The sequence below is a fragment of the Protomyctophum bolini genome, assembly GCF_963924005.1.
Source record: "Protomyctophum bolini genome assembly, chromosome: 14".
Taxonomy (NCBI): domain Eukaryota; kingdom Metazoa; phylum Chordata; class Actinopteri; order Myctophiformes; family Myctophidae; genus Protomyctophum; species Protomyctophum bolini.
The window spans coordinates 25,387,556-25,528,382 of NC_137875.1; the positions used below are offsets into that span (position 1 = coordinate 25,387,556).

The 140,827-nt window shown below is 42.4% G+C and overlaps 4 protein-coding genes across 4 annotated transcripts in view; 1 reads left to right on the forward strand and 3 right to left on the reverse strand.

Annotated features, from left to right (window-relative positions):
- Nucleotides 1-34,859, reverse strand: part of slc24a3 (solute carrier family 24 member 3) — a gene marked incomplete at its 3' end in the record, with an annotated part of 71,922 nt that extends 37,063 nt beyond the window's left edge. Inside the window, exons 1-2 of the mRNA XM_080782313.1 lie at nucleotides 34,389-34,859; nucleotides 7,621-7,749 (exon numbers count right to left, since the gene is read on the reverse strand). Coding sequence (XP_080638439.1) covers nucleotides 7,621-7,749; nucleotides 34,389-34,602 — 343 coding nt within the window. The 5' untranslated portion in view covers nucleotides 34,603-34,859. The remainder of the gene's footprint in view (nucleotides 1-7,620; nucleotides 7,750-34,388) is intronic.
- A 14,825-nt stretch (nucleotides 34,860-49,684) lies between these two features.
- Nucleotides 49,685-52,413, reverse strand: LOC308328135 (uncharacterized protein). Its single transcript, XM_080781854.1, has 4 exons — nucleotides 51,829-52,413; nucleotides 51,424-51,535; nucleotides 50,579-50,726; nucleotides 49,685-50,068 (listed from the first exon to the last, which is right to left on the reverse strand). Exons 1-4 carry the CDS (start codon nucleotides 51,943-51,945, stop codon nucleotides 49,864-49,866), a joined length of 582 nt encoding a protein of 193 aa, XP_080637980.1. The 5' UTR covers nucleotides 51,946-52,413; the 3' UTR covers nucleotides 49,685-49,863.
- A 938-nt stretch (nucleotides 52,414-53,351) lies between these two features.
- LOC308328134 (heme-binding protein 2-like) lies at nucleotides 53,352-59,181 on the reverse strand. The gene is made up of 5 exons (XM_080781853.1): nucleotides 59,161-59,181; nucleotides 58,043-58,192; nucleotides 57,389-57,515; nucleotides 54,353-54,527; nucleotides 53,352-54,058 (listed from the first exon to the last, which is right to left on the reverse strand). The coding sequence occupies exons 1-5, from the start codon at nucleotides 59,164-59,166 to the stop codon at nucleotides 53,887-53,889; spliced, it is 630 nt and encodes a 209-aa protein (XP_080637979.1). The 5' UTR covers nucleotides 59,167-59,181; the 3' UTR covers nucleotides 53,352-53,886.
- A 1,435-nt stretch (nucleotides 59,182-60,616) lies between these two features.
- On the forward strand, nucleotides 60,617-100,197 carry ccdc85a (coiled-coil domain containing 85A). Its single transcript, XM_080782854.1, has 4 exons — nucleotides 60,617-61,137; nucleotides 64,346-65,426; nucleotides 98,589-98,646; nucleotides 100,049-100,197. The coding sequence occupies exons 1-4, from the start codon at nucleotides 60,901-60,903 to the stop codon at nucleotides 100,062-100,064; spliced, it is 1,392 nt and encodes a 463-aa protein (XP_080638980.1). The 5' UTR covers nucleotides 60,617-60,900; the 3' UTR covers nucleotides 100,065-100,197.
- The last annotated feature ends 40,630 nt before the right edge of the window (nucleotides 100,198-140,827 follow it).

A 140,827-nucleotide genomic window follows, 5' to 3' on the forward strand; every position in this document is an offset into this window, starting at 1 on the left:
TGTCTTATTCAAGGGAAAAAACAAACAAACAAAACAGGCCCCCCAAAAATCAGCATGCCCCCTGTGATGTGGGCGCTCCTCTAAAAGTACTTCTCACTTGAGTAACAATTTGACTGAGCTACTTTTTATTTGCAGTGGAGTAAATTTGACAAGGTCATATTTGTACTGCGGCCGTCACCTGAGGGACCAGGAATGATAAGTAGTTTGTTAGCTGTTCTGACAAGACGTAAAACCAAGAACATCAGCAGAGGAACATCACATTATCTATTCAATGGAGAGTGGACAGTCCATTATAAATGTGAAATGTAGGATGTCTGACAGTGAGACAGTGTAGGGGAGGTAGATCACACAGCTGAGAAGGAGAAAGTGTAGGAGAGACATAGTTAGGATAGCTGAGAAGGAGAAAGGAAAAGCTGAGTATGAGATAACAGGACCTGAATGTCGGTGCAGGGCTGTGGGGGAATTGCGTAAATTAATTTGATTGCCGCAAATGTAGCACATATGACGCGATAGCAGTTTCTCACACGCATTTACAGCAATGTTAATAATAACAATAATCCTACAGCGTATGTGAATGTGGGAGAAGTGGTTGGAAACAGACCATCCATCTTCGGTGTGCTCTCTCTCCCTCTCTCCAGTGAGCCATTCTGGTCTGTAGCTCTCTCTACAAGGCTATGAGCATGAGGACCCCCTATTCCCAAACATTTTGAGCTCCCCTCCCATATCAAACTGGGTTGAGACGTTATTTTTGAGTGATGCAACCACTCCCTTACGGAGCTATGTGGGCGGGTGGCTGGCTGGGTGGGTGCGTCGGAGCACGAAAACAGCATGGTTGTTTTTCACCACCTGTGCGCAACCTAACACAAAGTAGAAAGCCTCCTACCCAACACCCTCCCACCAAGCACACATTAAAAGATAGGTAAAGAAAAAGTACAATGGAGGAGGGAAACTATTACTGAAAATTAAACAGGACAGTACAGGTTTATAGTATATATAATACACAGGAAACAACATATTATGTTCTCAGGTACTGTACATGGGGAGCACGAACCTTATGATAAGAGACTGACCACTTATCCAACAGGGGCTTACATGTATTTTCAAGATTTGTTGATACATTTGTTACAAATGTCTCTCCATATGATGTACACTCACCAAATCTCTAAGCCACTATTAAGTAAGAGAGCCACTACTAGAACAGAGGCCTATAGATCGTTGCAGTCCCGCCCCCTTTCATGACGACGCCAGGCCCAGGAAATAATTCCCAATGCATTTTTCCCATAGATATTTCAAAACGTATTTATTTAAAGACTGCATAAGCGTCGTACAAAGCCAACTCCCCTGGTAGGGGGTGGGACTGCGACGCTCTACAGCCTCTGACTTCCGCTACTGTTGTAAGCTAACTCATTCAAGAGTAATATGACTCCCTTGATTATGTTACAAAAAAGAGCGTTAAGAATCATGTATAAAGAAGATTTCAGAGCACACACCAATAGGCTTTTTATGTTATCAGGTGTTTTAAAAATCATAGATTTGGTTGAATTACGTACATTATTGGTGGTGTTCAGAGCGAAAAACAGATCATTACCAATACAGTTACAGAAGTCATTTGTGTTTAGCTCAGAGGATGAGGACCATAGAAGAAGACATGATTTTAAACATCTGTTCGCCCGGACTACACTAAAACAAATGTGCACTTCTGTTACAGGTATAAAGTTATGGAATTCACAAAACCAGGAGTTGAAGAGTTGTACAACAGTGTTTCAGTTTAAGAAAGTGTTTAAAAAGGAAAAAATTATAAAATATGAACTAGAAGGTTAGATAAGTGTTATTTTGTTCCCTCAGCGTTGTTTTTGTTTGTTCTCTTGTTGAGCTCTATGTTATTTCGTCTTGTTGTTCTCTTTTTTTAAGGTTAGGGTGAGGGTTAGGGTTAGGATTAGATGTTTTATTTTTTTTATTTTGATAGGGGCAGGTATAAATAAGATTTATCTTCTTCCTGCTCCTTTTCTTTTCTGATATGGAATATGTAAATATGTAAAATGAATATAATCATGTAAAACCATAACTGAAATGAAATAAATAAATATGAAATAAAAGCACTTGGCCAGCAGTGTTGTTTCTACCGTACCACTGATCCAAGTATAGCAAGTATTGGGTCAGGTGCAATATTTGTATTAAAGGCTTTGGATGTATGGTAAAATGAAATGTAGTCTTATAGGCAAGTGATGGCCAAGTTTGCCGGTCTCCTGCTTACACATAAAGGAGAAGTGTTGGGATAATATGGAATAAAGCATGCATGGACTTGGAATATACTTAAACTGAACGAAAGCATATCTGGCATTTATACTACGGTGAAAATGTTAGAAGAATTAAATCCCACACTTCCACAAAGATTTTAATATCCAAATCTGTGTGTGTGTGTGTGTGTGTGTGTGTGTGTGTGTGTGTGTGTGTGTGTGTGTGTGTGTGTGTGTGTGTGTGCGCGTGTGTGTGTGTGTGTGTGTTTGTGAATGCACCCAATGTACCCAAGACCTTGTCTTGTTCATATTTTATAAACAGAAATAAATGATGAGTAAGCGTGTGTGCGTGTGTTCATGCGCTCACATGCACATCAACTCACTAGTGTGTGGTTATGTTTGTTTTTTAAAATGGGATGCTCAAATCACAAATTGATATACCGTAGCTGAGGTATAATGACCATATATTATCACAGCTTTGTACAGTTCTATCGCTCTGCACAGCTATGAACAAAACCATACATACTTTCAATTATACAGTACGTCAACATGAAATGATTTAACAAACTTGTTCAACAGAGTCATTCTGTCATTATATCTATTATGATTTATATGATTTATGACATTCAAGTGATTTCTTGATGACATAAATCATATAATTATTGGTCAATATAGTGTTCTAATATTCAGCTTAGATATTATTTATGAAGCACAATGTTGTTAACAGTTATTCAATCTAACTATTTGTAGCTTATACATACAGTACACTACATATTCACTAGGTCAATTCAAAGTTATTATGTGAAAATACAATTTGTTGATTTAAAACATGCAGTATGCAATGAAGATATCAATGCTGTCTGGTGGAAATCTCATACCGGTAATGTGCAAGACTGTTACTTTTCAGGATTAAAAAAAAGCTTGTAGATCTGCTATTTTGTCTACTTGTGTGTGACACTGCAGTATGACGAAGTAGGGAATTAATATGCTGAAAACAACATAGTGAAGCAGCCTAAATATATCAAGGCTAAATGAAGGAGTCCCTGTCTCTGCGGTTAGCTAGTTGATCAGCTGATGACGTGGGAGAGGCGGGATTTGAGGAGATTCGACTCAGCTGCCCACAAGTGATTAGGTAAACATGACCACAAGAAAATGTGGAGATCGCTACTGTGTCAGAACCTTTATACACTATAACCATTTCTCCCTGAACCCCTTTTGTGTATCTTTAAGTTCATCTCTTTTGCTTTTAGCTTTTTCTTCTTTTTTTAAACTCTTTTCCCCCCCAATTTAGTCATGATTCCAATTGATTCTTCCCCACACACATTTGTGTGTTGTCACTGCTGTATGACCTGCCTGACCTGCCAGCTAGGAGCCCCCACCGAGAGGACATAGAGTGTTGGTCCTACTCTGATCTGATGACAGGTGCTGCCCCAGCCGTAGGCCTACAGTAGATGCAGTGATATCACCCACCCCGCCCCGGTTCCCTCCCCCAAACACAGGCCAATCGTGTTCGTATATAGACGCTCGACAAAGCTGGATGAACCACGGTGGATTCAAAACCACAACCTCTGCGAAGGTTCATCTTATGTCATCTTATTTCCAAATTAAACATTTCCAAGGAGCAACGATTGCTACTGTACATATAATATAATACAAGACAGCGATAACGCTGCAGAGAACCAGGAACGTACCCAGTCAGTCCCACACTTGATTTCTTTGCCTGCATCTGATGTGCTAACTGCTTAAGCCCTGACTATCACTGACCAGTTGTAATGAGATCTGATTATTCAGCTAATTGATAGCTATACAATATTAATTGTTTCAATAACCTGAACTAGATATCCAACAAATTGTCTATGACTGTACTGTACTTCATCTGTTTAAAAGTTTATATATATATTTTTTGTTAATTGATCCTCAACAAACCGCTTACAGATATTAGACTGATTGTATGCTACTATCTAATGAAAATGTATTGTCTGAAATGAAGTGAAACACAGGAAGTTAAAGTTGGACTGTAAATTCTATTTGACCCTGCAGAAGGTTGTGCTCCAGTATAACCAAGGCAGCGGGATATGTCGTGTCAGTCAACTAACGCAGCTATTAGGAAAGCAACTACAGTAACTTAAAACTTTGTCTACTTCACCTGAAACTATCGCTATGATAAGTCTCCCTCTACTGCACCTACTGTACGTATAGGTTCTGATACAATATGGCCATGCTATTGAGGAAATACTAAGACGATAACCAGCAGGAATCTTTAACATAATCAGCAGTAGATTCAAATCTTTATTCTAAATATTTGTGCAAGCAGCTTCTGGCAACTATTAAGGATTCCCTTAGTAGTTGCCAGAAGCTGATTGCACAAGTAAGCAGCCAGAATCAACTTCAACTCGATGGTACGAGCACGGTGACAAGCGATTGGACTATTTTAAGGCGGATTTTCGTGAAACGGTCCTATACATTGGCGACCGGGTGATTCTTCAAAGGTTAGTGAAAAACTCAGCAGTGAAGGTAATTTCACGATCTAAAAAATAGCAGATCATACAAGCTCATAGCGCATATAGATCTGCTATGTTTTGAAAAATATTCAACAATTTAGCAAATCTTTTTATATTTATATTTTAAACAAACATTTTTAACTCAAATCTTTATATGGGGTCGGCGACCAAATATATATAATTTGACATTGACATGAAAACGTCTGAGAATCACTGAATAGTGAGTTTTGTATCATTCCACCAGCTTCAGAAGTATTATGGCCGGCCAGGGAAACATTTATTCTCATCTTCCCAACCATTTCTTTCACATTGTGTACCTTCACGTCAGACAGTAAGGGTACTCCCAACTATGAGAATGAAGAAATCCCGATAAGCTGGATAGCAAACCATATAATATCCCAACAGTATAAGGGAGTGTCATCTTGATTAACCCATTTTGGGCGGGAAGTGGGGAACCCCTTTTGGTGTTTTAAACAGTATGTTATAATTTAGCTATTGCAAAATAGCAGATCTACAAGCTCATAGCGCGCCACCGAGTGGCACGCTACGAGCTTGTAGGTCTGCTATTTTTGAAAAATAGCATAATGTTAAACTACCACAAAAATGTTAAACAGAGTGGGGAAAGTTGCTATAGGTATACTCTGATTCTTCAGACAAGAGCTTAGAATACATACATTCTCTATAAATGCCTGACATTGATAGACTTATTATTTTGCTGATCAACTCATATGGGCGTTGGGCGCAACATCTCAACAAGATAAATTAAAGAGTGCGTTCCATAAACAGTATTGTGAAGTCTGTGCTAACCCCCCCCCCCCCCTTTCTGCTGAGGAAATATGCAATTACGACTAACCAACCTGATGACAGTAATTGTTTTGGGATTGCTTGTGATTATGAAAAGGCACGGGGCTATAGGGGGTGTTTATAATCAATTCTGATTACTGTACATACATTTTTGATTTATTTTGAACAAATTATCTTGCATGCTTGGAGACAAATTAGCATATTTTCTGAGAGGTTTTATGTGATGTGATTTATAAATGTATTACTGTAAAGCAGACATAATATACATCTTTGTTGATAAAAAACAAATGTCAACCAATTCCTATGATTATTAGTCGACTAAGAATTGATTTAGACGAGGACAGCCTATAGTTCCTCCCTCATTAGTGGCCAGCAACTCCACGTCTGACCTCAAACCTCACACCCTTAGATCTCCATATATGGAGCTGACCTGTTCTGACATTCTTACATCACCGATGCATTTATCTGACTTATGGCCCAATTGGCAGTCAATGGTCAAGAAGCTGAATTATTGATTAACACTTCGTCACACATACATTGATTTGAGGCTGGTCTCAAGCCAGGAATCGAAACATGCATGTAGATAAAGGTTTTAGTCATTTAAATGAGAGTGAGAGACAGACAGATACCGAGAGAAAGGGAAAGAGAACTGATGAAATAAATGGAGGAAAGGCAGGAACAAGCCTATTAAAGTAATTAGTGAGATAATGGCTGATTAAACATAAACAGTCAACACTATGCAGTCTAAATATAACCACAAACGCGCACACGCACACACACACACACACACACACACACACACACACACACACACACACGCACACACACACACACACACACACACACACACACACACACACACACACACACACACACACACACACACACTTGCGTACCAAGTGATTCGAGGTTGTATACGTAGACTATTTTCACTGCGAGACACGAGATGTGCAACATCATATAAGTTGGGCTTCACAGGCAGTCATTCCTGCTTTCATCTGACCAGCTTGAAGTTGCAGAGAAGTGGGAGCCCCTTGCGTCTGTAATCATGCTATCCTACCAAGTCATGAATACACTGTACAATGTACAGTACATGCATGTTTGTACAGTATGTGTGTCCATCTGCAAGAATGTTTTCCACATCACTGTGTCTATTATATGTGTATGTTTGTACATGTACATTACAAGCACTGAAGCATGTATACTATTGGATTTGTGCGGTGTGTGATTGGTGGGTGGTGCGTTTACAGTGAGATCAAGAGGAAGCTTGGCAGGACGTCAGCCTTGTAAATCCCCGGGATCTCTTATGGAAAATAGTAAGTACACACACACACACACACACACACACACACACACACACACACACACACACACACACACACACACACACACACACACACACACACACACACACACACACAACACACAACACACAAACGCCCGCCCGAAGAGAAAGCAAACACAAGTTGTTCCAATACAGACGAGTTCTGGGCCAGCCAGCAGCACAACAACATCTCCTAACTGGGAGACGTCTCTGTTCTCTGCTTGTGATTCATCCCAGGGTTTGCCTCCCTCCTGTTCTCTCTCTCTCTCTTTGCTTTCTCATTTTCCACCCCATTTGTATGCTGCGACCCCCAAACATAATCATATTTGAACTGACCACCACCACCCTGATAAGCACTTGAAATGTAGGAGTTACAAGCTCACATCGGCTCGCTTTGCGAGGTGTTGTGAGCTTGTAGATCAGCTATTTTCTTTTTTTTGCCTCTTTCTTATTATTATGTAACAATTTGGCCAATGTTTGACCAGTTCTTACAGTCTATTTTCTTGATTACTTTTGATGCATTGTTGATTCATTTAATTTCTTCTTTATTTTAGGTATTAAAATGTCATGTCACGTGTGTGCGTGTGTGTGTGTGTGTGCGCGCGCGCACGCTTCCAAATCTGTCATTTCAGTAGCCTTCTACAGTATTATGCCTTCAGCTGCCCTTACCAGAAGTATAGTGTGTGATTTCATCAAGCGACACAGTCGTTTCACGTGACAAAGTAGGAATTAAGCATCACGCAAATGCACTCACCTGGTTCGGTGCAGTTTTTAGACATGACGACCTCTGATTCATTATCGTAGCTCACTTGCAGGAGATGACGTCCTTCCCATCGCGCCTCCTCCCCCACCTCCTTATGCAAGGGGCTGAACACGTCATAGCCTGAAACACACAGAGAGAGACTGATTAGTTTCGAGTAACATTTTGCTACAGACATTGCAATGCATTCGGTGCTTGTACAGAATTGAATGTTGCTCCAATGTTGTTACTGTGCTGTCCATGTCAAATACAATAAATTAAACCAAAGTAAATTATTGTAATCACTGCAATAATAACAATTTTACACCCTTACTGTATCTGGGCTTTGGCATTAAGTACTGCATTATAACTGTAAACCATCACAGGTAAATTAATATGCATTGTGCATAATTATTCCATGCATGGTACTTATGCAGAGGTAGTGCAGTTGTTCTTAGGTATGATCCTGTGTAGACCTACTGTGGAGTACTGCAAATGTATGACTGGTTCTCAAATCCTGGAAACTCTGAGATAAGGTTCCTATACATAAGTAAATGTGTGCATGATATGATATACAGTATGTAGAATAAGTTGTTCACAGTCTAGTCAGTGAAGGTGTCAGCCTGATAATGTACTGAACTTGCAGAACTCAGCACATACACAGCACACAACTAGGCCATTTATGTATGCCCATGTGTGTGTGTGTGTGTGTGTGTGTGTGTGTGTGTGTGTGTGTGTGTGTGTGTGTGTGTGTGTGTGTGTGTGTGTGTGTGCGCGCGTGTGTGTGTGTGTGTGTGTGTGTGTGTGTGTGTGTGTGTGTGTGTGAGAGAGAGAAAGATGTGTGTATGTACAGCCTCCAATTAAATAAAGTAAGTCCATGGAGCTCTAAAAACAAGTGTGTGGATGTTCCTTCCTTTTCCTGCATGATTGTGGACATGTCTGGGTGAGCCTCCACCAACTAAAGTGACACAAATACCAATGGATAAGTGTGTGTCTCCCTATATGCCCATCGACCCGGTACAAGCAGGCAGGTGGCAGACAGCACAAACTATGATCCTAGTTGACACTCCTCGTTTCCTTGTAAATGTGAGTCCTGAATTTACTCTGACAAACAAAAGGCAGGAGGAAGATGAGACATAGCACTTTTTACATAATTGTTTGTGATGTTTGTGTGTGACTGTGTGTGTGTGTGTGTGTGTGTGTGTGTGTGTGTGTGTGTGTGTGTGTGTGTGTGTGTGTGTGTGTGTGTGTGTGTGTGTGTGTGTGTGTGTGTGTGTGTGTGTGTGACTGTGTTTGAGAGAGAGAGAGAGAGCTAGCAAGGTCTTTCTCTCTGCCTTTGTAGTCTAAAGGAGAAAATGATCACTGTATCCTTTTCTTATACTGCACTAATGTGATGTGTGGATTGTAACCCAGTATAACATATATAGGCTGGGTGGTCTGTGGGGCAGAGTGCTTGCTCATTGTCATCTGGGTCACCGTATCCCCCCCTCCCCCAGCTCCAACCCTCCCCTCATTTCTTCCACCACCGCGCGATGGGGATGTGGGTTCTTGACTGACGGCCGTGCTGAGGCCCGACTAAAAATAGCCTCAGCAGAGGACTGGATATATTTATCCACACAGAGAAATATGAAACGCTTCAGACTCCTGCAACGTGATGGAGGAGATGAGGGGAGAGGGGAAGAGAGGAGAGGAGGGGAGAGGAGAGGAGGGGGGAAACAGCGGAGGCAGAGACAGAAGGTGCTGAGAGACAATTTTAGCAGAGGAGAGAACAATGGAGAGAAGGAAGGAGACACAGCGACAAATGACGAAGAGGAGGAGAGGCAATTATGGAGAGGAAGAGGGAAACAAAGAAGAGAAGCAGGGAAGAAGAGGGAAGGATGGAGGGATGGACTGAGGAGATATCACTACATGTTGCAATCATGAGGCTGGGACAGAAACCAGCAGGATGAAGCCAGATTTATAATATAATCGCACACTGTGCTATTTGACAAATATAACTGCATGGTTACCGCATTGTGCCGAATATAAGACGACTCCCATTTTTCAAGACTCATTTGTGGAAAAGGAGCATTGAATGTCAGTCTAGTCCCCGATTATACTACGACCCCGTTTTTTAGGATATTTCCATTGGAAATAAATGTCTTATATTCAGAACATATTTTATTTTCATCACAATTTCAGTTGAATATATATATTGTTTTCGTCGAGCAAATTGGCCATCCAACAAAACACAAATATTAGCCACAACTCTGATAAGATTTTATGCGTCTACAGAATAGATGATGTAGTTTATCATGTTTCACTCAGCATGTATTGTAGTAGAAAATACTTCTAAATACTCCTAGATGTATTGCAGGGTTAATGTTCCACTACTGCGGTCTCCATGGATAATGTTCCACTAGAAGCCATACATTACAACTCTGCATTCTGCTATGTGACAAAATACTGCTGAAGTTGTGTGAGCTGAAAATCTGTGAATAAGAAATTCTACAAGCCTTAAACCTGTTTTTTAGCCGCTACCCTCAGTGGCTGTGGTGTTTTGTCTATGGAACATATGGGACATGGAATATGGAATATGGATTGTAGCATTGATGTTGTTGCTATTAACTATGATAATAACCATCAAACACTTAAATGAGATGCACATGAACAATTTGTTGTGATTCACTGCAGACTGGAGAACATACTAGGCTGAACACTGCCAAACCATGTCACTATCATCTTGCAAACAAACCTTCAGTTGTTGTGACACTCTTGACCTCTGCACACTCTTCCCCTAAGCAAATGCTTGTGTGTGTGCGTGCGCGCGCGTGTGTGTGTGTGTGTGTGTGTGTGTGTGTGTGTGTGTTGTAAGTGCAGGAATCATCCACTCCGCTCTAATTTTAGAGCATGGTACCGTAGGGACTGAGCAGCCTAGAAGAGGTTCTGTCTGTCTGTCTGTCTGTCTGTCTGTCTGTCTGTCTGTCTGTCTGTCTGTGTGTCCAGGGCTAATGTTGCAAATCATTTGACCATTCGTTCCAGACCCCATTCATTTTTCCCATACAGATTTAGAAAAGTATTTATATTTATATCAATTCATAAGCCCAGAATCAAGCAATCCAGGATTAATGACCATAAAACATTGTGTTGGGAAAGAAAATATGATATGATATACTATATTTAATCAATACAGTGAATACACTTAGTTTTTTTTATGGAAAGATTTATGAGGTAAGGAAAAGGAAAGGTACTATGTTTACCCAGGGTAACTGTGGACTAAGCTCAAGTACTTCTTTACAGCCAGGCCCTGCTCATAGAACATTTCATGGTAGGGGTTCAATGCCTTGTCCAAGGGCACTTCAGCGGTGGTAATTTTAACGTGCCGGTCCGGGGATACGAACTGGCGACCTTTCCGATATCAAGACCGCTCCGCAAACCGTTCGGCCACCGCTGCCCCAAAAGGTCTGAAACGATGAAACCATAAAATAGCCACCACTGCTAACTGTATGCTAGTCTATAGCTGGGCATGTGTGCAGTCGAAAGTATTTTCAGACTTTGATTTATACACTGTAGCCCTATATGATTACTTAGGGAAACCAAGTTTGTTGTGGTCTTAAGCCCTAACCACACCAAAGGGTCACCATGCAACTCCAAACGGTTGCAAGGAGTTAATGCTAAAACCGTCTTGACCCTTTGGTTTGGTTTGGGCCATTGAATTTCATATGTTGAATCACTAGGGTCAACGTGGGTCAACGTGGGTCAACATGCAACAAGACATATCACACCGCAGGGACAACGCTAAAACCGTCTTGACCCTTTGGTGTGGTTAGGGCTTAAGAGAAAGACAGAGAGAGAGAGACAGAGAGAGAGAGAGAGAGAGAGAGAGAGAGAGAGAGAGAGACAGAGACAGAGACAGAGACAGAGAAAGAGAAAGAGACAGAGACAGAGACAGAGACAGAGACAGAGACAGAGACAGAGACAGAAACAGAAACAGAGAGAGAGAGACAGAGAGAGAGAGAGAGACAGAGACAGAGACAGAGACAGAGACAGAGACAGAGAGAGACAGAGAGAGGTTTGTGTCCGCTCGCTCTGGCTGCTCGCCTTGTTCTCAACATGAAAGTCGTTGAAAGAATGTAGTTTGTAACTAAACCCACAGTCAGATCATACATTAGGTAGTGAACATTGTACACACTAACACTATTAGCATCAATAGCTAATACAATGTAGATTGATATGGAAAATTATATTTTTCCATAGCCCTCCACTCATAAAAGGCTGTGTGGACCCTGCTTCTAAATGAAAGTCTGCAACAACTTTGTAGCTAAGCTGTGAGCTATGTCTGCGCTCAGCCTGATGTCACAGGCGTTCTCTGTGTGTGCTGGACAGAAACAACTGTAACATGCGCAGTTTGATATCTAATAGACCGCGGCCATCTTGCCATTAAGTTAACTAGAGCGGTGCAGGTTGGGCACTGGCCTACTTGGAACGATGCAAGTTGAAAATGAATGCCCCACCCATGCAGTTATTGCCTGTGTCCCTTTTATGCACATATATGGAGTTCTTTGTCAGGCATGCCCAAATATCGAGTCTATGCAGATGTCAGAACATCATTGTGATGTCAGAACTGGCCAGCTCCATATATGGAGATCTAGGGGTGATCAGGTGTGATCAATTGGCTAATTTGGGTCCTGTCCAGAGCCCGGGCAGGGGCCCTGTCCAGAGCCCGGGCAGAGACTTTTGTGCTGGTTCTGGACAACGGTGTATCCAACAGACTCGACACCGGGCACTGCACTCCCTGTGGTGGAGTGGAACGCCAACGGAATTTGAAGTCGGTGGGGTGAACGGTTCCCGAGTTAAGTGGATTACAGACGTACACACGTACGTACGTACGTACACACAGAGACTTGGTGCATTTATAGATAGACTAGACCTGTACGTGCCCGTACCTGACTGACTGTGAAAAGTGAACTGGTTAAGTAGGCTGATCAATTGTCAGGTGTGGGGCTGCCATGGCAATCAATTGGCTGAGGCAGAGGCTGTAAATTGCACAGGTGAGGGGATTTAAGCTGATTAGGCCCACTGGCAGAGCCTGACCAAAGCCTTTTGTGGTGGTTCTGGAGAACCGTGGGTCTGACCGACTCGATTCCGGGCACTGCACTCAAGTCGGTGGGGAAAACGGTTCTCAAGTTACGTGCATTACAACCGTACACACACCCGCACGCATGCACGCACACGCAATCAATCAGATTTATTGTCACTTCCACAATATACACTGGGCATACAGGGGAGCAAAATACCGTTCTCCATGGCTCATGATGCTTCACATTTAAAGACGTGGCTCATTTATAGTAGGATAGCAGGGCCGCAATTTGCCATTGACAACCCATACATCCAAACAGAAAAGTCCTATCTGATTGTATTAAACAACGTCAAACTCACCAACATTGCAGCTGTAAGAAAAGCTTGAATTATCCTCTTTCTATCTGCAATTTTTTTGTCATAAAAATCCAACAAAGACATTTTGTCAAGAAAGTCCTTGCAGGCGGTGATTATTTTTCCCAGTGTTTAGTTTGTAAGAGCTCGCTTTCAGTAAAGCAACGTCCTGCTGCCTCCTGCATTATGTACAAATTCAAAACAGGTAGTATGCAGAGCCATGATGATGACAGATTTGGGTTACGGATTTGGGTGACAGAGGTTTGTATAATTATATGTAGGACATGTAAGATCATGATGTCCTACTAGTTAGTATCTATACTCTTAGCTTTCCTTTACTGTCTGTCTCTCAGCTTACCTACTGTCTGTCTCTCCTACACTGTCTGTCTCTCAGCTTACCATACTGTCTGTCTCTCCTACACTGTCTCCTTCTCAGCTTACCTACTGTCTGTCTCTCCTACACTGTCTCCCTCCAGCAATTTCCTTTACCGTCTGTCATTTCTGTCCAAAGACAATATGAAAATTTGAAAATTAATCTATATGTCATCCCCTTCGTCTGTTGCACCGTCAATCAATACCTGTCTCTTTCTCTCTTTTCATCCATACATCTCTCTTTTATCTCTCTCTACACATCCACGTATGCGAACGGTGCACACACACACACACACACACACACACACACACACACACACACACACACACACACACACACACACACACACACACACACACACACACACACACACACACACACACACACCCAAATATCACACATTCCCTATGTGCCTTATGTCCTATATTGGCTGATGTCACATCCTCCCACGTGTGCGTATGCGTGTGTGAGTCCTATACTGGCTGGCCAGTATCCTATATATCCCAGGCGACCTCATAACGTCAGTTAAAATGGCCGCCCATTCCTCCTCCCTGTCAACACTAATCTGTTAATTCATCTTCATTAGTTGACTGTGCCAGGCTGCTGTGTGTGTGTGCGTGCGTCCGTGTCTGTGTAAATGTGTGCACGTGAATGTGTTTCTGTTCTTCGTGTGAGCATGTCAGTGTGTGTGTGTGTGCGTGTGTGTGTGTGTGTGTGTGTGTGTGTGTGTGTGTGACGTGTATTTATATGCATACTGTATGAGCAGTATAAGTGTATTTTGCTGTTATGTTTATGCATGTGCCTGCTGCTCTCACATGTAGCATGTGTGTATATGTGTTAACAAGTGCATGTGTGCACCACTGCACGCAGGATCATCCCTACTGACATGAAACCTGTATTGTGTGTGTGAGTGCATGTGTGCGTGCGCGGCTGCGTGCACATGAGTTTGTGTGTGTGTCTAGCTGTGTGTGCGTGCGGCGTGCGTGCATATATTCATGTGTGTGAGTGTGTGTGTGTGTGTGTGTGTGTGTGTGTGTGTGTGTGCTTCAATGTTGTCCCTGGAGAGATGAGAATCAGGCCATGAGCACGTGTCTATGCTTCTGCAACATGCCACATGTGATACAAACACCCTTGGCCATTGTACCTTGGATACAGCTATAGTACGGCGTACGCCATAACTGCGTGCTACTGTAGAAGAAAAGATACATGATACCGATTCCGAAACAATATGTACGTATACGTACGTATGTGACATTAGCTTTGTACTAGAGTCATCAGTGCTCAATGTAATTGGTGTATACGGAAATGTTACTATGACACAGGTTTGCACGCATGCGTGCGCGCACACACAAACACACACACACACACACACACACACACACACACACACACACACACACACACACACACACACACACACACACACACACACACACGTGACAATATGTTAAACCTTTATGACTGCTGTTGGGCCAACAATACATCTTGAGAGCATGTTGCATTCTGGACTAATGAGGCTATACTGTGGGTGTAGAAATTGGAATTTCTGCCTTCTACACAGGATTTGTCAATGTGAGCTCAAAAGGGTAAGCCTAGAAAGAAACCCTTGCACGTTTTTCTTTAGAAACTGACATCTGTTGGTTATCATGAATGTTTTAGATTGTCAAACAATTTTGTGCCATTGTAGCATTGCTGGAATATCCTGACATGATAGGTAGGTGTCATGTCAATGTTCCGACAGCACAATATTCCAACGTCGCCATGGCACGTTATTGTACCAACAGATAAGGGACTCGGTCCACTCGGACGACACAAATCCTACCCTGGAGGGTTGGAAGAGTGTGGATATTGTACTTGGGAAGGCACCAAGGCCTACAATGCCGCAGCTGTGGAAACACAGGGTTTCTGATTGATTGCAAAGCGACCCCTTAGGCTTGCGTAGCCCCCGGGTGGATCCAGGGCCACATCAAATAAAACGGCAACAGTTTACACAATTAAACAGCAAAGCACAAATATGCATCTTTAATCTCTGTTAAAGTGTTCTATAGTATGTTGCCGTGTGCATTATGCATGAAGTTTCTGTACACGCCTGACTGCGCATCCATACTGACTGAGTCTGAGTGCTCCAGAGACAACACATGTCTTGCAATGCCATTGAGATTGTTACATGACGTTAGTCCTCTGGGATCTCTACAGCAAACACTGCTGTGCTTGATTTAATGTGGGAATCTCCAGAACAGAGGTCATGTATTAAACTGAAATTCTATTAATAAATATCACATTAATAAAACCTTATAATTAAAATTCACAGTTAATCATAATTTGAATATTACAATAATGTCCATTAGATAAATCATGTACAGTAGTACATCTTTAGTGTGTCTATATACATGCTATCCCTACACACTTTCCACAGATCAGCTTGTTATCCTGCTCTCACCACACAGTACCACATTCCACAGATCAGCTTTCTTACACAGCAAAAAAATGTATTAACAGTACACTGTGGATGACACTCTGGATTTTGTCCATCTATCAGAAACAAATCATTAAATAAATTATACAAATACTCTCCATTAAAAGCATTAAAAGCATCAAATCTATTTAGTCGTATAGCCAAGCAGTCAGTGCAGATGTTCACAACAACTAACTTATGTAGAACTACAAGATCCGTTAGCAGGTTAGCTATCGCATGGGCCTGGCCTGTATTAATAACATGACACAATATTCCACCTCTAGTGCTGTTCTTGGTCAATGATCTTGCGGGAACATCTCACAGCCTGTGTCTAAGTCTCACAATTTATTAGACCCAATATTCTGGCACTGCACTAAACTAACATGTGGGACTCTACTGGCTCGCAGACTGATACTGTTGAATTGGAAGCAAGCACCGGTCCGACTCACACTACACTTATGAAAGATGTTATGCACTAATTGCAATTGGAAAAGGGAATGAAGACAGATTTTACAAGACTTGGCAACCCTTCATTGACTATTTCAATAAGTACACGCTAACCCCTCCTACACAATAGATACCAATCAAAAATTGGAAAAGAAAAAAATAAAAATAAAAAGGAACTTAGTGTTTTTCTTTACTTTTTTTCATAGAAATGTCTGTAATTCAGTTGATATACCCCTCTAAGAGGGCACAACAACTTGTTGGGAAGGTTTGAGAACAAGATCTGTCTGTCCTGTTGTCTTTGTTTTGTTTGTCTGTTACCATCTGTCACTGTTTGTGTAACTGTTGTGTGTGGCAACCAGACTATTGTAAATGTAACACTTTTATTATTTTACTTTCTAGAGTAACCCTAAACTTTGGCACACTACTCTTCCCACAGTTTTTACTGTACGCACTTGAGGCATATGTCAATTTTTTTATGAGTTAATAGCACAGGCAGACTCTTCACTTACTAGAGCATGTCTGAAATAAGTGTCAGAGCTGAAATCGACATGTAAATATGAAATAAATGCTTAAACATGTAACTAGGTGTAATGTTAGAGACCACAGAAGTGAACCTTTCAAGCCTGTTTTCTCAACTCGCTGTTTTCTGCAAGACATTACTCTATAAGCCATGTCTCCAAAACTGGTGGGTCAAGCTATGATTCCCTGCTTTCATATGACATGAAAAAATAAAAAATAAAAAAATCCAATGGCAGTCTCTCAGTCAAATTTGGTCACAAGTCATATTGTATAGTTTCATCGGAGACTGTAAGTGGTATAGTTACAAAACGTGGAGGGTAAATTCATAATAATTACTAAAATTAATGACCTTATAATTATATCGGTCGGCCTCATGGTGGCGCTATAACAGCCCACTTTACGTTTTGGCTTGTAACTCTTGAACCGTGGGTCATAAAATCAAAATTCTTGGGCCATGACGGACATCTCCCCATATAGGCCACGCCCATTTCCATCAAGATATATTTCCCGCCAATTACAATTTTCTTCAAAACACACTTTTATTTTCTAAACCTACAGATTTCGTCCGAAACTCATAGAAATCGTTACACATGATCTCTGGACCTATCCGATTGAGTTTCTTTTTAAATCTGAATTTTAGAAAAAAAAATCCGTATTGTTCGGCCTTAATCATCGTCCGAAGTTAGTGGGAGGGGCCTATTTGACAAAAAAATCCACAAATCCTGAACCAAATGTATATGCACGAGCGCTCACACACATCAATAAATCAATGAAGCTTTGAGTGTTTATGCTTGCTGGGACCACGAGACCTCATCAAGGGAGGTCATTCTGAAGGAAAAAGGGAATAATACAAGATCGATATACTGTACTGAAAGATTCACCCCATTGGTGGTTGTGTGTAATTGGTGTTTAACAAGCGTGACAGCTCGTTAATGGCCTCGTTAAGAACCTCTTTAGCTGGTGCTGTCACACGCCACTCCTGCTGTGAGTGTGATATCGGCTCCAAGGATTTCCTCACACCTTTCATGTGTCTCTGGAGAGTGGAATATAGGAGGTTCCTTGGTACAGGACATGTCAAGGTCTCCTGTGTTGTTTTGGAACAACACACATACACACACACACACACACACACACACGGTAAATGGTGCATTTATATAGCACCTTTATCCAAGGCGCTTTACATAGATTGTGCATTAGTCTAGTCCCCTATTATAATACGACCCAGTTTTTTAGGATATTTCCATTGGAAAAATGTTACCATAGTCTTATATTCAGGCTAATATTGTATATTGCATTGCCAGAGTTGCCCCGGTAATGCTAATCTTGTAGGGCATTTGTAGGTGACAACCAAACTGCTTTAGAATTGAACAACACACACACATGCACACACACACACACACACACACACACACACACACACACACACACACACACACACCATCAGTACAAATCGCCTCTCCGCTGCAGAGATGACTTCTGACAACAGGGTTATGTAACCATGTTGAATTGTCCAAAATGTCCCAAAGCAGACAGGGGGATGATCTGCGGTGAGCTACCAAAAGTGACACAGTATCCCAGAGGAGCTTCACTAATGGACCAAACACCAGGTACACTGTAAAACCCAGAGTGGTCATTTAACTCTGAGAGTGTCCATTTGGTACACCTTTGGGAAAATGAACACTGATGATTTTACTTTGTGTAAACTCTCGAGTGGGCGTGTGTGAGAGAGAGAGAGAGTGTGTGTGTGTGTGTGTGTGTGTGTGTGTGTGTGTGTGTGTGTGTGTGTGTGTGTGTGTGTGTGTGTGTGTGTGTGTGTGTGTGTGTGTGTGTGCGCGCGTGTGTGTGCGTGTGAGAGAGAGAAACAAGGCAAACAGCTAGCAGCTAGGAAATGCATTGAAACCAATTTGACCTTTATTGTTCTTGCAAAATATTTAGCACCAGATAAGATGTAGATCGCCGACCTGTGTTCCAAGACAGACAAGTCTATAGTATATATTGTCTGCTTTGCTAAAAAAAAATCGAGCAGATTTGATTATGCCCAAAACTGCTGTAATGTGATGATCTTCCCTACTTTCTCTCTCTCCCTCGCCTTCTAGCTCTGTTTCTCTTTTGTATGACTTCCTCTATCCCGTGTTCCCATCACTACGCATGCACACACACACACACACACACACACACACACACACACACACACACACACACACACACACACACACACACACACACACACACTTAACATATTTATTTGCATTCACATTTAACAAGAAATTCTTGAACACAAACAATAGTATTACGCAAACTTGGAAAACTGAAAAGTGCTTCACGATACAGATCACGGGTACAGGAAGCATCGCCTTCTCCATATATGGTGACTGCCAATTATATTGCAGACACTGAACAGAATTTTCATTCCGGATGAAGACCCGGAGGGGTCGAAACGTTGAATCCCGAACTTGTACAAATAAACTACTGGGAGCTATCGGTGTGAGGACATCCAACCTTTTTTACTGAACAGAATTTTGCCAATGCCTTAGCTCTCGGCTTGAGCATGCCTGTCTGCCAATCATGCCAATCTGCAGGCCCCTCACGACTGATTTATGGACAATACCGTGGCTTCCAAATATGAACACAAGTGGTAGTACAACACCCACACACCCACACACACACACACACACACACACACACACACACACACACACACACACACACAGTGTGAATACTGTACTGATTGTGTTAGCATTGTTAACTTCCACAGACCAAAAGGCAAACTGCTGGCTAATTGCTGTCTAACAAATCACTCTCTGAAATGAGATAATCAACCTCACAGTGGATTTGAATGTCACACAATCCATATTGACAGATACAATTCCCCTTGCTGTGTTTGGAAAGGCTCAGGCCTGGCATACCCATATGGCCAATGACTGCAATTATTTTCTTAACCAGTTAAACCCTATACTTTGTTGACCAGGGAGACCGTGTTGTTCCCCTGTAGTGACTACATTGTACAAATTCATTTTCAGTGGAAATTGGAGGTTCAGATTAGGCTGGAAAAAGGGCCAGAGTGCACAATGACCACTCTGAGTGAAAAGCCAGGTTCAAAATGCTGTGGTCGTAGCCCTTGTTATTATAGTCTATACTTTACACAGTACTCTTCAGCCATGTATCTATGTGTATCTGTTCTCAAGAACAGATTCCGAGCTGCGCTACCGAATCCTTCGGCAAGGGGCTTTTAGAACATATGTATACATTGGGGATTAATGTATTGAAAACATAAGCGCCCTTATTTTCATGTGTTTGATTAAAAATCAATAAAAAGTAAATAGAAAAAAAGAAAAGAAAACATAAGTTACCCACTGGAAGAGAAGGGCTAAGGGCGGACCAAACGGGCCAACGTCCTGTTAGCCACATTCTATTGGGCAGCAGAGGGCGCTGTTTTTTCTTGGTCTCCAACAGGGCAGGTTGTGGCCTCCTGGTGGCGCTATAATAAGCCAATGTGAAAAGGGTGCCATTTCTTCTTACGCCTTGGATGGCAATTGAATGATTTGACTGGCATTTTGTTCCAAAAATGTGTTTTGCAAAAATCCACCTATTGGTGGCGCTATAACAAGCCAATATGAAAAGGGTGGGATATATTCCTCAGCCTAGTAGGAACGACTGTGAAGGATTTCACGTAAATTCGGCCTGGTGGAGACAATTATGTTATTACATGGAATTAATTAACGCTCATTAGATCAGGCTGGTGTCCTCACATGCACAGACAGACCGTTTCATAGTCCCCACTCTACCTTTGTGGTACAGGACAAAACTATTTTGGAGCAGCTTGAAATTTGCACTTATTTGGTTTGGCACTGCACTGGAAAGCATTAAACAGCTGAAAAGGTATACAATTAGGCTACTGGATCGTATTATAGTAGGTTGAGAACAATTGAACCAACCAGTAGTAATAAAAAACGGTCAGCAGTCTGGGTCCCGGATCAGAGCTGAGAACCACTGCAGTATCCTATAGCTCCTTGCAGAATAATTCACACTTGTGAAAACGTACATCTATAAAACTGGAACATCAGCAGGCCTTCTGGGAGCCTGGTGAGACTGTTCTCTACTGGTGCATAGGCAAGGGACTCCCTGTGTGTCTCTATGGTATGGCAGGATGAATGTAGAGAGGCAGTGAGAGGTATAGCAGGACTCGGTTAAGCTCATCAATCACAGGCTTAATGAGGTCCTTTATGGGATTGGTTCTATATATAGTAGGAATGTATGGCCATTGGTCAGCCATGATGTGACACACTAAACTCCACTCCACACACTACCGCATACACAAGAGAAAATCTGGAGTGTTCATTTTAACCTTAACCTACTTAAGTAGAAATCGGCCTACCAAAGAAAGAGCAGTGATCCGAGCACTCAAAAATGTTTAAAAAAAGAGGAGAGGGCAGATCTAAAATCAAGGTACTTTATTAACACTACTATTTTTCAGAATAAAGGCGCGAGTGCCAAGCAGATTTACTCTGAAAAGCCCCGCCTTCCATTTCCCCCCAAAACTGGGAGGTATAATGTTCCAATACTACCTCGCGCTAGGGCTTTAAGCAACTAGTCGACTATTCAACTAGTCGACTAGTAAACCCACTAGTTGACCTTGTTGGTACTATACTAGAATGGGGTGGCAAAACAGGCGTTGCCTAGCAACGGGAGCTGGTAAAATGGATTACCTCGATCCTGTTCTATATCATTCTTCTTTCTTCTGCATTATAGTCCCTTGCACATAATCGGTACTTTTTTTACGTTTTGCACCTCCGCTGAGCACCTAGTTGATTTCTTTTTTTCGTATCATGGTGTCCATGTCCCATGGTTCGGGCTATAGTAATAGTAATCGAATTGGGAGGCCAATGAAGATGCACACCTCTAAACAACTAAGCCTGACTTATAATTAGTTGCACGCCGGAGTTCTGCTCCGGAAACGACATGCAACCAAGTATAAATCTGGCAAAAGGGTGAAGCACTGATGAAGTAACTATTAGTGTCAGGTCAGCACACAAGGATGTGAGAATCACATTTTCCTGATGTTTTGTGTTATCTAAACAGCTGATGGGAACTGACGGGCTGGCCTGACATCAACCCTCAGTATTCCATTCTACTCTCTTATATAATATATTATATTAACAACTTAAACCCTGTAGTCCTAGAGAACCGGACTTGAGTTACAACTTACAACTATACTTTGAGCGCTTGTTTCCGTCTACACCAAATCTCTTCGATAAAAATAGCTGATCTACAAGCTCACAATGCGGTGCATTATGAGCTACTGAGCTTGTAGATAATTTTGGCAACTGTTCCCTCTGGAATATGGATGCTGAGGTTCCAGTGGTTAAACCTACCTAATTATTGATCAGATCAAGACTTCGGTGTATTCCTGATTTATTTAGCACAGACCATGTCATTGTGGTTCATGTTAGGCCATCACAGTGTCTCATGAAATGCAACAGGGACTACGCTGTGCTGTAGACAGAGAGCGGCTTCACTAAGAAACGGGGAGTAGGGCTGGAACTATTGATTACTTTCTTATAGTGATTTGTTTCTCCCAATTAATCTAAAACCAAAAAAAGGGTTTTCTTTGATATTTTTTGCATAATGTGCTAAAATAGCAGATCTACAAGTTCACAACCCAACAACCCATCACATCGTGATACGTCGCAATCTTGTATCGTGACTATCGTCTATTTTCAAAAGAACAATTTAACTGTATCCCCCCCAAAATCATTTATTTTCTACAATCGATCAGTTTGATTAACTGTTGCACTTCTAATGGCATTGGTGACCATAGAGACATTACACATCAAGAAGAGCATTACTACAGTCTAACAGAGGAAAGAGGAGCGGAGTGCACAGAGAAAGAGTGTGGGCTTTATACAACTGTCACACGCTTCCTCTGGGACAAATCCCTCTCATTCATCCGTCTCTCCGAGTCCAGAGAGAGCATCCCAGAATACACACAGTGGCTGCTAAAACAGGCTCTGGGCCCAGTGATGAATTAGTCGGGTGTATTTGGGGGTGAAAGAGGAGAGAGGAGCGAGAGAGAGAGAGAGAGAGAGAGAGAGAGAGAGAGAGAGAGAGAGAGAGAGAGAGAGAGAGAGATGGGGAAAGAGGGCATAGAGGAGGGGCAGGCAGAGGCGGATGATTGGGAGAGGGGGCCTGAGAAATGGAGAGAGCAAGTGTTAGAAAAGGAAAGGGAGAAAACTTGTGTGCTAATGCTTAATCACAGCTAAATCTAATACACACCAAACTCACTGACCCCTAGTCTGCTCTATGCATCCATCATAGCACTTATCTGCAAGCTTACAACATACTGAATCTGCAATTTTTTGGCATGCAACACAAAGTAGCGTAAATCCTCAAATAGTGACATTTATTTAAAAAGCCCTAAGCCGTCTCTATTAATGACCGAAGGCGCCGTTGACTAAAGCCAATTGTTTTTCTTTTTGTGGGCGTATCACTTTACTATAGCCTACGCCTCGCTGCCCCTAACTTTATAATTCTGTATATGGAACACATGATAATGTAACCTGCGGGGCCGTTGGAACCGGAAGGGTTCCCCGGAGGCGACCATGGTTCTCCAGGGACCCCCGGGCAGTGAAAAAATGTTTTTCCACAGATCTGCGGTTTTCGGCTAAAAGCGGCCATTACTCGGGAGTGAGGCATTGCCAATGGAGGGGTGGCGGAGGGCTCTACTAATCCAGAATGGCGAGAAGTATGTGTAGGTGTAGGTGGTTCCATGCGTCACACTGCTGCCGGAAAAAAACCAAGGCGTCAAAGAAGAAAAAGCGTGAGTGTCAGTGGCACGGCAGGTCTGGGGCCGTCTACCCTCTAATCCCCCCTGGAACGGAGGGGGGATTGGTAGGTACCTAGAGACGGGTCCTCGGAGGTTCTGCTGGAAATGACCAGTGAGTGACCACCTGTTAACTGCACTGCTTAATATTTCATACAATACTTGGTTTCAATAAATGAACCCAGTACATTTTACTGGGTTCAAACTCACACAAAAGGTGGTTTTATTATTCATTCTGATTCTTCTGAAATAGAAATATAGGCCTCCTTCCAATAAAAGCCTGGTACCCGCGTTGGAGAAAAAAAATATTTGAGGAGTTACGTTTAATCAGGCTTCAAAGACTGATTTCACTGAGCTATGAGTCAAATAAGCTACAATGCTAGTATGCTGTCATGTACTCGATAATATACAATTATAAACTGTAGAATGCTATGCTACTCTACAATATGCTATTCTACTCTACTGTACTATTGTACAAAACTACACTCAACTAACTATTTCCCTCATTTAACTATGAGTATGACTTTAAATTAGTGCCAATTTAACGTGTTATAGTGTTAATGTAGCTCTCAGAATGAAATTGCTGTGATATGGATTAGGGTGAGGCACTGTGGATCCAACATCCAACCTGTCACACTGACTTTACAATGAACATTATGTAAGCCACTGTGTGTGTGTGTGTGTGTGTGTGTGTGTGTGTGTGTGTGTGTGTGTGTGTGTGTGTGTGTGTGTGTGTGTGTGTGTGTGTGTGTGTGTGTGTGTGCGCGTGCGAGTGAGAGAGAGAGAGAGAGAGCTTGTGAGATTCAGTGTAAAAACATTCTGTATCTGGTCCACTGTGGATAGATTGTTCATTATTTATGTAACTGTTAAATAAAACATGGCTAGAGAACTCAGAGGAATCAACAGGACTTCAATCATAACCTCATTAGCTGTCACACGTGCGCGTGCACATGTGTGTGTCTTACTGTACATGTACTGTACACACACTGAAGCATGTGCGTGTAGACTGTATACCTGTGCCTGGATGCATGTACTGTACAGGAGTGTACAGTGTGTACAGTGTGCGTGCATGGGTGTCTGCATGCGTGCGTGTGTGCGTGGGTGTCTGCATGCGTGCGTGCGTGTGTGTGTGCGTGGGTGTCTGCATGCGTGCGTGTACAGTAACTGTATGTGTTCCTGTGGTCCGAAAACTGTGTGGTTGTATTTCTGCAGAAGAGTCTGTCACATATCATTAGCCAATACAATAAAAGTATATTATATTTTTCAGTGTGATTTTCGGTGTAATTGTTTCTTTTCAGTGAAGAATTAATACCATGCCTTGCCGATGCATAGAGTGCCTTTAAGCTTACAACATACTGAATCTGCTAATTTTTTGTTTGACACAGCAGTTAACCCAAAACAGCAAAAATCAACATCATCATCTCACAATGAGTGAGTCGCTAATCACGGCAGAAACGTCTCTAACTAAAACCCAAGTGAGTCACACCTGTGCAGTATGCAGACACCACCGCTATCATTCATTTCCACAGAGATACTATAAATATCATAGAGAGAATACAAGCGTTAGGAGTCAACAATAACACTCAGTCATCCATCAAATCAGTATGGATTTCTTGGCTGTCAGCCAATCTACAACACAACCTGCATGCTACTAATAAACAGCTCCCTGGCCAATTATGACTGAGAGAGAGAGAGAAGGAGAGGGCAAGAAAAAAATAGATGAACAGGGAGAGAAAGAAGAGAAGAGATAATTTGACCGAGATCTCGGACAGATAACACACGAGAGAATAAAATACCAAAGGGTTTCAGAGAACAAATGAGACGCAGAAAGAAAATGGGGAGAGACATGACACTGATAGAGAGTAAGGACAAAAGGAGCAACAGAGGGATCTATACACATTCCACTTAACTCAGCAGGATATTTCTACCATACCTGTATTATATCCAATGATCTAATCTCTCTCTCTCTCCTCGTACACACCATAGGGTACACAGTACACGCATGCTTTTGGGCTGTCACTTCAACAAAAAATGTTGGATATTCAGAGCACAATTGTAGACAGATTTACAGATTTACAAATTTCAAGACTAAAAGTAGGCACTCATTTGTATTTCATGTTTTATGGTGCGTTCAGACGGGCAGATGAAACGATGCAAAAACGCATCACAGCATAATTTGCGGCAGCTTCCCGCGTCATAGCTGCTTCGTAGCTTCATGTACTGTATGAACAACACCAAGTTAAACCAAAAAGGACTATGCAACTTATCTTCTAGACTGAGGGATTGCTTTGCATAATAATGCATTACTGTATGTAGTGATATGTTTTTGCATAATGCATTATGTAAACGAAAGGTCTCTCTCCAATGCAGATGAGCCCTATTAGAGAAATGGGTGCATTAATGCATGGGCTTAAAAGGGCTTAAGCCTCGGGCCTCATGGGACATGAGCTTAATTTTCTTTTTTAAATATACATTTTAATATATTACATATTTGCCCTGCCACTATAACAGCCCAGGGAAGACACTGTTGCCCATGTGTCGCTGAAGTGTAAACAACAACATCATATCCAGTAGCCACATTTTGTGATTCTTCAAATCATTGATCAGTTTCACAGGAGAAAGCAGTGTTCTTTATAAAAATTGATGAATAGCCTTTCTCTGTATGTGGAATTCTGCATTTTCATAGTGATTCAGATAAAAACAAAACAATATTTGCACACTATATAAAAGTGTGCTCCTCTGAGTGCAGGTCTCCGCCAGGCATGGTTGCCGAACCAGGCCTACCTAAAGTATTCAATCAATCAATCAATCAATCAATGGATCGATCCAAGGATTCAGGGATAAACAATCTTTTGAGTGTACGACCGAGGACGACCGAGGACAAAACGTGACAGACACACAAATACAGACGAACCGACGAACGTACGTACGGACCGACAGCAGCAAAAACATAGTCTCTGGCAGTGGTGTAAATAAGTAACTACTGTACTTACTGTACTAAAGTATAATTTTGAGGTATTTATACTTGAGTATTTCCAATTTCCAATACTGTTACTTCTACTCCTCCACTATATCTCAGAGCCAAAACAATTACTTTTAGAAAACATACATTAACCATTTTCAGCCCTACACATTTCGGCCATTTGAAAATAGCAGATCTACAAGCTCACAATGCGTCGCAGATCGGCTATTTTCAAAAGATCTTGTACACATTTTGAACTTATATGAGTACTTTTATGTTTAGTACTTTAAGTACATTTTGATGCCAATACTTTTGTACTTTTACTTTACGTACATTTTTAACCCATACACTGCCTCCTGCTGGACGCAGAGCCAACCGCAGACTGCCGAGCCTATTTCAATGCAGCACACACTGGACTGACATCCTGTCTGGAGCGTCCATCTTTAATGCTAAATAAATTGTGTCAATGCTAGCAAGCTAAAATTAAGCCATCCTTGCTCTAGAAAGCTCCAATGTTTCCATCTAAACCACCGGATAATCAAGACCTCCGAACATCGCGCATTTCATCCAAACCATGGAGAGCTCCGTAGATTTCGAGTTATTCAGCTTTTTAGTCAGGCTGTATAAATAAAGGGAGGTGGACGGCAGCGCGGTTGCGCAATCCGGTCTAGAATCGCTAAAGAAGGAAAGGCCAAGCCAAAATAATAATAATAAAAAATAAATCAGCGATCCAGTTTGATATAAATAATAAAGCTTATCAGACAGAAGATTACGCCAGAAGCAGTTGCTGGTTGGATTCCTTATGATGGAACGTTCCGCCAGGAGCAGTAAATCTGGTAATACGGGGCTTCTACTTGTAACTGTGTAATCTACATTGCAGTATTGATACGTTTACTTAAGTAAAACATTTGAGTACTTTTACCATTGGGCCTGACAGAGACAAAGACGTGACGTGAAATATGTGAACTACTGTATCATGCATCCCAATCCGGGAGGGGGGCTCCAAAATGACAGTGGCTCCAGGACTCAAGTAACTTACATTTTATGGCTGAAGAAACTGAAATCTCACTTTAAAGGTGTGACAAGTATGTCTTGTTGCTTTACACTGCAACTCTCCACTCAGAACAGTCTATCTATCGTGTCATTCCCACAAACATAACATGCTCAGCTGTGAACAAGAGCCCAACCATCTGTACCTGCAAGGATACAATGTCGCCAAATCCTGGGACAGTGCAGAGCAACTCACTCCCACTGATGCCTGTCCTGCCGCCTGACAATTTCACAGACACCAGTATTAAGCACGACGGGTCAGCGGTTATCTAGATTCTTGGTCATGACATTGTTTAATCTAAGTGAAAATGTCATTATCTGATTTTACAGTGACAGCATTTCCCTCCACCTCTATCCTCCTGACTCAAAACACTTTGAAGTGCATTCCGCCAAGTACAGTTAATTTCCTTTCCCTTGGAGTGGTGTTAAAAAGCACATCTTACACATACCGTCTGATACCGTGCCAATAAACAACTGTTGTGCAATCGTATGCTGTTGTAATAGAGAGAAGTATAAGCATGTGAAATGTTTCTTTAGTCAATCAATTGTCATGCTCTGTTTATATTCACTTGTCTGTTTTCGCATTTATATTCATTTTTTTGTTTCTTTCCTCATTGGATATACTTGTCATTGTTATTTGGATTTATCTCTTTTAAATGTGCTGTTGTGTTTCTGTGGAATTAGTATTTTAAATAAAGTAGTAACACATTGCTGTATTGTTGATGTGGATTACCAACCCGACAGCAACACAGAAGGTAATCGCTTTAATAAGTCATACCCATATCAGTGGATGTGGAGGCAATGGCGAAGTTTGGATGGATGGATGGAGGTGTGGAAAGAAAGACCTGAATTAGGAACAAGTTCTCACATGGATGCGTGCGTTAAATTTGAGTGCTCCAGTTTTGTCTGCTCATTTATTTGTGTCACTGTCATCACTTCCAATTTCAGTAGTTTATTCTGTATCCTGTATGGGCTCTTTCTCCTGGTTGGATAAAATTGGTATCCTGACCTAAAAATGCATTTTCGATTATTTACTAAAGAGCTGGAGAGACAGGGAGACCCCTGTTACTGGAAAAACACTTCATTGAAGCAATGATTGCTATCAGAATTTAGAGCCATTTAACACTTATTTTAACAATTATTTTATTGCACCTTAAAAGCCAATGCAAAGACGTAGAAAAATGACCCATTCCTATAACTTCCTCTCCTCTAACCTAACCTTGTGAGCGCCATGAGGTGAGAACAGAGATGGAGCTATACTATTAGGTTATATAACACCATCATCTGGGGACTAATGTTATTTAGCTGCTGTACCAAGTACCCATTAACAGCTGCCATAACACTATACCATGGCTATTTGTCTGGCTGGTATGATGGTATCCCGTAACTCTCTCTATATCCCTCTCTTTCGCACGCATACATGTGCACACGCACATGCACACATGCACGTGCACGCACACATGCACGTGCACGCACACACACACACACACACACACACACACACACACACACACACACACACACGCGCGCGCGCACATGCACACACACACACACACACACATACACACACACACACACACACACACACACACACACACACTCACACACACGCACATCATTTGTTTTTTTTGTCACAGATGGATAATAGGGCTCAGTGATGGTAATACATGCAGATAATAGCAGCAGCGACATGCGTTTGCTCATATGGGTGGTAATCCTAGATGTGACTCTATACAGCTTTTGTCCTTCGGATGCTTTGTTCCAGATGAGATGGATGGAAAGATGGATTGATGGATAAAAAATATAACGGCAGATGGAAAACAATGGGAGAGATAACAGCGGATGGAGGAGAGAGCAGAGAGGTGCATGCGTACACACGTGTCAGCACACGGGAACCCGCTGGGGAAGCAGAGACATGAGAGAATACACACATGCACACGTGAGATGGTGTGTGTGTGTGTGTGTGTGTGTGTGTGTGTGTGTGTGTGTGTGCGTGTCCATGCATGAATTTCTGAAAGCCTCACAACTCCTCTGGCTATGGCTATTCTCATATCTGGAGTTAAATTGACGTTTCCCATGTGGAGGTCCATATGTGACTTCAATTCATATGGAAACCCATCTCAGATTAGGTCTATCTCCACAGGGGGCCTGGTCAACTTTGAGCGGAGTCTGAGTGCTATAGTGCTACAAAACCACACGTGACTTCCACCAAAACAACTGCATTGGAAGTCGGAAGGAATAAAAATATTGCAAGAGTTTGGCAATATTTTACCCAAAAGAATGATAATGAGGTAACTTGTAACTTGTGCAATGTTACAATGAAATATACCTCCAGTACTTCCGCGATGAAATAAAACTTAAATAAACATCCAACACCGTCAGCCTCGGGTAGTGGAACACAACAACGTTGTCTGGCATGATAATGGGGAGAAGATTCGATGCAACACAACCGGCTACTGGAGTTACAAATGTGGCTATAACGACTGACTGTTGGACAGCACTCACCACAGAGAGGTATTTGACGATTACAGCACACTATATTGACGAGGAATGGAATGTTCAGTCAGGCGTCTTATTGACACAGAGCATGCCCAACCGACACACAGCAGAGCAGACAACTTGGCAGCTAAACTTTGATGCGGTGGAGTCTTGGGGACTGACAAAGGAAAGTGTGTGCATATGTTCACGTGACGACAACGCAAGCACCATTGTGTCTGCCAATTCCACCATCCGGGTGAAATGGCAAATGGGACTCCACGCTTTGCACATACACTTCAATTGGCAATCAAGGACGGGTTTGGCCTGTATTTGCATCAAGTAATCGCTGGAGCAGGGCAACCTGTCAGGCACTTCAAACACAGCACCGTGCTACCAAGGTACTGGAGGGAAAACAAAAATCGATGAAGGTGGAAAAACACGCGCTCATCCAGTCATGTAAAACTAGATGTAACGCGGTGGCCTGTCACAGCTGTTCTAAAGTCTATCTATAGTATAGACTGTATATGACCGAACAGTAACAAAGCTGCAAGATGCCAGAACCCTTGAGATAACGGATGAACACTGGAAAATCATCGAAGATGTCCTAACTGTGTTAAGGAAATTAAAATGATGAAAAGGTGGAGGATTCCGAGGACGACGAGCTGATGGCTGCCGCTGCAGTCGAAAAGCAGAGCGAGGAAAGTGCTATGCATCTACTCTGGGGAAGCGACTACAGCACACTTGGACCAGCTAATGACTCAGCGGCAGAAATGGACAACTCCTGGGCAATGGGCAATCCCCCCTCATTGGAAACAAACCCACTTCAATGGTGGAAAGCAAACCAGGGGCGCTTTCCGAGGCTGGCCACATTAGTGAGGCGCTACCTTTGCCCTGGCAAATATTTGTGCCCAGCTTTGTGTGTTTCTGTGTACAGTACTGTGACAGTACAGTACAGTAGAGGGACCCCGGGGGACCCCCACACGGTAACTCTGTCATTTCTTGACCGTTTCGGACACGGGGCGACTCGCCGGAACTGGCCCAGCCACCCTGGGCACGTTCCCGGGTGTGATTTTATTAATCAATAAATAAATCAATTTTTCCCTTCAATGTCCTCAAAATATGAAGTCAGGTGAAATTGACAGTTGTCGCGGTGGCACGGGGGTCCCGTTCACCGCCTAACATCATTCAAAAAAATCTAACCAATGGTTCCGTTATAGACTACATACCCTATACATACCCAGAAGTTCTCACCAGCTCTGGCATACAAACGGGAGGGGCGAGAAACAGCTGCTACAAGACACTTCGCACCAACACATTCCCAAATATAAACTATAATTCAAACGACCATACAGCCTATAACAGTAGGCTAAGTTACAACACACTTTCCCAGGCAGAATACTAACACCATAATACTGTGTTAAAGTGAGCACAACACGGACACACCTCACAGTATATTGCAGAGTGCACAACAGAGATAGTTTCAACTCGCTTTCCAAATTCCAAATTAAGCAAGATACTGTAGCACCCCATAGCCCATAGCATAGCAGCAGACAATGTGGGCACAATAAATGAAAATCCATTTGGAAAACATTAGGCCTATAATTAGGACCTTTGATGTCTTCACTTACGTAGTAATCCATAATCAAGGGCGGACGCTGTTCTGAAGTTTGCTGGCATAGTGGCCCACTGGGCCCAGTAAAAGACTTTGCAATAGACATTTGGCATTGTGAGGCTAACAAGGCTACTCTCAGAGAGGCTTCTCGTTTGTATTTAATCATAATCAAGTTTCCAGGATGAAGAAAAACTAATCTGCCGCATTATAGAAACAGCAAATAACAACACATGCACATGATAGTGTCAGGCATGACCAATCAATCTACGCAGGCACAGAGGGACGAACTAGGCAGCAGTGCCAGTGGCTATGGAAAGCCAAATAGGAAAAGTTAAATCATACACACCCCTTAGTAAATAGGTTTTCAATGTAATGAGTCCTGGGATGCAGGGATGGTCTTTTAGATGAGTCCCAGGGACATTTTATGAGTCCCACTTCAAAGATGTTAGGAGTCATATTTTGCCATTTTTACAAATTGCAGCATTTAACTCCCATTTAATTTTATATGGTTATAATGTAATATTCATTTGAATCCACATTATGTTATGTTATGTAATAATGCTACTGTGATCAAAATCGGTTAATATGATATAAATCCCAGGCTTTACATTGGTGTCCCCCGTGACCCGGATCGGGTTTCCCCGTGGGAGGAGGTCAAAAAGGGGGTGAGACAGTGAGTGCAGCAGAGTGGCTCACAAGTAACAACCTCGGCCTGATGACCTAAAAGTTTAATATCTCCCCTGAGCTATAGGGAATACCCTTTGGCTTAGTGGTTAAGATGTTGGCTTTCCATGTGGGAGACCCGGGTTTGAATCCAGGGCAATATATATATATATATATATATATATATATATATATATATATATATATATATACATACATACACACACACACACACACACATACGAGTTCAAATCCAGGGCATATGTATGTAATATATATATATAAAAAATATATATACATACACACACACACACACACACACACACACGCACACACATATATTAGTGCTGTCCAAATTAACACTTTTTTGTTAACGCATGGTCGAATTTATTGTGTTAATTTTTTAACGCATTAATCTACAAGTTTACAACGCTTCCTGATGTGTTGTGAGCTTCTAGATCTTCTATTTTCACTTCTGAGGGGCGCCAGCCCCTCCAATGTATGCTCTTGAAGATTACTTCATATGGCAGCCAAGTCTATTGGATTTTTTATGTTTGTTTAGAGCACTTGTCTTATGACGTAAATCGTTTGCCAGCCAAGTCTATGGACTTTGAAGATATTACAATGTTTGTGTGATATTGATTTAAAAATGCCTCAGCCTGATCTCAATGAGATGTGAGAGATGCTCCATAGGCAGAAAGTTGGAGGGAAGAGAATGCTAGGGATTTTATAATTGCACACGATTAATATTGGTTAAGCTTGGAGATAGTAAAGAACATCAATGTTCAATAATGTTAATTATAAAAAAATTAAGAAAAAAACTATAGAAGCCAAATCCAACTTGGTTTAACATTGGAATTGGATACACCGTTTAAAAATGCACCTGACCATGTAATGATTATCTGATTATTCAGCGCATGTCAGATGTTTTTTTGGACATAAAGCCAGAGTGGCCAGACTGAGATGGTTTGGACACGTACAAAGGAGGGATAGTGAGTAATGTATATCGGTCGAAGGATGTTGAGGTTGGGACTGCCAGGCAGGAGGCCTAGAGGAAGACCAACAAGAAGATTTATGGATGTAGTGAAATGAAGTTAGTTGGTGTGAGACTAGAGGAGGTAGAGCCTAGGACGGGGTGAGATGGAGGCAGATGATTCGCTGTGGCGACCACTCAATAAAGGGAAAAGCCAAAAGGAAAATAATATTGATTCATGTGCTGAGCTTGTTGGCAATTGACAGAGTAATCTCGATTTGTGGATAAAATAGCATTTTTCTATCCTAACCTATCATATGTGTGCAACTGCAATCCCTCAGCCATGCTACTTGAAACATATACTGTATGTATTGTAGATTGTGAAACTATGATCCTCATCCTACTTTAAGATTTTCTTTTAACCTTAATGGGTTGCCAGATTGATCACACAGTCAAAAGAACGTACCACTGGTATCAACTGTTAGCCAATATAGCCAACATTACAGTGAAGTGGTCTATTCCAGCAGGGCAACAGACACAGCTACCAGTTCCAGGGGATTATTGGATGCAGATGTTGCGCTGCATAAACCCAGGAAGGCATGTTTGTTCTGAACAATGAATGTGAGGTTCCGAATAACCCTCTGACTGTGACTTATGTATCCGCCGAATAACGTTAAAACATGTAAAAAATAAAATTGATAGGACCCCATTCGAGGGAAATGTACACAGTCTACCGTACCATGTAATGCCATGCATGCATTTGTTTGTTTGTTTGTTTGTTAGGGGGAACTAGAAACGAAAATGAAACGTGTGAAATACTATACCAAACACACTTAGGAAAGTAGTGAAAACAACTTAAAAGCAGCATGCTGTAGAAGCTATAAGGAAGAACCAGGAAGAGCATACAGTACAAGGAAACACGAAAATAACAACAATGTATAATCACCACCAGACAGTGAAATACCAGGCGAATAATGCGTATCGTAGCAGCGGTTTGTTTATACATGAATGTGTCTCACCTGCTGCCCGTTGCAGAGACTGGAGCCCCACTACAAGACCCAACAGCACGCCGACGAAGCACACCTGGAGGGCGAACCACTCATGTCTCTTTCTCCGCCTGGCTTTGCTCTTCCTCTTGTTCAGCATCATTCCCACAGATACGACAGCCGTCCCCGGCATCCCCATTACGGCCACGCCGTCCATAGCGACGCCCCCCTCGGCGAGCGTTCCCATCGGATCCCCGGTGAGTACCGGGGGGTGGGAGAGAAAGACAGGGAGTGCCGGAGTGGGGATTTAGGGAAGAGAGGGAGGAATGTGATTCTTTTCGGGGTGGTGTTGTAAGTTAAAACGGTTAAAATAAGTGGTGTTTTGTTTTTTGTCAAGCGGGTCTCCTCCCCTCCCGTCGTTTGGAGAAATGCGGGCCCTGTCGGCTAAATAATGAGCACAGAGCGGAGCGCTGTTTTGCGGCGTGGATGTTGGGAGAGCGCGGGGAGCTCCATGGATGCGTCAGCCCCGGTGCCAGCAGTTCTCTCGCAGCAGGACCCGACGATGCAGCGCTGCTGAGGAGCTGACAGGAGGAGGAGGAGGAGGAGGAGGAGGAGAGAGACAGAGAGAGAGAGAGAGAGAGAGAGAGAGGGCGAGAGACAGAGAGGGGGGGGGGGGGGGGGCACAGAAGGCGAGAGGAGGGTGGTTTTTAATGTATAATTTTATTATAATACATTATTGTATTAATATTTATTCAGAACTAGTCCTTACCTGTTCGAATATGAACACCAAAGTATGTAGACCTAGAATGCCTGTGATCATTTAATTATACTTCGTAAATGTGAAATACTGTACATAGGCCTACTGTATATGTAACAACAAGAGCCGTTCTAGGGCTACAAAGTATGTACAGTACTGTACATCGCATTACCCACGTGGGTAATGCGATTTAATAGATCATTAGTATTACTTATGCTGCAGTGATGGGCAAGCTAGGCCTACTTGGAAAATGTAGTAAGCTACACTACCAGTTACTCTCTATTAAATATAGCTCAACTACAACGGAAGCTATATCCCCAGAGAATTGTAGCAAGCTACACTATAAGCTACATGGCAAAAGTAGCTAGCTACATGAAACACAACTTTTTGGTTTAAATCAATATCATAAGTTCTCTCTATCGACAATATGGTACATGTATGCAAAATACATTTAAATAACCAAATTCATGAATGAATGTTCATATGATCATTTAACCAAAAATAATGGTAATGTAATAATGTTAAATAATATTCCTATATACCTCATTTTGTAAGTAAAATGTGCTTTTCGTGATCAATTTAGACCAATTTAAATCCAAATAAATATATATAAAATATATTAATTATCAACCCTATACTCTCTAGATCAGTGGTTCTCAACTTTTTCAGGCTGTGACCCCACCCTGACAAACACTTGAAATGTAAGAGTTAAGGCATTATTTTGTTTCACTCTGCTATTTTTTAGCCTCTTATTTGACCAAAGTTTGATATAGTATTATATAGTTTGTTGATAACTTTTGATGAAATCATGTGGGATTGGGGACCGACCCACAGGTTGAGAACCACTGCTCTAGATGATCTTTTCCCTATATGTACTGTATGCATTTATTTTAGTTTGACTTTTCTTTTCCCCACCCCAAAAATATTGTTCATTTTGCTTGCAGTGAAATAGCATCTATTAGTTAGCTGTTGACAAAAAAAAGTGCAACGACTTGTGTAATGTTTGGGAACAGTTGACAACAGTGTTGGGAAAGTTATTTTATTTTATGAACTAGTTCAGTTCACAGTTCAGACATTTAAAAAGGAGCTAATTCAGTTCATAGTTCATAATTCAACATTTTGAACTAAAGTTCATGGTTCCAAAAAAATTACGATCCTCCTGCTGCTTAACAACCACTGTTTTGTGTCAGACTCTTCTTATCTAAACCAACCAATCATCATGGATTTTTTCCAGGGATTTTTTTTCTTCCACAAAACTTTATTTAACAGTCAATTTGTAACGTATAGCGTTTGTTGGACGCTATGTCACTACTTGGGTCTAAAAATAGCTACACTACAGAATACGCTACTTGGTTCAAAAGGAGCGACGCTATAGAGCGCCGCAGTCCCTCCCCCTTTCAGAAGAACGAGTGGCCCAGGAAATGAAAACCCAATGCATTCTCCCATCGGCACTTCTTATTTAATTTATTTAAAGACGGTTACGCCGTGGACAAAGCCAACTCGGATCGTGACAAATCATGACAATGAACACAATGTTTTGGGCCGATCAAATCATTAGAAAGAAGAAAAGAAAGTCAGGAGACAACACTATTTGTTTTGTTTGTAAATTATTTGATCGGCCCGAAACATTGTGTTCATTGTCATGATTTGTCACGATCCGAGTTGGCTTTGTCCGCGGCGTAACCGTCTTTAAATAAATTAAATAAGAAGTGCCGATGGGAGAATGCATTGGGTTTTCATTTCCTGGGCCACTCGTTTTTCTGAAAGGGGGAGGGACTGCGGCGCTCTATACCATCACGCTACTGATAAATGTAGTTAAGCTATGTAGCGTCGCTACATAGCTGTGGGATTTTGTGGGATTTTGTTGCGAACGCAGTGAGCACTTACTATGAGACCTAGCAGATCATGTCTGTGTGTCTGTCTGTCTGTCTGTCTGTCTGTCCCGCTTTTGTGCCCATATATGGAGCTGAGTGATTACGTCACCATGACTCAGCCATAACCATATAAGGAGTCCCCAAAGCAGCTATACGTCCAAAACCCAAATATGTACGAGCTGCGTTCGCTTCCTGCGTTTGCGCGTCTTACTGGTATTCTGCGTAATGGAGGCGACATGAGGTAACCAAATTCGATAGACAATCAACCAACCATGTGGTGTAACGCGACATACCCGAATGTGTGTATTCAACGGCGTGCATGTGCAGGCCGGTGAAAGCTTCGGTGCTAGATTGAAATAGTTGGCGAAACTGTGTGAAAATTCAGAGCCATTGGTGCAGTCAAGTGAGGACAGTGACATTGCCTCAGACAGACACAAAGCCTAAAGAAAACATGATAGGACTATATTTTGTTAAACTATAGGCCTATTTACTACAGGTACAAAATGATTGAATATCAAATTGTGTGTGTGTGTGTGTGTGTGTGTGTGTGTGTGTGTGTGTGTGTGTGTGTGTGTGTGTGCGTGCGTGCGTGCGTGCGTGCGTGTGTGTGTGTGCGCGCGCGCCTATGTGAAGAGAGCAGGCGAGCAAATGGTAGAGGTGGCGGGAGAGAAAGTGCTTTTTAGAAAGAAAACCAGAGACAGATTAACAGAGATTATAGTTGAACAATGTGATCCTCCTGCAAATAATTCAAATTCACAATAATCTTTATGTGTAACATTAGGCTAAATGCTTTATCTTTTTTTAAACAATCCAAAATGAGTAGCATGGGTCATTAATTTATTAGACTGCTTATTAAGCAGTATCTGCTATACTTTGGTTCCTTGGTCGGAGCTAGAACAAGTGAGACTAGAAAGATGTGTGGTTGATTGCACAGAGGCCTTTGGAAATATAGGCCCCTCCCACTGATTTTGCTAGGCAATGACAATGTCAAGTCACCCCTGTGATCTGTAATTTGGAGGGGATTTATCTGCCAAAAAGCATGTTTTTTTCAACAAATGTTTCTTTATTTTTCGTATTTGCGGTGCCGCCTATAGATGAAAATGGAATTACTTTCGGCTGTCTGTTGATTAAACCACCGTCGACATGTGATTCAGATTTGGAGTGGATTGGACATTCCGTTCGTGATTTGTGGCATTTGATGTAAAATAGGACACTCCCACTAAATTTGGAAGGCGATTACGGCCGGACGATACATACTATAAAAATTCTGCCTGTGGTGTTTTAATCGGTTAGGTCCAGTGATCATGTGTACCGATATTTGTGAGATTTGGACAAAGGTGGGAGAGCAAAAAGTGTGTTTTGAGGAAAATTCGAAATGGTGGAAAATCTTTCAAGACGACCTACGGTTCAATAGTTATAGGGCAAAACGTAAAGTGGGGTGTTATAGCGCCACCATGATGTAATTGTTTTGCAATACATTTTTGTAATCATTATGAATCTCCTCTCCAAGTTTTGTAAATATTGCGCTTACGGTCTCCAAGTGAAAAATACTTGAATTGGAGTCTTCAATCTTCCCCATTATAAGTGAATGGAGAAATGTAATAACTATTAAATTTAATAACAGCGTTAATAATTGAAAAAAGGGCTTTGAGAGGCCCTGCATAATGGAATGGTCAATATCTGTGTGCAAATTCAAATCAACTGTGCAAGCCAGGGAGGGAGGGAGGGAGGACGGACGGACGGACGGACATACAGACAGACAGACAGAAGTCAGAAGTTATTTTTCCCCGCTCACTGAGGTGTTCAATGATGTCATCACAGCATAGAGACAGAGGCTGGGGTCTCATAATTCCCTGTGATACAACAGAGTGTGGCATTAACGAATGAGCTCCCAGATTACACCCATAGCCCCTTGGCCATGAGACACACACACACACACACACACACACACACACACACACACACACACACACACACACACTTCCTTCATGGCGGATTGGGCATAATCCGATTCCTGAGCATAGTGTATGACAGAAAATGATTTCAGACAATGGCATATCCAGTGCGCTGGATTAAAGAAGCAGAGGGGTGGGGTTTAAAGTTCCTCCATCCTTGAGGAAAATCTGCCCAATGCTGGCTCGGGAGTGCAGAACACATACGGTACACATCTTCTATGTCATTATTTTCATAAAGGGGAGGCAGTTTACCTGCCTACACCACTCCACACAGTAGGAAAGCTGAGAGGGGATTACTGTAGCAGAAAACGACGATATAGGAAAGCTGCAAAAAAAAGAAAAAAATCAGACCCGTCTGAACTGAGTGGTGCGGTGCTGTGCTGTGCTGTACTGTACTGTACTTGTACTGTACTGTACGTGCGTGCGTGCGTGTGTGTGTGTTAGGCTGCGAAATGGTGACACTTGGTGGTGAAAAAACGCTATTTCCGTGCTCGGGCGGACACAGCCAGCCAGCCAGGGACACACATTGCTGAGCATTGGAGTGGCTGGACCACTCAAAAAACAGTGTAGAGGTGATAGACACAAGACAGTAGGAAAGGTGAGGACTGAGGAGAAAGACAGTATAGTTGTACTGAGGAAAGCTGAGAAAGAGACCGACTGTAGGAGAGCTGAGAGAGGGAGACATTACCCTGCAGCAAGCCAAATGACGTCATGATGATGCTATGATGACGTCCTCCGGTGACGTTCAGGACTAGGCCAGATCACAGCCCATATGGGGATGATCTTTACGTCATTTCCAGGACGTCTTCACCAGTTAAAATAATATAGCTTATTCTGGGCTAGATCTGACTGATATGACTTAAGTTCATGTGGCCTCTATCGGACTCTCTCTGATTCATCCAGGGACGTCTGTCTTAGTGGGCAGAATTTATGTTGGTTGAAATCAGGTGATATTCTGGGCCAGATCTGACTAGTCTTGGTTTGACCTTATATGGCCCCAATAGAGACGTCACTAATAAGTCAAGGTCCTGACCGTGCTTGCTGGGTATAGAAACATTTTTGTCATACTTTCCACATCATACGACTGTATGTTGTCACTAATATAACACTGCTATTGGTGTACATACTAATTCTGTTCTGTAGAATGTATTTTCCACATAAATCAATTAATGTAAGATAATATATTAAGTGTCTAATCAGATGATTTGAATCTGATCAGAATCATTCTATGGTGTTTTCAATTATAAAAACACAACAATCTGATATAAGAGGTTTTAGAGATGATAGCCTCAGAATTATATCAGATCCCTCTCACTCATGTTACTGTCATCAATTCCTTCCATACATACAAATACACCTGTTCCCTTTGCTCTCTCTCTCGCTCTCTCTCTCTCTCTCTCTCTCTCTCTCTCTGTCTCTTGTACGCACGCACGCACACACACACACACACACACACACACACACACACACACACACACACACACACACACACACACACACACACACACACACACACACACACACACACACACACACACACACACACACACACACAGCATTTGTTTGTTGTCAGTGTTTGATGCACCGTCATTAGAGGAATTATAATGTAAATCAATCCAGGATTGTGGTTGTGTCTTTTTACCTTATTCTGTCTTCTGTTCATGTGCTCTGCTTTTGAACAGCAAACACTGATCTGAAACAGGTTACAGGAATGTGAACAGAGAGAGGGAGAAAGAGATAGAGGCAAGGAGAGAGGGTATATGGATCTGACGATTCTATGAAGTGACAGCCTCTGCATGACAGCAGGATTACAGTACATTGCATTGCAGTTTTACTTTAACCATATTCATTCACATTATGTCCTGTCCACCTCAGTATTCCAGCTCAACACTGATTCAACAGACTGTGGTTGCGGTCAAGTTGAACTGCATTAATCAATCCCTCACCAGGTGGGTTCAGCTTGGGGTCTTGTATAACAAACATGTCAGGGCTTTCTTGAGTAAAGCAAGTAATCTGAGAGTTTGACAGGTTGAGAGTTTTAGCCCTCTGTTCTGTTCAGCATCATTTTGGTTGCTGTGTGAATCTACAGAGTTTTAGCCCTCTGTTCTGTTCAGCATAATTTCTGTTGCTGAATCTACAGAAATGAACAGGATTCCCCCAAATATCTTATCTCTCCTCTCCTCCCTCTAAAGCCCAAACCGCACCAATGCAGCTAGTCACAAGTTAACAACTCCTTGCAACAAAACAGATTTAAGATCAACCGCACCAATGCAACTCTTTGCAACTGCCAAGGAATAATAGGTTGCAAGTAGTTGCATTGCGAATCATTGGTGCAGTTTGGGCTTTAGTCAACCAAATCATTGTAGTGGAAGTTCTTAATAATGTCAAATTGAAAACAGCTTTCTGAATGCATGGTAGATATAGAACAAATTAAACTAGAAAAATGTGATCCTCAGAGCAGTACTGATTTACATGGAGAGATGGAGATCTCTGTATCTTGTCCATTTCATGCCCACTTATGGAGATCCCTGATGATTTCAATATGCCCATATATTGGTATGCCCAAATATAGGCAATTGGGCATATCGGTCGGATCGGCAATTCTGGACAACCGTGTATCCGAACGACTTGACCGCGAGCACCACACTACATTGAGTCCTTTCCGATGCGCACACCGAGTTTGAAGTCTTATGTTTTATGGTTATGGCTGAGTCATGGTGACAAGAGCGTGAAGTTACCATTGCATACTTTATTTCATGCCCACATGCATGCCCACTCTGACAATGGGTACAACTGGTCCTCCATTTTGAATACAAAAACTGGCTGTGGTCTGCCTGCGGCCCAACTTGCATCGTTCACAAATTGCATCGTTTACTTTAGGCACAAAAAACTCAATACAAAAACTGTTAACTGTGGACGACACCATAAAGCAGTACACTTGTTTACAATTTATAGCCGTACAAATATACACATATACACAATTTTACGGGGCCAGTTTCCAATTGCAGCCGTCCGTAAACAGTATTTCCGCCAGCAGCTTTCGGGTGTTCTGAAGGCTGCACCCCATAACTGGCACAGCCCTAGTTCTGTACTCAGAGGAGTGCTCTCTCTGCAGCAGTGCTCTTGAACATGAATTGTTGCTCTGCTACTGGTGACATAACTGTGGTCTCTGAGGCTACTGGTGACACAGTTACCAGTAAAACACTCAGGAAGTCACTTGTCTGACTTGTCATTTGTTAGTATTTCTACATCAACTGTATATACAGTTTGCCTTTTAGAGCCAGAGAATGAACAATACATACAGTATATATAGTCATATTATGTTTGCTATCAGAATGTGTGCCTATGTATGCCTATAAGTGTATGAAATGTAGGTGTGAAAACATATTTCTTTTTAGATGTGAAAAAATGTCATAATAGGATATATAGTATAGTATAGTATAAAGTATTGTGTGTGTGTGTGTGTGTGTGTGTGTGTGTGTGTGTGTGTGTGTGTGTGTGTGTGTGTGTGTGTGTGACAGGAGAAACACACACACACACACACACACACACACACACACACACACACACACACACACACACACACACTATTAATTATGATAATATGTAGCAGCAGTACCAGTTTAAGGTTTTGTGTTAGTTGCTGCTAGTGACACAGTTAACAGTAAAATGCACAGGAAGCTACTGGTCTAACAAACAGGATATTTCAACGTCTAAACGTGTGTGCGTGTGTGTGTGTGTGTGTGTGTGTGTGTGTGTGTGTGTGTGTGTGTGTGTGTGTGTGTGCGTGCGTGCGTGCGTGCGTGCGTGCGTGCGTGTGCTACTCTCACCACCTCTACCACGCTTTCTCGTGTAGGTAGAACGGTCAGTTCTTTGTCTGCCTCTCTCTTATATACGGACTGGTTTCAAATGCCACTCAAAGGAAAGAAGAGAGGAAGTCATGCTACTTAATTGTTCCTACAATATGTACCTGTTAAACTGATACAGTCAGTACGCCAGTATGTCAGTAAGCCACTTGCTATAGGTTCACCATTTACCTGCATGGTATCCTAATGTCTTTGAGGCTCTAATATGGAGAGATATGTTCATTCTACACTCTACTTGTGTGTCAATTTACCTTGTTTTTAGGGTTCATGCTTACTCTGCTTACTCCAATCTTCTCTACTGTAGAAAATAATGTCTACATGTCAAAATTGTAAATTTAAAATTTCACCACCCACCATGTAGCCTATTCATTCGTCCATCCCCCCATTTCAAACCGCCAGCCTATAAATATAAATTGCTTTCGACTCCAGCCTGCGGCCAAAAAATACACCCTTAAAAATGGATCATCAGTCCTGTGATGACTGAGACAGAGACGGCGCTATAAATAATCCATAAAGACATCTCAGTTGTGATCTACACGTCTATAAATAGATGCGTGAGCTGATCTCCAGCCAGCACTTCAGCATTCCTAATCTGTCTACAGTTTGGAGATTTATAGGAGAGAATTATTTGACATCAGGTTGTCAGAGAGGATCATTGCTGCTCCTGAACATGCATAGAAAGCAGCCAAGTGCACAGAAAGACTAATCTAAAATAAGGTCCTGCAAGTGTGCTGTTTCCCCTCTGAAGATGCATGCAAATGGTTTTTTTTTTCTTTTCGGTTTTACGGTTCAAAAGTACAAAAATGTCTGTCACTCGCCAATGAGGAAAAATGGTCTGGGGAAAAGCCACACACTAAACTACCGTTGGCATGAATTCCATTGCATTCTGCCGATGAGATATCTTGTATGCAAAGTTGACATTTTGGCCTGAGCATGGAGCTGGAGAAAAGGTCATGAGGTCAGGCTCCCAAGAGGATGAACCCTCCACTTACTGTAAAAACCTCAGGATCTATTCTGAGCAGTGGTGGAAAAAGTACTCATGTTTGTTACTTAAGTAAAAGTATCAATACTGCAATGTAGAACTGCACCATTACAAGTAAAAGTATAGTACTATAGTAAATGTATAGTACTGTAGGGTTGAAGTGGTTATTGTATGTTTTGTAATAATAATAAAAATAGCCTACTAAATGTACTTCGTTACTTTCCCTAAGGCAGGGGTCTTCAACCTGGTTTTACTTGAACCATTTGAACCCTAACATCTCTATTCTGAGGAGAACTTAAAAAAATAGCAGATCTGCAAACTCGCAACCCCTCATGCTGCGAGGAATTGTGAGCTTGTAGATCAGCTATTTTCGGCAAAGAGGTTTGGTGCAGAGGGGAAAAGGAGCAGATCAAGTACAGAGCCAAAGGTCAAGTTATTTACAAGTATTGAGTGTTTAAGTTGTTAAATGTCTGAAACACTGATGATAGTGCTGTCAAACAAGTCTATGAAGCTATCTATGTAACAAAGTTCACAGCACAATTTTATGTAGTTATGTAGTATGCTTCATCTCTCTCTCTCAGCTAAGGGGTCCTTGGTCTGAAAAACATTGAAGACCCTGTTCTAAGGGAAAACCTTTGCAGAAAATCCTGCAGATATTTAATGTATAGCAAAAACAAAAAATACACTAGTATAGAGCCCTGAGGGACAACACCAGTCAACCACATAGGGTTTAAGTGGTTAAAGTTCATCCTCCAGGGGCCAGGGCTTACATGGCCTAGCAGTCTGGGCCCGTTCAAAAACTCAAACTCCCACCCCTTCCCCTGATCAGGCATTGTGTGCATGTGCATGTGAGTGAGAGAGACTTAGTGTGAGATGAGTGAGAGAGAATACTGATATGAGAGAAAAAACAAGGGAGAAACAGAAAGAGAGAGAGAGAGAGAGAGAGAGAGAGAGAGAGAGAGCAATATGAGAGAGAAAAGATAGAAATAAAATCAGTGCTATACACATATTGAGTACTATGATTCTTCAACATCTGCCTCATAAGCGAGTGGACCAAAGCCTGAGTTATATACAGTATACCAGATCTACAAGCTCACAACGTGCCGCACTGCAGCACACCGTGAGCTTGTAGATCAGCGTTTTGTAGTGCGCGTCGCAAAACACACACGCACAACCACATGTAAATCAGGCATAATCCTCTGCCAAGCCCCACTGTGGGCAAACTAATACATCTTAATCCACATATGAACGCACTATACATACTCTCCATGTATGTACTGAACTACTATAGCACAGACTGCTGTCCAACCTATAGTAGTTTCACATCACATGTACAGTATGTGGTCAAATTAATTTCACTTAAAGTTACAGAGTCTCTAGTGTAGCCTATACGCAATTTAAGATGGTGTGCACATGTTTGGGTTGTAGATAGGCACAATATGCTTTGAGACACTTCAAATCACAAAGATAAACTGACGAACGCAGGCATGCACGCACGCACGCACACACGCACAGAGTTGGGAAAAGGCTTTGGAATGCAAAGTTGATAATTGGCCTGGAGGGTGGCACTAGAGGCAAAGGTACCGGTACGTAGTCACTCAAATTATTAGGGTTCATGCTCTGGGGAAGTTTCATGGCAATAAAACCCAATATACTCTGTGACCTCATAGAAATATATACAAACTGATAAGGTTGGTGTTAGAGGAAAGGTCACAGGGACAGGGTTACATTCAGTAAATGCACAGCAAATTCAATGGTAATCCAGCAGGTTATTTTAAAGATCTTATTTGGGAGTAAAGTGTTGAACTGTCGACCGACCAACTGACACTGTCATCTTTAGAGTCCTGCCACTAGCCGGCTGAAAAAATGGAAACAAGCTATCCTATAACCACGGACAGTCAATAATCGAGTCTTGTTACTATAGCAATGCCATAGCAACAAGCACAGCCTGCTAGTCCTGTCACTTTAGGGCCGCACTGAGCTTTACTGGGCTCAACCTGGCCTTGTCCCATAAGACACACACACACACACACACACAGTCTCTCACACACACACACACACACACACACACACACACACACACACACACACACACACACACACACACACACACACACACACACACACACACACACAGAGAGAGCTGTCAGAAACTCTCACATCAGGTATACCTGCCTTTCAGCTTCACAATGCTGACCTCTGTAACATGGAGTGTCACTCTGCTGTTTCTGCTTCTCTCAGGTTTCACATTAAAGTCCACAGTGTTCATTTACATCCAGACTTTACCATCCAGGCTACTTGGATACTTGGCTAATGATGTATGATGATAAGATTGAGCGCCCCTCACTTCACACAAGTGTGATCTGTTGAAGTAGAAATCACATCGAAATCGCATCTTCACTTTTCCGTCCTCACTTTTCTGTCCTTTTCCGTTTCTTTTTTATCCTCGATACATACTTTGCTCAGCCAATCAAATCATCGCTATGGGGTGTTCAGCCAATAAAATCATTGCTATGGGGTACACACAGACAGACAAAGCTGGGCATAGGAGGTGCTAGCCCTCAAAAAAGAAAATATCACACCCGAGTGAAGTGAGGGGCGCTCTTGTTGCCGTACATCATCCATCCATAAATTAATTTGTCAACTTATGTTATTATCTTTTAACCATGATACAATGTTTTAAAAAACTCATATTTTCAAGCCCCGAGCTGAATTAAAACAGTTACACAGCGTTTAGAAAAGCCGATTTGCTCGTCCACATATGACGTAAATTCTCTATTCATTGTCAATGGCAAATGTGACACGAGCTCAGGACAAAAAGCTGTATATAGGAGGGGCTAGCGCCCCTCAAAAAGAAAGGCCTAACCCTAACCCAAAATAGGAATGCCAGATTGAAAGTGATTAATCAACATTCATTGTACCATGAAACAGAAACAAAACAAAAGTTGATTGAAATCAATTATGTGGGCCTTCCACACACACACACACACACTTGACGTCATTATACACGTGCTCCTCGGTCTGTGCCCACGCTCATGAGTTCCTTTCTGCATGTGCATTCTATGTCCTCCTGAGGGCAGCAGCAGCTGTGTACTGTATGACTAGTTTATTTGTGTTTCATTGTGTGAGTGTGCATGTTTATGTGAGTGTGTCTGTGCATCTGATCATGTGCGTGCGTGCGTGTGTGTGTGCGTGCGCGTGTGTGTTTTGTACATACCTGGCCTAGGGGTGCCAGATACACAACAAAAATACAGGGGAGACACAGTACTAAAATGAAATATAAATGTATTAAGTAATCAAAATAAGGAATCAAATGGTCAAATCAGGAGCAAACAGATGAGGTGTGAAAATCAGTAGTCAGTAGTGTAGTGCGTGTATGCATGAGTGAAATGTATGTGTGTGCATGTTGTATGTATTAACCCAAATGCTGAAAAAGGTGCATGGTGGGAGAGGAGCAAAGGAGAACTGAAAACAACAGAACTGAGGAAAGGACTGGGGAGGCAGGCTTATATAGGGCGTCGGCACCGGGCCCAGGTGCCGACCCTTGGCTGATTGATCATCATCATCATCCTTAGCTCTGCTCCCCAATCCTCTGGAACACAAGGAGAAAGGGTGTTCTGTAGGTCATTTGCTTTGCTATTTATAGCAAAGCAAATGACCTACAGAAACCATAAACTAAACAAAGTGAATAATAAATAATATATATAAAGCTACACCAGACCACCTAATATAAGATACCATACTTCAATATAATACCATATCCTATACCATATACTGTACTATGTATACTGTGTGTGTGTGTGTGTGTGTGTGTGTGTGTGTGTGTGTGTGTGTGTGTGTGTGTGTGTGTGTGTGTGTGCTTGTGCATCATGTGTGGAAGTGTGAGTCTGATAGAAGAAGTCAGTGTCAGTCCTGAGGGAGGATTCACTCATAGAGGTTGTTCTGTGGAGGAGATTGCTGTGGGAACACAATGTTTAGGTGTGTGAGTGTGAGTGTGAGTGTGAGTGTGAGTGAGTGAGTGAGTGAGTGAGTGAGTGAGTGAGTGAGTGAGTGAGTGTGTGTGTGTGTGTGTGTGTGTGTGCGTGCGTGCGTGCACATGTACACACGTGCGTGCGTGCACATGTACACACATGAGAAAAATAAACTGAAAGATAGTCTCTACAGTCTATCAGTAAGACATTGTTTCGGCATGTTTTTATTTTATGTCTTTAGATTTTATCTAGGAATTATTTCCACATAGTTCAAGCCCCTTTAGATATCACTATAGAGGTAGGCCGGCCCCAGAGTAGTGCCGGTATATACTAATATATATGCTGTTGAATCTTGAATCTTATATACAAATCCAGTCGTTTTCTTTGTGCCTTGGATTCTATCAGCACAGGGCCCATACTTTCAACCACTGGGACGGCATAGGGAACCAAAGGAGCTTTCAAGTATGTATGTTTACAACCTTTCATGGGTTAAACTTTGGTGTTTCAGTCTGATACACTGTCTCCTTTGCTCAGGTGTGAGAAAATGGCACCCAAAGAAACTGCAATGCAAGGCCTACTGCAATGCACATCGTCCACTCATCCATGTACTGTGCTGTCAAATCCTACAGCACCATCTAGTGGTTGCTGCATAGCTATGGCACTGCAGATGAAAAACGAATGTATTTATAATACCTCCTGTAGATAAATTGTACTGTCAGTGATGTTTCAGTCTTACTGCTTCACTCTCACTGATCCATTGGTGATACTCAGCCTCAGGTGACTGGTGGCATGTTGCTCCCTTGCAAACAGGTCTAACAAGGAAGCACAGATAAATAAATTCCACCTCGAGATGTGCTGTGAGCTAATCAGTTTTGTTCTTCGCATTCAATTGATGCGATTCCCCTGTAGTTCCCCTGTAGTTCTAACCTACACACAGACTATATCCGTCACACACTCACACTGACAGACTTGTCTGGTTTTCCAGGCTAACACACACACACACACACACACACACACACAGAGAAAACAGCTATAGTAGCTGTAGGCTACTAGTACTAATACTACTGCTAACTACAATTAAAGTGGAATTCAACCAGTAAGACGCCCTGAGGGCAAAGTCGCTTGCACACATCCGCCTGGCCCCTGGGTGACGGCAGACTGCTGGGCGAGTGCTGGCACTTTGGCATGGGGTCAGATCAACATATGGAATGAATTCTGTGCAGGGGGGGATCAGTGGCTCAGGGGTAGAGTGACCGGATGGGAACCGAAAGGTTCCCAGTTCAATCATATGTGATGTCAGGTCAGCTCCATATATGGAAATCTAAGGGTTTGAGGTTTGAAGTCAGATATAGAGTTGGTGGCCGTGTATTTTATGGTATTTTATTTTATGTTGATCATAAGGATCTGGAGTGTCAGTTTGGTATTCACTTGATCATCGTTTGCAAACCGTCATGTCGGTTTATTGTAATTGTTTATGTAAACTGTAAAAAGTGTCCTGTAAGTCCATATGGGCTGGGCTTCTTCGGAAGCATGACACTTAAATAGGTTGGATGCAAACAGCTTAGAAATGTAGATCCACGACATTGCTGAAAACTTGTTCCCAACAAGCAACTTGTTGATGTCTCTGTGACCTCAACAAGTTCATATCAACACTGAGCTGCACACACACACACACACACACACACACACACACACACACACACACAGGAAGAAAAAAGAAAATAAAAAAGCACTATGCTCTGCATCACCAGAAAACAAAAACATTGTTGATACTCCTACAATATATGGAGAAAATGTAGAAGTTAAATATCTGTAAATCCCACAGACAGATCTAACCATTTTCAACCCGGCATCTGTATTGAGGGCATTATAGGTAAAGATTTTTTCAAAAGTTATCACAATAGCTTGTACATTAGATTCAATATTTTAATTTTGTGTGACACAACCATTTGATAATGTAGGCTATATACCGGTAATAGGAAAAACAGAATATTTCAAATAATTGTGCAGGACCACTCATAGTCAAATAGGACACACTTTCAACATTCTGAAGAAGCATACAAGCTGAAATCTATCCAGACACTGCTTTGCTAATTTATTAATTCATGATTCACTGCCAGAAGTCCTGTTGAGTGAGTTTTGTTCGTACATCCACACCTCGTTGTGTTGGTAATAAGCCAAGAGGCTGTTGTATCCTGCCCCTGACGACTTGTGGTCCTCAAAGGATAGTCCAGCCTCCACCAGGGCATCATGGAGCTTCTCTACATTGTGCTTTGCATTCTGTTGGGACACTCTATCACTGAACACCCTGAAATTTACAATTTATGCAGATGCTCTTAATCCAGAGTGATTTACAATAAGGTCAACACAAGGTAATACTGTAAATCAAATGCATGAAACCAGACTTAATTGTTTGTGGTGAAGGCTTTCTGTACATTTGAAACTATAGGATACCAGTTAAACAATAAACCAAAAACATAAGAAGTGGTCACATGAGCCCTAGCATCCCTATTCTGGACATACTGTACGTATAATACTGTAGGAGTGTAAGTGAACTTATTGGCTATTGGCTATTTTTGTAAAATATATTTGGTATAGGGGGGTAATGGAGGTTGCTATATTTTCTAACAACTTCCTCTAATGACACAATTCAACAATGTATAGATGTTTTACTGAAACCAGATTTGTGACTAACACAGGTTAAACAAGAAGTTCAAGCAACATAGACAGCGTTGAGATGGTTTTGTGAATTAATTATTTGAGTGACAATTAATCGTCAATTTAAATTTGTAATCGGGACAGCCCTAGACAGCCTTACTTGACATATACGATGGCAGCAGGATGTTTTTCTTCTTTGATGATGCCGGAGTTGTCTTTGGGCAGCACCACCTCATCGTCAGCCACAAACCATGACAGAAACGTCCCTGTGCTGTTCTTTGTGATCAGAACAGGCCAGGTTTCAGGAGCTGGTGAATGGTAGACACATCCAATATTAGGCTCATTTTCTTCCATTAAATATATCAATTAATAAATAAATAAAACAGTATGTACTGTAGTCTTCATTGTGAATCTATTATTAATTTAGCTGCTTTTCCCTTCTATTTCTGAGCATGTTAAAATTGTCTGGTGAACCACTGAAATTATTAGGCGACCCCCAGTTGAAAGACCTGATAATTTATCATTATCATTTTAATAATATAATGTATTAGTGTAAATCAGTTTTTGCTAGGGATGTGCCGATGAGACATTTTGGCCGATATTGACCGGTATTACCAATGTCGATATGATTTCATTCTGTATTAAAAAATAAATGTTGTCCATTCTGAATAATACAGAGTGACAGGGTGTCTGCACTGCAGGCTTAGGCAAGTCAGATTTAACTTTAATACCTTTATATTTAATATTTTGAGCTTGTAGATCTTTGGGCTTGTTACTTTGGGCTTGTTTATCTGTAAATACTTAATTAATCTGTCTGTCTGATTGATTAATTGAACCGATGCCGATTAATCTAAAAACAACTAGAATCGGCCGATAACGATGTTGATTAATCTCCCATCACTAGTTTATGCCCAAGAATTGTGTATTTTGTGACTGAATATGTACCAAAAAAGAGTGAAACCTTGTTCCTAATGTTCTTCAAATGGTCTGACTGAGTTCCTCTACCTTTACAGTAGGCCTCTAACTTCAGATTCGCGGCAATCAAATTAATGGTGCTACTACTGTCGGCCTTGGTGGTAATCCATCTGGTGCTAACATACTCTCGCTCTTCAAACTCCTTTGAATGAGAGAAAACAAAACAAAACAAAACGTTATATTAAAATAATATGAATTACATCAAATATTACAATACTTGAGAAGTTGAGATTATCTATGAGGTATGAGGATGGAGGTGATGCATGCTGTAGTTCTATTTTTTCCCCAATCAAATGAAAATAAAAGCCAAATACAAGTAAAGTGAGCATCCATGGGTCCAAACACATGACAAAAACGTTGCAATAGAAAATCTGATAAACACCCACAAATAAGCATATAAGCAATATAGAATTATTTTCCAATGCAGTCACTTACCCCATAATGCTGTTTAACCTCAAATTCTGGACAGGGGTAACCATTACAAAAGTCTGTTGTCCACCCTTGTACTGCAGACAGCATCCCCAATAGCAGTAGAAAGACCTGTTGTTCCATCCTCCCTGCTTCTCCAAAATGACACCTCAGTTAAAGTAAAGTGTTTGTCTGAGCAAACAGAAAGATGACACTTCCCGTGCTGGAATTAAAGCAGGAAAACCTCCCCTGTGGATTCCAACTTGAGAAACCAGTAGAGGTAGTCCTCCTCTTCTGTGACTGAAATTTTTAACTATTATGTGATCAGATTTTCTTTTTGTGTTGCCTTTTTTGTTCCAATATCTGTTAAAATGTTGATGTCTTTTAATGAAAATACAGCATAACAACAAAGTAGATTTGACACATCTAACCAGCTGTAAACAAATACCCTCGCACATGTTGCGTGTGAGGTTTACATGCCGTTTCATTGCAACACTGAATCATTGTCTTTAGAGTCTAGACTCACTTACAGGACGTGAAAATACCATTTATTGACTACAGCTCATGCCATTTACACCAATCTTGTATTTTGAGTCACAATAACATAATTAATTATTTTGAGTCCCCATTTTGAACCAAATTAATTGGTTCAGAATTCAGATCCCTAAAAGTTGGTTCAGAACTGGAACCAAAAAATACTTATTTTTGCCCTGAAGTGGGCATGTCACTATTCAGGTTGGACGATGCAGATATAATCTAATTATAAACTATCATCAAACATGCCCTGCAGGAAAAGCTGTAAGAACTGGAAAAGCTTCTCTAAACTATTACAGCTACATCACACTGTTGGCTGCAAGAGCACAGAGTACCATGGCACCGTGTGATATGCTTGCCGGTACGTTTTTTTTAAGGCACATGTACAGTACATATAGTACTGTACGAAGGACATGTCCGATGTATTCGGTTCTGTTTTGATGATAAATTTTAAGTATGAAGAAGGTCTCCTCTGTGAGAACAGAATGCCATATCACTCCAATAGTGCAAAGGTTAACACAGAAGACCAGGCTTATACCTCTGTCACCACAGTTTCTGCTTCATGCTATAAGGAGAGCAGGACCATATTAAATAAATACAACAAATACGTTAGATGTGCTATATTATGTTCTTTATTTTATGTCCTACAAAAAACATTATCATGGGTGACATTTTCATGGTCTTTGAACATGATACAGTTCTGCTTCATAAAGCTGTGAGGAACTTGTGAAAACGAGATGCTTGTCAGATATAGCAGGTAAAGGCAGTTTTCTATCGTATCTCTCCACCCTACATAATTAAATATGTTGGGTGTAGAGATAGTCTCTTCACTCAGAGAACAAAGGTTACAACCAAATGTTACTTAACTAAGTAAAAGTATCATTACACCATTGTAGAAATACCGGTATTCAAAATTTACTTGAGTAAAATGCAAAAGTATTAGCATAAAAATATACCGGTACTCAAAGTACCAAAAGTAAAGTACTCATTATGGAGACCGTCCTATTTAAAAAAAGAAAAACTTTGAAAATAGCAAATATACAAGGTCACAATGTGTCGCAAATTATAAAAACATAATAAAAACAATTAAAACATTCTGTGGACACCTTAAAAGTCCAACTAGGCAAATGCCTTGCTAAAAAGGAAGGTCTTTAGTCCCTTTTTAAAAGCATCTACGGACTGTGGTGCTCTCAGGTGGTCGGGGAGGGCATTCCACAGCCAAGGAGCAGCTGAGCAGAAGCCCGTCCCCCATGGTGCAGAGTTTTGTTTTTGTGGTTTTGAGTGTGTTTGATTGATTTGCACTAATTAGGTTAGTAGTTCCCCACCCTTAATCTTAGAGACCTTAGTTACAGGATATTTCAAATCATTTTTGCATAACCGCTCAAATAGCCCCAGGAGGACACCCTTCCAACATTCTGAAAAATACAAGCTGAAATAAATCCAGACACTGCGATGATAAAATGGTGTTATCATGATTCATTGAGCCTTATCAGGAAGAAAATCTGAAATGCCATTGCAAACAGCAGAAGTCCTGTTGAGTGAGTTTTGTTCTCAGGCAGCATACACCCACACTTCATTGTGTTGGTGGATAGCCCAGGGGCCGTTGTATCCTGCCCCTGAGTACCTGTAGGACTCAAAAGATTTCCTAGCCTTCCCCAGGGCCTCACGGAGCTTCTCTTCATTGTACTTTCCAGTCTCATGGCTCACTCTATCACTGAACTCCCTGCAATTTAGAATTTAGGCATTTAACAGACTTAATCCAGAGCGATTTAGAATAAGCATGAAGGCCAACACAAAGTAATACATCAAATGCACGGAAATAGTTATCTAGGATCATACAGTAAACCAAGAACCGATCATCAGTCTAACAATGCAGTTACAGCGTGGCGGGCAGTAAGCTTGTCGATCTGCTATTTTCTACAAAAGCCTTCGTCACAATATGGATGCTGCGGTTTGGTTCAAATATACTGTATCTACCTAGTATGGTACAAGTAGTTCTTGTATCTGTCATTCTTACCTGACATATACAGTGGCAGCAGGTCTGACTTCTTCTACGATGGAGGGATCATTGGGTTCCGGCAGCTCTGTGTCATCACTCACAAACCATGACAGAAAAACGTCTCCCTCTGAGCCATCCTCTCCCAGTGTCACTGTGACCAGAACAGGCCAGGTGTTCTTGGGAACCAAAGCACCTGCAAGAGAGAAGAAACAGGAACTTTAGAGGTTACTTACATAAATCAAAACGCAGCACGCGGAGTCAGTTCAGTCAGTCAACCTCAAGGGAGGTTCTTGCCATGCTCAAAGGCCCATACTATGCTCAAGGGGTTAACATGCTGCATTACTATGTGGGAGTATACGTGTGTGCAAGTCTCACACGTCATTCGCCGATGCGGCAGTCAGCTGACTAATTGGGCAGGCTACTTAAGCTCACTAGACTCCATGCTCTTCCTGCCTTCCTCTGCTCATGGTTCCCGGTTGTATGTGATGTTTTCTCCCACCACCACCGGTGGGCTCTGCTATCTATGCTCCCCATGGGGGGGTTATTGTATTTCTATCTCCCTGCTCTTATGTTTCATGTTGTTGCTCAATCATGCCGAGCAGGGAGAAATCCAGCAGAGCCGAACGCCAAGTCAAATATCATATGCACACTTGTTAATCATTCTGCAATAAATATTGTTTAATCTATTCGTGAGTTGTCTGACTGAACTTTCATTTTAAGCTATTTCTGCTATATTTAGATTACAAAACATTTGTTTTAGACTTTGTTAGACAGTTCTTTTGGAAAAAATGACACATTTACTCATTATTGAGTAAATGCTGGATAAGGAAGTAATGTGGTTTGTGAAAGTCCCCATGACATGGGAAGTCTGCCCCAATCAAAGTTTCTGATGGGAATATTTCAACCATTATACTTTAACGGACTGTATAAGAATAAAGACTATGATAAATAAGGAAAAGCTTCGATAGCAGAGAGCTAGAGCTCCGGAAACACCGGAACTCCATAAATACTTTTGGAAGTAATCTAATTACAATAAAATACTCTTCACTGGAATAGAAGCAGAAGGCTGGTAACTTTACAGAAATGGTTATAAAAACCTTTTAGGCTATAATGAGTAAAAGTCAGAGTATTACAGAGTTAACCAAAATACCTTAGAATGAATTTGACAGACACAAGGAAGACAATTTCAGACAAGCAGAGCTAGAAGGAGGTTCAATCAGATATATCTACCATTGTACCGGGAGAGAATAAGGCATGTAATCCGGACCAATTTGAACATGGTTAATATAGCATACCGTAATCAATACACCGGAAAAGGTCAAAAAACATATTTGTTTACAAATGGACAGATAATGCAAGACGTCACGAATATTGCATACAGGAAATATCTCACGGGGCAGAGATAGTCCGGACAGGCAATATCAGTTAGTGGAACCGGGGGACAGGGCAAAACGTCATTGAGTGCAGTTTACCAGTCTTGCTAGAGCGAATACTAACTTCAAGGGCAAAAACACAGAAGCTGGGTGTTATGGCAAATGGAAACAAAACACTTCTTTTCTACCAACGCTAGCTAGGAGAGCAGTGTACTATTTTACAGTCAGTGGGACAGCGTGACATCAAATGTCAGTCACAGGGCAATTTATTATCCATAATTCGGCAAGACCATAGGGGGTCATAGATCACAAGAACCGTCATCCACCAAAATAACAGATCTACAAAAGAAAAATACCTATCAGTTGCTATACAATGTATTATTATGAGGGGGCCAAGCATGTCACTACGCCGCAGTGCAAAGGCACCCTTTTGTATTTGGTAGTTTTATTATTATTCTGCTGCTATCTCACTATACACAGTTGTTTTTTTGTTTTTTTAATACTGTTTTTATTAGGCAATTTTTGTATGACAACATCAGAATATTATCGACAATGATAATGAGTCACAGTTGTTTTATTTTAAGAAACTGCAGTATGGTATTGGTATGGTATTAGCTGATCTGCATGAGGAATAGCAGTGCTCTCGTCAGGAGGGGGGCAACACAAATATCCTACGAGTAGGGCAACCAAATGGTCAGCATACATGCATTCCAGAGATTCCAGAGATTTTTAATTTGTGTGAATTTCAGCCTCTGTGGGGGGTATTTATATGCAAATATCATGACCAATGGCATTGCAATTGACGTTTAGGTGAAAAAAGAACAGGGGAAAAAAAATGAATGAATGAATTATTTCAAATGTGTTGTATTATTCCAATGTTGGGTGTTACAGGGTTAATCATAGTTAAGAATGTTACCCATCATGTTTTGTGTGTTCGGATCAAATACGATGACAGCATTTGTACTTCTCAGTGTTGGCAGCATACAGTATGTGTGCTATGCAAGTATGCATGTATGCATGCATGGAATGCATGCACAGTAACGCAAACCCAAATTAAAAAGGGCACAGTTAACACAATAACAATGCAGTTTTTTTCCTCCTAACATATCTAAGCCAATGAATGTATTTGCTTACCCCTTGAAAACTAGATGGTTCATCTCAAGGGGTTATGCCAAATGAAGAATTTCAACATGAATGGCAATTCAATTAATGAATGGATGACTGAAATGAATGTCACCAAAGCAAGAAGTCTTTTAAAGTTAGCTTTTGGGCTTTTCTGAGCCGTTATTGCGACAGTGGAGAGACAAGAAACACAGAGATAGAGTAAGGGAGTGACATGCAGAAAATGGTCTGGCCGGCCAGGAATCGAACTGGGTACTCGCTGTCCCTAAAGCAAGAGGTCTATGTAGTCTCTAAGCAATTGCTTACTCACAAACTCTAGGTGAAAATAATAACACCTAATCTCAGACTCTCTTACTTATTAATAAAATGTTGCCGTCTGCAATACTTTTGGTTGTGTACCCACTAAATAATTTGTATATATTTCTGTTATTTGAACTTTGAACAAATACATCTTTAGACAAAGTAACAAACAAAAAATATATAATCAGATTGAACTGTTACTATAATATAGTTCATTCTGATGACATTGTTTTTGTCGGACTGAGTTCCTGTTACACACCTGCCTTGTTGTGTCCTTCAGAATAGGACTTTAACGTCTGATGTGCAGCCATCAAATAGATGCCGCTACTACCTTGGACCTTGGTGGTAATCCATCTGGTGCGAACATACTCTCGCTGCTCAAACTCCTGTAAATAACAGAAAACAAAATCCTTCTTAAAATTCTAGAATGAAAAGATATAGTCATATTTCAAAGATTGCTTATGGTGTGAGAATTGTATCTCATACACGCTGTAGTTCCCCAGCAATCTTTTCAAGAAATTGAAAAGCTAAATTCAAAACCAATAGCCAAAGAATTTCATTTAGCATAGTCATGTCAAAAAACTACAATAATACACAAGTTTTAAGCCCTGATTCAAAACAAACATTACAATTTACAATTTAGGCATTTAGCAGACAGAACAACACATGGCAATACATCAAATACATAGAAAATTAGACATCAAGAATAATAAGCTAGCTAAGAACCTAACATCCGTCTAACAGTAGAATATCTGTACAATGAAACTATGAGTATACACTATAGAGTGCTATTTTGAATTTCTACATAATATGCTATCTAAATTACATAAATTTAGCGTTTGCATACGCCTGTAAGGTCATCGAGGCTAGTGCATTGTTCTGATTATAATTATCTTTGAGCACAATAGCTTACCCCATTGTTTTCTACAACATGATATTCTGGACAGGGTTCACCACTACAAATGGTTGTTGTCCAGCCTCGCACGGCAGACAGCATTCCCAAGATGAAAAGCAGTAGAAACGCACAGTGTCCCATCCTCCCTGCTTCTCCAAAATGACACCTCTGCACCTCAGTTACAGCAAAGTAGAAGTATGAACAAACTGATGGAATAATGTCACCTCCCATGATGTGGTGACTCCCCCTCTATCAAAGCACATAAACACAGACACTCCCCCAAGGATTCTGAAATTGAGAAGCTGAGGTATTTCTCATCCTATGATTAGAAATTCTAACTACATAGTGTGATCAGATTTTCAGTTATTTTGCTTTTCTTTTCCTGTTTCATAATGTTCCTTTCATGTTCAATGTCTTTGAATGAAAATACAATATAAAAACGAAGTAGATTTGACAGCTGTAGACAAACATTCCCTACAACAAACTGTTTTGGTAGATCCTTCCAAAGATAAGAAATACCGCACCGGTGTGTCACTTAAAAAGGGACCTGCTGGGTGAAACAGTCTTGAATATCTGGTTTGTAGTTAATAACCACTAAGTGTCATTAACAATAGGTTCTTGAAACAAGCACAATTACTATACTCTTTACAAATCTTTAAATGTATTTGTTGCTGAGTGGGTAGAGGCTGTCTGATAAGAATTCTGCCCTGTGGCTCTGCCAACCCAAGCCTATGTTGATGTGTCTCTGAGCAAGTAGAATAATAATATTAGCATGGTCCCCTGCATGTTTAAATACACTCATCTCTCAAGACAGACTGCAGTGCGAACAGCAGAGCCTGTCAGCAGTAACATCTAATGTTATTAGTAGTAGCAGGAATAAACACAGAAGGTAGTACGTGGAGGCTAAACGGGGTCACTCACACACACACACACACACACACACACACACACACACACACACACACACACACACACACACACACACACACACACACAGAGAGAGAGAGAGAGAGAGAGAGAGAGAGAGAGCAGCCCATAGCATCCAAGGATAGGGAATAATAATACAACCTTCTGCTAAAGTTCACAAATAAGGTGCTCTTATCAACAATATAAGTCTCCTAAACAAGTATACTCACAGACATTGCGTATTAATAAGCATGTGAAGAGGATGGAGAAAGATTGCAATTCACACTGACACATTTAGTTGGAAGCACATTGTAGTCATGGATTCTCTTCCTGTCCTGACCTCTCACCTTCTGACATCACAAACCCCAGACAGCCTCAGTGCAGCTACACTATCACTCAGAAGATTAGACCCAACCAAATTATAACTAAAGAAAAAGATAAATACATCACATATTGGAACGAACTCACACAATCACAACACAAACTAGAAACATATTTGGCTCTAAACAGACAGTATACTGTGGCAGACTACCTAACCACAGTAACTGACAAAAACCTGAGAAAGACTTTGACAATGTACAGACTGAGTGATCATAGTCTGGCCATAGAGAAGGGCAGACACAGACAGACCTGGCTGCCCAGAGAGGAGAGGCTGTGCTGTCACTGTGATGACGGAGCTATAGAGACAGAGTTACACTTTTTAACACAATGTAAAAACTACACAAATATTAGAGAGGAGTTCTTCCCAAAATTTGAAACAAATTTCCCAGAATTCAGAAGTATGACAGAAAGGGAAAGATTACCAGTCCTTCTGGGGGAACAGAAAGAATGTGCAGTTTTGGCTGCAAAATATGTCAATTCCTGTCACAAGAAAAGGGACAACCAGTAGGACACACATACAGTATGCCATGTTTTATTTTCTGCACCACCTGCTTTATTTTATATTATTTTAATTTATTTTTTCATGTCATTGATATTATGTTGTTATTTGTAATATCTGTGATTGTGCTTTGGCAACACTTGTAAAACGTCATGCCAATAAAGCCTGTTGAATTGAATTGAATTGAGAGAGAGAGAGAGAGAGAGAGAGAGAGAGAGAGAGAGAGAGAGAGAGAGAGAGACACACACACACACACACACACACACACACACACACACACACACACACACACACACACACACACACACACACACACACACACACACAGTCTGTCTGTCTGTCTGTCTGTCTGTCTGTCTGTCTCTCTCGAAACCCCAATGACAAATGACTCTGTGCCCAAGTCGACATGTTATATCCATTGCCCACAGCAGGTGGCGCAAAATGTCTAGAACTGCAACGAGAGAGAGAAAGAGAGAGCGAGAGAGAGAGAGAGAGAGAGAGAGAGAGAGAGGGTGAGTGAGACTGTGAGAGAGAGAGAGAGAGAGAGAGAGAGAGACAGAGAGAGGGTGAGTGAGACTGTGTGTGTGTGTGTGTGTGTGTGTGTGAGAGAGAGAGAGAGAGAGAGAGAGAGAGCGAGAGAGAGCGAGAGAGACAGAGATTTTTCTTCTCCTGAATTTCGTTCAAGGCACTGCACCTGGTCTCTTCTCGAAGCACTCTCATCCCTTTCATCCTCCTCTCCTCCTCCCGTGCGTTTGGAGTGCGGTTGTGCACATTATACCGGCTACAATACGTTCCAGGAGGCGGGGAGGAGGCATGCACCTGCACGGAAACAGCCCGAGAGCCGGCGAAGGTCTCTCCGGGAGACACCGAGTGCGGACCGGCTTTCTACCGACGACAGGGACCTTGTAAAGACAACCAGAGTTGCAAAATGGGCGTGAGAGACGGAGTGACCACGAAAATGATATAAATGTAATTGCATGGAATAGGGGAAATAAAGCCACGAGTATTTGGATTCGGGGTGGTGTCTGTGAGAATTCGCTGAACACTTTAGCATAACGCATAGCCTACCTCCGCTTGAGTTGGAGAAACGATGGAGAAAGGGACGCTGCCGCAACTGTCAGCGGCCACCAAAAGTGCAGAGGGTCCGGCGAACGACCTCTCCAAGGTACCGGACGAGGAGTTGAGGAAATGGGGCAAGGACGAGCTGGTTCGCCGGCTGCGGAGGTCGGAGACAGAGAAGATGAGCGTCATCTTGGACCACAGCAATCTGATGCGGGAGGTGAACCGGCGTCTCCAGCAGCACCTGAATGAGATCCGGAGCTTGAAGGTGAGATGGGTGGGGCCTGCTGCGCAGGTGCGCGTATAGCCTGCAAAGGGCACGCATGATTATATGTCAAATGGTTGAACCACTTTTTCAACCTGGTGCCAAAAATAGGGTACAAAAAAGGTAGATCTATTAAAATACAAGTTTATTGATTTTCATATTTTGTCAAACAGGAATGTAACTAGCCTATAGCTAGTGGCTATAGTCTATGCCCGGTAATATGCAACAGTCAGGTAAGGACAAACAATTTACAGTCGGCTATTACTCACAATAATGAAAAAATTAAATGAATATAAAGGTAAACAAATAATATGAAATAGGCTATGACATGAATAGGCTACCAGTAGATGACAATAAAGCATAACAAACAAAATATAGGCTACTCAAAACAAACAAACAAACAAACAAACAATTATCTTTTTCAGAAGTCTTATGCTATAGGGTGCACTGGACATCAACATGTGCCAGATGCCAAGGAGATAGATGTCTCACCCCTACGCTGCAAGAAAGCAACAACCCACCTAGAGCTTGCCTCTATAGCCAGTATTTCACCCAAATAAATTTGATCAACAACATCCTAATTGGCCCCCATAATCCCATTAACCTCTAAATATATCTTCATTGCGTTTTTCACAAACAGGTATGGCTAAACAAACAGGTATTGTTAGGCATACGTCTACTGAAGCATATTAGTCTACTGTAGGTATATAGTAAGTAAGTACATTTTATATCACCTCTCACAGAGAAATCTCACAAAGTGCTTTATACAGTAGCCTACAGTACAGTGAAAATATAAAACAAACACAAAACAGGGTATCAAAGCAGACAATAAGGCTGTACAATTCAACTCAAGCAGGACAACAACAACACAAGCATGGATGGAAAATAAAATCATGGACCATAAACCATTTTAAGGTTGTTCTTAAAAATGTCTACAGAGGGTGCATCTCTCAAAACTTGTGGAAGTGCAGTCTGAAAGGCTTTGTCACATTTCATGTTGGGAACATCTAAAAGACCCTGTTCGGCAGACCTTATGTAAACTTCTGGGTACATAATGTTGGACCACCAGTTAAGTAGCACACAAGTGTGTTGTATTCTTAAAATATTCCTGGAGATATCTGGATATAGGTTAAAACATACTTGGGAAATGCAACCCCCCCCCCCCCCCCCCATGAAAAAGCCATACAAAACAGCAGGCTATTTTACCAATCAAAATTACTGTAGATGATAACGCTACCATGTCTGGCAGATATTTAGACAGATGTCTGCTTGCTTGGTATTCCCCCAAAATGTATGGTGTTATTTCAGGACCAACTAGAAAAAGTGCCCTTCTGGGCACAGGTCTCCACCAGGAGGATAGGAGTGTGTGTGATGTTTGGCAAAATGTTTTTTGTGTGTGGCATTACTTCCTCTGCCTAGAGGGAATATGCATGCACAGTTTCACTGCAATCGGACGCTGTGTTGTGGAGTTGTGGCGATTTGTACAAAACGGGTACAAAGTGGGCTACTCGTGAAAACATTAGGTTCAGCTGTGGCATTCAGTTAGTTAGAGATTAGCTGTCCACAGACGGACGGACACGGACGGAGTGCAAACTAGAAAAAGTGCCCCTCAGGGCACAGGTCTACACCAGGGTCTCCATCAGGTTGTGGCCTCCTGGTGGTGCTATATTAGGCCAATGTGAAAAGGGTGCCATTTGTTCTTACACCATTGATGGCAATTGGATGAAGTGAGGCATTTTGTTCCAAAAATTTGTTTTGCAAAAATCCACCTGTTGGTGGCGCTATAACAGGCCAATGTGGAAAGGGTGAGATATATTCCTCAGCCTAGTAGGAAAGTCTGTGAAAGATTTCATGTAAATTGCATGCTGCGTTCACAATTTGAGGCTTTTTGTTTCAAAAGGGCCAATCCTGCAAACTTTGAAAGCCAATGTTAGCATATATTATATTAAAATATGAAACGGACAGATCCATCTTGAACACATGACTATATAGAGATAGCGTTTTCTGGGATTTTTTGACAGAATCTGGTAGTAATATCCAAAAATGTGTTTTTCAAAAGTCTCTCGACCCTCCTGGTCGCGCTATAACAGGCCGTTCTGGAAAGTTTGGGGCAGAGGTTTATCGTTGGCATTGGGAGTGTATGTGCAAAATTTGGCATTGACCGGGTTAACGGTGCCGGAGATTAGCTGTTCACAGACGGACGGACGTACGGACAGACAGACAGAGTGCAAAACATGCCTTCGGCCTGGTGGAGACAAAAACATACTCTCTCCCCATGCCTTCGGCCTGGTGGAGACAACAATGGAAAGAGGCAAACATGACCAGACCTGTTGCATTGTGTGATTTGCTTCTAACAGATGACTCATCTAAAATGTGTGTTCAAATGTTGTACAGTAAATGCCCACATACTGTACTACAGCCCATTAGACATTACATATACCATACAATGATCCTATACTATAACCTTACATACTACATTAGTTAAATTATATTACACAAATGCAATTTAGATCTGGATCAACGGTACAGTATGTCATAGCCTACAGCCCAGCATGAAATTAATAATATCCAGTTAAATATAAGTTAATATCCATTCCCTGGTCGTACAAGGCCTTTGTTAAAAACCACAATGCTGTACTGACCAACTGTTATCTTACAACCGCATGTGATAAATCACAGTAGGCCTACACATGTAATCCCTCTCTGTCTGCTGTGTCTGCGGTGTGTGTGTGTGTGTGTGTGTGTGTGTGTGTGTGTGTGTGTGTGTGTGTGTGTGTGTGTGTGTGTGTGTGTGTGTGCGAGTGTGCGTGCGTGCGTGCGTGTTGTGGGATGCCGGGCACATGAGGGGCATGCCTAGTTGCAGAATAAAGCACAAGGTTGCAGTTGAACAAAGTGTCTCACTCTTTATTCAAACTAGTGGGCTAGGGGGTAGGATATACAGTGTATATATATAAATATATATATATACAGGTTGGGAGAGAGGTTTAGTTCTCATAAGAACAACAAACTGTCAGAAGCCAAAGTAGTCACCACAATCTGTAGCCTCCACAGTGTGTAGTGTATGCTTTTAACCTATTGATGTGTGTTTGTGCTTTTGCGTGTGTGTTTCGTGTTTGTGTGTGCATGCGTGTGTGCACATGCGTGTGTGTGCGTGTGTGTGTGTGTGTGTGTGTGTGCGCGCGTGTGTGTGCGCGTGTGTGTGCTTAACCAGGACGTAAACCAGAAGTTGCAGGAGGACAACCAGGAGCTGAGGGACCTGTGCTGCTTCCTGGACGATGACCGTCAGAAAGGGAAGCGAGTGTCCAGGGAATGGCAGCGCCTGGGCCGCTACAGCGCTGGGATCATGAAGAAGGAGGTCTCCGTCTACCTGTTCAAACTCAAGGAGCTTGAGCAGCGGCAATTGGAGGTCATCCGCGAGAACATGGAGCTGAAGGAAGTGTGTCTCATGCTGGAGGAGGAGAGGGCCGCGGCTGTGGCCGCCGCTGCAGGGGGAGGAGGCGCAACGGGGCAGGGAGGTGCGGGCTGCAGGAGCTCCATTGACAGCCAGAGTAGCCTGTCCCAGCTGGGAGGCGCCCCGGCACCCGGCTTGCTGCGCGACGTCGGAGACGGGAGTAGCACCTCCAGCGCGGGGAGCACTGACAGCCCCGACAACCCCCACCACAAGCCTCCTCCCTTGGGTTCTGGCGGCCAGTCCAACGCCAGCCCTGGGTCTAGATCCAGTTCTTCTGACCACCCGCACAAACCGTGCGGGGACGTGTTTCAGCACATGGGCCGCAGGTGTAGCGACACCCCGGAGTACCACACCTTTCCCCAGTCCTGCCGCCCCCGCGGGGGGTCGCTTACAGAACTGGAGCCCCGGAGTCTTCGGGGCCACAGCCCAGAGAAGCACAGCAAGTCCCCTACCAGGCTGCCGTGCGACTCCCACACCAATCCCTGTACCTCTGACCTCATGGCCCACAAACACCTCTTCATTTCAGGGCAGCGTTCGCCAGGCTCTCGCAAGGGAGCGGCAAAGTCCAGCCCAGACCTGTCGCAGAGACATAGACTGGCCCATACAGGACTAGGGGGCGCTGTCTCTGGGGGTCTGAATGCTAGCCAAGTAATAACAGGGACCCCGGATCACCTGAGGAAAGGGAGGGTGATTGTGGGCAGTCCAGAGTCCATTCGACACCACCACCACCAGCAGCAGCACCACCACAGCCCAGAGCATGGGAAGGGGAGGTACGGTGGTAGCTCCCCAGGAAGGGAGGGCCAGAGGAGGGCTGCTGGAGAGGAGCAAAGCCTCTACAACGGTAGGACTCGGGAAACACTACTTGAATTAAATTCATAACACATTAATGACGCTCAAAATAAAGCTTCACGACTTGCGTAGAACAGCATGTCATTGAAGATCACTGATTCAATCATTATTACGTTCATCCATATTTTGTTCTGTCACATACTGTAGTAGTGGTAGGGCTCATGCAGTGTCGGCATTTCTTAGTTTTTTAAGAGTTGTTTTTGGCTGTTCTGCCTTTATTGATAGTTACAGTTAAGACAGAAAGGAAAGAGGGAGAGAGAGAAGGGGAGAGACATGCATCAAAGGTCGTCATTAACGGGACTCGAACACGCAACATGCTGTCAGGCCAGAGCCCATGTTGCATGTGCCTGGACCACTAGGCCAGCGGGCGCCCCAGTTTTGGCTTTTCTAAATACTGTAGAAGTAATCCAGGCAGTTGTTATTGCTCAACTGCCTTGGGGGTTGAATGTATGAATGTGTTTTTCAAGCTGTTTTGTCAGCCATTATCCACAGAGTTGTTATAAATCAATAAAATCATGTATTTTATATGCATAATTTCCATTCAAATACTGTATGTAGTATGCTTACAGTAGCCATTGCAGTGGTGGAGTTGCTGTTTAAGATTGGCTTGACCTTGACTTGATACTAGAGGACACTCAAAGACAAACGTTATTCACGCAATGGCACAGGTGCTGAGATCACACACACACACACACACACACACACACACACACACACACACACACACACACACACACACACACACAGTAACTATAGCCTGCATTATTGTGAAAGAGAGCAAAAGAGAGCACAAATGGAAGAAGAGAGCTTTATCCTGTTATCGCCTGCTATAGAAACTGCTGTAGGCGATATTGTAGAATGCATCGTGTGAAATGGACTTTGCGTAACTTGAAGCATCTGATGCATTCACATACTCACATTATTTACATTTTGAGCCTCATAAGTGTTAGGATCGTGTATTGGTTTACATTTACTACTAGCTAACTCCCTATAACACATAACATATTATACCTTAAGTTGTCACTTACAGAGTGTAGAGAGTAACAGAGAGGAAGATATTATTTTATACTCAGAAAATGAGTACTGTATTTAATGTAGCCCTAAACATAACAGAGGGCAAAAGCAATATAGAGTGTGAAAGAGAGATAAAGACAAAACAGAGAGAAAGTTATAATGTCATGGGACAGTGTGTGTGTGTGTGTGTGTGTGTGTGTGTGTGTGTGTGTGTGTGTGTGTGTGTGTGCGTGCGTGCGTGCGTGCGTGCGTACGTGTGTGTGGTATTAGATAGAAGAATAGATATTAAAGACTGTGAGTGTGTGTGTTTGTGAGCCGGGGGACTTGGGTGATGTAATTCTCTAGTGTATAGAATTAACACAGGTAACCTAGGTCGTTGTGTTCATAGCCATGACTCACACAGTCCATGCACTCGCACGCACGCACACACACACACACACACACACACACACACACACACACACACACACACACACACACACACACACAACACAAACCTCATTATTAGTAGTAGCAGCAGCTACTTTACTGTGACTGTGCCATTGCATGGGTGAGTGGGTGTGACCGAGAGAGAGAGAGAGAGAGAGAGAGAGAGAGAGAGAGAGAGAGAATGAAAGTGAGAAGGAGAGGTGGTATGGAGGTGCAGTGCAAGGACAGAGGAAGAGGCAGGGAGAGAAATGGAGAGAGAGAGAGAAGGGAGGGGGAGAGAGATTGTGTTTAGGGAGCAAATTCTACTGCATTGTGCATCCTGAATTAACATACATGCACATGCACACATTGTGCACATGGCACGCACAGGCCAGCAGTTAGACAGAGAGATATACTCACAAAGAGAAAGAGAGAGAACATGAGAGAGGCAGAGTTGTTCTACTGAGCTGTCCTTTCACTTCACTAATGAGCTTGCTTTTGAGAGTTGCACAAAATAATTTTAACTGTGAAATGTTATTTTTATGTTTTGCATTTCTTGAATGCAAAGCACGCGTAATAGAGTGTGCATGCGTGTGCGTGTGTGTGTGTGTGTGTGTGTGTGTGTGTGTGTGTGTGTGTGTGTGTGCGCAAGCGTGCACGCCGTGCGTGCATGTGTGTGTGCATACATGCTTGTGTGATTGCACTTGAAGGAAATCACCAGAGTGTGAGGAACAGACCAGAACATACACATTTTCACAGCAAAATCTGGAGCGATAATTTTACTTGGGAAGTGTAAAAATAGTAAGGGTTTCCACTGTATACTCTGGTGAGGCTGTACAATGCAGGTATATGCTGAGTGGGGAGCTGCAATATGCTGCACAGTGCACACACCTCTCTCCACACTTCCACTGTCTGTATTGTAGAGTATGTTGGTCTGTAGTAATACCGTATAGCACATCTATGGTACAATGGTTGGATGTGGTCTCTCCTATACTTTCATGGAAGAGTGCAGACCCTGGTGTATGGTAGGACACCTACTGGTGGACAACTAGTACTGCCTGAAGTTCATAAGCACCAGGGGAGGTTTATCTCTTGAAAGAGCGGTAGAGTTTTGGTCTCCCAAGCAGGAGACCCAGGTTTGAATTGAATCCTGGGTAGGATGTGAAATGTAGTACAGATTATAGCTTTAACTCCGAAGTGTGTACCAAGGGAATGGAATTAAACTGAATTCCATTTTTGCACTGTTAGTGAATTATGGTGTTGTTGCAGGGGAAGGAATAATATTGGTATTTGGCAAATCACACATGCCACCAAAAGCCCAAGTGTGTGTATATTTTCTTTCCAACTAAACAGGCTCGTCATTGCAATTAAAATGTGTTGTTTTGTCACCCATGGTGCATGGTTGGACTCTACAGCATTATGAACGAAACAAATACAAATGTCTTCTGTTAAATAGTACACCTTTTCAACTGCCACAGAAGGACTCTGAATATGCTGAATGGTGTTCCTACGTGCCTGTGTCAGTATAGGGTTATTAGGGTATGGATTGCATAGTGCTGAGTGGATGTGCTCTGTACTGCAGCTGAGACCATGGGAAATGGCCTCGTAGCGTAGGTGAAAGGCAGGATCCCTGACTCAGCTGTTAGAACAGCACAATGTAGTGGCTGAGACCACTGTCCTGTACAGCAGGCCCAGGAGCTGCATTTAGGAGAGGCCGTGTCATAGAATGTTTTGAGAGTGGTTATTGGTTAATAACAATTAAGAGTAAAGATTGTTTTGTATAGCACCGTTTCCTACCAAGAATACACATCAATGCACTTCACAAGCAGCATTATGACAAAATGCTAATGTATTGAACAGTTATATTCAGATGGTTAAAAATATTCTCCATGCATACATGTGAAGTTGTGTGGATTATAATTGTTGCCCTGTGGCAGTGTAGAAACATCTTTCTTGGACTGAATTGGAACCTCAACCATTGATATTGGTACTGAGGTTATACTGTATGTGAGCTACTGTACCACAAAATAACACTTATGTTCATACTGTACAACCAACATTGTGTTTTTTTAATTGAATGTTTTGGTTCTTCAGTCCTACAACAAAGCATAAATTAGAACCAGATGACTTGAATTCTTTATTGTTTCTGCCAGGCTGAGACTAGGCTTTTGCCCCTGTCCGTCCGTCCGTGTGTCTGTGAACAGCTAATCTCCGGCATTGTTGGACCGATCAGCATAGTAGGCTAAGGAAGAACCTCTGCCCCAAATTGGCCTAATGGTGGCGCTATAATAGGCCACTTAATGTTTTTTTGCAGCTTAGCAGCAACATCTTCTCCAGTTCCTGCAGGCTCCTCCTCTTCATCCTCCTCCTCACCCTCTTCAGCATCAGTGTCAGTTTCTTGTTCCTTGTTTTTCTCCTCCTCTGTTCGCTTCCTGTCATCTTGTTCCTGCTTCATCGTCTCCTCTGGTTCCTTTGTGACACCCCGCGTCTCCTTTCCAAAGTCTTCAGCCTCCTTCATAAAATCATAGGTCATAAAATCTAATATTTTTGTTTCCAAGGATTCCTCGGAACAACTTTCTTCAAAGCACACTTTTTGCTACTACTCCTAAAACTAACACAATTTCGGTAGTGTTATGTATGGGGGTTCACGTCATGTGGTTACGACAGTAACGTAAAGTGCCTGCTGCCGTAAGGCTGTGTTGTTATCATTGCTGCTGCTCGTCTTCACACTGAACACCGGTTTGTAATGTGGTTGCCGGTCCACACCCAGGCTTACAGTAAAGTCGTACCTCTTCAGCTCATGTCCATAGTTGTACATTATTCTATTATAATAACAGGTAGACATTATTTCTGGAGTCAGGTGATCAAGATCTATCAGTCAGATTTGTCATACTCTATTCCGATTGACTATAACTTACTTCCAAAGTTTTCAGGCCCTGGGTAGTCAACCTGGCCTGTCTAGTGTTAGGTCGCATTCTCACCTAATACTTCGGTAGACTCGAATGCGTATGGGAGGAGAAATGGGATTCTTGCATATTTAATTGGCTACGGTTTGCCTTCACACTGTCATGATCCGCAGCAATTGGAAACGCAGCAGGGGGGACCTTTATCAATGTGTTACATTCATAAACTAGCCTACACAGTGAAATGATAAATCTATGGTGATAATTATACTCATAACGTGCATTATGTGTCGTGCCGACGGTCTGGGACTGCCCCCCCCTCTCTCGCTCTCTCACTATAAGCACGCAGCCACGCACGCACTGTTCTTTTGGGCATGGAGGCACAGCGCTGAGCGCACTGATATAACAGACAGCAGCGCAAAATGTTTACAAGTTTATCGAGATGAAAGTTCCTACTCCCCACTAGTCCCCACGCAGTGACAGCACTCCATGTTTACGGCACGCACAGACAGACAGAATATTCTGTAGGCTATAATACTATTACACTGCACTGCAGTGTTTGTGTTTTCTTAAGCAATTGATTAATGTACTCGTCCTCATTTCGATCAGGGCTTCAGTCTCCACTCTCCTCATTCGACCACGTCTATCCACGGTAACGGGACATCTTTGCGCTGCGTAAAATATGCCTTCTCCGTCTCCAACTGTGTTCAGCTCCTCACCCGCCTGACGTATGTTTGCCTCATTTCCTGTATTTGCTGCGGATTGCATTCACACCTGCACCGAATCGTAGTCAAGCGCGATTGGAAGCGAAGCGAAACCCCCGTTTTTGCTCGGAGTAAAATGCGGTTCTTTGTTGCGCATTAGGATTCGAAAGAGCCTTCACACCTGCCAAACGAAGCGCACTTTCTGAAAATGCGCAGCAGGATTCGTTTTAATCGCAGCAAAGCTCTCTGGTGAGAATGCGACCTTAATCTCTGTGTGCTAAATATATTTCCCTTTTAATAATTTGCCCCTGAAGCCCGCTGCACTTTTGCTGCAGAATGGGAACCATCTGAAAAACAAAACGAAGAACATTTATGGTAGTAGGTTAGATGTGCTCCTCCCACCCCCCACATTTAATGAATAAACTCAAATTGAACACATACATCTGCCAACAAAATGTCTCTATCAGAATAGTGGGCCACTTATGAGCATAGCTTGTAACCATCATCTCCTGGCCTTTCCAATGTAATCTCTCCCTCCATTTCTCCGTGTTGGGATAATGTTAAGAAATAAGGTCTGCCTCACTATTATGAATTATTAATTGTTACACGACAACTTCATAAATGAATGAATAAATTGACACAACGTGTAACAACACGATTTCATTGATTTTAAAAGGGTTTAAGTAGTCAATTAATTCCGTTATGGAAGCGTGTCCAGTTCAGCTCGCGAAACTCAAGTGAGAAATGTTGATCAAATATGAATCAATCAGGGATGGATTAACACCAGCGAGGGCCCCTGGGCCGGTATTTTTTGGGGGCCACCCTAACACGTGTGCGAGTAAAATGTTCTGTTTTTTTATCATATTTTTTACCTAAATTTAACACAATCAACAGCCAATGAAGGCCCCCAGGAGCCCTTGTCAGGGCTCTTGTCATGTCAGGGCCTCAAAACCAGTAGCCCAATGGCTAATTTGGAATCAATACTGCACTGATTGATTGATTGATTGATTGATTGATTGATTGATTGATTCAGGTGGGCTGTCTGCACACTCCATACATACAGTACAAACGATCTGTTCTTCATCCAGTAGCAGCAATCTGCTGTCAAGAAATAATAGACCGTTGAATGCCGTGTTTGACTAATTTCGACCAAGCCAAGTAATGAAAGAAACTGCAATGTTGGTGTCAACAGTGACCCCAATTACTGTACAGTATAGTGAGGTGCACTCTAACCACATAAACATATATAAAAGTTATATGTTCTCTCTCCATTTCTCTCCATTTCCCATCCCAGCCTCCTTTTCTCAACCATCTCTCCTGCTTCAATTCATTCTTCTTTTATTGACCTAGCTATACTCTATCTTCCTTGTCTTCCTGACCACCCTGGCCTCCACCATGACCTCTTGTTGCCTGACCAGTATAATGTATGTCTTCATTAAGCCCACCCTCACCCAGGTTTGCCACCTTTACAAATGGAGGTCATTAAGTTTATAGCTTCTCTGTACTACAGTATAGCCTTAACGCACTAAATAATTGAAAAGGGCCCAATGTGATTCTCAGTAAACATTACTGCCTGTGTGTGTGTGTGTGTGTGTGTGTGTGTGTGTGTGTGTGTGTGTGTGTTCATTCTCGAGGTCGGCTGTACCTTTGACTATAGCCTGGAAGAAGCCTTTCTAACCAAAGTGCTGAAGTATCAGCAGCTAGTGCAGACCATCTCACAGCTAGGCTATAGATGTAAACTTTTAGTTTTTATCTTTGGCAGCCTAGGGCATGTGCATAAGTTGTTTGTGAGGGGCTTACAAATGGCCGGCCTTTCCAAAAGGAGAGCCAAGCAGTTAGCGAGGTACAGCGCAGTTTCAGCCATTATAGGAAGCCGCTCAATTTGGAGGAGGCGTTGTTTCCTTTATCCATGATTTATGTCTGCTGCCCTGTGTCCGACATGTCAGCTGTACTGTAACGATGCTTTGCCGTCCATGCACGTTGTAACTGGCTGCTCTCCCACTGTCAAACTGCACTGGCAGTGTTTATGTCCTTTGTACAAGGTATTCCTGTACTTCTCATTATATACTATACAACCAGCCCTGTTAATAAACATTTCAAATGTGTGTGTGTGTGTGTGTGTGTGTGTGTGTGTGTGTGTGTGTGTGTGTGTGCATGTGCGTGTGCGTGCGTGTGTTTGTTCATATAGGTTTTCAGTGTTCTAGTTCAGTGTAGAGGACTACAATAGGTTGAGTTCCCCTGGGACCCAATACAAATCATGGTCATGGGATTAATAATTACAAAAATCTGTTATATTTTTGTAATAAATGCGAATGCATTGTTCCACATAAAACCCAATGCATCCTTGCAAATTGCAGCATACTGCCATGTCTTGCCTGCTTGATGCACACATTTAACCACATGAACGCAGTGTGTCCCTATTCTGGGTGCAAACATATGAAAATGTCATAGATCTGCAACTTTGGACAAAGAGTGTGTAGAGGGGGGAAAGTATAGCGAATTTAGTATAGAGCCCTGGGGGACCCTGGTTAACTAGGGTTTAAGCGGTTAATGGCTGTATTTGTATACCATTCACGGATTATTGCATATATGGAAATGGTAAGAACAAAGAAACAATTTAGCACTGGAAACCAGAGGTAGGAGTCAGGAGGCAGGAGTCAGTACAGTAAAGCATAGTACTAATGGAAGCTGCTAATGAATGTGTTTTCAACAGCTGCTGTTCCCTGAAATATAATTTTGCTTCATACTGCCAGCTGTCAGCTGTGTGCTTCTCTCAAAATGAGCAGAATGGAATGAGACAAAATAGAAGAGAATCCAGAAGATATTTGTGCAATGCAGAAGACTCTGTACAAAATGTGACACTAATGTCAACCTATCCAACAGAACAGGGCATACAGTACAGTATAGTAATAAAGTAATCTATCAGAGAGAGTATGTACACAAAATGCAGGGCTGGTTAAGTTGGGAGCGCACTGCGTTCCATCCCAGAAGAGCTGTTATTTGCAGTATGATTCACAGTACAGTGTATTATAGTCTCAGGACATAACTTAATCTGAACAGAATGTATCTAACCTACTGTATTGTTGCTTTGAGATTGAATTGTACAGAAAAGAAGCTCTGTGACATACTGTACACCCCAAGAGGTTTGAGAAACAATCAAACGTGCACGCACGCACGCACGCACGCACACACACACACACACACACACACACACACACACACACACACACACACACACACACACACACACACACACACACACACACACACACACACACACACACACACACACACACACACACACACACAATATTGTATCCCTGTGCTTTTGTGTAGGATAAAAGCTGTATAACATACTGTAATGGTAAGTAAGAACCTGTAGCTGGTTCTTACTTACCAGCTCCTTGAAAACAAGGAGCATGTTCTAGTATTAAAGGACCGTAACGGTTGCCTGGCATGTTAGTCCATTGACTATGACTTATGGTAAACTTGACATAACTACCTTTTCCAAAACGTACCATGGTTTGTTTGAGTTACAGTATGAATAATTGTATTAGAGTATATTTGATTCATTTCAGTGTGGTATGCAAAAAAGTTACTTTATTGTAGTGTTTTAATTTAATTTGAAAAGACTATATAGCTAAAATAGTTCCAGGATCAAATTTCTGAACAGAGGACCTTGGTTATCGTTTACACAACGGGGGGTGTTATCCTTCTCCACATACGATTTATTTGCTCAAAACAACTACCTATATGTTTCCAAAATGTTTCCAAAATTATGAGCATATTACATGGTGATAATTAAGAATGTTTATATTTTATTAGGCGTTTTTTCTTTCACGTCACTAACCTGTATGAATGAAGGAGGCATTAGCTACTCTGATGTATATGAATAGTTTGATGCAAAATGTTCGCAGGTCCATTTTCGGATTGTATATTCGTCACACTCCCTATAAAGACTTATAATGTCTGGGGTTAGGGAGTGAATATACTGTAGTCAATGAAAATCACTTGAGGGTCATGTTAAGTTTTGAATGATGAACTTGACTGTGTGGGACTAATGTATAGGTTTAAGTGTGCGTGTGTGTGTAGAGAGGTAGAACTGTTCTGACGATCCCAGCTGCTCTTACTCTAGGCCCTGTGTGGATATTTGCTGAATCAGGTAGGGGGGGAATTAGTGTGGAAAACTCATCAGCCTCTACATAATCAGTAAACTCCTGAGTGTTCATTTAACTCTGAGAATGTACAAATGTGACCAAATGGACCCTTAAAAGGTTGCTTTGCCCCTGGATTTTGCAGTGTAGCAGCAGTTTCTCTTCCAATGCACAACCTTTCAGTTGGGACTCCGTTGTTGCAGATGGAGAGAATAGCGTAGTTTTCCTTGCTTCGACAGACACACGCCTCATTCAGACAAGAACATGAAGGATATATACACTCACATGAATATACTGTAGGCACACACACACACACTCCAAAGGTTTGCAGGCTCACTGGCAGATACATACGTGTACTGACTTTAAACATGAGCTTGGCAAATGACTGTGCCAGTTTGAACTAGTCTCACTTAAACATCATCAACTCAACACTCACGGCTGTCAAACATGTATTAATCATTGAACAGCTTCGGTAGTAGTGGAAAGTCACCAGCAAGGGTTTTCCAATTCAAAACATCTTTATTTCCAGCACAAGACAATAACGGCTTGTCATGCCTTTGGTATAATCAAGTAGTTAACACCACACAGACATAAGGAGTAAAAACATTGATGTGCATCGATTAGCTCACATGTATAACAGGTGTGTCCTAACACCCAGCTCGTTGAATAATGTTATTGTAAAAGAAGGTCATAAGGGGAGGGATAGTGCATTACAAGAACAGGGACAGCCGGAGGAGGACAGGACATAATGGGAGCTTTTCTGTAAATGGAGTTGAGGAGGGGAATGTGGTGTGAAAGGAGGGGGTGATTTATGGACTAATCTGGACCAGGTGAATAGTTGCACAGTGGATGGACACAGTGACAGTTTCCTTAGGCAGAGACTGTGGTGAGTTTTTCCTCCCCAGTGTCTGTTTTTATTTTGGGGACTCACCTTTCACCATGTGGGAGGAGGGGTGTGGTATTTGCAAATCAGCAGTGCCGTGCAATTCTGGTTTCAATGAGAACCACAATTTGTGCTCACACACAAATAGACCCCCGTTATGTTATGCTTATCTGTTTCACTTTGATATCAAGCTGGAAAAATTGTCATGCATTCTAAGAATTTCTAAGCCACTAACAATGACGACAATGCTTGTATTCAACAAAATGTGTGAGGCAACTCATGACAGAGACAAATGAAGGTTTCTCCTTCACTCCTGCTTACTGATTCTACAACTAGATAGATTACGTACGTATACGTAGCTTATTGCCAGGTTCTGTTTGACTTGTCGCTGGACTGAGCTGAGCTGTTTCTTACATTGAGAAATGTGTCAATGTACAGTTAGTTGTACACCATCAGCTTAGAAAATATATATCCTGAACATGTAAATCTTAAGCAGAGAAAATAAAATGTTAATACAGTATATATGTCTGTTTCAGAAATACATAAAGGCAAGTCACTATAGCTAAAGCAATGGGCTCTATGCACACACGCCATTGAATGGAAAGAACCCTTCTCCATTTCCTTCACAGGTGTTTACCGCTGATACTAATGAAGGCTCTGTTCCATTCTGGTCAAACAGTCAGGGTGCAGCTATTGTGCGTGTTGGCTCACTGGACACACTCTGCTACACCAGTGGGTCTCAAAGTTTTCTTGAGTGGGTTCCAAATGGCCCCATAAGGGAGTGTAACACTAAATGGAATTAGTATCATTAGTAACACCTTATTAGGGAAGTAGGAAGAGTTATTCTGTGTGATATTGCCCATTACCCTGGATGACTGTAACCATTGTATTCTTACAAGAAGAGGGGGCTGCGGGTGAAAACTCAAAGACTGGAATATGAATGGTGATGTTTCTCCGGGTGGCAGATCTCCCAGTATGTCAGTAGCTGTATAAACGTGCATCATTCACACTGTGCTGTCTTATTAGCAATGGACATGTGACACACACACAACATTAGCCTGGCGCAGCCACACAACATGTCCTCCTGCCTGTTCTGGGTCTGTGTTCATGCTTCCAACCGTCCGTTTCTCGCCTCTCTCTCTCCCTCACTTCCTTCCTCTTTTCTTCTCTTCTTGTATCCCTAGAACGTTCTCAGTCATATACTGTACTATATATGTTAACTCGTTCTACTATACTCGATATTTCTCAACTAAATTGTATCACTTTTTGGTCTGTGTGCTCTTCAGACGCATTCATACCCAATCCAACAAATGTGTCATTGATGTTGTTTTTTGCTGAATATATTTTTTGTAGGCTACAAGGCCTTTTTAAATCAACCTCAACCTAATGTTGTTCTATTGTGCCTGTTCAGGCAGCATGGGTCTAATTCAATTTGGTTTGGCCATTGAGCTGTGCTCCAGATTGAAATGAGGGTGATTTGTGAGCGTATGCATTATATGTGCATGGCTGTGTGTATTTAAATGAGCATGGGAGGTCTGTAGTTAGTGTGTCTTTGTGCATGTTTGTATATGCGCATGTATTTGTTTACTCATTTATTTCAGTTACTCCGTTACCTAACCTTCTTGATGCGTGTGATGATGATGTGTGCGTGCGTGCGTGCGTGCGTGCGTGCGTGCGTGCGTGCATGCTGTGCTGTGCATGTTTGTTTGTGCCATATTAAGTCTGTTGACAAAATGTTCTCCAGGGGTGGGACTGAGTAGGAGGGAAGGAGTCGGCAGGGAAGCTCCATCTACGTCACTCCACAGTCACACACTGCTATATGTACTGTACCTCGATCGGTCCCTCGTTCACTCAACTGCCATCTCAAAATCTTCTCGTCATCACATCTCTTTTTCCACCTGCCCCCCCCCCCTCTCTCTGATTCATTCATATTAATTAGCTCCTAAATTAAAATATCAGGAGACAACTGTCATACCGTAAGATGTTTTATGGCTTTTTTTGCTAGCACCTTCAGTGCATGCCTTTTTACGTCATACCAAGTCTATGGGATTTTTAATGTTTGTTTAGAGCACTTATGACGTAAATCGCTTGCCAGCCAAGTCTATGGACTTTAATGTTTGTTTAGAATCATTAGTGACACCAGAAATATTTATATATTTTCTGTGCACCAAAATAGTCTCCATATATACTGTACAGTATGGGCATGCTACGTTTCTGATGCAGCATCACCTTCCACCCAATGTCCACCCACAAGACAACCTGAACTCACAAGGGAGGGGGAGGGGGTTACTCCCCAAACTTTCTGAATGATTTAATATACCCCAGAGGATGACTCCTACTTCTGGTGATTTTGGACCTTTCCACCCTTAGGCCACAATTTCCATTTCCATGCAAGACATGTCAAAGTGTACTAGGACTCTGTGTTCCACATTAACAAACACCCACCTTGGGGAGGGACACCGTCCCTGCTCAAGGTGGTGAAGGCAAGCACACATTGTGCATAATGTGCAAATTGTCTTCAGTAATTAATTCCCTGTGATGTGTGTCTGCTATAGGCATGTGCTGGATGGGAGAGAATATGTGACAGGTGCCAGCAAAATGTGCCTCAACTCGATTTTTACAGATTACATATTATTACAGATTATTAAAGTACAGAATGTAAGCTTTCATATGATGTATCATTCAATGAAATTGGACAATAATTGAAGGAGATATAACCATTTTAAAATGATTGGGGCCTTTCACCCAAAGCTGAGAAAAGTCCCTTTCAATATTCACAACATTTTTAACACCTTAGAGCTGGATAGAAGTGGGTGTGACAATGGGAGGGACAATAGGTACTTAACTCCACCCACAATGACCACCTTAGAACGTTTTAGCTGTCAACAGAGCCAAAGCCAGTAGAACAAACAATGCAATTTGTAAGGTGCCCCAATAAACCCTTTTGAAAGTACTAAGTATTAAATACTAAGTATAAGTATTCAAGTATTAAATACTAATTTAAGTGTTCAATTTCACTTATACACTACCTGGTTGTAAATAGCTGCAGTAGGCTACACCATTTTATGCAGGTCTATTTAGTGTACATTTAGTGGATGTGGCTTACATCCGGTCTAAAGCCCACCCACTGTATGCGCTGATTTCCATACACAATCCGTATCCTCCCCTCACCGGATGTTGAATTAACAGTACTAACGGCCATATATTTGACGATCTTTTACACAAAACGACATTTCCTTTTCACTTGATACCGTTTCGTAGAGACGGCCTACACAAACGATCTATATACAAAATGAAAGCCCGAATTTCGTAGTTTATATAGTATTTTGAATTTTTTTAAATGAGCAAAAAATGAGAGAGTTATGATTTAAAGAAAAGACGAGTTATTTTGGCTCTTTGCGGCTGGAGGAAAAGAACAAGAATAAGCAGCAACACTCTTCCATGGATGAAGCAATATAGCACTAACGGGCAACGTTTCACATGTATTATTAGTTTTATACATTTTAGGAGTGAAAACATGTGTTTAGATGCTTATGACAACATCTCAGCAGTTAAGACAATGTCCCTCTGTTAACACACGACACACAGACAGCTAGCTAACTAGGCTAGCTAGCTTTTAGCCTGTTGTTGTGTGATGGTGGAAGTCTATTCTCCAGGCTGGGAAGCGTATTTGAGCGTGTAGCTACGTGGTTTTGTTTATTTTCCTGTAAAGTATAACCCAAAAGCTCCTCCATACTATAGCCATGTAGAATAATTCTGTGTTTATAAACACACAAGCACGCTAATGGGCGGTAACCAGAGCGTGAAACCTCAGAACAAAGACATCCCAGGACCAATCGAAAACAACATGCAAATCTCAGAACTGCGCTTCTCCGGCCCCAAAACATTGTTAAAAAACAAGCCTACTTTGACATATAAATGTATACGTTTAATTTGCCCAAATGAACAATCTGTTGGAATAAAAACCTTCTTCAACATTCAAACTGTCTTAATATGAAAAAAAAAGAAAATCACATAAAAAAAAAAAACGGTTTTATTTTGACCATTTAGACCATTTAATTCTGGCGAGTTGAGGCACTTTCAGCTGGCACCTGTCACATATGTGTCTGTAGGCTATATGGATATAAAGATGGTTGTGCATATGTGGAGTGTGTGTGTGTGTGTGTGTGTGTGTGTGTGTGTGTGTGTGTGTGTGTGTGTGTGTGTGTGTGTGTGTGTGTGTGTGTGTGTGTGGGGGGAGTTGGGCATGATAATCGGTGTGTTTGTTTCGTGTGCATGCATTTGAAATTTGACCATGCCTCGTTTGTTTACAAGGGTCAAGCATGGAGTTAGCTGCAACAGATGGCTTCTATGTGTGTAGGTGTGTGTGTAGTATGAGTGCAAGCATGTGTTGTGTATTAGTGTCCTAGGAGGAAGTGTGAGCGCAGCAGAAACTGCTGCGCTCAACAGGACATACATCACTACACTGTGCAGACTGCAGAGGTTGAGAGTGCTTTCAAGTAGAGGTCAAGTGATGTGAATTTTTCATAGAGAACAGGAAGGACAATAATATAGCTTGAGAGGGAGCGCATAGAACATATAACTTCTCCATTAAAGTTCTCCTCCATTACTTTGAATGGTGTCCTCAAGCTCGGTACCGATCATTTTAAAGTTGATATAATATAAATGACGATTCTAGTTGAGCACTATAAAACTGTCTTTGAGACAGCTCCATTGTGCAGGTGAACATACTTTATGTGCCATGCAACTGGGGAATATGGATAAGCATTCTTTCAAATGACTACTGCATTTATTGTGTGTAAGTGGACATTTTGGGCTGTGGGTGGCGCTAAAATCCATTGTGTCAACAGAATCAGCAGAGGTCATCCACTTTTGTGAGCATGACGGTGCACAACACATTTGTTAGCCATCCAGTCAGCACTTTTTGAGACTATTTATTGGGATCAAATTGTTGGATGAACAGTAGGGCTGTCTGTCCCCGACGCAGGATTTATCTAGTCGAATCAGAGTCGGGAGTTTAATGCGACTCGTCGACAATTCACTTTTATCTAGAAAACAGGTCTTTTAGGAACTTTCACTGCTGATTAAGAGCACATTACATATAGTGACGTGCAACAGAGCCATATGAATATTTTCAGAACATTTAAAAGCAATGAATCCGTTAACTACATGGCGGCAGACTGCTTATTTAACAATGCTGTGTAGGTCTACAGTTAAGTGCAACGCTACTGTATTACTGAGATATGTTGCAGATACGGTAATCGTGGCGGTTAGGGTTAGGGACAGGGTTAGTATTGACTATTGAGCGCGTCAGAATGGCAGTGTGTTGGAATAGGCAAAATAAATAACAGTAGAGAGGAAAGACAGAGATGTACCTGATAATTGCACAGTCAACTTTGTATCAGAGCTACAGCTGTGTGGATGTCTCTCTTCACTGCAGCGCTACTTGAGCCAGCATGAGATAACACCACTCACCTAATTCTGTGTAGGTTCAAAGAGTTTAACACACTTCCAAACTGTGTACATATTGTTTAAGTCACAGGAGCATGGTTTTCATATCATATCATGGTTTTCATGAACTTTAGCCAAAATCTTGCATGGGGAAGTTTACATATGGGGTGAACTGATTCCACTGATTCCATTAAGGATGCCTTTATATTTCAAATATATACACTCAAACAAAACCAAAAAGAGCCCCCCCAGCTTCAACTTCGGAGAAGAAATATATTCACTGCTGCTGCTACTTGATCCCCTAGACATCCAGGAATTGAGCTAAACTAGGCTAGCGTTACACCATTTAACACACCAACGGTTAGGGATTCGGTGTCTGGCTCAAGGACACTGCAGGATTGAACCGGAGTCTTACGATTTCCTAGTTGCCCACTCTCCCTCCTGAGCACTGTAAAATCCCCGATCCCCATACCCAAACCAGTGTGAGTCCATAATAACCCCATTTATCATGTCTGCTCGGTCAAAGAATGGCAGAAGGAAGGGAGGGTTCGTTGGCTCTCCACTCACTTATGATGCCCCCGCAGGGCAAGGAGGGGATGAGGCCCGTGACCCTCCACGCCAACTAAGTCTCCACAATCTGTTCACCCAGAGAGGGTGTATGGGGAGATATTTTAGAATTGGACAGTGTGTGTGTGTGTGTGTGTGTGTGTGTGTGTGTGTGTGTGTGTGTGTGTGTGTGTGTGTGTGTGTGTGTGTGTGTGTGTGTGTGTGTGTGCTGTTTGAAGAGTTGTAGTACAATACTAGAGCAGCTACAGCACAAGGCTAACAAGCATACAGACTGCGTCTAACACTGAATAGCAGAGTGTGGGTCGAATAGAATAGCAATGTAATGGATGTAAGCGGGCTGTATGCATGTGGGAGTCAAGGGACCACTTGTTTGTAATGTGTGGTTGTATGCACTTGTGTGTGTCCCTGTATGTGCGCAAGCTTGCATGCATGTGTATGTGTGTGTGTGTGTGTGTGTGTGTGGGTACGCGCGTGTGTCCGTGTGTGTGTGTGTGTGTGTGTGTGTGTGTGTGTGTGTGTGTGTGTGTGTGTGTGTGTGTGTGTGTGTGTGTGTGCGCGCGTGCGTGTGTTTGAACATTGCGTGCTTACATTGGTGATGTGTCATGGCAGCTTTGTGCCAAACTCAAGGTCATTGTGTCTTTCAGTAACTAGCTCCGTGAGCAAAGACTGAATTATACAACTGCAATGTGGCAAAGAAGGTTTGGTGCATGTAGAGTGAAAAGATAGCGTACCACATACAATTGCTTTCATTAAGTAGAGGGTCTAAGTGGTGGTTAAGTGCTTTTCTTTACTTTCTTTCACTATACCACCCTCTTGTTTCCTTCTCTGCATCCCTCACTCTCTGCAGCTTTCTACTTAACCCCTTTTTGTGTTTTAAACATTATGTTATAATACAAGCAGATCTACACGAGCTTGTAGGTCTGCTATTTTTTTTTTATCGTGAAAATGTGCCCTCAAACTTTTCAAAAAATTGTCATGATTTAGAAAACATTCTTTTTTCATTTCGACGTCAGGCCTAAATGGGTTAAAATATACTATCTCTCCTACATCACCTCTAATTCTTCCTCTTTCCCCTTCACATCCCACCCCGCTTTCGCTACTTTATCTTTTTCGCACCATGCCTTCTTCTTTCTCCCTAATGCCCTCTCTCTCCTCCATGCCTTCTTCTTTCTCCCTAATGCCCTCTCTCTCTCTCTCTCCTCCATGCCTTCTTCTTTCTCCCTAATGCCCTCTCTCTCTCTCCTCCATGCCTTCTTCCTTCTCCCTAATGCCCTCTCTCTCTCTCCTCCATGCCTTCTTCTTTCTCCCTAATGCCCTCTCTCTCTCTCTCTCCTCCATGCCTTCTTCTTTCTCCCTAATGCCCTCTCTCTCTCTCCTCCATGCCTTCTTCTTTCTCCCTAATGCCCTCTCTCTCTCTCCTCCATGCCTTCTTCTTTCTCCCTAATGCCCTCTCTCTCTCTCCTCCATGCCTTCTTCCTTCTCCCTAATGCCCTCTCTCTCCTCCATGCCTTCTTCTTTCTCCCTAATGCCCTCTCTCTCTCTCCTCCATGCCTTCTTCTTTCTCCCTAATGCCCTCTCTCTCTCTCCTCCATGCCTTCTTCTTTCTCCCTAATGCCCTCTCTCTCTCTCCTCCATGCCTTCTTCTTTCTCCCTAATGCCCTCTCTCTCTCCTCCATGCCTTCTTCTTTCTCCCTAATGCCCTCTCTCTCTCTCCTCCATGCCTTCTTCTTTCTCCCTAATGCCCTCTCTCTCTCTCCTCCATGCCTTCTTCCTTCTCCCTAATGCCCTCTCTCTCTCCTCCATGCCTTCTTCTTTCTCCCTAATGCCCTCTCTCTCTCTCTCCTCCATGCCTTCTTCTTTCTCCCTAATGCCCTCTCTCTCTCTCCTCCATGCCTTCTTCCTTCTCCCTAATGCCCTCTCTCTCTCTCCTCCATGCCTTCTTCTTTCTCCCTAATGCCCTCTCTCTCTCTCCTCCATGCCTTCTTCCTTCTCCCTAATGCCCTCTCTCTCTCTCCTCCATGCCTTCTTCCTTCTCCCTAATGCCCTCTCTCTCTCTCCTCCATGCCTTCTTCTTTCTCCCTAATGCCCTCTCTCTCTCTCCTCCATGCCTTCTTCTTTCTCCCTAATGCCCTCTCTCTCCTCCATGCCTTCTTCTTTCTCCCTAATGCCCTCTCTCTCTCTCCTCCATGCCTTCTTCCTTCTCCCTAATGCCCTCTCTCTCTCTCCTCCATGCCTTCTTCCTTCTCCCTAATGCCCTCTCTCTCTCTCCTCCATGCCTTCTTCTTTCTCCCTAATGCCCTCTCTCTCTCTCCTCCATGCCTTCTTCTTTCTCCCTAATGCCCTCTCTCTCTCCTCCATGCCTTCTTCTTTCTCCCTAATGCCCTCTCTCTCTCTCCTCCATGCCTTCTTCCTTCTCCCTAATGCCCTCTCTCTCTCTCCTCCATGCCTTCTTCTTTCTCCCTAATGCCCTCTCTCTCTCTCCTCCATGCCTTCTTCCTTCTCCCTAATGCCCTCTCTCTCTCTCCTCCATGCCTTCTTCCTTCTCCCTAATGCCCTCTCTCTCTCTCCTCCATGCCTTCTTCTTTCTCCCTAATGCCCTCTCTCTCCTCCATGCCTTCTTCTTTCTCCCTAATGCCCTCTCTCTCTCCTCCATGCCTTCTTCTTTCTCCCTAATGCCCTCTCTCTCTCCTCCATGCCTTCTTCTTTCTCCCTAATGCCCTCTCTCTCCTCCATGCCTTCTTCTTTCTCCCTAATGCCCTCTCTCTCCTCCATGCCTTCTTCTTTCTCCCTAATGCCCTCTCTCTCTCTCTCTCCTCCATGCCTTCTTCTTTCTCCCTAATGCCCTCTCTCTCTCTCCTCCATGCCTTCTTATATGCTCCAGATTTTCCTATTGTAAGTGTTGGTCTTTGTCCTTTTAGAGAACTTGTTCAGGGAGCCAGGCGGCAGGCAGAGACATGAACAAAAACATGGATACAACACGTACACACAGACACGTGCAGACAGACATCATATTCTAATGTATACATTATATGTATTTACTGATGACTCGCTACTCAAGCTCACAACAAGCCCCCTGGGGCTTTTGGTGTTATCCTTTTAGCATATCCATATTTTTAGCATATCCATAGAGTGCACTATACTTTTATAATGAATGTACTTTTGATTAGACTTTTCTATGGAATTACTGGAAAATCAAACCTGTGAAGTGAGGGGCGCTCTTATGATCATACATGGATACATCATCACATTCCGGCAAATCACTTTTGGCATCCTCACTTTTTATCCTCAGCCAATTAAATCTTCGCTATGGGGTACACACAAACACACAAAGCTGGGCGTAGGAGGGGCTAGTGACCCTCAAAAAATATATTTTCTTTATTGGGGATGTATTTTGAAAATGTTTTGAAATATCTCATCATTGAAAAAGAAATGTAGGAAACGTCAGATTGGGGTCCCGACCCCAATCTGACCCTTCCCTAGTGTGGTATAAATCTCAGTCATGACACATCCCAGATACTGGTTGATTGATTTCTTAGCCTTTAATGACCGCAATTGGTCGAAGTTTCACAGCTTTCTTGCTAATTCCAACATCATGGCACGTGTCAACAACATCTTCCACATTTTTATATGCTTCTGGAGCCTCCTCCATGACCAGTTTGGGTGAAGCCACTCTGATGGCAATGCCCTTGTCTGCCATGCTGTTTAGAACGGCCTGGTAGTCCAAGTTTTGACGAGATTTAGCCCGAGACAAAGCACGGCCCGCGCCATGGCATGTGGTGCCAAAGGTTTCTGCCATGCCCTGCTCTGTTCCAGTCAAGACGTAGCTACTAGTACCCATGGTTCCTCCAATCAAGACAGGTTGACCTGTCAGCTGGTAGTCCGCAGAGATGAGCGGGTGGTGTGGAGGGAAGGCTCGAGTGGCACCCTTGCGGTGCACGAGCAGTGTCCTCTGCTTGCCATCCACAATATGCTCCTCCACCTTGGCGATGTTGTGAGACACATCGTAGATGACGTGCATGTCCAGGTCACGGGGCGTGGTGTTAAACACTTTGGAGAAAGCCTTCCTGGCGAGGAAGGTCATGGAGGAACGGTTGACCCAGGCATAGTTTGCGGCGGCAGCCATAGCCTTCAGATAGTCTTGACCCTCCTCAGACGTGATGCGAGCACAGGCCAGCTGACGGTCATTCACAACGATCTTGTCCCTCTTCATTGCCCTCTCCATGGCAGCGAGGGCATCGGTGGCCACCTGGTGTCCCAGTCCTCTGCTGCCACTGTGGATCATGACACACACCTGGCCCTTGCGGTCGATGCCCATCTGCTTAGCGGCGTAGTCGTCATAGATCTCGTCCACCACCTGGATCTCTGCGTAGTGGTTCCCCGCCCCTAACGTGCCCAGCTGAGGTAGCCCTCTCTTCTTGGCTTTGGAGGACACCTTGCTGGGGTCGGCCTGCCGCATCCTGCCGTACTCCTCGCAGTGCTCCTTGTCCTCGGCCCACGAGTAGCCTTCCCTCTGGGACCAGTCCATCCCCATCTCCAGGGCCTCCTCCAAGTCCTTGGTGTTCATGGGGATGACTCCTTTGGTGCCCACTCCGACAGGGATGTGGTCGAACAGGGCCTGGGCCAGCTGCTCTTTCACGGGCTGAACATCTCCTTCGTCCAGGTTGGTTCTCAGGAGTCGCACACCACAGTTGATATCAAAACCCACGCCACCTGGAGACACCACAGCATTGGGGTCACTCATGTCAAAGGCTGCCACGTTTCCGATGGCAAATCCATATCCAGAGTGGATGTCCGGGAGACCTATGGATCTATGAACTATTCCAGGCAGCGCTGCAACATTCGCAATTTGTTTCATGGCTGGGAGGAATCCACCGAAACCACCTCCTTGGCAAGCATTCTGTAGCTCCTCAAACGTCAATTTCTCAAGTGGCTCATTGACATAGAATATACCTTCAACCTGCATGTTTGGAACAAAGCCCTTTTTGATACGCCAGCAGTTCTTGCCAATCTTATCCAAGTATTGCAACTCATCATTGTAGGTTCGACTCATTGTCCTGTTCGTAAAAGCTGAAAATGTAATGCAGATCAGAGCAAAGTAATTGTGTGTGTAGCTATTCTGGTTGTATTTCCATTTATATACTGTAAGCGCGATGACGTATATTGCTGATATTCAGCATCATGCTGATGTCAGCAATGGCCCAATGCTGATGTCACTGCATGGGCCAAATTCATTTGGGGGATTTTTGTTCTTTATCGGTTCAAGTAAACTCAGCAACAAAAGTTCGGAAACTTAACTTTGGTCCATTATGTCTCCACTTTAATAATACCAATTGGTATTGTATTTTATATCATTTTAACTGACATATATCTCCATATATGGGCATAAAGGGGACAAGTACTGACAGAGATCTCCATATATGGGCATAAAGGGGACAAGTACTGACAGAGATCTCCATATATGGGCATAAAGGGGACAAGGACTGACATATATCTCCATATATGGGCATAAAGGGGACAAGGACTGACAGATATCTCCATATATGGGCATAAAGGGCACAAGGACTGACATATATCTCCATATATGGGCATAAAGGGGACAAGTACTGACAGAGATCTCCATATATGGGCATAAAGGGGACAAGGACTGACAGAGATCTCCATATATGGGCATAAAGGGGACAAGGACTGACATATACAGAGATCTCCATATATGGGGACGAATAGAGATGAACCTCTCATAGTATAGAAATTTGACTACCCCTTTCAGAACCACAACATAAAAATCACACCTGTGTGAAGTGAGGGGCACTCTTGTCATCATACGGCAACTCATCATACATCATCTCATTCTGGCCAATCACAATTTTCATCAGACTGTGTAGTGTGTAGATAATTTGGAGACCACCGATTGAGTCATTACTTGCGCAAGCAGAGCGCGCAAGTAATAATTTCGCCTGGTCTCTTCACCGTGACAGCTGTCCCGTTGTTTGATGTGTATGCAAAAAAAACAGCAAATCTGTGCCTGGTTTGCTGGGACCAGATTACATAAATGACCATATGTCTTACGTCATCATTTAGAGCTAGTCATACGTATACTATATACATAATCAGTAAAAATAAAATAGCAAATTGTGCCTGATCTGCTGGGACCAGAGTACGTGGTGTGTATATGTATGACTAGCTCTCAATGATGACGTAAGAAATATGGTCATTTATGTAATCTGGTCCCAGCAAATCAGGCACAAATCTGCTCTTTTATTTGCATACGCATCAAATGGCGGGTTGGCTGGCACGGTTTTTGGCGCAAAGTAACCACAGTATACCGCTAATCAACTACATACTCTATATAGTATATGTATACGTATCATTTATATAGTCATCCCATGTACTGCGATGACTAACATATTTTAATTCAGTTTATATACCTTTTTTTCATCACATATCAATGATTTATTTTTCTTTAAAAAACTAAAAAGGGATCCAGAATATATCTACATCGTTAAAACTGTATTTCTTATATAGATAGAAACTTGAACCATATAATACTAGGTGTTTATATGCATAAAGTAGGCATTGGTCGGGGGGGTAGGACCAAGGGATTTGGGATTAGTTTATAAACATTTTGGTATTTGTTTATAAACATTTGTGATTTGTTTATAAACATTTGTGATTTATTTATAAACATTTTGGGATTTGTTTATAAACATTTGGGATTTGTTTACAAACATTTGGGATTTGTTTATAAACATTTGGGATTTGTAAGTCTCATGGGGGGGGTAGGACCACTACCAGTCTCATGGTCGGGGGGGTAGGACCAAGGGATTTGGGATTTGTTTATAAACATTTTGGTATTTGTTTATAAACATTTGGTATTTGTTTATAAACATTTGGTATTTGTTTATAAACATTTGTGATTTGTTTATAAACATTTGTGATTTGTTTACAAACATTTGGGATTTGTTTATAAACATTTGGGATTTGTTTATAAACATTTGGGATTTGTAAGTCTCATGGGGGGGGGGGGTAGGACCACTACCAGTTTACCTGTAGTAAGTCTCATGGTCGGGGGGGTAGGACCAAGGGATTTGGGATTTGTTTATAAACATTTTGGTATTTGTTTATAAACATTTGTGATTTGTTTATAAACATTTGTGATTTGTTTATAAACATTTGTGATTTGTTTATAAACATTTTGGGCTCTGTATAATATGTTGCCTAGGGCCTCAAAAGGCCTAGAACCGGCACTGTAGGTAGGTAGCAAATAGTTACACCTAATAATTATACATTTCAAACGTTCCTTCACAGAGATACTGAGATTTGACAGTTTACAGTGGTCGAAAGTACTTGCGCGCTCTGCTTGCGCACTAGTTGGCCATTTATGGGCTACTAGTGTGCAACAAGCAAGTATGCACTCGACAGAGCGCAGTTCTAGTTCAGAATTAAAATCGCCCAATTTAATTTCTGTGAAGAGATGGCTTTGGTTGGCCAGATAGGGTTTCTCATTTATGCCTCAATCTGGTAAATTATTTGAATGTCTTCGTAGTGGAATTAACCTTTAAATAACCCTCTCCAGCATCTGCTTCCTCCATGTGGATTAGCAGTGTAGAACCTCTGACCCCAATCTACAGTATGCACCATTTGCTACAGAATGCGAAGAAAGAGCTTGAGTATGGCATATGCTTCTGTTAGCGTATGCACCTTGCAGATGTAACAGGCCTGTGCACACACACACATGCACGCACGCACGCACACACACACAAAGCAAAGTTCTTTGTTTACCGAGGGAAGTGGACTAAGCCAAGGACTTGTTTACAGCCACACCCTGCTCATAGAACATTTCATGGTAGGGGTTTAATGCCTTGCTCAAGGGCACTTCAGCGGTGGTAATTTTAACGTGCCGGTCCGGGGATGCGACTGGCGACCTTCTGGTATCAAGACCGCTCCGCAAACCGTTCGGCCACACACACACACACACACACACACACACACACACACACACACACACACACACACACACACACACACACACACACACACACACACACACACACACACACACACACACACACACACACACACACACACACACACAAAGTTAACAATCTCATGTTCATACAGTATTTGGATCGCAACAATCTCAAAGCAAAATGAGAACTCAAATTACCTCTAAATTGTACTGAGTATATAGGCAACTAGTAATAAATTAAGCCTGGCCTGGCGAATTTGTCTTTCCACTGTGGCTTTTCTTTGTCATGTCTTATAGTGACCTGTGTGAGTGACAGTGTGAGTGACCTGTCCTTTGGAGCGATGTTCTGTAACATGTCGTGACTGACTGACATCAGAGGGTTAAACACACCTGCCTCTGCATCGCTGTCCCCAAGAGAGGACAGAATGGGATGTGTCATGTGTGTTATGTGTGTGTTTGTGTCAATATGCAATTCATATTGTCTGTGTGGAAGTCATACTGTAGATGTACTGTGTGTGTGTGTGTGTGTGTGTGTGTGTGTGTGTGTGTGTGTGTGTGTGTGTGTGTGTGTGTGTGTGTGTGTGTGTGCGTGTGCGTGCGTGCCTGCGTGCGTGCGTGACTGCATGACTCCTGTTCAGAGCGACAGGGAGGAGGGGGGCTGTGGTGGGGTGGTGATGTCACCTTGCCGTCCACTCAGTCAGGCTTCCTGTTGTCATGACAGGTGAACAAGGACATGTACTGTACTGTACTGTATACTAAAGGTCAGGACATACAGTAAAGGACATACAGTATAGGACATACTGTAGGTGGACTAGGTTCAAAATGACACGCAACTGCATCTGTAAAGCCTCGCTACAGTGTTGCATCAGTCTGAAGTGCATTTATATGTATTCTTTTGTATACCCTTTCAGTAGTAGATGACAGTCTACTCTTACATATTATGACTAAGTCGGGAAGAGTTTAGCATCCTGCCGAAGGATAATGGACAACAGATGTACAACAAGAGTCTTGAGGACGCTGCTGTTAGGAAAATGTGGACAGCATAGAGTTCTAGAGACCGGATAACACCGCTCCCAGCATATAATTTCAATGGAAGTTGCTCAGTGGCGTTTGAAGCCTGCCGGAAGTACCATTATAACTCTATGGTTGGCTCGAGTGCAGTCTCAACTTTGAGGTCACTTTTGACGCACTATTCGCGGCTTCAGCGCTGGCCAGCCGCCCGGGGGGCCTGGTGGATAGTCACACTGCAGTACAAGCATGGTACAGGAACCAGGACTTCACATTCAGGGCATTTTTTGCGGTGCATTTTAATGATCAATCGATTGTGTCCCAGCTTGGATAAATGGAACTAACGTATACTTCATGTTCCAAAGAGTCATACACACCCATCCCGCTATGAATGGGTAGAGAATGCCTTGATATTCACAAGGACATTTTGGTTTGGTTCGGTTCAGTTCATTGACCTTCAACTTCATTGCTCGTCTCCCATAGTGCAGCCATTTTCAAATATCTATGCGATAACACTGACTCGTACTCATCTTATAATCCTTAGTTACTCATGCCCGTGGAACATTGGACTTGACATTTCGGTGCCGGCACCAAAGGTCACTGAATGTAAAAGGTATCAATCCAGATAGCAACCTGTGCTCTGCTGAAGACCTAGCCATAAACTCTCCAACCAGACAGAAGACACTTTTACTTGTACAGGGAACTAGGGGACTGTACTGTAGGAGAGAAGACAGAGAGACAAACGCCCATAAAAGAGGGAGTGTGTGTGTGTGTGTGTGTGTGTGTGTGTGTGTGTGTGTGTGTGTGTGTGTGTGTGTGTGTGTGTGTGTGTGTGTGTGTGTGTGTGCGCGTGTGCGCGTGTGCGTGCGTGCATGTGTGTATGTGTGTGTGTGTGTGTGTGTGTGTGTGAGCATGCGTGCGTGCGTCTGTGTGCGCGTGCCGCATATGTGTGCGTGTGCCGCATATGTGTGCGTGCGTGAGTGTGTGTGATAACACAAGGATCCATGTTTCTTGCTGTTGGAGGCACAACCAATGACTGTGGAGAGTACTGATCTCCCAAGCCACATCAATAGATCTCTACACTGCAACAGAGAAGCATCTGCCTCAGTGTTCACATTATCAGACACACACAGAGAGGGAGAGAGAGAGAGAGAGGCCAAGGAAAAGGAGCACAAAATAAGCAACCTAAAAGGAATGAATCGAGATAGACGAATAAGGAAAAAGGAGACTATTTAACTAGGCTATAGAAGGTTAAAAGAGAAAAATAACTAAACACAGATAAAAGGAAGGGGCACGGATTGAATGTCTAAAAATGTTGATTATTCGTATTTTGATGCCAATGCAATATTATCTTTCCACTGTCATGCCAACAAAGCATTTTGTGCTGAATTGAAATAAGAGAAAAGATTAAGAGAGAGAGAGAGAGAGAGAGAGAGAGAGAGAGAGAGTGTGTGTGGGGGAGACAGAATCAGAGAAAGCATTATGTGGGTGTGTGCTCAAAATTGAACTTGTGATGACACACTATTATGCTGCCAGAGGCTCTCTGTCCGTGTGTGTGTGTGTGTGTGTGTGTGTGTGTGTGTGTGTGTGTGTGTGTGTGTGTGTGTGTGTGTGTGTGTGTGTGACTGTGTGTGTGTGCGTGCGCTTGTGTGTGCGTGCATGCGTGCGTTTCTTCATGGGTTTTATACATAAAGCTTATTTTGGTGCAGTAACGACTTATTCTGTGAACATTTAAGTACAATGAGTTTTACATTACATTACATTAAATCACATCTGCACTGCAGTCCACTTCTTGTCTGTCACATCACATGCAAAAGCAGAGACGTTTCTGTGGCTTCCAAGGTGGGGGGGGGGGGGGGAGACTTTTTTTCACCGGCCACTTGCACGCACAGACAGCACAGAAAACCAACCAATGATAGAACCTCAGAATTTTCGATTCATTATTAACTGTTAAGTTTAATTGATTAATTTAACAGCGATTAATCGATTGTATGCAGGCTTAGCGATCATTTTATGATATTCTGTACCCGCAAAAAACTAAAACCAGAGCTCCCGAGGATTGTTTTTGTAAACAACTAAAGATAAAATGACTTGTCTTTTCAGTTCTACTGAATCCCTTCTCCACTAGTCCCTCCTTATAACATTTTAGTTTTTATTTAGTTTTTCTCAATGAAATAAGGTAGTCGACGGCCACGGAGCAGCGCTGGCTTGAGCTGCAATGACAAATTCGGCCACTATGTCCATTTCGCCTCAGGGTTTCCTCTGGGTGCCTTCTCTATTGTATATATACTCTAAGAACAACACAGGTAACAAAAGCAACAAAGGAAACCAAGGGACCAAAAATACTACAAAACAAAAGCACAACAGAAAACGTCACGTATCGTGACAATTGGAGTAAAATTAACACTGAGCATGTCTGTATAGAATCTCTGTATGAAAGTGGATTGTATGTGTGTGTGTGTGTGTGTGTGTGTGTGTGTGTGTGTGTTTTCATGGTAGTTAACTAGGCCAACAGCTGCTCTCTGGCAGCTGATTTCCATGCTGCTTTGAAGCTCTTTTCTGCCATTATTTCAAAACAGGGCATTTTACATATTAATGGACCTCATATTCACCTGGATACGATGGACCGACACACACATGCACAAAAATACACACTCACGAGTCACGCACACAAATACAACCCATTATACACCAACACACTAACACATGCACGCTCACCTTCCCGTGTCTGATTTCTGTGTTATGTATATTCAACTTCGGCCTCTGTGTGTGTGTGTGTGTGTGTGTGTGTGCGTTTGCACGTGTGTCTCTCTCTGTGTTCACTGGCTATTGTGTGTGAGTGTGTTTGTATGTCTGTGTCTCTGCTGTTTCCACCTAAATATATACACTCAGGGCTCCAATTTCGTCGCGACTTTACCCACGACCCGGCCCCGCAATTCAGCCGAATTACGACTATAGGAGCTTCCTCTGTCCCTTAACGGTATTTTGGTCCAGTGTCACCCGCTATCCTTTTTGCCGACACCAGTATTTGCGCCTAGAGGTGTGGTCATGGGCGTGCTGGCACGCTTTCCCCATAATTGCTATTTCAAAGCACCCGTAATGCCAAATTAGTTTGGTAAAGAGCGGCGCGCACGGGGCACCGCGCGCCTGCATGGAGATGGGCGTGCTGGCACGCTTTCCCCTAAATTGCTATTTTGGTCACACACATTTGGGAAAGCGATAGTGGAGTTTCAAAGCACCAGTAATGGCAAATAAGTTTGGTAAAGAGCGGCGTGCACGGGGCACCGCGCGCCTGCATGGAGATGTCCGCTAGTGCAGGCTGCGTCACCTCTCCTTATTCTCCTATGCATCTCTTTGTAATTTTCCTATAGTGTGTGCTTGCCACTTACGTTCCTCGTGTCCATTGTGTTTATATAATTGTATAGTCAAAGAAGTTATCGCCCGGTGTAGCCCGGCCATCAGTTCATCAGCAGCAAATGGGGTTTAAAACGATGTATTTACCGAACTTTCCTTTTCGCTTTATACCATTCTGTATAGACTGCCTACACGCACAATCTACTGTATATACCAAATGAAAGATTACACAGAACTTTTACATTTAAAAAATGAGTGAGATTTGAGCGAGTTGTGACTCAATGAAAAGATGAGTGTTCTTGGCTCTGTGGGGTGGGAGAAAAAAAAAGAACGGCACGACGGGGGTGGGGGTGTGCAGCACAAGTGAACAGTCTTCCATGGGCTATAGACCGTAAGGCTATGAAGCAATATAGCACTAACGGGCAACGGATAAGGGATCTCTTAAAGGCAATGGCACGTGGACTGGTGATTGGTTTAATTATTGCAACGGCCAAACCACACCTATGCATAATATAACGGGTAACGGAGGTCTTTTAGGGATTTAGACAGGTAACCAAAATACCAACTTTAGTGGGGGAACACCCCTTCCCCACTGCTAAATCCCAAAACAGACATTGAGGCATTTGAGGGCGATTTCACACCTGCGTTGTTGAGTCTGGTTGAATTAAGCTCTAATGTGCATTTACCATCTTGGAACGGTTCCTTTAGGCAGGTGTGAAAACAACAATCAAACTAGGGTGCATGCAGACCAAAATAAACGCACCAAGACGCTTTTGAGAAAGTGGTCTCGGACCAATTCTATTCACAGAAGCAGATCCAACTACAGAGACCTGTTTGGATTTGCAAGCTACTTGCATGGCATCGCATCCACTCCCTTATTCAGTACATGTCTTCTTTTCATAATATGAAGGAACACATTCTTTTCTAGTCTGTCTGTCTGTCTGTCTGTCGTTTGTCTGGACCGATCAAACCACTGGACCTATCAGATGTCTTGTGCATGCTGCCAGTAGGCCATGGAAGTAACTAGAGCCTGTGGTATTCTTGCACTAACCTGACCCCAACCCTCCAATACTTACTGCTGTTTAATCACAATGTGATCTTTAATGGGTGAAGAAAGACATGCAGGACGTGAGGCGCATCAACAGGGATTTTGGGATTACACATGTTTTTAAATCTGTCTACTGTAGTTTAGTTGCATAGGAGATGTAGCGTGTGGCTGAGCAGTGAAAGTGTACAGGTGACGGATTACAGACACATATATGTTTTATGTGCAGCACACACACACACACACACACACACACACACACACACACACACACACACACACACACACACACACACACACACACACACACACACACACACACACACACACACACACACACACACACACACACACACACACAAACATTGGAGCAGATCACACAGCTGTGGTCCAACAGAGACCTGGCTGTTAGTCTTTCTTTCTCTCTCTCTCTCTCTGCGACAGGACCTCAGGGATGCAAGCAGATGTGAGATCAGGTCAACACAGGAGAGAGAGGGATGGGAAGGTGAAATACTGCAAGAGATGAAACAGAGATAGGGGAGAAAGAGAGACGGGAGGACAACAGAGATAGCTAAGAACATGATATACTGTAAAGAAGGTACAGAAGAGAGATGAAATACACTTTATTAATCCCCACAGGGGTAAATTAAGTATTGCATGATTGCATACTTGCATACTATTAGCAGGTTTGTTAACAGAACCGGTAGTGTGTCAATGGGGTGAGCATACAGACACTACAAAAACAATACAAACCATACAAACATGTAATCACACTCACAAGCAAACCTGCACATCACCACACAGGAACTCATTCATATGCAAAACTTCAGAACCGTGTGAACTGAGTGGTGCTGTTGGGGTGTGGGACTATTGGTTGTCTATTTATATTTTTTTAAGATTTGTTTTGGGGCTTTTTATGCCTTTATTGATAGTGACAGTAGACAGACAAGAAAGGGGGAGAGAGATGGGGAGTGACACGTGGGAAAGGCCGTTGGGCTTGGGAGTCGAACCCGCGGCATGCCGCCCGGCTGGCTTGGCAGCCTAGGTGCCCAGACGGTTGAGCTAACCGTCCGGGCCCTATTGGTTGTCTGATTATTGGTTGTCTGATTATTGGTTGTCTGAGTATTGGCTGTCGGACTATTGGCTGTCGGACTATTGGCTGTCACGTTCTTCAGATGTGAAGAAAAGTGACAAGGAGGAAGACTAGGGAGAGAAAGTTTCATTTGCACTGGCATGGCCACTGGAGTATAATGAATATAATGACCATGACTGCTGGAGTTGGACTGAATATAATGACCTTGACCGCTGGAGTTGGAATTAATACAGTATAGTGCAGCTAGGAATTAAGTACTTTGGTGAGATATTGCAGACTGCAGATTCAGAGCAATATCAACATATGAACTAAATCAGCCTACAGCCTAGAATATAATTGACATGGTGTCAAACCTAGCTAGAGTTTATTTGGTTTAGGGAGGCAGAAAGACTACTGTATTTAGACTTTTAGACTATTTAGAGAAAGCATGAGAGAGAGAGAGAGAGAGAGAGAGAGAGAGAGAGAGAGATCGAGACTGGCAAGACAGGAAGGCAGGCATACCGTACAGACTGTCACAAAAGCTCAGGAAGGAGTGGAAGACAGATAACAGGAAGTGCTGCCACCCAGATATGGTGTGATTTTAAGTGAGGGATGGGGAGAGAGAGAGAGAGAGAGAGAGAGAGAGAGGTGGAGTAATATAATCTTTCTGCTATCTCCTGGATGAGTGGAACAGTGTGTGTGTGTGTGTGTGTGTGTGTGTGTGTGTGTGTGTGCTCGTAGTCTTGCACGTGCAAGTGTGAAGCGTGTGTAAACGTGTTTATATCAGGGCTGACCATTATGTGCTGGCCTATTGGTGTGTGTGTTTGTGTGTGTGTGTTGGCCTGCACAGTGCACACACACACACACACACACACACACACACACATGCATGCACACACACACACGTACGCACACACGTACACACACACACACACACACACACACACACACACACACACACACACACACACACACACACACACACACACACACACACACACACACACACACACACACACACACACACACACACACACACAGTTTTTCCCGGAAACTTATGCTCAAGGCGAAAGCAGGCCGAATCGCTGCACATAAGGATCTTGGGGTTGGGAGCTGCACGGAAAAGGCGGGGCAAGCGTTATATGGGGCGGCAAAAAAGTTTTGCAACAGTTCTGCTCAATATTATGCAAATTAGACGTGTACTGAGCTGGCTGGACTACAGCCAATCACTACGTAGCAACCGTTTCCGCATTGGGTGAAACTCGACACCACTTCAGGTGGACATGCAGCTGCAGTGACTGCTGCAGTCCAGAATATCCATAACAAGGTCTTCACCTAGAGGTTGCAGGTGAGAAATTAATCACCATAGAGCAAATAATGTGGTCCATGTTGTGACAAAACTGTATAGATTGTGTACAATCAAGCTGTAATAAACGGACATCGAGCCGGTCTGTTTCTCTTGGCTGCCCGTCAAGCACTGCTGCTGGGGACAGCTGCTGCCTAGAACCATCTGGAGTGGTGTGTGTGCGTGTGCGTGTGCGTGCGTGTGTGTGTGTGTGTGTGTGTGTGTGTGTGTATGTGTGTGTGTGTGTGTGTCACTACATCCACAATATAGTCCAACAGCACAAAACTATAGTTTAGGTTATTAATACTATCGGCGGATCATGTTTGTAGTCTCTTAACGGCAGACATATTACATATTTCGCCATAAGGGGTAGCTGTGAAACAGCGCACAAGACAGAGGTCCTGCACTCCCGCTGTCATTGCAGCAGCCGTCCACAGCAGCAGCGCTTCACGGGTGGCCGACAGAAACAGAGAGGCTTGGCGTCCCGACGTCTTACAGCTTGACTGTAGATAAGCTATTCATTTTAGGCACAAAATAGACCACATAGTTGCCCAATTCGGATTGATTTTACACCAGCGATCACTCGATTAAATGCGCTATTTCCATACAGCGCCGAGTGGTCAGTTCCGTCAGAGGTCTGTAAATCAGAAGTGGGACACACCCACTAAGTGCACCTGCGACATGCCCACAGTGGAGTGGAGCAGGTGTGACGTTCATGCCATGAAACGCAGTGTAACCCATTATTACACACCTTCATCATTTTATTTTTTATTTTTTGTGTGCCAGTTTTTCATGTGTCTATGAGGTGACAGTACCTCATTAGACACCCTGGAGTCGTTGTTATGTGCAATGGTGTATTAACTTTGTATTTAGGGTTTCTTCCTGCAGGCTGAACCCTTGACAGTCAAACGGGCCAATGAAATAAACCATATAGTAGTGACATCACACTATCAGCCAATTGCCCTTTATCATACAACTACAGCTACAACCACCCACCAGGCAAACCAGGCGTATGTGGGCGTGCCCACATAAAAGCATGATTTAAAAAAATACTGTACACTTTTTGGAAAAAGGTGTAGCTAATCAGTGCTGCTGCACTTAATGGTACACCTCAGTAATGGCACCCAGGCAAGCCTCTGTGATTTTGTCTATACTGACAACCAGTATCTCTGAATCAGATTTATATTGAACTGTGGAGTCCTGCAGTAACTGTTATTTTGATGCCCGATCATCTGTATTGATCATGTCTATTGATTTTGTCTGTGTGATTCCTTTCACAGCACTGATATCGGCAGGGTGCTGTACCCACCCATGTAGGAGTGTAAACCATTGGGACAGGTGAGTTCATGAGCATGCACGCACGCACACACACATTATTCATACTTAATTGTAAAAGAATGATATGTTAATAATATTGTAATAACCCTAAGACACTCCCTTCCATAATGTCTGTGCCCGTCATAATGGGACAAGTTATACACACTTATGCAAATGACTCCCAGAACTCCTTGCCATTCAACACATGTACTGCTATCAATATGCTTCCATAGAACCATTCAACACATGTACTGCTATCAATATGCTCATTGCTTCCATAGAACCATTCAACACATGTACTGCTATCAATATGCTTCCATAGAACCATTCAACACATGTACTGCTATCAATATGCTTCCATAGAACCATTCAACACATGTACTGCTATCAATATGCTTCCATAGAACCATTCAACACATGTACTGCTATCAATATGCTTCCATAGAATCAACCAGTATGCACAATAAAGGCGGGCTCATGCAGCTTCTCTGCCTGAAATCTATATTTTTTCCACAGCATGTTTGTGTTTTTCACAAACAGAAATACACTGTAGATTGTTGTTACTTTATAGTGTCATACAACCAAATAGGCAACATCTGGTGGTGAGGCTCCCTGAATACAGTGCATTGTACGTAAAATAATGCTAATACAGTACATGAAATAACAAAAAATATTTTACTGCAGGGGAGTGGAGTAGATTATACCAGTGCATCATTATTTATGAGTTTGTAATTAGGGACGTCCCGATCACGTTTTTTTGCTCCTGATCCGATAATTTGATTTTGAGTATGCCGATATGGATTTTTCCCGGTCTGATATTTATAATATATTTAGAACACGTTTATGCCATATCACAATGGTCTAATATCATGATATGGATATAATATTGATACTGGGATGTCCTAATCACGTTTTTTGGCTCCCGATCTGATTCCGATCATTTCAAAATGATCGATTTCCGATCGATCACCCGATCCGATCGGGACAACCCTATTCCATTCTGACGGTCAGAAGATCACAGAATTATTTCGTAAATTACAAGTGAAAATGTACTATGTGTCAGAGAGCCAAGATGGTTGAATGTTTCTGACATTTTAGAGGATTTTATGGACAGCGCAAAGTTAACAATGTCACATTATAATAACATGAATATGTTTTGTAAGTTAGTGTGCAATGTATTTATGATTTGTGTAGGGTGGGGGTGGCTGGGGTCACGACCTCAGTCTCTGCTGTGGCCTGTAAGCTGACTGATGCATGATGGGAGCAGGACATTCATATTTAATGATAGCAAGTCGTTAATGGGAAAATAAATCAGCTGCAGGACCTGGAGAGGAGGGTCCTCATTCTGCTGAGCAAACACTCCATGCACGCACGCACGCACGCAAACAGAGAGTGACATGGCTGTATTGTTCTTGTCTTTCAGCTATGATGCCTCCTGACCACAACAGGCCTCCTGATCACATGCTGCACAGTACACACACACACACACACACACACACACACACACACATTCAGAGAGACCATCCCGTCAGAGAGATCCCCACCCTAGAGACACAACACACACCAAGAGAGAGCACAGCCCTTCGGAGAGAGCATTCATCAGTGAGAGAGCACACACCCTCAGAGAGAGCATCAGCGGTGGACACAGTACTAACTCAGTACTAACACAGTACTAACTCAGTACTAACACAGTACTAACACAGTACTAACTCAGTACTAACTCAGTACTAACACAGTACTAACACAGTACTAACACAGTACTAACTCAAGCATAGATACTCCAGGTCAAATATTACTCAACGAGAGAACATTCCTCTGTCAGATGATGTGTGCTTGAGTTAAAGTACTGGAGTACTTGATTTGAAAAAGCAAGTGCTCTAAGTATTCAAAAGTACATGCTTTAAAAATATAGCTACATGAAAATTTCAAATTACAAAGTACATTTTGTTTTTTATTATCAATGCATTGCTGACCGCATTATATAAGACTTTCCAGAAATGTTGTATTCAAATGTTGAAAACAACAGATCTACAAGCTCACAATACGTCCCAAGCTTGACAAATCTGTTTTTCATTCACTGCAAATAGTGGTTAATTCATAATGTACTCCCCCTTCCTGAAATAGTGGTTAATTCATAATGTACTCCCCCTTCCTGAAATAGTGGTTAATTCATAATGTACTCCCCCCTTCCTAGAAATAGTAGTAATTAATAAGTAAATAATAGAGTCCAAAGTACAATATGTGTCTTTGAAATATAGTGGAGTGAAAGTCTCAAGTATCCAAAAAATGTACTTTGTTACTGTCCACCACTGGAGACCCTACTGCCCCCCCACCCCCCCTCATGCACACACACACACACACACACACACACACACACACACACACACACACACACACACACACACACACACACACACACACACACACACACACACACACACACACACACACACACACACACACACACACACACACACACACACACACACACACACACACAGAGAGAGAGAGCGAGACCCCATCGTCCCCGAGAAATTAAGACCCAGCAAGTACTGTATGATGGACACAGAGATGGAAGGGGAAAACTTTGAAGACGGATGAATGGAGCTCTGCACAAACTCAAATAGAAACTGACTAATAGGAAATCTCTGTTGCCAACAAAAAAAGGTTCTACCTCTTCTGAGTGAGAGACACAGAGAGAGAGAAAGAGAGAGAGAGCATTAAGGGACATACTGTAAAGACAGTTTTTTCATGTAATTACTGCAGGTGGAGGGTTTTAATTTATTCCAAGGTATAAAATGGAATTTGAAGCAACATACAACAATACTGTCTTTAAAAAACATATACATTCACATTATGGTCAATGAATCAATCTTGATTCATGTCATGGTGTCAGGTTGTAATGAAAGAAATGTAATGAAATCCTTTTGTAAGACGGTAATGTAACTCAATTTGGCATGGCTATGTGCAAGGACACATTGATTCTTTCTTCTCATGGCATGTGAATATTGTTAGGCTCAATGCACATACAATAACTCTTGCTACTTCCGTGTCTCTTCAGTTACCGATGATACTAATAGTAATTAAGGCTCTGTTCCGTTTGTCAAACAGAGTCAGGGTGCTGCTATTGTGCATGTTGGCTTACTGGAAACACTCTGCCACCAGTGGGTCTCAAAAATGTCCTTGAGTGGGTTCTAAATGGCACTGTATGCTAAATGGAACAGCTAGCCTTAATTAGTAACACCTTTGAAGGAAGTCGGAAGAGGCCCAGTAGTAAGAAGAGTTAATTCCAAAATGGCTGCTGTGCATAGAGTCAAGAGCACCGAAGTCTGACGTAATTTACACATCCTACCTGGTTTGCGTTTTCTTCTACCCATTCTGAATTCACATAGACTTTTTGTATATCACGTCAAATAAGAACTGTGTTCTAAAAATGTTACTGCCGCTGAATTAGTTACATTTTCACTCAGACTGCATCAAATATGAGTGACTGACGATATACATAGCCTGCACCTTCCCGATAATATCACAGAGACAGTTTCTTTATTTTTGGACCACTATGAGACGATAAAAACAATACCCTATATACTGTACGACGGTTATTTGAAAATAAGCTGATCCACAATCTCACAACGTGTGGCGAAGTGACGCATTGTGAGCTTATACATATGCTATTTAAAAAAAAAACTATTTTAGAAACATTTTAACAACACAAATCTTGTATGGGGTCCCTAGCACAAAATATTTTGAAATGGGGGTCCACAGCCAAATACATAGTTAGTTATTGATATGAAAAGGTTTGAGAACCACAGTCTTACAGTATTAGTGCTCTATGTAATGAAACTTGATAATTTGCCATATACTTTGTTACTGTGTAACTTCACAAAATGTACTCAATACAGGATATGTAATTCAAGGTGTTGAATGAAATTATACATGCAGAGGCGTATTAACATCTGAACATTATTTTAGGGGACAAGTTTTTGCTGATGTTTGGCTTTTTGTGAATCCTCTACCAACAGTGTTCTAGTCACCCGAGCCCTTGTGTCAATGCCGTGTGTGCGTGCGTGTATGTGTGTCATCTACAAGGCATCCATGTGTCTAGTTCAGGACCACAGGGTTCATGCTACGGATATTTCACTTTCAAAACAATTTGGTCATTTTATCGTCTACTCAGGCTTTTATGAGCAACAGCGGACAGTTTTTAAGTTGCTAGATTCATTTTAGGCCCCGCCCCCTTCCTATACAACCCCATTGTAACTTCAACCTCCATTTTAACCATGCTAAATTCAGAGAAAACATTTGTCTGGTGACTGATACTGCCCTCCTAATATGTGAGGTGCCTGTATTTGCTTTTTTCATTTATTTTTAATATATTTTTTAAATATAAATTCTTTCCCTGATGCTCAGGCTGCTCATTTTCCAGTTTGTTTTTAACACATTGTCTGACGTATAAATATATATTTTTAATAGCCATCTGTTATATATATATATACGTTTTATATGGATTTATGTGGATCTTAAATGGCACCGCTAAAGACCAACCTTTTAACTGGTTGCTAGGCAACGCCATGCTCACCCCCGCACGAATGGCGCGTGCTCGCACATGCGTAGAAGACTACTGTTATAATTAGGATCTTTTCTCGAAAACAGTTATTTTGAAAGTGAAATATCCCTTCAAGTAAGAGTAGTTTATTTATTTATTAGAGGGGAGAATATTTAGGACTTGTTTTGAAGGATCTGCTGCGGTTCAGTCCTAGGCTAGCTAGTCGCTCTGAGCACAATGTTAAACACAACATGTAACAGCACACAAACTACTGAGGTGCTGGCCATCACAAAACCAGAGGAATCGCACAAAATCCTCAATATAAAAAACCACTTCACCCATTTCCAACCTCTCTTCATATAAGTGGTCCTCAGTAATGCTCATGGTAAAATGGCGCCATTTTTTTCTCACAGGAGGGCTACCATGGATACTTCAGAAACTGGAGGTTAATTCCATAACCATGGTTCTTTAAGCAAATGAGCAAAATGGTTCACCTATGGGACGTTAGGCAGGTTTCTTTTTCCCCAAACAAGATTAGCCTATATTTATTAATAACACGAGAACAATGGCTTCTATTATAACATGCTACTGTCGAGGAATAGAAAGCCCACAGTTTCTAATAGCTTGGATTCCCCATCGACTTTTGTGACGGTTTTCTGAACCCCTCCTCTGAGAGACAGTAATGGTGGCATATTATGAATGATGAACATTAGTGAGGACCAATTACATGCATAGGTTGAAAATGGTGAAATGGATTAATTTCTTTAGGACAGTAAAGCAATAGGAGGCTGAGGACAGATGGGAGGCCGGGGGAAGGACGTGTAACACCAGAACCCTCATCAGTCCAGCCTGAGCCTAAAGCTTATTCACATTTTTAAACCCGAGTCGGGGCCAATTTTCCTATAGACTATGACCCAGATCCTGCCAAGCGCAACTGCATTGTCAGCGCTGAACTGATTTAGGCCTAAAACCTAATTTGTACTTGGATACGCATCATGTATTACAAACTCTTAACTCAGATATCGGCATGCCCCTGAATGTAATGAGACTTTTAAAGCTCAGGTAGTTTTACTATCAAGATATTACCCTCAGACTGAGTCAAAGAGGAAGCAAAGTGTTGTTCCCAACTAGATAGAGGGATATAATGGATGTAATATAACACAGGTACACACACACACACACACACACACACACACATCAGGCATATACTATGTGCTCATGTGCACTTTCCCGTGAATTTACATACAGTACATATTCTAACCCTAAACTAAGTCATAATCCTAAATCAGATCTGAAAGGTGGAGGCCTGTGAGAAGCATTAACTTTATACCTTTGTGAGGACTTCATAATTCAAAGCTATATGCGCGCGTGGGCGCAGACAGATGTTTACTCTCAGATCCACACTGTATAACCTCTTCTCTCTGTGATTTTTAAGACGTCGTGGCAGATAATACAAAACAGGAAGTATAATATATATCAACAAAACATTTATGTTTTTAAGAGTTCCAGAGTAGTATATCGGCTTAGTTTTATATATGATATATTACAATAGTTATTATTTTTGACGTATTGGTATTGTATAACTAATTATTCTATCCAGAGATGTATATGTATTAAAGTAATAAAGTGTCTTTATAAAAGAAGAAATAACATTGTACTGTGTTCATTGTACTGAAGCTCTATAATACATCAAAGATGTGATAATAATCCATTTCTAATGGATAAAGCCTTGGCCTGGAAGAGAGGTCATCAGGTGGTTTCCAACCTTCTTAGACCACTACACTCTCCAGCTGGCGGGTCGAGCAGTGATTGGACAAATCGCCCCTCTCATCCAGGCTGCCAGCTATAGACAAGGGTCACACCTGGTCCCACGCATGCAAGGCAGTGTCCTTCCGGCCACCCCAGCAACCGCCGCGCCCATGGCAGGGCACCCCCCCGCAGACCCTCCCATTGTCTTTTCTCTTGCAATTGATTGAGGTGCAATACCATTATATAAACATACATACTGAACACACTTCAAGATATTTCTCTTTGTGTTTCTTCAAGATGAAATGCGTAGCATTATTAGATAGCAGTTATTTTAGGGCAAGCAACAACCTCAACGTGACGCGTTGTGACACGTTGTGGCGTGTTGTGACACGCGTTGCGTGAGTCACGCGTTCTGACATGAACAATGTCATTCAGGGTGCTGTGGATGAAAAAGCTATTTCCACTCAGGGTGCCCTGAGTCAAATATGTTTGAGAACCAATGGGCTAGAGAGAGAGAGGAACAGTGTCGGGTCTGTCAGGATCATCCTGGGGGGCGTGGTGGTCAACCAGGATGTCATCATTATCATCACATATGCACACTTACATCCAGATTTATGTCTGGCTGACTGCCAAAGAAACCCTCTGCTATTATTTATTAACTGATGGTGAAGGATCAAAGAAAATCTGATGTGAGCCACCCACGTGTTGCACGCGCACCCATGCACGCACGCACACACGCACGCACGCACGCACGCACGCACGCACGCACGCACGCATGCACGCACGCACGCCACGCACGCACGCACACACACACAGAGTAATGAGACACACTGCGGAAACGCATGCAACAGAACAGAGCACACATGTGATTGTGCTCATGGCACACAGAAGTGGTGATATACAGTAGCCTAGCGGCAGGAGAGAGAGAGAGAGAGAGAGAGGTGCTGATTAAGATGTCCTATATCCCTATCAGCAGTAGAATTATATACACAAACACTATTTGTTTCCTCTTTTCTTTCTCCTGCTCTAGCTATATCTCTCAGTGTCTCTCTCTCTCTCTCCCCCCTCCCTCTCTCTCTCTATAGTATACTGTATCACACACACACACACACACACACACACACACACACACACACACACACACACACACACACACACACACACACACACACACACACACACACACACACACACACACACACACACACACACACACTGCAATGCAGCAGTGGTGGATTCTCCATCTCTCAGGGTATCTGTGTGTCCCAATATATTGTACCCATCTGCCTACCGTATGCACTGTATCTGTCTATCTGCCAGTATACCTGTCTATCTGCCAGTATACCTGTCTGTCTGCCAGTATACTATAGCTGCCTGACACTATAACTGTCTGTCTGCCACTATAACTGTCTGCTAGTATAACTGTCTGTCTGCCAGTCTAACTGTCTGTCTGCCACTATAACTGTCTGTCTGCCACTATAACTGTCTGTCTGCCAGTATAACTGTCTGTCTGACAGTATAATGTACTAGCAGTACACCTGTCTATCTGTCAGTATATCCGTCTGTCTGTCAGTAGGCCGTTACTGGTCTTTTAAACAGTCGCAGTGGTTTATCGCCATTATAAAATTGATGTAATCCAATACGTTCCAAAGGTGAGTTTCAGTTTGTGCTATATAAAGAATCAGTATTTCAAGGTGCAATGTACACCAGTCCTTTGGAGGTGTCGGCCAACAGTCGGTAATCAACACTATCAACAGAGTCTATCTGCTGTACACTTGTAGCTACACTTGTAGCTTCCGATGCCTAATTATGTTTTCAGACAACAAGGCTGCCTTCTTAAGGTAGTCTGGCTGCCTGAAACATATGTTCAAGCTCTCTTGTCCTGAATAAAAATATAATTGTGCATCGGAAACTACGAACTTTGTTGTTTTTAAAGAATCAGTATAAAATGGTTCCATGTTGGATGGGGTTATTTTATTGTATACAGGGTATATCTGTAGAGCCTTAAATGTTTTGGTAGGTAGGCCTAATGCGTTGTTTCTCCCCCCAGGCAGTGTTTTTGTGGTTTAGAATCAGTGTGCATGTTGTCATATTAGTTCTAGTAGAGGGCCTACTCTCCCTCTCTCTGTGCTCTGAATGAGCAATCAAAAGAACACAAAGGGCAGTGAGGCAGACAGGCTAAATGTAGGCATAAGTCATGTTCGCATCTGACCCTCACAGCAGCAGTCCTGTTTTATACTGGCTGCACACTCACGCACGCTTCGCGCACACACACACACACACACACACACACACACACACACACAGACACACACACACACACACACACACACAGACGCAGATGAAACGATGCAAAGACGTGTTGTGAGTTGATTTGGACGTCTTTGCAACGTCACGTCGCTGGCTTCCATTGACAATGAATGACAGACTGCATCGTTGCATTATGCCTGTGTGAACGCAACATAACTGTGCTGTATTAAGAAGCTCTGTTGTTTCAGCGCCTTTAGGGTGAGGTCGCTTCTCGCCCGTCTTACTGGTTCACTCCACTCGTATGCCAGTTCCCACGCATGTCTCACGCGGACGGACAGACACATGGACGGACAGACAGACAGACATATGGACAGACAGACACACAGACAGACAGACACATGGACAGACAGACACACAGACAGACATATGGACAGACAGACACACAGACAGACAGACACATGGACAGACAGACAGACACACAGACAGACACATGGAAAGACAGACACACAGACAGACACATGGACAGACAGACACACAGACAGACACATGGAAAGACAGACACACAGACAGACACATGGACAGACAGACACACGGACGGACAGACACACGGACGGACAGACACACGGACGGACAGACTGCTTCCATGAAAAACCCTTGTATTGTGCTTGCCTTGTCAGTACATTAGAGTATAGACAATAGTCATAACACACCAAGCTTTATGTGCAGAAGACCAGAAAGGATTGCATGGATTTACATGATCTGCATACCTTTGAGGACAATCTGGACAATCTGGACACAGATTGTGGACAATCTGGACACAGGCATGCATGTGTGCATACATGTGACAGTGCAAATCAGCCTCATGCTTCATTAGGTCTCCATTGAGAGATAAGCCTGGGTTAAGTCTAATCATGCCACATTATGACAATACACCAAAGGAGCAATTCTGAAGTCAGCAGAGCAATTACTGGGCACAGGCAAAAGGGAGCTATTCCACTGGAAAGTCATTTACAAACCTGGAAAGTTTCCAGGTTTGTAAATACATGCAATATATATTATAGTAATAGATGCAATTATAATCAATTTCTAATGGATGAAGCCTTGGCCTGCAAGAGAGGTCATCAGGTGGGCTCCAACCATCTTAGAGTGTAATCACTGCCCCTCTCCTCCAGGCTTCCAGCTATAGACGAATCCACTGAGGTGCGCCCCGGGCACAGCCATCACCGAGGTTCAACCTGCATCAGCCACACACAGTGCCTTGCCGGCCGGGTGCAGCCAACCAGTGCTGACCACATCCCAGCAACCGCCACGCCCAGGGCACCCCCCCCCGCCGACCCGCCAATCACACTCGTGTGAAGGGAGCGGCGCCTTTCATCACAATGATGACGTCTGATGATGACAACAACATGATGTCCAATCATATGACCACATTCCGTGCTCAAACGGACATACATACCCACAAAGGCAATGAGCAATCATCAAAACTTCAAGTGAGAGACGCTTTTTATCATGATGATCAGGCATGATGATGAAGTCACCCACTTATGTCATTTGCCATTGCCTAGGCAATTGACTTTGATGTACAGAAGCATTTCGGACATACAAAGTCCATAGACTTAGCCACGCACATGACATCATACAAATTCCATAGACTTAGGAACGCACATCACGTCATACAAAGTCCATTTAGCCAGTATAGCCACCGCTTTAAAGAACCCTGAAGGGACTTCAAGGGCAAGGGACTTCGCTCTCAGGGTATCTTACTGGTTTATTTTATTTTATAACAAGTGCATTATGTGTATTTGTATGTGCTCTATGGACCCCCTGTGTGTCTTGAATAAAGTTTGAATTTAATTGAATACACTATTTCCTTTATTACTGTCTATCTCCTGTCTCCTTCGGTTTTCAGCTTTCAGCTCCCTTTCAGCTTTAACATCTGTCATATTAAAGACAAGTAAACAGAGAGCTTACATGAGTTAACATATGTGTAGCAGTTAACTGTATAGCTCATGTTTGGGGTCATGGACAGGATTAAAAACAGGAGGGTTAAATTGCCGTCACACCAGCAAAAGGTTAATAAATAGTGGAATGGAGGAGGATGATTCCTATAGCAATTAGGAATAGAAGGAGTAGGTGTTATTTTGTGAATAATGCTTAACTTAAACTTGCAATGCTGCATTTTCTTTGTACATGTACAAGTATAAATCAGACTGAGAAACATCTTTAGAAATAAGATTTGAATCACATTTCAAACCACCTAGGAACGTGGTTAACAAAAAACGAAGGTTTCACTATATAACAATCAGATTTGATAAAACCTTAATCTTATTCCAATCTGGGTGGGCCAAAAATCTGATTGGCCTAGCCGGTGTGAATATCCTAATACCTTACAAAAATGAAAAATGCTAATCTCTTCTCATCAAAGATTCTGGTCCTGCCATATGCTTTGCTGCAGTGTGTGACTCAATTTCTCCCTGCCAATTCTGACCGTGCCAACTGCCATCAGAAGTGCACAACCCTGACACCTAATGTGACTGACGCAAAACACACTGAATAAACCAACCCACACTTTATTTGACTGATCAAACATACACCACCACATACACTGAATAAATGTAGCATTTAGCCTTTACATAGATTGTGCATTACAATCACCCTTTCACACCGATGGCAGCGGAAACCATGCAAGGCACCAACCAGCAAATCAGGAGCAATTAGGGGTTCAGTCAGTGTCTTGCTCAAGGACACTTCGACACTAACTCTGGGGGCCCGGGTTTGAACTGGCAACCATACGGTTACCATCCGGCCACTCTAACCCTGATCCACCGCTGCCCCTGAGTAGTTTGCCGCTTCCAAGCAAAATAGACACACACACACACACACACACACACACACACACACACACACACACACACACACACACTACTGATTACATTCACTTAATCCTATAACGTTAATCCTCACCCATGTGCCTAAACTTAACCCTTCAAAGTACTGATGATCAACAGAATATCCTCCCCTGACTTCCATCCGCTAATGTTCTGCAAGTGCACAGAAACTACCAGTACTATACCAGTACTACCAGTACTACCAGTACTACCAGTACTATACCAGTACTACCAGTACTACCAGTACTACCAAAACCCAAGATGTACTATACTGTAGACATGAATGCTACTGTATGTTGTATGAAGAAGAACAAATAATAATAGAAAAATAAGTAATCATGTTACGGAAGCGGCAAAACTTTCACCATTCTGCAATGATTGTGTGTTTGTGAGAAAGATTGAGGGAATCAAAGACCAAGAGAGGCAGTAGGGTAGGGAGAGAGAGAGAGAGAGAGAGAGAGAGAGAGAGAGAGAGAGAGAGAGAGAGAGAGAGAGAGAGAGACAGAGAGAGAGAGAGAGATTTATTGCTTTCTCATTTCTCTGTGCCATCCAGGACGCCACTGTTTAACAATTCTACCGTCTGGCTCCCACAGGGACACACATAACACTGTCCCTGTGTGTGTGTGTGTGTGTGTGTGTGCGTGTGTGTGTGTGTGTGTGTGTGTGTGTGTGTCTCTCAAGCGCATGCATGCGCACGTGTATAAGTGTATAGTCATGCAGGCAGGCTGGTTATTTGGGGAGGTAATTTTTAGGAAATCAAATCACAGTCTTAGAAATGTCACTCTGCAAGAGCTGAGAGAGCAATGGAGAAAGAGAGAGAGAGAGGAGGGAGGAGGGACAGAGAGAGAGATAGAGAGGCGGGAGGAGGGAGAGAAAAATACATCAGAACATGAAAAATAATCTCCACAAACTGTAAAGTCAGTCAGAGAAAAGTGGAGTACTACTTCTACAGTAGACAAGCCACTGGAGGTCAACTGACGGGATATTAATAAACCAATATAAAAGCGCACGAGTGGTGGAACTATACTTTTATTGTGTGTGTGTAATATGGTGTCTTGGAGTGCCTTGGAGCGGCCATAGGGGTCAATGATAGGTCATACTCAGACATATACAGACGCACACGCAAGCACACAGACACACGCGCACACACACACTCACACGCGCGTACACTCACACTCACACACACACACACACACACACACACACACACACACACACACACACACACACACACACACACACACACACACACACACACACACAAAAGGTATACAGGAATACAAAGCGTATGGACAAGACATGCTGTACACAACTGTCTTAATATGTCTAGACAACAGACACAACTTGCAATAAGTAATCAGGGCTAAAAATGTCTTTCTGAAGGACATGGCCAAGAAACCGTACACATGTAATGTGGGATCAGAATAGAATGATGTCCTCCTTTCTTCTTTCGTGCCATTATTCCTTCCCTTGTCCTTTCTTCTCTCTCCCTCTCTCTCCCTCTCTCTCCCTCTCTCTCTCTCTCTTTCAGAATGTGTAGTTCGACAACAAAGAAGGAACTCAGAAATGCACATCTATAGCTCTTCTAGAAAAACAGAATGTGTACAGTATTTCAACAGCAGTAACAACAGGAAAAAGGCACGTTACACAGCAAGCTATTGTTCTCGCTAATCTGTTTTGCCACTGAAAAAGTAATTGCTCATGACTCCCGCACAGCACCACACTGTTAATGCATGCTGATAAACGGCCAATAGAGACCCCCCCCCCCCACACACACACACACAAACACACACACACACACACACACACACACACACACACACACACACACACACACAGAAACACACGATTATGCAAATGCTGTGCAGTGTCATCGGAGTGACGCGCCCGCCGCCCACGCTTGTTGATAGAAGACAGATGAGCCATCATCACTGACAGCTCGCCGACGGGCACCAACAACGGTGGCCTGTTCTGCTCCTCCTGTTTATTTCCAGTCGAACACAAGAGGAGAAATAACATTCTCCCAGTGATGGACGGGCACACCATACTATCAATTAAACAACTTGTTTCTTTCACATCATCTTTTAATGGTATATCTTTTCTGTCATTGGTCAGTTCCGGATGCGTCTGCTCACTAACGCCGTTGTGAACTTCCTACACAATTGGCCACTTATGGGATTAAAAGGGTTCTTTATTGAAAACAGATATATTGCACAAGCACCCCGCAGACCTCTCTAACATGTGTGGCATCAGGTACCTTATATTTAGCATGAGTCCTACGGTATGAGCTGGTGTCCACCCCCTCTGCTCAGGGAAATGAAGTCTACACTCGTAGATTGACAATGTCAGAATCGATAAAATACATCTATGCTGCATATACTGGATGTAGCTGACGTGGAACTGGGAACTCTAAATGTATGAGTCATCGTTATAACTCTATATTATATCTGAGTCATAGTTAACTCTCTATTTTATCCGCCGGCCAACTCATTAGCACATTTGAAAGTGAGTCTGCCCCTGACACCTGTGCCAAAACGCAGGGACCAGAAATTAAAGTTAATATACCATTCATGAAAACGTTCAGAAAAGGCTTATTTAAAATATTTTCATGATATAGGGATGTTTCATGCAAAAAAAGTGACGGTGAACCAAAGACAAATGACGGATTACGGATGTCATATTTCAGTTGAGTGACATTTTGCACATTTGTTTTCATTATAGATATCTGACTTGAAATGTTTTTGTTTAATTTGTGTTTTGATAAAAGTTTGAATGTGAGATCTCAAATCTGCATGGTTTTGACCCCTGCCTGCTTGCCTCACTTGCCCGGCGATAATAAAGCTATTGTACAGTATGAACCTGCTCTGCCTCGGGCTGTTCTGCACTTGGGCCCTATAGAGCGCCGCAGTCCCCGCCCCCTTTCAGAAAAGCGAGTGGCCCAGGAAGTGAAAGCCCCATGCATTCTGCCATCGGCACTTTTAATATAATTTATTTAAAGACGGTTACGCCGCGGACAAAGCCAATTCGGATCGTGACGAATCATGACAATGAACACAATATTTTGGGACGATCAAATCATTAGAAAGAAGAAAAGAAAGTCAGGAGACAACACTATTTGTTTTATTTTTCGTCTTATAAATTATTTGATCGGCCCAAAATATTGTGTTCATTGTCATGATTCGTCACGATCCGAATTGGCTTTGTCCGCGGCGTAACCGTCTTTAAATAAATTATATTAAAAGTGCCGATGGCAGAATGCATGGGGCTTTCACTTCCTGGGCCACTCGCTTTCTGAAAGGGGGCGGGGACTGCGGCGCTCTATACTCTCCTGACGCACATCATAACATTTGTCAGGAACCATAATTGTAATATTTTAAAATAATGTTTAACATTTATTTTAGTAATGTTTTTGGAAACACCTCTGATACTGTATCTCATTATCATATACAGAGTTTGTCTACAGCTCCGAAAGGAATGCTGCAGGGTCCATATTTAGGAACTTTCAAATACTGAAGTTGAAAAAACACATGATATGTGGAATGGTTAAAATTACAATATGAAAGATTATATTGAATAACTTTTGTTTAGTTGTTTTAAGGATGATTGTTGGTTTCCAGTTCACTCTCAGGCATTAGTCTAACAAGATAGCCAGGATGCCTAATAGAAGACAAATATGCCATGGAAGCTAGCTATTGTTAATGTTACGGGCCGGCTGGGTATTGGTGCTGTCGATATCCAAGTAATGAGAGTCTCCATTTTATCCTAATTGTAATCAATAGCTGTGTGGTCTATATTACATCAATGTGGCTGTGGGTCAAATCAGATTAATGGCCAAGACATGACATGCTGGGTTCACAGAAGATTTGCACGCACACACACACACACACACACACACACACACACACACACACACACACACACACACACACACACACACACACACACACACACACACACACACACACACACACACACACACACACACACACACACACACACACACACACACACACACACACCCTGAACGGACAGCAGGGGAACACCAAGATACTATTTTTGTGCATGATACAGTATATGAAAAATCACACCCGTGTGAACTGAGTGGTGCAACTCCCCCCCCCCCTCCTCTCTCTCTCTCTCTCTCTCTCATTAGGCGACAGTGCAGCACTATCACTCTCTCTGTTTCTAGCGCCCCTACTGGTGCTCATTAACGGTACATACTGGTGCTCATTAACGTCACATAGGTGGGTGAACATAGACACACGGACATTGCTGGTTGTAGGAGTGGTTGCACCACTCAAAAATAAGCCTGTAAATACAATGCAACTTACAATGATCATGATATACTGTAGATTTGTAGAACACTGTTCTACACAAACACAACAGGCTACCGTGACTCTGACTCACATACTTTTTTTAATCTCTGGCTTTTTGTCAGTCATCAAACGACAAAGCCATCAATGAGCCACTTGTCAGCTTGTGAAACTGCTCCATTGTCTCCCAGTGCCAGTCAATACATTGTTAAGCTGAGGGCATTCATTTCATATGTAGAGTGCATAGTGTGGTGTCTGTAGTTCCTTTACTGTGTTGGCAGTCCTGTCTTAATTGTGTCCTTTCTTTTGTTTAATTAATACAAAAATAAGTGTATCCAATTCTGATTCCTTCTTTTGTTTTGAAAATACTTATCCATAAAGAAATGCACTCGGCTCTACAATTATAAACACTTTAATGCACAGTTCACAACACACACGTGCAGTGTGAGAAAGACACAGTTGTATAATTAGCTGTGCATTGCTGCAATCTTTTACACACGCACGCGCACACACACACACACACACACACACACACACACACACACACACACACACACACACACACACACACACACACACACACACACACACACACACACACACACACACACGTTTCCAATAATGTCAGGTCATAAATCAAACACACTCTAATTGTGGGAGAGCAATGAAAGGTGTTGTACACACTTTCATGTGTGTAGACAGTATGTGCGCACATGCGCGCGCGCACACACACACACACACACACACACACACACACACACACACACACACACACACACACACACACACACACACACACACACACACACACACACACACACACACACACACACACACACACACACACACACACACACACACACACACTTCAGTGATTAGCCAGTACCAGTAGGTCCACTGGGAAAGGCAATTATCCACATTAAGACCAGTGAGGTACTGCAATTTATATTAAACCAGCACACACCACACATTAACACTAGTCCATCAGTAATGCTATAGTGTACTGTGGTATTACTACTCAGTATGGCTGCAACTATCAATTAATTTATTATCAATTATTCAATCTATTAATTTCACATCGACACCGCATGTGATGAAGTAAATATGGCATACATACATTTATGAAAAAAGAAATTGACAGAGTGCAAACTGACTGTGAAAAGTGGACTGACTAAGTAACAAAATGGCAGGTGTGGGGAATGTATAGGGTTGCCATGGCAATCAATTGGCTTAGGCAGCAGAGCCTGGAAATTGGACAGGTCTGGGCCTCATTAGATCCTAACCCTTTTCTGGTGGTTCTGGACAACCGTGTATCAGACCGACTCAAGGCCGTGCACTGCACTCCCTGTGATGGTGTGGAACACGTGTGCGTTCATATTTGAAGTTGGTGGGGCGAACAGAGTTACGTGGATTACAGTCCTACACACACGTATATGTACAGAGAGTCTGTGCATTTATGTAAAAGATGTTTAGAGACTAATAGTTACACATTAGTATACCCAGCAAACAAGAAAGCAATCACTGGATTTTGCAGTGTAGCTGTCTAGCCGGATATTAGCAATCCAGAAGAACACAGTTTGCCGGCCACTGCTACAGAGCTGACAATGAGGTTATAACTTCCCTTCTTCTCTGGAGTCCTGCCTCAAAGCAGACCAGAGGTAGAAAACTGTCGTTCCCTGATGTCATCGCTAGGGACACATGCATCAGTAAGCAGGAACTGGGGATGGCAATGAAGAACCGGGAAGTCTGGCATGGCATTGTGAAATCCATGATCTCAACCGCAGTCGAAAAATGATGATGATGATTAGCAACCGTGTTCAATAAAAAGCATTTTTATCTGCCCTGGCAATCTTTCTCAAAATGGGTGCATTCTGAATTATTGGCAGTGTGGTCAGTGTGCCTATAACGCACCCAGTGTATCAGAGTGTAATACACCTCCCAACCCATCCGGCGTTCGGATAAAAATGCTTTTTATTGGACAACGTAGAATGCACGGGTGCTAAAACCCGACCCTGCAAAAAGCTAACACCCGTGGCACCTTGGGTGAGTACTGAGTACATTATATTTGAAATCTGAACATTTATGTACACGTTAACTTAAAATGAGTGCCATGTCATTAGTCAGAAGGTTCATTGTTCCGAAATTACTATCCCTATCTCTAACCCTAACCTAAACCTAACCGCAAGCACGGGAGCACTGCATGTTCGGACTAACGGGACTTCGGATCTATGGGCAGTTCCCCTTAAAATGTAACCACACGCTCAAATCAAAACAGGGTGAAAATCGACACGCCATGACGTTCGTGAAGTACGAGCGTCATTTGAACCATAGCCTCGGAAACCCAGACGTTTTTATTTCCAGGGAGGAAAAAATAAAGTCTGGGTCCGAGTCCACTTCAATTCAGCATAGAGTAGCGCAAACCTCTGCTGATTTCTGATCGTCTGCACCTTTGTTAAATTGACGCACACACGCACACATGTACACACACACACACACACACACACACACACACACACACACACACACACACACACACACACACACACACACACTCCTCTCTCTCTCTCTCTCTCTCTCTCTCTCTCTGCCGCTCTAATTAATCAGTCTCATGTCGCACAGCTGTGTCTAGAGTCTCCCGCCGGATCCTGCCGGGAGCTGCCTATGCCATAGAAAGCATAGGTGGACCCCAGGCTATGTGAACCATGGCTAGCATTCAACAGAATGTATCATTGTGTCTGCATCTCTGCAGTGCTCAGAGATTGTGATAGTGTAGCTGCCGAGCTAAAGAAGGTCATTTTTGCAGTACATGTGCCTTGCTACAGTACCACAATAACCTCCTCCAGAACAATAACCTCCTCCCGAGATACAGAAGATTGATTGTGAGATTCAAAGCAACAGCCGAATGGTAAATTATATTACATTGCATTACATTTCCACCAACGTCTGATTGGGTATCAGGATTCAGAGTCTGTCTTATCTGTCCCATTAGCAAGACTCCTAATAGAGAGTTGAGGATTCCCACCATAGCCCCCGAGGTCAGCATGCACATCTTAAGTAGAATTTAAAGTGAAACAGCTATTGGTGATCTATATTGCTCTTGGCAATTATGTCAGTACTTTTTTTACAGCTGAGAAGTGAAATTAGCATGTGGGGCTTTAGCTGGAACTCAAATTTACAATGACAGATCAATGGGGTCCGGCGACAGTCAGAGTGTAGGAGCATTAATCACACAAGAACAATTTCAAGGTTATCTGTTATTTGACTGAAAGTATGTAGATTTTTGTATTACTTATAGTGATAGTCATTACAACGTATACTATTTTTTAAAACACGTGCATGCATGATGAAACACTACAGCTAGAGCAGAGGACTTTACTACACAAAATGGAATCATGTGCATCTCGGCCCTCGGCATAGATCATTGCGACCAGAACACTTACGGGTGACAGTAGGCTTTACAGTATAGCTTTACGAAATATAATACATGGAAATAGCGGCTGTTATCTTCAGTAGTGCCAAGGGAAATGTCACTCGATAGATAAAACCATGTCTGTTTCTCTTGTGGCGTCTCGGTACGGGACCTCGTGAAGAGAAAGACTGGGGGAGGCGGAGTGAAGCGCTGTCAACTTGGTTACCGGGTGGAGGGGCGGTACTTCACACGTTACCTACTCAATCAAGACTGACGAACCACCACCTGCGCGTCCACACCTCACAGTATAAAAGCCTCATCCTCCCTCAGTTTGCAGAGACTCCCCTGAGAAAGGGCTGGCATGCGGCTTCTGGTAAGAGATGCTAATATTCCCTCTCTAAATAACTTGGTGAATTAAGTGCGATAGTAATTGTGTGTATAGGAGTGAGAGGTTCAAGTAGACCTCGGATATTGGAGCAATCAGCGCTATATCCAGACCAGTGACTGTGAGCTAATATAGTAAAGTAAGAGTGTTTAACCTACCTGTTGGTCCTGAAGAAGGAAATCCTTGCCTGATTGATGGTCCATCATGAGCCCCCCTATAATTGAAGAGACATTATTAGGTTAATTCTTTAAGAGACAGAAGGAACCTTATTTGATGATTATTGTTTATTACAGAAGAAACCTAAGTTAAACCACTGCCGTTATTGGTGTGGTTATCTTTGTGCTCTCTTTGTGCTCTCAGTCCTCACACACTGGATAGTCCAATAAAGCCTGAAAACGGACAATTGTGTCTCAAAATTGTCATAAAATCAATATAAACAATATTATTCACCTGAAATTTGCTTTATGCTGTAGTAGTATTAAAATATTATTATCATCTTCTCATAGTAGTATTCTATGCTGTATGCTGGATGCCAACATAGATGAGTGCAAAACCTTCAAATCCTTCATGAACTTCCTCTTTGGGTACTTTATTGATTTTTGCTTGATCTAAGTAGAGCACTTATCACCTCAAGAGGCAAAAGTTTCTCCCGTTTTTCTCAGCCTAGAGCATCTGGAATTACCTTCACATTATCCTAAAGTGTTTGGGATTCAGCACGGGATGTACTGTGACATTGGCCTGCCCTAAGATCAATCGCATTCTGGATCGGCCTCAAGATATTCAGTTCAGAACTGCACAAGATGACACTATAAAAGCACATTCTGTACTGCAAGGAGATCACTCTCCAAGGTTGTATTGTGAATCGTGGAAGCTGCATTGATCAACCTGTCCTGGGGAAAATACTAAGAAAAGTAGTAAGTTGTGCCATGGGTGATATACAATATTACTGTACAGTATTGGGTCTACCTTGAAAAAGTAGTGGAACAGACTCTCTCCTTTCCCAACAACCATGGTATAATAAGTTTACAATGTAGAAAAATCATACTTGTGTGAACTGAGCGGTGCCTTTTATCATCATGATGATGATGCAGACACAGTAACTAACCACAGTAACCATGCTGCTACCGTCAATATACACCCATACGTAACCTATATAGTATAGACGCAGTAACCACCGGAACCTTAACCTTGATGCTCCCGACTAATAGTCTAATACGTACACATTAAATCTCAAACTCTAGTCTGTTTTCTGGGTGGTATTATATTCAGGGGTCAGGTTTAGTGAGTATAGTAACCTGTGGACCAGATGGGTAAAATGCTTAACATGACGATTTATCTTGGTAGACAGGTGATGGCATGATGGTGATGGAGGTGAATGATGATGATGGGAATGATGAATTTAAACTATAAACAAGGAAAACTAAATCAACCAAAGCATACAACTTGGAAGGTAACTTACAAAATGACAAAACACAACAAACTTAGGATAAATGGCAAACAAACGAGTACTAAAGGAACATACAATATGATGAACAGAATGAAGGAACAAAACATACCCCCCCTTGGTGTTTTAGCATTATGTTATACTTTAGCTATTGAAAAATAGCAGATCTACAGGCTCATAGCGCAGCACTCGGTGCCGTGCTACGAGCTGGTAGGTCTGCTATTTTTGAAAAACTGTGAAAATGTGGTGCAAATCTCAGAATATGTATTCTTTCAGAGGGAACGTTTTTAAGTCAAATCTTTGCTTCTGGGAGGTCACTGGAACAACATATTTCAGATGGGGGCCAATTACATATAATATTTGGGGTCCTTGACATGAAAATGTTTGAGAACGACATAGAAACATTTTTTCAGAAAACTGTCAGGATTTAGAAGACATTTGTAGAATCGTTCCCAGGTCAAAATGGGGTAATGCATCATAAAGGTGGACTGTGGACACAGTTCTGGTGGTGCAGTCTCCTCACACAAGTGTTTGCTGTGAGCATTCTAACTGGCCTATATACTGTAGGCCCACACTGCACCCACTTCTGATGCCAAATTGGGCACCACCCATCACTAATATAAATGAACACTGATTATCTCGGCTGAGTCAGACTCCATCCCCTCCAAGTCAGTGTGAGGGGATTTTGTACAGACGTCATAATCTGACTGTCCCTTGTTCTACTGGCAGCAGAGATAGTATGCACTTAAAGACAGATAGTGGCCTGGCCCAGTGGCCTTTCTTTCAAGAGTCAGAGTCAGTAACTCCAGTGGGAGCCAGTATTAGTTTGTATCAACAAGATTTCCGCTTGTTTTTCTTTTGTTCTTGATAAAGGTCCCGGGCCATTGTCTGACTTGTACTAAGATCAAACCATGACAGATGAAAACATTAGGCCTTATACTGAGGGGGTGGGGAAACAAAGAAATAACCCTCTACCCATCTTAAAACTTGAACGCTGAAATGTTATACACATATAAAACAAGCATGTATAAACTATAGACAGGCTAACAGTAATAACTGTGCCCTTAGAGGCCTTTAAGTCTTTACTTAGTTAAAACCCATCTGTTCTCCTTGGCTTTCAATGATGTTTGACGTAATTAACATTTGTGTTGCTTTGATGTTGTTTTACTATGGTGTTGATTGTATGCTTGTTTCATCATCGTGTACACTTTGGTTGACCTTCTGGTCTTTGTAAATGTGCTCTAGGATTAAAGTTTGATTTAATTTGATTTGAATAACTAAGGGTTTAGCCTGATTGCGCACACGCACACACACACACACACACACACACACACACACACACACACACACACACACACACCAGTAACAGGCTTCATCTATCATCTTACCTGCGAGCAGCGTGTGCGTGCGTGCGTGTCTGTGTGTGTGTTGTCAGGGGCCAGGGTTACCATGGTAACCTGGTAGAGGAGAGGGAGCCTTTTGGTGAGCTCTCGGCCAGAGAAGATGTATTCCCAGAGGCTCTGGCTTCTCATGGCCGAAACTACGTACAGGAACGCACCATAAATCATGTGGTGTCCTTTAGGAAGATGAAAAATCAATTAGAGACATGCACAGAGTTATGAACTACTGTATATATGTCTCAATTCTGGGCTGAATCACTGGCACTGGTGGGGCGGGTGTTTGCACGCGGGCGCGTGTGTGCGTTGGTGTGTGTGTGTGTGTGTGTGTGTGTGTGTGTGTGTGTGTGTGTGTGTGTGTGTTGACAGTAGTGTGAACAAGCCACCAATAACATCTGCCCTGCCAACAGACTGGATGGCTGTCGGTGGTGACAGATCGCTGACCGGTCTCTCTTCTCTCTCACTCTGACCTTTTGCCCTCTGCGTATGTTTCTATGGCTCTTTTGCTTTTCTCTTACATATGTTTTGTGCTTTGCAGCCTTCTTTGTCCCAATCTGTTTCATTCTGACTCTGACTCTCTATTGTAGTGCTCTCTTTTGTGACTCTCACCCTTTATTTGTGCATGTGTGCGTGTGTGTGCGTGCTTGTGTGTAGGTGTGTGCGCCTATGTGTGTGTGTGTGTGTGTGTGTGTGTGTGTGTTCATAGCTACAGGCAGTGTTGAACTGTGCTGCTGTGAGATAATATAGAGCCAGCAAACCTTTGACCTAAATTAATATCTGACCATTAATTTAAAATGGTGCACAATGGACAGGGAAGATTGCATATAGATTATTAACTACACCATGGGGTTTGTCTCCATGAAAAAATGTGAAATGTTACTGTAAATCGCTCTGGGTTATGAGTCTGCTAAATCCGTCTGCTAAATGCCTAAATTGTAAATTAATTGAGAGAGCATGAACTTTGTATAGTTGTTACTTGTTACTTGTCAATCTCTGAGTTACACCAACATTGTTCTTGTGAAACAACCTTGTAAGGTGAAGTATTTATAAAGATGACTGCATAAGTGAACAACTATACCACAACCTCTGACTCCCACACAACACTGACCAATGCACCTAGAAGCAGCCGATGGCAGATTGACGCAGGAGTGATAACATAGAACAGGCTCTTCGTCAACTCTGCCTGCACACATGATCTGGCTGTAAATGCAGTGAAATTATGTTTGAATTCCATAACACACTTCTAGACACAGTTCCGCATCCATTTCAAGTACTATGCAGTAATGGCCGTCGGCACACTGCCAGACTTGACTATCAGCCAGGGTGCCTGGACCGCTGAGCCACGGCCCAGAGTCGTTTTAAGAGATTACCCAGCTTCAACAAACCATGGTCAATTATATCCTCAGGTGACAGCTTGGTATCTACAATATAGCTGTCAGTGCTAAGGCTAGACACACATGTGACATACCGCCTTGATTTTCTATTATTTCTATTATACGGAGAAGGGATCCCCTACATGGAGGAACATTGAATCATACTCTTTGAAGCTCCCACTGCCCGAATATCTTTACTCTAATTCGAGTAAAAACTGATAAACTATACAGCTAATCCTATTGTTAAAAACATGATTAAAGTTTGGCAGGATGTTAGACTTTATCTTTTGGATATCCAACCCAGTTTTCGATTCAGCCCAATTTGGGGAAATTAATATTTCACCCCAGGTAGGGCGGATGGGGGCTTTAAGATATGGGCCAAGCAAGGGATTAAACAATGGAAGGATGTTTTTGACACTCTTTTGATGAACTAGCTGCTAAATACAATTTACCCCGTACACACTTCTTTAAGTACTTACAACTCAGAAGTTTTATAGGGGTTAAACAGGTGAATTCTCTGACACAGCCTGTATGGAGGCTCAATCCCAGACGGCTAACACTTTTAAAACTATTGCAATATAATTGGCTGATGAGGGTGTATATCACTCCAGAGAAATTAAATAGTAGTGTAGATTATAGATATTCCAGATACTTGTATCAGATGTGGTAAAGACAAAGGTACACTTTTCCATTGTCTGTGGGCATGCCCAAGAGTGAAAGAATTCTGGGAAGAAGTAATGAGGGAGATTCAGAAGATATTGTTGATAGATATTGAGCTTGACCCGAAACTGTTTCTATTAGGTCTTTATTTACCCACCTGGCCATAAGATTCAGAGTAGCGAACAAAGATTTCTAGATTTATGTTTACTACAAGCCAAAAGGGCCATAGCTTTATCGTGGAAAAAGATAGGCAAACCCAGTATTGCTCAGTGGTTTAGGGAGCTATCATTGTGTCTTCCTCTGGAGAATAAACAAAAGATGTTTGATAAAATATGGGGACGATTTATCCAATATATTACGGTCAATGATTTATCTTATTTAATGGTGGAAACTGAAAATGTTTAATTGTATTCTCTGCAGCCGTTTGGTCTTGTGGCCATAAGGACTCTGTTGTTGTTGCCAGTCTAAGTGCCCTTATTTTATTATACTGTATTTATATAATGTACTGTATGTTTTTGTTTTGTTTTTTTGTTTGTTTTTTGTTTTAAGCAATTGTATTGTCTGATGTATTATGTATTGTATTGTTTTGTTGTATTGCAATAAATATATTGTAAAAAAAAAAAGGTAGTAGGCCTACAGCATATTAGCCAAATAAATATGAACAATAATTGGTCTGAACAATAATTATTATAGAAAGCAGCTTGTCTGATGGGGGGGGGGGGGGGGGGAACTATTGTTGGCTGGGAGGAGGAGTATAGTATATACGTCCTATCTGGGGGGGGTACTACCTGTCAGTGGGGAGTGTTGGCTGATGAATGAATATCAACATCCTAATACATCCTAACACTAGGGGTCAAATTGTGACAGGCAATTCCTGCTGTCAAAATATGACCCCCCCAGTCAAAAAAACACTTTGTTTGAAATAGACACTCATGCTTTCCAAGGTGTGATTTGGGGTCCTAAGGATGAATACAAAATTAATATCAACATCTTAAAACCAAAATGTTGAATTGTGAGCCACTCAGCCATTGCATCTACTATATATATATAAGGCCTAAATATATAATGGAATGTGTAAAGGTTGACCAGGCGGCCAAGGCTCCAACTGTCCAAGAATGCATTTTGTTCGTTTTTATTTACCCCAAAGTCTCCAAACATCAACCAGGAAGTCTGGCAGTGCAATATTCACAGTGATGGACTGTCCAAAAATTAAGCACAAAAAATAACAGGCCAAAAGGCTAAAAGAACAGCAACTTGAGGTAACTACCTTAACGGGCTACACCCTTCCATGAAGGGCCCCAGCAACTCTCTTCCTCAACTGCTCAATATAGCTTGCCTAGACCAAACTGAACTATTGTCTGCAGATTCAGCCACAATTTTATACCCCTCTCCTCGACAGCACTTGTCACCTTCCAATCAACAGGAGGGTTGCCAGCACAGGAGAGAACAGGTGACCAACAATCAATTGAACATCATGTTTAAAACAATTGCAATGTCCATGCTCAGGAATTCAGATAAACTAGAGACACAGTCACTTCCAAGCTGGCCAGCGATAATGAATTTGAAGAAACTGTGTATTCAGATGAGTGTGTCCGCATTGTCCCCGTTTGTCTCTATAGAGCACGGGCTGCCCCGTGACAGAATGAATTAACCAACATTTGAATGAATTTTAAAAGATGAAAATGGAAGTTAATGTGTATCTCATTGCGTTCCAGCACCTGCGGTGCTTCCTTGTCCAATTACACAAGGAGACTAATCTACCCTAACAAAAAACGAAATATAACATTAATTTTAACGATGCAGGTCCTGTACAAGGTAATTAGCAACTTAATGAGCCTGTGTGGCACAATATCCAGAAATTAGAGAAATAATGTAAGCAAACATTTGCTTTCTTAGTATTGTTTATTTGACTTTCAAATTTTAACATTCATCATTCTTCATATCATCAAGGATCCATCAAACATAGGCATTATTATTAATGGTGTTAATCTCACGTTTCATGGGACGGTGGATGGCATGTGTACAAGCATATAATGTGTAAACGCCATTTACACATGTTGCTTGTACACAGGTGTCTTTTGGAACACATTTTGTAACACTCTCTCTCTCTCTTTCTGAGAAAGTGAAAAATGCATAACTGCACAGATATTGCTGTTTTGTTTTTAATTTGAAATTGAGGAAAAAGCTGAGGTTTAGCATTGATTTAGGTCCCTATAGGTGATTAGAGTCACCTTTGTTTGAAACAATGTTTGAAAAAACAAACAAATATTCTTATCCATATATTGACCTGTGTCAGGTTGAGAAATTGACTCAAAACTGTAACAAATTGACTCAACTCAAATATGTTATTCTAACCGTCTGTAAATTAAAGATAATTTAAGACCAATTGCAAATAACTCCCTCTTTTCATCATATTTCATTGCTTTAATTAGAATAAACTAGCCGATAATCAACCTAGGTGACGGCACTCGGGCGCGCGGCCTCTTATGTCAAGGGTCAGTCTGGTGCAGTGTGGTCTATCGATCTCAGATGGGGACAGTCCATCTCCACAGTGATTTATAGGCTCCATTAATGAGCTACAGTCTGGCCATCAATGTTTAATGAAGGCTGGAGAATGGAATTCACACGTGTCCCGCTTAACAGTACGTCACTATTCAAAGGAAAAGTGTTAAGGTGTCGATGGGGGTTTACACGCTAAATATATTACATTTATAAGGTTTATAAGGTTATAAGGTTTGGGTTTGGATTTCATGGTCGCAGGAAATGTCTTATCGGTTCTGCGTTTGAAAGATTAAGCTATGTGTCACGATATTTATTTTGAAGATGAGACAGTCCAGGACTCCAGGTTCTCTTAGTTGTTTTTTTGAGCGAGGTAAACAGTATGAAATCCGACAGTGATACGGCTTGAAGAAGCCCAGGAGAGAAGCCTCTGGTGAGATTTGATGTAGACGTTATTAATATAAATCGGTAGAATTACTTCAATGAACCTGTATTTTACCCAGGGAACATTTGCTGAATGCATGCTCTTGTTCAGCAGTGATTTGCCCAGTGTTCATGCTGCACGACATGCATGCTCACCAGGGAGCTTGTCTGAGCGATCACACTCCTCAACTGTTGGCCACTTAGCAGCTCCGCCTCCTCTGGAGCAGCATGTGGGGGTAAAGCCATAGAGTATTAAAAGGATAGAGACTGATCTGACACGAAACTCCGCCCCCTCCGCTATTCATGGCAGTGGAAGTTTTGAAGCAGCCCGAAGGACCGTCTATTTCCGCCTTTTTGGGTGCTTTTCCGCATTGGACCACCAAATTTTGGTGGTCCAATTCGGAAATGCAACCGAGCGCTCAATGTTAAAGCCCAGCTGCATGGGGTTTCCTCGTCATGAATCCACGGGTCTGCCTGCAGTCCTTCCTCTTACCACTAGGGCCCAGTGCTTCAACGTTGGAGTGCCTCACTGGCCCCTGGGGTAAAGCGCCTTCATGAAAGGCTGATGGTGTGGTGGGCAAAACATTGTCCCCATGCGTGATTTCCCAGCCACTCCAGCTATTACAAGCTAGTAATCAAACTCCACAAACCTGTGTCTCTCCAATTTCCCACACAGTAATGGCAAATTCTGTGACACACCATGTGGCTCCACCACAAGCTCCATCGGTGATCACTCGATATGACTTTTTTTATTACATTTCTTACTTGTGTGTTTGTTTGTTTGAAATTTTATCAACACAGGCAGGTATCTACTTTCAACCCATGAATTGATTAGTTTCATTGTTCCTTTATCCGTTTTTCTCAACCCAATTTCTGATATTGTGGATGTAGTTGTAGGCTATGTATCTATAGATATTATGACTTTAAAGAACATGTTTTGAGAGGTCACATGGTACTTGACCTTTGACCACCAAATTGTAATCAGTTCAACTTTTGGGGTGCATACTTAGTTTAGACTAGTCATTGGTTAGACATGGGTTAAGGTTAGGTTTAGGCTAGGGTGAGGGATTTTTTGTATGTATTTTTTTTATCATCCATATAGTCATGTTATCAGTTTTATTATTAAAACTTAACAAGTAACGTATACAATGGAGAGATAACGAATGTGTACATAAAAGAAAAAATACAATATAATACACGTTTACACAAAAAAAGTCATGAGTAGATAATTAGATAATTAGAGAAATAATTAAAATAAGTCATTAATTTTAGTCACTCAATCCTTGCCTCTAAGAAATCTGGTCGCAAAGGCATTAAATAATGAACTCAATTAAACCTCAATAAACATTTCTTTCTGCAGTAAGCTGCTCTATAACATATATAATTTTCTCCTTTCTGCTCCCGCAGCGACCTGGACATGTCTCGGCAGTGGACAGATTTTGGCATAACACCGGCTGAGGCATAAAAACACAGAGTGTAATTGTTTTTGTTTTCTTTGTTTCAATATTTCAGGTCTACCGTCCTAGTTCATAACCCTCCAGATCTGAAAGGCAGGCGAAGGGTACAGGCAATCTTTTCAGCTTCAATGTACCTCTTCTGTGATACAATTTCACTTGTGTGATCTCAAATAGACAAAGAGTGATTTCAAATAGAGAGCCAGAGAGAGAGATAGGGATGTAGAGAGAGAGAGAGAGAGAGAGCGAGAGAGAAAAAACCCCACACGTGTCAATGCTGACTTCATAATCCCTCTCCACTATGCTCTCGAAATTTTTCAATAAGGCTTGTAACTCAATGTTCTGGGTCAAGATGTTCCTGTAATAGAACGTCTAGTTCCACTGACAGGTGGGAGTCAGAGCACTGCAAAATTCGGAGTGTCTGTTCAACCCTGAGTTAAATGAACACGCAGGATTTAGCTGTAAGGTGTTCGTTTCAATGGCAGGTGATCTCCTGAGCTTCAGAGAGCTTAACTCACTCAGAGAGATGTGAAATAGCACTCTGCAGCACAAAGAGTGAGACTGACAATGAGGGAAGAGAGACAGAGAGATTGTGAGATGTGTGTGTGTGTGTGTGTGTGTGTGTGTGTGTGTGTGTGTGTGTGTGTGTGTGTGTGTGTGTGTGCCTGCATGAGTGCGTGGAAATACTACAGAGAGATTGATTGTGAGAAGGGAAAAGAGTAGCGAGTGAGTAAGGAACCATACAGTATACATAACCATACTGTAATGTATATTACATACATATACATACATACATACTATGTATGTATACATAGTATGTATGTATGTATGTATTACATACATACATACAGTATGGTTCCTCATACAGTGGGAAGCCGTCTGGGCCGTTAGGAGGGTGGCGTTGCCGTGGTAAATAATTGAAGTCATTCAGTGGCAGGGTGGTTGTAATGGTCCCCAAGCTGATAGCTACTAGCTGCAAGGGATTGTGGGATGACTAAATGAGAGGCGAGGCGAGGCAGACTTGAGAAAAGGTTATCAGAAAGGTAACCAAGACAAACAGCTTGCACAGCATTTCTGAAGGTTAACATTGACGTGTGCGTATGTTTTGTGTGCAAGTTCACCTGTCTGTGTATGTGTTTGCACTGTGCACACACAGCGTGCACGTGTGTGTGTGTGTGTGTGTGTGTGTGTGTGTGTGTGAGTGAGCAGGAACACCTGTGCATGTTCTTGTACACATAGAATGGAAGAAGCGGCTGTGAGATAGATTCCTAAGTGGTGCAATGCAATGAAGTCAATCATGCTCTAGGAGAAAATTACACCAGTCACAAGGTTCAATTCATCCAGGTGGTCCAGTAACTAGCTAAACAAGCCCAGTATTGATCCACACAACCACACACTCAGTCTTTTGTCACACCTTCAATTTCACTGGGAATTAAGGGGATGGCACCTTGGAAGACACGAGCCAATCACACTCCAAGATCAATGGTCCAGGAATTACTTTGCAGGGTCCTTGAAAGAGTACATCTATGTACAGTGCATTGATACCTGAGAGAGCCTGAGGCGAGGGTAGTCAAGGTAACACTTAAAAGTATAGCAATCCTACGATGGTAGAGTATGCACGCACACGCACGCGCACACACGCACACGCACACACACACACACACACACACACACACACACACACACACACACACACACACACACACACACACACACACACACACACACACACACACACCCCCAGTGGCATATCTACAATAATATTGGGCAGCTGATCGGCCGTTGCGCATATAGCCACGCATAGGAACGCATTGGCCTTTCAGCCTTTGAAGCGTACTCGTCTGGCAGGTATATCTCTTTGAGTGCTTCTGATTGTGCGCGGACGACAACGACGACAACACATCTTGCCTGCCCAACCTGTAAACACCTCTGACACACACGCACGCACACGCACACAGAATACCCCTCACATAGACATTACAGTAAGCGCAGCTTTACACCTCAGCACTGATTATCAATCAATCAATCAAACTTTATTTATATAGCACATTTCCAACAGCCAAAGGCCGACCAATTTAGCTACACCTGGCCTACAGGGCACTGAATCCATGGAGCAGTCTTAGTCAACTAGCTTATATAGCCATGCCATAAAAACCATTACTCACCAATGTAATGAGCTTTGATATGACCGACCACCCATCCAGCTGGTCCCATCCTGAGATGGTTGTTTTTATCTCCCTTTACATTTTAAGAGACTATAAGCCTAAACGGTGATTTATACTTAGTTATGTGCCGGTCTCAAGTATAAATAAAGCATAAGGGAGCCTTTTACTATGTAAAAATAAAACATGCAGGCTGTCAGTTTTATGGATTGTCATTTAAACACCGTCCATCTAGTTAAGTGGAGTTCTTGCCAGCAAATCCGCTATACAGTATGCAGTACACATTCATTTAACATGCTGCTATATGCAGTACACATTCATTTAACATGCTGCTATATGCAGTACACATTCATTTAACTATATGCAGTACACATTCATTTAACATGCTGCTAAAACCATTCATTACTGAACAGTGGCAGAGATCAGTCGAAGCCTTTTTGTTTTCACGTCTGTCATGCACATTGACCTTTCTTGTCTCTGTCATTTTTCATAGTTTTTATCGTTTCTTTTAAGTAATTCAACATATTTATTGGGTTTCCACCGTGTTCCACTGTGTTGCCTTGTTTCTGTTTGAGAGAAGAAGGGTTTGTCTGTATTAAAGATAAGAAAAACACTCATTGAACCGCAAAGGTAAATTCACGTGGGCACCATGTAGGCCTATGTATACGTAGGCTACAGTATGTAATTTTGTCCCTTCAAAAGTCACTCACCCAACACCGCTGAAGTGCCCTTGAGCAAGGCACTGAACCCCCAACTGCTCCAGTGGAGCTGCTTAGTGGCCAACAGTATAAGACTGTGGTTGTACTGGTCAGCTCCCAGGTTTTAATGTGTGTCTGTGTGGCTCTATGTGCAGGGCGTTGCTGAAATGATCACTTGTGCTCAGCTACTACCCTGGATAAATAAAGGATAAAAATAAAAAAAACACAACTCATGCTGCTATGTTCGTCTTAGTGGAACCTAAGACGAGCGCGAGAGAATCAATGCAAATTTTAAATTACATTTTCTTTCTGCATAGAATTTCTTACAGTAACATTGTTTTGTGAAGCACTTTTGTTGTTATTAGTGACTGTATAAAGGATCACTATACAGTATGCATTTGTCCAAAGGAGTATCACCACACTATAGTCAACATGGTCACACACCGCCAGTTTGTCAATGTGGGGATAGGGCTGTGCAGTGTGCAGAACAAACAATTATTAGATAGCTGAGAATCACCATATTATTTTTCACAATAGTGTATTGATTATACAGTCCCTCGTGGAATTGCTGGTTGGTTGTTCAACAACAGCTGTGCAACAGCTTACTGAGTAGCATAATGTGAAGATAAATTTATGCCATTTTAATGAAGGAACTCCTACACACCTGAAATTATATTTGAATGGTGGTCGTAATGTTTATACAGAGAAGCTTTGTTCTCAAACTGCACCTAAATAAGCCTATTAACATAAACGAAATACTGATAGCTAATGATTTGACAGGAAGGCCACACCATACTGTATACTCTTCTTGTCCCATGATTGATTGTGCATACCTTTCTCATATTTTGTCGTATAGGTAGATAGTAGAAAGTGAATGGCAAACCGACATAGAGTGGCAAAGTGAGTGATAAAGTGAGTTTAACATCATTTAATGTTGTTTAATGCAATCAGAATATTCTCTTTGGAAAAGTAGTATTTTGCCACATAACTCCTGGGTATGATGTCGATGATGATGTCATGTGCATACTCTCTATTAAATCAGCACTACACAGATATTGAGAAATGAACAATCTGGCATGTGTAATGTAATATATATATATATAAAGATATTCCTTTGCTTTGGATGAAAGCAGCTACTGCTACGGTATGTGTATAAACCGTATAGGGTACACTTCATTAACACCATCATGTGTTCAAGTGCACAGTCATGTGCCCGAGACGGAGATTGATAATCTCCGTCAAATTAGTGCTGATCCATCGTCAGCAAGCCTAGAGGCGCTTGCTGATGATGGGCACATTTTATTAATGGATTAAATAGGCCCGGGCCCTGAAGGTGTTTTAATTGGGACCCCCCAGTGCTGGTTTGCTTTTCCCCTAATCTCCTCATCGTTGTAAAGTTAAACCATTGTTGACCTCAGAATAGGTCATGTGGTTAAATACGTGCACCTGGGGGTGCAAACCCTCACCAGACCAACGTATCTTGTTCTACTAATGTCTCTTGATTGTCACGTATAAGCTTCATGTTTGTGACCTAATCTTATTTTTGTGGTATCATCTATTCTTGCCCCGCCATTTGCGTGAATCCGCGTCATTTGGATTAATCTGGCCCAGTGCCATTGGCGGGGATTAATGTTAATTGGTCTGTTATAGAGCTTTTGAGCCATCGAGTCGAGATGCAAGACTGGAGCGCGCCATCTTGAACAGCACAAGCACCCGCGCCCATTCTATCTGTTTCTTTCAATCGCTTTTATATCCAGTTCCTTGTCCCAGATGGCATTTCTGGTCGTTAACAAGGTTTATTCCACGGCCCATAGCCGACGAGTTGGTGCACCCCCAAGGATGCATTAGCTCACCTGTACTGTTTACTCTTTACACGGCAGAATGTAACACCTGTGAGTCAAATCAGTTTCTTCTCAAATATTCAGAGGATTCTACGCTAATAGCTCTGATGACTGACAGCGATGACCCGAAACAGTACCAGTGTAGCATTGACCGGCTTGTAGAATGGTGTGACAAAAATAATCTGATTATCAACACTAAGAAAACTGAGGAAATTATATTTGGTCCTGCTCCCGGTGGGAAAAAAACACCACCAGTGGAAATCCATGGTTCAGCTATTGAACAAGCTCCATCAAATATCTGGGGGTGATGATAGACGCCACCTTATCATGGTCATCTCATATTGACTATTTGTAAGAGGATACAGCAACGTAAGTACTCCCTACGCCGACTTTGATCGGTTGGTGCTAGCAGTCAAGCAGTCAGATCTTTCCTCTTTTCTATACGTCTGTTGTTCAAACTGTGATGTTGTACTGTAGCACGACCTGGTTTAACAGCCTATATGTAATATATAAGAACAAACTGTATAGCCAAATTAAGATCTGCGCTAAAATTGTTGGCCAGTTGAGGTCATGTTAGGTTCCTTTAAAGAGGCCCAGACCAAGAGCATGCTTAGACTTGCGAAGAATATCTCTTCTGACCCCTTTCATGTCTTAAATGATGAATATCAACTGTTGCCCTCCATGAGGCGGTTTAGCGTCCCTACATTTAAGAAAAACAGACTAAAGAACTTGTTTGTACATCAGTCTGTCTTGCTTCTAAACCAAAATCGTTAAACCAGTGGATGTTCTCGTTCCTGATTGTTTCTGTGATTTTTGTCCTGTAATGTCTACCAATTTGTCACGTATGTCGTTGTCTTGTCTGTTTCTTGAATGGTGACGTCATGGACGCAGAACAAATTTCAGTGCAAGCTGACAATAAAGTTGTATCGTATTGTATCGTACAGTGCCAGAGTTGAGAGGGGTGTCTGTCCGACTTCATTGTCATTGAGGTAAATTGAGATGAATTGTGGTGCCACAGACTCCCTGGCAAAGGTTCAGTAACACTTAGAGGGATTGAACTGACGAGGCGTTTGAACGCGGTGTATCACAGAGAACACATGGCCCAGTAGAAAGGCTTTCACTGCTCTTTAGATCATATCTTTCATCTCTCTCTTCCCTCTTTTTATTCCCCACCTCACTCCCTCTTCCTTTTTTTGTTTATTCAGTTGCACCTCCCCTGTCTCTCTCTCTCTCTCTCTCTCTCTCTCTCTCTCTGTCTCTCTCTCTCTCTCTCTCTCTCTCTCTCTGTCTGTCTCTATATCTGTCTGTCTGTCTCTTTCTCTCTCTCTCTTTTCTCAGAATAATTGATTGATTGATCACATGCCTCACACGTCTTCGCTCTGTTTAACAGTCTCGCTTCATGTCATTTTCCCTTCACATCTCTCTCTCTCTCTCTCTCTCTCTCTCTCTCTCAAAAAATGTCAAAGATTTCCCCAAATACAGAAAACTGCAGATTTTATTTGTATTTATTTATTCTGAATGAAGCTCAAGTGGTTAATCGTGGCTCTGCCTACCTCCAATTATGTATATATTGGATTCTCTGAACTCAGATATCCATATAGTTCACTTGCCAGAATCCTGAATCCTGGGGACCCATATTCAACATTCCTAACATAACATCTTGGTGTTCCACAATGAGGCTCTATTAGACTAATAAGTCTGTTTCTCTTCTTCGTCCTCTAATAACCCTTCCCTCAGCTGTAACCATCCATTGTAAGGCACAGCATCTATTTTCTCCTCCTTTAATAGGAACTTTTAATGAGTTCTTAATGATTTTTTTTAACTCTTCAAAGCTGCCATAATGAATATGAAGTCCCAAATTACTCATTACTCAAAGGGCACCAGCCCTCTGACTGAAACAAACAAGCATTATGCTTGATTGCAAGTGTCAGATTGCTTCCTCTATAAGCCAATCTTAGCCAATCAGGATGGAATATAAAAAATGTCTTTATCACATGACTATTAGGTAATGTGTACCGATTGCAATTTGCATGATGTTTGGACAAAATCTGTAGCAATATGTTGGTATAGTCTTGGACATGCCTTCGGCCTGGCAGAGACAATGAGACTCCATCCCCTAATAGCTATACGTGTTGATAATAATCTGCGGGATCATAGATACCATATGACGTACATATTTGGACAACATCTGAAATAGGGCCTTCCGACACCACCACCATGTGCCTTTATACCTCAAACCGACTCCATCATGCCATAATCTTGACTCCCTTTGCATTTACTCTACTACTATTACCATACTCCCCTTTCACGTCCCCCTGGGTGGTGTTAATACGTTAACGCTGCAAATTCCCTGGACCAATTAGAGTTGATTGATACGGCAGGGGTAACCACAGTAACTGAAGAGGTGGGCTAATGGGAGATAGCAGCTCACCCTGCCCCACTCACGATGACACTCTGTCAGTGATAGATGACGAGATGCGACCTCATAATGGTATTGATGAGTGGTGTGTGTGTGTGTGTGTGTGTGTGTGTGTGTGTGTGTGTGTGTGTGTGTGTGTGTGTGTATGCGTACATGCATCACACATATCTTATGGAGGTACAGTCAGAAAGATAATGACAGCATTTTTCTTTCTTTAACCCAGCTGGGACTGCTTTTTCCTTTTTTTTCCCAGATTGACCCAGCTGTGACATAACACACAGCATCACAATCACAACTGGAAAGTGTGGTTGCCTCGATTGCGCCAACGCCAAAGTGCCTTGGCGGGAGGCGGCCTTTTTTCCGACAGCATTCTAGCCGACGGGGCAACGATCCGATCCGCAGCTGGGGGACATTCGCAGCGATGCGAAAAAGCGATGGTCCGACATGCACTGCTCCCGTGCTTGCGGTTAGGGTTAGGTTAGGATTGAGGTTTCGGATCAATATGCTGTCGGAAAAAAGACCTGCACCCTTGGCAGGGGCGTCCTCCTCCCTGAGACAAGCTTGCGCCTAACCGCATACCTGAATGGGACTGGGTGTTACAATCCGGTTATACCATCAGAAACAAAAGAGTTGGGTGAGGCAATTAATTTACCACAGAAACAGCTCACTTCATCATGTTAGTTCTACAACTATTTTTACCCGACCCTCGTGTGATCTATATGACACCTTGTTAGTTCCCGCTCAATGCTGCTAATTACAAAGTCTCACGCTTATAGCAGAGGGCATCAACCAGCATCTGCCATCTGGTTACACGCCGGCATTCCGAAGCCCCTTTGTTTTGTGGTTTTAATCACTGGTGTGTTTCCTTTATACTTTCTTACAGGTAATGCAATCTTTTCCATTTTGTACGTTGATATATTTTTTCATTGCTTTTAATGAAGATTGTTACGTTTTCATATGATGCCTCTTGCTAACCAGTAGCCGTACCTGACCACATGATATACTCAACAGAAGACCAGGGAGTCTTACTTTAACTCAGAGACTGATTTTACTGTGTGGGTCCCCAGGACTAGCCTGGCTCCAGCCCCTGAATCGCTAGCCACGCCCATTTAAAAATATGTTCTTATGGTAATTCAGCTCTATGGCAGCCTTGGTTGAAAATCTGATACCGCGGCTACGGCCAATCAGCATTGCATTTCAACTCGATGGCGTCAAACAACAAACAGAGGTCAGGCTACCACAGGACCAGAGTTGACAACCAATTAGCCTACAGTAGCTGGTAGAATAGAAAACTAGCAAGAAAAAATGGAGGACAAATGGTATAAATGGACAATATTTAAGGGTATAGGGGAATGAGAGACAACTGTGAATGCCTAGAAAGATGTATGTAACTTTTTTAAACGCAATGTCGATGCCTGTTGTATGTTTTATTTTTCTGTTTTTTATTTTTTGTACGTCTGTGATTTAATATGTATTGTAAGTTTGTTTTTTCTGTCTTGTAAAACAATAACATTTTAAGTTAAAAAAAAAAATGAATAGAAAACTAGCAACCGTTTGGGAGAGACAGCATAGCAGAACTACTCCAACAGTCTCACAGTCAATGATAGTCTTGGATTGTGTCAGTTTCATGTTTTGCTGTGCCAACCTGTAATGCTATAATGTGCATTGTCTCCAGAGCCACCATGAAAGTACCGTATTTTAACCACTAAAACGTACTATACTGTATACTCTGTTGTGTGCAGTCCCCCAGTGGTATAATACTTCAGGTCTAACTTGCTAGTGAGGTTGCAGATCTGCTATTTTAACAGAACATTTGCAATCTTTTGTGGAATGTTTGCCTATTATGCCATGCCCACCAAAGAGGTTGTGTGGGTTTAAATCCATGCAGCGTGGAGCATGCACCTTTGTCGGGCGTCAATGCAAACACAATGGCCTGTGTTCAGGGGAGGGAAGCCATTGTCAGCAGGGAGTGTTAGATGGGAGGATTAGGACGAAGGCCCCATGTCCTCCCGGTGGGGGCTCCTCACTGGCAGGTGAGTCAAGAGTGAAACAGCAGTGACAACACAGAAATGTGTGTTACTTTAATTGGGTTTAATTGGCATAATGACTAAATTGCGGAGAAAAAGGGGGTAAAACAATAAATGGCTACTAAAAAATAATAATAAGAAGCTCGATTCTCTTGGCTGAAAGTGATGATTATCTAAAGCAGTAGAACATTTAGCCAGGCCCATTTCTGTCACGTGGGTTACATTTAGTATTTAAAAAACTAAAATTACTCGCACAATAAGATTTGTCCTTGAACCTTCATGTGAAGTCTGCCTGGTTGCCATAGCAGCATGACGAATGATTTCCAACAGCAACCATACTAGATTTGTTGGATAAATTAGAGGGGATGACAGGAAGTAAATTGGAATTAATATGTTTGATTTAAGTGTATACCACTTTGCAAGCATTGACAAATACTATTGACTAATGTCAGTGCTTACTCTTGGCACACCTAAATCAAATGGATCATTATTCATTTTAATACCTGCAGGTGTGTTTACCCTGCTATAAATTATGACATGACATGACTGCTATGACATGTATGTGAAAAGGGTTCATTGGCTTTAGGGGGCTGAAACCACATGAACCCTAGCATCCCTATCCCGGCAATAACAGTTATTGCCGACATTTGCTAGAGGGGGAAGAAAGTAGAGAGCCTTATATAGACCCCTGGGGAACTCCAGTCAGTCTATAAGTGCAGCATATGGGGTTTAAGTGCAGGTGAAGAGCTCTCTTCCATATTATGTCACAACCAACCAAAATGTTACACCTTTACAGCAAGCAAAGTCTGATTTGAAGTATGGACCTGCAGTATAGACAACTTCACCAAATAAAAATGGAAAGTAAAAAGAAACAACAAGAAGAAGAAAATGCTACATTGCTAAAACTGAGGTCTGTATAGCCAACCTCTCCCCTGCTCCACCTGCCCTTTGGGGAAGACGGCATTCTAATCTAAGCTAGAACACCACTCTGGTGGTCTCTCAGGGGACCTCTGTCAACTCCATCCCCCTGGGCTACAACTCTGTTCTGGGCCATATGGACTGGAAGGGGGTTGTTCGCCTGGAGGATAAAGAGACGTGGTGTTTCATGGTGAGGGAATGCATGGGTCGGGGTTGGGGACATGGTGGAGGACAGGCCAGAGCTGTCATGCTTTAAACCTTCAGCTACCCCCCCCCCCTCTCTCTCTCTCTCTCTCTCTCTCACACACACTCTCAATCTCTCTCCACCTTCCTTTTCTGCTGCGATGAGGCAAGACACTTTAGAGGAGGATGAGATGACCGATGAAGCAGTCTATGAACAACTGTATGGTTTCTCATTGAGTGTAAACAATGGTGTTATACTATGATACTGTATACAATATGTAGTATGTACAGCACAGCACAATCCTGCATGTCAATACAACTCTGGGAAAAAAAATGGACATGATTATATTGCACGCACGCACGTCGCACGCACGTCGCACGCACACACGCACTCGGGCAGCTACGAAGATATACTTTATACAGGCACTTTGCACTCACTGCATGGATCCTCATTTTCCACTCTGCTGAACCCCCAAATGAATGCATAGTTATCATTAAACATGGTCAAGTACTGTACTGAGCCCTCATGTATTAATCAATGACTTCCTGGAAGATGAAAAGGTCAGCTTTGATTGGATGACAGGAGCATATAGCTTTCCCACAGGAGGTCAAGACTGTTAAAACTGAGATCTGAAATGGGCCAGGGAACGAGGGATTGGAGGGGGGGGGGGGATTAGAGAGAGAGAGAGAAATGTCACCTCACCATCACCCGCCCTGAAGACACGTCTCGTTCATTTTTCTTTGATTAATTGATTGAATTCCTGTCTCCGGTGACAGCATGTGGAGGAGAATGACAGGAAGGATATAATTCAGAGAGGGGGGCAGGGGAGAGGAGGGATGACATGTGACAAACACTGTGAGTTGAACGTGAAATGTTGAGAGAGAGAGAGAGAGATGTCCTGTGCACACACATACAGTACATATGCTATAACTCAAGTAATGGACTGTTTGTGACTGACTAACTTAGCATACAACGCATACAACGCACGCACACACACACACACACACACACACACACACACACACACACACACACACACACACACACACACACACACACACACACACACACACGCACATCAGAAACACAATATCATCAAACAAAACTATTACAAAGTGATCCATTCTTGCAGAAATTCTTGCTGAAACTTCCTTTTTTGTCTCTAGAAGGGCCTCCAAACAACAAGACAAGCTTGTCCACAGCCATCTATCAACAGAGACTTATTGGCTTCTCAAGCCTTACGTACGGCATTATTTCCCTGCGGCAATTGTAGCAATATTTGCCATGGAATTTGGACATTAAGGCTCTGTCTTGAATCATTCCCTGTAAGCATGAAAATATTCGTCATAAATAATCTGCCAAATAGATATTACAGGAAATGAAATACCAGGACCCCCTAAGGGAGCATAGAAACAGACAGGTGCTGTGGAGGCGTTGGGAGTGCAATATAGGCCTACTAGGAAAAAAAAGGAAAGCACGCCAGCAGCAGAAATATAGCAGAGCCAGTGTGAGCAGTAAGCAGGGAGGTTTAAATGACCCGCCCTAATCGGGTGTAGCGTGCATGTGACTGATTACCTGATATTGATTTGGTGCCACTTTGAGTTGTATGCCTGAACTACTAGCTCTGCAGGCTTCACATAATAAAATAAATTACTTCGCCAACTCCCTTGTCCTTCCTATTGCCTTGAATGCCCTTTTGGGTCTTTCTATAGTATGTGGGGAGAATAAAAAGGAGGATTTAAAGACAGACTTAAACTTTAAACTGCTATTCGAACAATCTGAACTACAGTATGACTGCATTACAGTCATACTTTAAGTCATACCCAGCCATTTAATAGGTGGCGACTATGAAACTCCTCAAAGAGAAACATTCTGTATTGTCACATTAAAGTTGCAGTCTCCTGCAGGATTATGGTAAAATGATTAAGTATAGACTCATATTGTGTTCATTAACTGTGCTCAAGTATTATAATATAAGTAACAATAAGTAAGTAATAACAGTTGGGTATTCTCAGAATTTGGATATATTTTAATTTGATGTATTGTAAACCACTTATTGTTACTATGTCTCATCATGGATTCATATTTATTTGGCATGCACTGACTGTATGCATGCTATTATTATTATTGCTTTAGCTCCATACATGTATACAAGGCTTTAGGTGACACTGTAGGACAGGTTGTATGCCTGGTAGATAATTCAGACTACCTTGCTGTTTGTAGGACCCTGATAAAGACATTTATAATAATAATAATACATAATAATAAATATCCAGAAATGTTAAAAACATAATAGTGAAAATATCACATTACATTGTGAGCTTGTAGATCAGCTATTTTCACTACATTTGATATAGGGAAATAGGGCTTGGTTAATTCATATGTACTTTTCCTCTTCCTAGAAATGTAGTGTCATCAAAAGTACAATATTTGAGTGGAGTCAAAGTCATGAGTAGTCCAAAAATACAAATACTCAAGAAAAAAAGTACAGTCAGAAGAGTACAGTAGGTAGGTACTGTCCACCATCAGTCTCAGACAGCTTGTGGTGATTATGTTAATCAGACTTGAAATACTGTAATGTCATTATCTATCATGGCAGTCTCTAGTTTTGTTGAGCTTATAGTACAATCCTGTAGAAGATAATCAGAACTTGGTATGGAGTGGGGTAGGGGTAAACGCTTCACCGAGGTTATCAGGTGGGCACCCTCCTCCTTCATAGGTGTTTGTAAGTCTAGTTTGTCAATATGTGTGTGAACATGTCTGGAGACATGCACATGTATGTGGCACATGTATTCATGTGTGTGTGTACATGCAAATATGCATGTTTGTGTATGTATGTGAATGTCTGCATGCATGCGTGTGTGTTTGCGTGTGTTGTCTGCAGCTCAGTCAGGCATAGGACATCTGACTCCAGAAGGTGGTAATTATTGACAAACGATGGTGCTCAGCCACAGCAGTGATTTATAGGGACGCCGCATGCAGCGAGGGAGAGAGCAGCTTGATATTTAGTTGAGAAGTCACTTTGCATAAACGCCATTTCATCGGCTAAGTTGTTGGGCTAAATGTCAGGGTGATTAACTTGACACTGATCAGCGCTCTGAGGTTTTTAACTGCTTTTTGATTGGTACCCTTGCTGAGATAACATTTAGGCCTCTGTACACAC

Coding starts and splice junctions, on each gene's coding strand:
- ccdc85a (XM_080782854.1), top strand. CDS start 60,901: ATGGAGAAAGGGACGCTGCCGCAACTGTCAGCGGCCACCAAAAGTGCA. Junction 61,138..64,345: donor ATGAGATCCGGAGCTTGAAG/GTGAGATGGGTG, acceptor GTGCTTAACCAG/GACGTAAACCAGAAGTTGCA. Junction 65,427..98,588: donor GGAGCAAAGCCTCTACAACG/GTAGGACTCGGG, acceptor TTCCTTTCACAG/CACTGATATCGGCAGGGTGC.
- LOC308328134 (XM_080781853.1), bottom strand. Junction 57,516..58,042: donor ATGTTGTAGAAAACAATGGG/GTAAGCTATTGT, acceptor TGTTATTTACAG/GAGTTTGAGCAGCGAGAGTA. Junction 54,528..57,388: donor TGAAGGACACAACAAGGCAG/GTGTGTAACAGG, acceptor TCTCTCTTGCAG/GTGCTTTGGTTCCCAAGAAC.
- LOC308328135 (XM_080781854.1), bottom strand. CDS start 51,945: ATGGAACAACAGGTCTTTCTACTGCTATTGGGGATGCTGTCTGCAGTA. Junction 51,536..51,828: donor AGGTTAAACAGCATTATGGG/GTAAGTGACTGC, acceptor TCTCATTCAAAG/GAGTTTGAAGAGCGAGAGTA. Junction 50,727..51,423: donor GTTAGAGGCCTACTGTAAAG/GTAGAGGAACTC, acceptor ACCATTCACCAG/CTCCTGAAACCTGGCCTGTT.